This window comes from Strix uralensis, chromosome 3 (assembly GCF_047716275.1).
Source record: "Strix uralensis isolate ZFMK-TIS-50842 chromosome 3, bStrUra1, whole genome shotgun sequence".
Lineage (NCBI taxonomy): Eukaryota > Metazoa > Chordata > Aves > Strigiformes > Strigidae > Strix > Strix uralensis.
In genome coordinates, this window is record NC_133974.1 from 111,727,352 (window position 1) to 111,859,919 (window position 132,568).

At 40.1% G+C, this 132,568-nt stretch overlaps 2 protein-coding genes and 1 long non-coding RNA gene across 6 annotated transcripts; 2 read left to right on the forward strand and 1 right to left on the reverse strand.

The window, feature by feature from the left end:
• Positions 1-22,932: 22,932 nt before the first annotated feature.
• Positions 22,933-37,972, forward strand: MSH6 (mutS homolog 6). 2 transcript variants are annotated; one of them, XM_074863938.1, is made up of 10 exons: positions 22,933-23,246; positions 24,458-24,660; positions 27,388-27,563; positions 29,079-31,623; positions 32,991-33,256; positions 33,862-33,979; positions 36,145-36,234; positions 36,833-36,987; positions 37,124-37,323; positions 37,803-37,972. In XM_074863938.1, exons 1-10 carry the CDS (start codon positions 22,957-22,959, stop codon positions 37,882-37,884), a joined length of 4,125 nt encoding a protein of 1,374 aa, XP_074720039.1. In that variant the 5' UTR covers positions 22,933-22,956; the 3' UTR covers positions 37,885-37,972. The 2 variants fall into 2 exon arrangements, with proteins under 2 accessions (XP_074720039.1, XP_074720040.1); XM_074863939.1 differs by having other exon boundaries at positions 29,082-31,623.
• Positions 37,939-116,838, reverse strand: FBXO11 (F-box protein 11). Of its 3 annotated transcripts, none has more exons than XM_074863940.1 (23): positions 116,349-116,838; positions 78,031-78,158; positions 77,830-77,911; positions 70,957-71,116; positions 69,488-69,617; positions 68,330-68,413; positions 68,119-68,251; positions 62,958-63,064; positions 62,748-62,859; positions 57,562-57,668; positions 57,338-57,475; positions 46,261-46,478; positions 45,866-45,951; positions 45,690-45,784; positions 44,495-44,617; positions 44,303-44,388; positions 43,867-43,943; positions 43,612-43,755; positions 42,571-42,681; positions 41,317-41,424; positions 39,853-39,961; positions 39,350-39,448; positions 37,939-39,271 (listed from the first exon to the last, which is right to left on the reverse strand). In XM_074863940.1, exons 1-23 carry the CDS (start codon positions 116,455-116,457, stop codon positions 39,142-39,144), a joined length of 2,676 nt encoding a protein of 891 aa, XP_074720041.1. In that variant the 5' UTR covers positions 116,458-116,838; the 3' UTR covers positions 37,939-39,141. The 3 variants fall into 3 exon arrangements, with proteins under 3 accessions (XP_074720041.1, XP_074720044.1, XP_074720042.1); XM_074863943.1 differs by having other exon boundaries at positions 70,957-71,098; positions 116,349-116,837; XM_074863941.1 differs by having other exon boundaries at positions 70,957-71,101; positions 116,349-116,837.
• Positions 116,839-117,236: 398 nt separating this feature from the next.
• On the forward strand, positions 117,237-121,676 carry LOC141941362 (uncharacterized). The gene is made up of 2 exons (XR_012628289.1): positions 117,237-117,791; positions 118,530-121,676. It is a non-coding gene; the product is annotated as an uncharacterized LOC141941362 (long non-coding RNA).
• The last annotated feature ends 10,892 nt before the right edge of the window (positions 121,677-132,568 follow it).

The window sequence follows — 132,568 nt, forward strand, 5'->3', positions numbered from 1 at the left end:
CTTACAAAGAACACAGCTTGAACCATATTACGAATTAAACTATTAAAAGACCTAGTCAGTAATTCCTTCTCAGCAGATAGCAAAACAGAAACAAGTATCAGAGATTTACTATAGAGGGAAATTATTATTATTTCAAAAATGATCCTATAAATGTAAAGTATTAAGAGAATCGGATCTGTTCTGTTCTGTAAAATATTAAACCAAATCACTTTTCCCACCCAGACAATTGATATTTCTTTTTTTAGGTGATGAACGTTCTACGTTGTGGTTCATATATTACCCCTTACAAGTTCTTTAGCCCACATCCCAGAATTAATTAAACTGAAATTATTCTGTGTAATGCAATGTAAAATAAAGATAATAGTGTAAGAATCTGAACACCAGTTTTGATGAAGTCAAACTGTCAGCACTCATTAATACCAGGTTTGAATTTGAAACAACTAGAGACTCCTTCCACTTAAAAAAGATTAAAAATATACTTTTGGTGGGTGCTTCCTTGATGTGGGATAGCAGTTGTCAGCATCATGCAAAAAAAAAAAAGGAGAGTGAATATTGCGTTCCTAGAAACCTTTGATCTCTTGCTTCACTGAATGCAGCAGGCAGCTCGAACTCCTGACAGTGGTGGACATGCTCAGAATACCATCCAGGCAACCAAACTCTCCATCGGTAGACTGCAAAGGAAAGCTTGGGTTTTCTACAATGGCATGACTCTTTTTTTTCTTCTCAGTGTTGTCGCAGAGCAGACCATGAAAGGACAATGGCCTACCAGATTCCGTAAGAAATGTCCCATGGGAAGAGGGGACCATCCCACAGCTGTCAGTCTGGGGTTCCTTGAACTGAGATGCATCAGAAGCATCTGAGCTGACACAGTGCAACACACACGGGAGACTTTACCCAGTCTTGTAATCCCTGTACTGTTTAAATGACTTACAATAATGTTAGCTCTTGCACTAGTAGTGCTGTTCCTCTGTAGGAACATTTAGGGAATACTGTAAATCCTTCAGTAATTTTATGGCCGAGGCAGTATAATACAGATATTTTGGGCTTCAGCTCACAGTGCCATACGATTACATCAGAATCTGCATTTTCATAAAAAAAAAAAATGGCAAGTTTCTTGCCCTTACAGAAAGCTTTAAAGGAAGAAGAAAAGCTTTAAAGTATGAAATTGATGCAATGTCATCTGCCTGAGGGCCTGAAACAAGAGCTCTAAAGAGACTGATGCAATGTGATATGCTTGAGAGCCTGAAGTGTGCTCTAAAGTGTGAACTCCAGTATGCATCTTCATTTTGTATTTATCCCTGAATTCATGGTCTCAGCAAAGCTAGTGACAACCACCATTGCAAAGAGCAGTGAAAAGGCAGGAACAAATAACTGGGGTAAGCCCTGCCTACTCACTAAGTCATTGTGCCCTGCAAATTAATGTAGATATTACAGGTTACCCTGCTGCTCTTGCTTCCTCTCTTACAAAAAGAAAAGGTTCCTATTTTCACTGCTAAGTAGAACTATGGCAGAAGGCTACTGAGTACAGAGCCATGGAAGGCTTGTTGGCAATACATATGGGCTCTGAACTATCTTATTTCATCCACCATGTATTGGGAATGTAATTTAATAAAAGGATGTGATATGTGGATGTAATGCAAAGTGATGTTGAAAGTTCATGAATGTTGCATAGCTTGGTAAACTATTATTTTTCTGTGTAAAGAGCCCTGGAAGTACACATGGGAATAAGGGAAAGTGCTGAATCTGTCAGGAGATGGTGTTGAACAATTATGCAGTTACAGCTAGAAGCGGAAAAAAGCTGGGACTCTGCAGAAAAGTAGAATTGATGAAGCCCATTCTTCCCTTTGAGCCATAATGTTACCAGCCTGCTTTTTACTCTCAGTTTATAGAATTGGCTCATCTCCACTTTTTAAACTCACTTATGTGGTATAACTGGAGGCATCATCTGGCCTTTTGGTATTTGTTACTATTTTAATCTGTTAAATCATTTAAGTATTTTTGTAATTAATAAAGGCTTTTAAGTGGGTTTTGGGGTTTTTTTTTCCTCTTTGGGCAAAGTTGTTTTAATTGCTTGGCTGCTAATCAGCTAACAGTAGTTAGTTTGAATATTTGTGATCTGACAGTGTATTCTCAAGGGACTAAAAATATGCACATTTCTGATTTTCTATAAGTAACCATGACATTTATCTGATTGAGGTCTCTATCCCACAGTGAACTTAATATAACCTTTAGTATGCTATTGGCTTGCAGAATAAAGAAAACCTTAACAGGAAGTTAAAAAAAAAATAGAACTGAAGAAAGAAGTCGTGGTAAAGCATCTGGAATACAAACAGGAACAGAAATATATCTGTATGTGTATGCATTTCTACTTATTTTTACTTCTCTCTCATTAGCCCCATTTCTGTGGCTACATTTCTGAAGAAAAGAAGCTGAAAGAAAGAGAAAAATGTTCAGAACTTTTTTTTTTAGGTAATGAGGGAAATAAATTGACAAACAATAGAAGTAGAAAAATGGGAAACAGCAGCGTAGGCCATAGCCAGATTTGCTGTTGTGGCTTCAGTTGGGTAAGAGGTTACTGTTGAAGCTACTCATCACCACCTCCCCCTCGATGTTACTGCCTCTCCAAGTTCTGCAGGCGTAACTGAACATGCAGATTTGAGTTATTTTATCTGACTTTATGGAGTCATTGAATGTGCAACCCTGCCAACAACTCCAAAGTCAGTACTACTGCAGTGGCAGTAGCATCCATCCAAGGGTCTATCTGGTGATAGTAACCCCAATAACCCAGCTCAGCTGCTGGAAGAGCACTTGTGACCAGCTAAATTTGTGTCAGTCCAACATCACCAGATTTTTACTACTGTAACTAAGAGCAGAATGTGATACATAAAATCTGCAAACAGAATGGGAGTGAAAGTGCATCAGTTTGGAGGAATAGGAAATGAGGAAGAAAGAGTTAAGAGAAAAAAAATGAAATGAGACAGAATCTGGCTCAGATATATAAACCATCTGTACTGTGTATCAGTGGAGCAACAAAGATCTCCAGCAATACAAGCTTTGAGGCAACATGGAAGAGGAAGAGACTGCAAAATGCAGTGGTTTGATTACAACTGAGGACCTGCTCCAGAGGAGTCTTTGACAGTGATCTGTACTGCATGGGTAGTACAGACTAATGAGTCTCCAGGTGCAACTCAGGTGTAGGGTTTTTTGGTTTTTTACATTTAAAGATATAACAAACACCTTACTCCTTTTGCCAGATCAATATTTCCACCCTAAGGTGTAGCTCGACTCTGCAAAGCAATCTTGGCTTTTGTCTGCCTGAGCGTGGATCTCACAGCTTTATCGATAAACCATGAAATCCCTCATGTCAGTCAGCACAGAGGAGTGTGAATGGAGGTGCTGGGGTGAGACACTGAGAGATCGCTTGAGTAGGAAGTCTTACAGTTGTGATATTCTCAAGATATCTGTTTCAGTGGGAAAAACGACTGGTGACTGTTCTCTCAACAGCCAGTTGAATTGTGGGACGGTGCTTAGCATCCAGCCAGTCCTCAGCAGAGTAATCCTGTAAATCCAAAGAAGTTAATGGAATAAAGAGCTTTTTTTTTAAAGACTTGGGAGCCCCCTGTGGCTGCAGATTTGGCAGCAGTGTCTGGTTTCATGTTCCAGAAATCTCACAAAAAGGTTTACAGTGAAAAAGCGAGGCATATTAGATTTCTAAGCCTTTGACATGTATTTCTCATCATAAAACCTAGTATTTTTTGTCCTTTTCTACAAGCCTGTGGATTAGTTTTGGATGTCTTACTCACGTACACTCTGCGGCTTAGTTTTCCATATTATTGTGCCCTCAATGCACAGGCATTTATCTCCTACAGGCAGCATTAGCACCCCATAGGCAGTCAAAGCATCTGACATTGTGGTACAGCTTTTACACCGAGAAGGAAGGTGTCTTGTGCCAGCCCAATCCCTTTCCTCTGGAGTTACTCATCATTATTTATTAAGGAATCAGTACTTTTTAAATTGGCTTCGACAGTTCTGAGCCTTTCCAGCACAATACAGCTTTGAGCTATTATTTGGACAGGGCTGGTGACTCAGACAGGAGTGTGTCTTTCCTAATTCTCAGTTTATTCTGTATTTTAAAAAAGCACCACAGAAGGGACTGCCACTGTCTCCGAGAAGGGACTTCTGAGAAGTGACAGGAAAATTCACCCTTTATACTGAAAATGAACATGATCAAACTACTCACTGTCGTTCCCTGACTTTCACACACCATCTCAGTAAAAACCTTGTTCTCACCCCTATAAAATAAAGGCAACATGAGAAAATTTTAGACTGTGACCAGCTTCTTTGTGGGAACCCTGTGAAGGTAAGCAATTACCAACTCTATTCTCCTCCCTACTTGTAAAACCCCTTAGTCTGGTACCGAACCCACCCTGTGCTGGGGTGGTGGCTCTGCTAAGCTACCTTTAGTATCATAGGAATTGACCAGCCCATAGTTGACTGAAAATTAGTCATCTAAGAATAGAAAAACATCCCTGCTGGGACCATCCAGCCCAAACACGTTGTCTCCAGCACTGGCAATAGGAGAGGTCATGTAAGGAAAGCACCTGAGCCTGGTCTTTCCTTCAGTATCCACAACTGTGGAACTGGGGATGTTAGAGGGTATGTCCCTTTAGTGTCTGCTGATGGAGCTGAAGACGGTTTGCCTGTGCCTTTGTGAGCTTGCTGAGAGCATCAGAACCACAGTGTCCTAGGGCAGCAAGTTCCAGAAGTTCAGACCTTGCTATGCAGAGCAGTACATCTTTCATCTCTTTCAAACCCATGTCCTACAAGTTTCACTGAGTGAGTCTCAGCTCACACGCTGCCAGACTTGGTGAACCACAGTTCCCCATTCAGCTCACAGTGACTTTGTAAACCTCAGTTATATACCGCCCCGACTTCTCCTCTTCACACCAAACAGTCCCAGTCTTTCTCGTCTTTCCATGCAAGGCAATGGCTTCACCCCTGGAAAATTTCGTTGCCATGTCTAATGCCTCTCTGCCCATGTTGAGGTGCACGGGACCAGATCTGCCTGCACACAGGGCGCAAGCTGGGGGTTTGCTGTGGTCCTTTGGGGTGGCCCCGTGATGACATCTGTTTTGTTGCCAGGACCCTTTCTGATGATGCCCTGATTGTGTTTTGTTGCTTTTCCAGCTGCTGGTGTGCACTGATTTCAGTGACCTGCAGTGATGGCTGCAGGAGCCCTTTCGCAACTGCCTGTTTTGAGCTCAACATCGTGTAGGCATGACTTAGATATACTAAATATACTTTTATCTGCACTGAAGCATATCTGCCATCTTTCTGACCCCTCACTCAGTTCCCCATCATCAGCGCATCGTTTGGCTGCTAATCTCCACAAATTTGGGGATTTTGCTGTCTGCCGCCCTCTCCGGGTCACTGATGATGTTGAATGAAACCAGCCTCGCATCCAGTTCCTGAGACATTACTGTTGACCCTTCTCCCCCCTGAAAAGTGACAGTTTTGCCTTTCCTTTTGCTTCTTATCCTGTAATCAGATTTAAGACCATGAAAGGGCCTTTTCTTCAATCCCATGAAAATTTAATTTCTTTAATAACTTTTCATGAGGAGTCTTGTCAAAGGCTTTTTGAAAAAATAAGGGTATTACGTCCACTAGCAATCTTTCCTATAATTCACTAAATCCTCCTTGTCCTTGTAAATCATCAACAAAAGAGTTATCACAGGAGAACTAAGCACACTTATTTGTCTTCAGAATTAGAAGCACCTTTAAGTCATATGCTTTTATTCTTCAATTGCATTGTGCAAGGAATAGTCCAGCTTCCCTTCTCAGGTGATGTATCTGCTAGCAGAAGGTAAGTGATTGATAGAGCCTAATTCAAGCTGCATTTTGTATATCGGTAGCTCAGAGCATTTTCTAAAACGAAATCTGCAGAAAGAAATATATTCTTCATCTAAATAAAGAAGCTGAAAAAACACGTGATTTTCAGAAGCTTATAGTTTAAGGTCTACTCAAAAGAAAAGTCTGGGGATTCATCCTGATCAAAATAGAAAGTAACAATGACTGCTAGGTCAAACTAAGTAGTTTTGAAATCCAATATTATTATTTCATTAGATTTTCATATACTTTCGTGCCATCTTAAATAGTTAACAATTTTGAAATAAAGCATTATTTTAAAATGAAAAAGTGGCATGCCTCATTATAAAATATTGTATTGAAACAAAGTGTTTCATGTTTAAGGGGGTTTTCTGTATATGTTGGCTGAAGCTTATGGGCCAAATTCCAGTGTGAATTTGCAAGTAGTTCCAGCTGATCCAAAATTGCATTATCAGCAAATGGATTTTTGTATGAAAATTTTCAGCTAACTTTATATATAAATCTCTCCATTTGCAATCGTAAACAAAATATGTACTACAGTGTCATGTGTTCTATTACGTGACTGAATATCGAAGTAGAATGTTGTAATTAATGCACAGAGAAGTCTAGTTTGAGAGTAATTCACACTTCTTACTCTGTAAACTGCATAAAGTCAGACTTTCAAACTGCTCGTCTCACATACTTACTGACATGTCGCTCATGTTGTTTCCATACTATTAAACTGAACTAAACTAGAATCTAACTTGGTCATTTGTGGTAATTCTCTTCTGGATATCAATCCTCTCAAAAGCAGAATTGATTTGTGCCATATCTTTTTTTCTTGTCCTTGTATCTGAAAAGACCTAGAGTGTCTGAATATGCCTCATATATTACATCCATCTTTTGATAATTTTACTTATAACCTCTTAGGTGTCCAAGTTACAAAAGGTTATTGTCAACATGCAGAGCAAAACATCAGTCAGAAGGGAAGGATTTGCACAGGGTGTAAATCTGGTATGAAATCACGATCAACTATGTATGAATCACTTTTTCAAAAGACAAATGCAGGTACTTAGTGATCTTACCACATGCCTCAGGGACATTTACATGCCAGTGATGCATTCTTCAGAATTTAATAACACATATGCATCATTAATGTGCTACTTAGCAAACCTAGGGAATATCATTTATCAGTCAGACAGAATTTCTCCTAGCTTCATTTTTTTTCCTGTTACCATGCTCTACAATTCAAAACGAATAATTATCTAACTTTTACTTAATAAAAATACATTAAAAAAAGATCCTTAGTGTTGGTAGGGGAGCTCTTGTTTATCACACAGAATTTTGGAGATATGTTGAACAGTACAAATATTAATGGGCTTGCCTTTCACCAATAGCAATAAGACTAGGGAAAGTGGGTACAGAAAGTTAAGGGTGCCAAAATGTGTTAGCAGGGAGAAAGAAAATTTCAGCACGGCAAAAATGAAAAACATTTGTAAGAACCTGCTACTGACTGTGCTTACTGGCAGGGTTTGAAAATACTACCAACTACAACAGAGATGACCCCCCTGCATGTTTCTTTACAACACTATGTAAACTTGGAATTTTCCTAAAAAACGCTCTCATATTAGAACTTTGTTCAATTTTACATATGACCCCAAAGGTTACAAAATCTGCAATATTACTGTATTTTTTTTGTTTGTTTTAACTTAACGAAAGCTCTGGAAGAGTGGAAAAAACAAGCAGTCAGGCTAACCAGATTCTGTAGTCTCAATGTATTATGCAGTGGTAGAAGAAAGTACAATTTATAAAATCACATAAAGGATCTCAAAATTGTAACATCTTTCTAGCAGTAATTTATTGTAAAAGTTAGGTTCAACATATAGCTAGTAACTACTTTTAAGTTATAACAATGTCATCAGAATATAAACAAACTCACTGTATCCTGAATAGTGTGACTCCCAGTGACTTAAGCTTTTTGTTTACATAGTTGATATACCACCTAGGATACAGCTATAATCTGTTGGTTTCATTTCAATTCTAAAACCAAATTATTTTCTTTTCCCTTTGAAAGAAAACTAACCATCCTGGGTCCAGTGTATCTAACTTTCAAGCATAAAACCCAGGAAGTTGAAGTAATCTGAACTCAACTATACTTTTAATGTTAGGAAAGTACACTTCCTCTGTCCCTTTGATATTGAAACAAATCAGTCCATCCTGCGCATTAAACAAAAGTGAAAACTGAAGAGCAATGACATAAAATATTATAAAAACAACATAAAAATCAGAAACTCTTGAAGAAATAACATTCTGCAACCTGTTTTTAAAGCATGCTTATTTCCAGGCAATAAAAACAAACTCTCATAAAACCACTTCAAGTACAATTTAAAAACATGTGAGTGACATGTAAGCCTGACCCTATTTCCAGAAGTGAGTGGGCAGCCTTAACAGAAGCCCTTTAAGAAACACATACATACAGATAGGAGAAAGCACCATTTGACATTTCTGTTTGTATTCTTTGATCTTTAAATGCCTTCAGACGTCTATCTCCTAAACATTAAAAAAACCCAAACCAGACCTTTCTTCATGAAAATCCTATCGGGTCAAGATTCAACAGCTAACTATGTTAAACTTTATTTGCTCTGTCTGTTGTAACAAAGCCATAATTAATATTGTATTAACCTGTCACCGTTGCATTCAAAGACAATAATGCCCCATGGTGATGCTTTAGCACCTGAAGTTAGGAATCGTTTTTCTAGTTAGGTTATTTCTTTCCGTTTATCTTACCACATGAAACACATGGAGATATCCAGTGTCCTAACAGGCAGAACATCATATTACTGGAAGATAAGAGATAAACAGCAAAATAGCTATCACTAAACCAATACAAACCATGTTATGTAATCTTGCAATTACTCCTTTTTCTTCAGAGCTTTCATCATTGCAGCAGATGTGCATATTTAGGTAAACACAACATTGCTGGAAAATAATTAAAAAATGTATCTAACCCTGTCAGCTGAGGCAAAGAGACTCACAACCACCTCACAAAACAAACCCTTTTGGGTGGGGTTCTGTGTACTGACTTTCCTCTGATTATGTTTCTTACTGGGATAGCTCTGATTTGGTACTGGTTAAATAAACTGTGGTCCTTTGTAGCGATGGAGGAGGCCTGAGCATTCAGTACACGTTTTTTTCTATAGATCATTTTCTACCCAGGTAAGTGAGAGTTCACTTGACTGTCATGTTCACAGAGGAGCAAGTGCAATGTACTTACATTATCGATTATGGATGGTGATGATGTGGCTCCCTCTACTGCAGTATCCTAGATGGTGTTGCTGGTCCCTGTCAGGGTTCTCTGGCTTGGCTATGAGAAGAAACAGTCCTTTTAAATAAGAACGAACCAAACCTCAACGATTACGCTCTTAGATTTGGCTCACTAAGAAATAGCTTTATGATTCTCTAGAGTAAGTCACAAAGACATACCTCATTTCAGATAGTAGAGCTGGCAGAAAGACAAAACACTCCACCAAAAGAGATTCAGGTGCAGTTGGAGCCTTGTAGCTCCTTTTAAGGCAGGGAGGTGCCTTAAGGAGGTGGGGTGAATGGCTCCAGATACAGTCTCATGTCCCTTAATGTTCCTTTTCTTCCTGCTTCCATCTGATTACACTTCTTTTTCAATTACTTTTCTTTTTGTCTCCTATCCCCTGATCCTTGTTATCTCCTTTTGGGTTTCTCTCCCCTTATTGTTTTGGGCTTATCTTCCCTTTTTGATCTTTGTCTCACCACTTCTTTATAAGGCAAAATGCTTGGAAAGGAGTTGTTTCTTCTGACAATAGAATTGACCATTGTCACAAAATCCCTGAAGTGGAGAAAAAATGCACTGGCAGCCTCAAAAGAAATTGGTTCCTGGTCCTGATGCTGCAGTTATTACAGTGCATGAACACCATGAAAACTAAGCGTTAACCACCTTCTGCCACCCACACAACCACGAGAGGAAGTATGCTGGGGACCATGAGGCAGATCTGGGTTTCTGCATGTGCCCTGTCTCAGTGTGGTAAGACAATAGTGTGACCTGTCATCCCTGTGCTACACAACGCTGGTCTGCTCTCCATTAATCAGGTAGGAACACATTATTGAGTACTGGGGACTGCATTTAGAACTGAGGTGGGAAATGGTTGAATGGCAATTTGCACTTATTCTCAGCAGATTTATTTGAACTCAAGATGTAAATTTACATCTACTTTGCAGACGCCTGGAATGACTGTGGTGCTTGTGCAGGAGGTCGCTACTTGGTCTCACAGCGGCAGAGTAATGCTGTATAAGTGTTATTCCTTTCTATTTTTTCAGAATCAGGGAACATCTGTGATTTGAGCACATGTCTAGCTTTGCAGTGGAATTAATTGGCACTGAAGTTTTCACATGGTTGCCTCCATCTGAAGCAGATGCGGAAGGTACTGTCCAGCTGGTAGATGACTGTGAGTACCTGGGGCTTGTGCCATTTTTGACCACTGCAGCTAGGTCCATTAAAAGATGTACAGCTACTCTCTTAGGCTCTCCCTGCCTACTACCAGGTACTTTCTCCTTCTCAGTGGACAGTTCATGAAAATGGACTACCCTTCATACACTACTGGAAAGACGATCACTTCGGGAAAGACAACTTTCTGAATTTAGCAGCATGTGCTTGTGCATGCCCGTACCCATGGGCACACACCCCAGGTGTGCTCCAGTGAGGGTGTAGAACTGCCCTGTTGTGTACCATCAGCTGCAGAGGTGCAAGTCCCAGGGTTTTTTTTCCATGAAATGCACAACACATGATACCTTTTGTGAAATGCCAGTTTCCAAATCCCCAGGATTACATGAGAATTTAAGTTTTTATTTGAAAGAAAGGCTTTCATTCTTCCAGAGAAATATTTGAAAATTAGACCACTTGGAGCTTGAAAAATCACAAGGCAAATTTAAAAGTTCATTACATTTTGAAAACTTGTTATTTTTTAATGCCTGAAGCTGGCAATACAGCATAAGTCCTATCCTGCTGTCAGCTCACAGATTTTACTTAAATTAGATACTAAAGGAGTTCAACAGTCCTCACCAAAAAAATATGGGGCCATCTGTTTCCAAGAGTTTCTTCTAAAATTATGAGCCCCCGTTGCGAGTGCTGCCCAGCTGTAATTGGCTGAGAGGTAAGTAAGCCACCGCCTGAGGGGAGAGAAAAAGACAGTGAACAGAAACTTTACCCAGAAAATTAACAAACTGTATACCTCAGCTATTAATTTTTCCAATACAAAAGTGTTTCAAACTAATGAAGTGCATTTTCCATTCACAGAAAAACAAATGTGTTTAAAAAGTGCACCAATTGGATGAGCTAGTTTAACTATGAAGCAGGGTTTTCTTTAAGAGACCCTGTGTTAATATTTAAGGAAGAATGTGGGAGGAGATAGCAGATGCTCCAAGACAAGTGAAAATTATTTAGGTGTACTTCTATTAGTACAAAAGCTGCACTGTATTATTACTATGAACGCAGGATATTCAAGACACATGGTTAATAGACAAGTCAGGCAATGATGTGGGAGTCTTCCTGCTGAAGTTACCTTCCTGGAACTATAAAGAAACGAGAATGTGTCAAACAGAAGACCATTAAATGTGAGAGAAAAAAACCATAATGAAAAGGTAGCGTGTAAAATGAGACCCTGTCTCCTGGTAACCCGGTGGAAAAGTCAAATTTAGTGATAGAGATTATACCTTAAATTATGCATGAATGAATGTCACAGCTAGAAGCTTTGACTTCTGAAGTTCAGGCAGCACTGATAGCAGACTTGCCATGCAACTAGTCTAACCTCTCAACTGCTCAGTGTCAAATTTGTGAAAATGCCAGTGCCTACAAAATGAGCAATATAGATATTTTCTGTCTGGCACAGGCACATAAACTCACATTTCTGATGAAAATCACATTTCACAGGTTATAAAGTCACATAGGCAAGATACTTATCATTCATGGCTACAGCAGTTCTGTTCAGAAACGGATAATTATACCACTACAATTTGGCAAAAACCTCTAAACCCCTGCACTTTTTCAGTGTCACTTTAAAATCAGAACTATTTACTTTATATGTTTTTGACACCTGTGTTACCTGTAAAATGAATATAGGTGGTGTCCATAATTTTTTAACACCCGTCAATGTTCTAACATAAGGGTTAGTTGGACTTGGTTCTGCAGAGCAATGCAGGAAGCCCATAGGCAATGTAGGAAGCCCTTGGATAAGGAAGAGTACCACCAGGGTCATCCAGTATTTGAAGAGGGGGACCATCTAGGGCCAGCCTGCATATGCTCTGGATCACACAAAAGGGGCAACTGACTGTCAGTCTCATGATGAGCATGCGAGGGCTGGCTGCATGTCCTTTCCATAACTCCATGTAGCAGGCTACTTGCTCCGTCCTGGCAAAAAATCTTATGCACATCTCTTCCAAATTCTCCACAGGAAAACAGAAGAAAATACTGCAGTGATCCTAGAAATGAAGCTTCAAATAATGTTCTTGCTCAGTGCAGACCACCAGGGTTTCATCAAGTCCTACCACAATCAGCAGTGCAGGGCTGCGTGGTTCCATGGCAATATGATTGTCACTGGCTCATGATTAAATTGTTGGCTTTAGCAGGCAATTAAAGGAAGGGATGAAGAAGGACATCTTTATATAGTGGCCTATTTTAGATATCAATAAATCTTAAGAGTTTTTTAATTAAAATAGAAACTTGCCTGAGAAAGAAAATAATTTTTAGTGACTGATCTCTGGAAAGAATTAGTGTATTTGGCACTATCTCTAATTTGTGAAGATATACCTTTGTCCTTACCTGAAATGCATTTAGGTTTAAATCCCCTGCCTCTCCAAGGTGTGGATGCCAGCTGCACAAATATATCTAATAATTCTGTACTGTAGGCAAACTGCCTCACTGGTTCCCCAGCCTGCTTAGTTGCCATATTGTACCACGAAATAGCATGCCATCCAGATATGTTTAAGGTATTTTTATTTTCTTCTATCAACTACGATAGGAGATTACTAAATTGATTGCAGGTTATAATAAACTTATCAGCAAATAAACTGTGTACCAAAACAATTATACTAGCAACTGATTTCAATGATAACTATTAGGTACCCACTAGAAGACCAGTACCAGTTGGAGTATTTGATGCCTTGACAATATTTTGCCCTAACTTTAAAGCAGTATAAAAAAACTAACGAACTGGACTTTATAACCAAATGTGGTGGTATTTGTCTGCAGGGTTTGCTGCTGTGTCTGTTCAGTTATGGTGGTCAAAACTTTGTAAAAACTAAGAGGGGAATGAGGACAGATTGATAACCGCCTACAGATCAACACCTTACAGCATAACATTGCCCTTACGTATGTCAGTTTTGAACAGCATCTTGGTGGAGCATGTAATATTAGCACCCTGCATGGCTTCCTTCTCAAAGAGAAAGAGAAGAAAAACAGCACCAAGTGGAGCTCTTGGCAGGGATTGGAGATGCCTGTAGAGAAAAGGAAGGCTTACAGAAAAAATAAAAGAATGGGAAAACTTGTGTCCCCAGCATGTGAAGAGAGATGCAGTACACACAGCAAAAAAAGAAGATAACCACAGAGAGGGTCCTGAACTTGTGAGGGATGGCAAACATGGTATGAAGAGGAGCAAATGAGGTGACACACAGAGCCACTGCTATGTGGGAAGGGGAAGAGCATGGCACAGTCTCTGTCATCATGGGGGTGAGCTGGATGAGAGCTCTGGTAACTCCATCGAGACGTGTTTCCCCAGGTTTATATTCCACCACACATACCAGGGAGTGATCCCTGCTCTACCTTGGGCCAAGCACAAGTTATTTCTCCGAGTTTAAGGGAGAGGTTGTTACTGCCATCTCAGAGAACTCAAGCCCTATCTCCCTGGCAGCTTCATGTTCTGTGGCTCCCAAGTCTGGCTGCTGAAATACAGTGATAGTGAAAAGCAAGCTACATTAAGAAACCAGTGTTCTAAAACTGAAGCATATTACAGTGTAAACTACTAGGTTAGAGAAATGTGCATTGAGCCAGCTCTCTAGTGCAGCCACAAGCATACAGGCAGGGATTTTCATGAAAATGAACTCTTGTTAAAGATTTGAATTCATGTTCCGGGTCCCTCAGATCTTTTGCCCTTTGTGCTACTTTACAAGCATTAACCTAGCTGTTAGGGGGAAAATTTCTAGACTCACTTCAATAAACTGTTGACTGTCACAAAATCAGTGTATGCATACTTTAAAAATAAATCCACATAAACATAAAGCTGCTGACAAAACAGAAATTCAGGAAAGAGACCCCTCAGAGCATTTGCATTAAGAAGTCTGTAAAAAAGGTCTTAGAGAAGTAGTTCTAATAAGCTATTTATTCCCGGTAAGCTGACTGGTTATTATTTCCTAGCAAGAGCATACTCATTCAGCAAAGGTTCATAGTTAAAGTACATCTCTCTTGCTATGAAAACCAGCTGTCAGCTGAGGTCTGAGTCAGGGGATGGATCCAGCGTGGACAGGGCTCAGTGGGCACAACAATCCTCCAGTGTGAAACCCAAAGCATCGTGTCATAGCAGAACAGATCACCTCGCCCATGTCACCTTATCCTTGTCCCAGTCTGTACCTTCATCAGGGAAACAACTTTTGGAAGACATTTCCCAGATTTAGTGTCAGTGTCACTTGGCAGGAGATTAGCTCCCCATAAGGAACAAAGTTATAGATTTAAGAAGGAAATCAAGAAGCCTCTTCTTTTTTCCCTGTGCATTTTAATTAGTAGGAACCAGTCTTCCTTTGGCTCTCCGAGCAGTATCTGGCAGGGATGCAGAACTGAAACATTTAATTCTCCAAGCAGTGACCATACTTGTTCTTCATCACCAGGCTGCTTTCCCTTTGTCTCTCCCACCCATCATCATCAAATTTATGTTCCCTGCCTTGACAGCTACAAATATCTCATGGTATTTAATTAAGAGACCATTGTCATGATCTGTCTTTGCAAACCTTTAAATCAAAACTGTTTGTTTTCCACGAGAGATTATCTGATTTAAACAGGGATTGATTTAAAGAAATCCAATGACCTGTGCTATGTAGGTCAGACTGTTTGATTACAGTTGGGTTTTTTTTTTCTGGATTTATGAGTTACTACTTCTTTGCAAATTGAAATTATTAAAAGGTATCATTGGAAAACCATCAAGCGTTCATACTATTAATAGAAGCAAAGTAAAACAGAAGGCAGGAAGCAGGATAACTGTGGGTGGCTACTACACAAAAAGCAGGAGCATCTTGAACCCAACAAAATCAGCAGATGAATGTTCCTGCTCTGTGGGAGCAGGATGGAACCATGGCAAAGAGCTTGATTGTCTTCAGCCCTGGCCCATTTTTCTTTTGTTTCCTACTTTTTTTTTTCTTTCTGTATTTTTTAGGACATTCTATTATTATGCACGGATCTGCCTGCACTTTTGGTTGCAAATAAATTTCACAGGTTATGTTTAGACTTTTCTTGATTTTTGAACTCTTGTTTCTGGTAGTTCTGCTACATGCCATTTCAGTAGCTCTCATCTTACTTCAGACCTATATCTAAAAGAAGGCACAGTGTAAACAAAACATCCTAAAATGTAATTTATTCAAAAAACTTACAGTTTCATCTCTTCTTTTTGCTGCTTTGTCATGTAAGAAAAACAGTAAAAAGGTTTTAGTCATAGACTGTGTAATTAAAGGGACCCTAAATAAATATGCATTTCTTGCTTCATTTCTTGCTCTATACAAGTTCCTCTAAAACTGGTACAAGGAAGCTACATGTCTGCAGACATGCAAAAAGTAAGCAAAGAGGAAATTAATGACCTTCTGTTACTAAAATAAAGGTGGTTTCTCAACCCAGTTACAGAACAATGAGCTACTGAATAAACAGTCTCTGACTTACTTTCATACTCATGCTTAGCCCTTTAAGTATGCTGGATGCTGAGGAGGAAACCAAGAAACAGTAAACTGGGGAAAAAAATGCCTTTTAAACACACTTTTACAACACCCTTACATATTCATTTTTCAAAGCCTGCACAAAATTAGTATATTAGGATATCTGATTCTTACCAGCCTACCAGATCAATTATATTTAGGTCAGAATGACCTCAGTACTCATTAACATTTTGTCATGGTCGTATTTTTCTTAAAACTTAACCTTTCTCTGCTTATCTTATTTATAGCATACACCTCATGCTGAAATTCTCCTTTGGGGGAATTTCTGAGAAGGGTCAACATTGTCTTCAGCCCTGTCTATATTAGCACGATGAAATTATTTCTGTAAATTTTTCCACCTCACAATCTAAGATTGGTCTGGTGCCCTTTGTCACCAGGGTAAGGCCCATAAAGCATTTAGCACTGCCTTAAAGTGACTTCTGATCATCTCACCTCTATGGGTATAAAAGCAGCTCAAGTCAATCTCTGAGAAAGGACACACTTTAATTGAATGAAGCAGTGGACTCTTCTTTCCACTCCCCATTAAATTATTTGAATACCAGAGATACTTCACTTGGTTTTGATAGTTACCGCCCTATAAAAAAGTTAAGACATGCTCTTCCTCCACAGTCACGTTTTGTGCCAAAAAATGAAAATAAAAGGTATTTAAAAAATTTCAGAAAATGTGTTTATACTAAAGGGGAGAAGTGAAAATTGTTACATTTGTCCCAGTGGGAAAACTGCAGAATACTGGAATGAGAAAATCTTACAGTTTTGTTCAAAATGAAAGAATCCTACCTATAACAGCCAGGGTTTTTTTTTCTCACTTTAAGAGCTTTCTATTAGCTCTGGAAGACAAATTTGTTACTCTGCTCAGCAGACATATAAGAGGGGTAGCGCACATACCTTGTACTTCATACACCCACCAAATTTCCTGGAATGCTCTTGACGTTAACTATTATAGATAGAGCTCTTTTGCTAATGGTTTATCAAATTTTGCCTGAAGAGCTTTCAGAAGTTTGTTATCAACATTTTGTTTGTACTGGGGACCCAGCCCCTGCCTGAGTGATGCTCACTGCAGGTGTGCCTGCTTGCTGCCCGGCCTCCCGGATGGACCCTGGATCCAATCCATGCCTGCCGCTTTGTCTGCGTTGTTGTGGTTATCAGAACCCTCTTCTGCCCACACAATGCAATGTCCCAGTGGAAACCAGTAATGAGCAGTGTCCCTCAAGGGTCTGGACTGGGACCAATACTATTTAATATCTTCATCAGTGACATGGACAGTGGGATTGAGTGCACCCTCAGCAAGTTCACCGACGACACCAAGCTGTGTGGTGCGGTCGACACGCTGGAGGGAAGGGATGTGCCATCCAGAGGGACCTGGACAGGCTGGAGAGGTGGGCCTGTGCAAACCTCATGAAGTTCAGCAAGGCCAGGTGCAAGGTCCTGCACATGAGTCGGGGTAATCCCAAGCACAAATACAGGCTGGGCGAGGAGTGGGTTGAGAGCAGCCCTGTGGAGAAGGACCTGGGGGTACTGGTGGATAAAAAATTGGACATGATCCAGCAATGTGTGTTTGCAGCCCAGAAAGTCAATTGTATCCTGAGCTACATCAAGAGAAGTATGGCCAGCATGTCAAGGTGATTCTGCCCCTCTGCTCTCGGGAGACCCCACCTGGAGTACTGTGTCCAGCTCTGAAGTCTTCAGCACAGGAAAGACATGGACCTGTTGGAGCAGGTCCAGAGGAGGATCATGAAAATGGTCAGAGGGCTGGAACATGTCTCCTATGTAGAAAGGCTGAAAGAATTGAGGTTGTTCAGCTTGGAGAAGACAAGACTCCAGGGAGACCTTATTATGGCCTTTCAATATATAAAGGGGCTTTATAAGATGGAGAGAGACTTTTTACCAGGGCCTGTAATGACAGGCCAAGGGGCATCAGTTTTAAACTGAAAGAGGCCACATCTACATTGCACATAAGGAAGAAATTTTTTACTGTGAGGGTGGTGAGACATTGGAACAGATTTCCCTGAGAAGTTTTGATTGCTTCATCATTGGAAGTGTGCAAGGTTAGATGGAGCTTTGAGCAACCTGGTCTGGTGGAAGGTGTCCCTGCCCATGGCAGGGGGTTAGACTAGATGATCTTTAAAGGTCCCTTCCAACCCAAACCAGTCTGTGATTCTAGGATTCTAGGATTCAGATGCTGTGGGTCTGCATCATGGTCAGCGAGGGCACTGCCTGTGTCAGGATCACCCTTGCTCCTGCTGCTCTCTAAGCTTTACCAGTTTGCTCTTGGCTGTACCTGGAAACTTCAAGAACGAGATCCCTCACCCGAGGAATGACTCCTCCTCCTGTCAAATGTTTCTTCCAAAGAAAATCAGAGGTAGCAAACACTACAGAAGACAAACAATGGGGCACCTGGCCCCAAGTGTACTTTTCTGTCGTGGTTATAGTTCCTTCTTGATTTACATTATTTCATTTTTCCAGAAAGACCTCAAAATTATGTTGTTAGCATTTTCCTTATTCCAGCATTTAACAAGATAGAAATGATTAATTGCAAACTCTAGAGGAAAGCCTAGGTATAGCAGAGAGTCACTGCACTGCAAGCTAGCTCTTGGATCTGGCTCCACCAGTAACAACAGTCCACCATCCTTTTCTGTATCAGCTGTAGAGAAGGTACTGTATAATCTAGTAAAGCAAGGTACATCCAAAGTTGTTTCGGTTTCAAAAATTTTGAGACATTATCTCAAAAAAAAAGTCAAATCCTTGCCATTTTCAATGTTCCTAGAATGGAAATTGTTCAGAACCACTTAGGGAGCTAAAAAGCACAGTTGAAGGCTGTGTGGGTGTATTTGCGTATGCACTGGCAGGGGGAGAGGGAGGAAAAGAATTAAGATAAATACAGCACTTTTCGGTGTTCAGCTGGGCTTGGTGTAAAGTCTGCACTACAGCAACTTAACAATTCCCTGCGGTTTTCTGTTCAAAAGAGGATATTCAAAAAAAGGGGGAAGGAAAGACCTCTTTATAATGTTTTCAGTAATGTCACCTTTTATAGCCTCCTATCAAACAACTTCAAAGACTTTTATGTTTTAATTATTCTATAACCTACCCTGCTGAGTGGTAGAAAACCACGTAGAATTATATATTTTACTAAAGAGAAGCTGAAGACCATGTCATAAAAGCCCCCTCTGTGTGTGTTTGTGTGAATGGCTCTATGGGCATGTGTGTCGATGGAGAAATAGGTACCAGAAAACAGCAGGCTGAAAGCACGTGCCAAGCAGTAGCACGTGAAAATCTGCCAGGAACTGATAAGCTCCAGACTAGCAGTCCTGCTGAACCCACAAAAACCGACCAAATCTGCACACTGAGACTCTGCTGAATTTGTCTAAATCCACTAGGATCAACCATGGGTTGTACAACCCAGGCTACATCCAAGAAGGCTGCTATGTGCAAAACTACAAGATTATCTATCTAGCTAAATATATAAAATACACACACAGAGATATGTATACGATGAAACAGATCATCTGGAGGGACTTCCTGAACACCCACCTCAAAGCCCCTGGCACATCAATACATGTCTCTGCTTTTAAGTAAACAGCTGGGGTTGGTCTCCCAACTCGTGCTCCATCTGGGTACCTGTTAGTGTCCATGTTTGTGAACTGCGTGAGGGAATAAGTGAATGCATTGTGCAGTGAATCCCTTGCTATTAATAACAGCATAATAAAATACTATCTAATAAATACTGGTGTGATCTGTGCTTCCCCCAGCCTGACCCCACCAGAGACAAGGGGATGTACAATGATCCAGTACTGCAAAGTTTAACTCCTACATTTTTGTGGATATCAAAGTGCAGAGCTACCTCACCTTGGGGAGAGCACCTGACGTTGGATCCAGAGTTTCTAAAACACAGACTCAGGTATGTTTCCGATGTGGCATTTCTTAAGTGACTGTCACCATAAATGGAGGAAAGCCCAGACACAGACATGGGGACACCACAGACCTGGAGAACTGGTATCATTGCATTGGACAAATTAAAAAGCTGCAAAACAAAGTGTTAATCTTCTCAGCAGTGCATACTCCAGGCCGCTCACTCAAGCTTCTGGACCATGTGGTCTGTAAATTTCAAGGACCACGGTCTCTTATCATAGAATCACAGAATGGTTTGGAAGGGACCTTAAAGATCATCTAGTTCCAACCCCCCTGCCTTGGGCAGCGACACCTTCCACTAGACCAGGTTGCTCAAAGCCCCATCCAACCTGGCCTTGAACACTGCCAGGGAGGGGGCAGCCACAATCCCTCTGGGCAACCTGTTCCAGTGTCTCACCACCCTCACAGTAAAGAATTTCTTCCTAATATCTAATCTATATCAGTTCAATTTCTTTCAGTTTAAAACTGTTACCCCTCATCCTATCCCTACATTCCCTGATAAAGTGTCCCTCCCCATCTTTCCTGTAGACCCCCTTTATATATTGAAAGGCCACTATAAGGTCTCCCCAGAGCCTTCTCTTCTCCAGGCTGAACAAACCCAACTCTCTCAGCCTGTCCCCATAAGGGAGGTGCTCCAGCCCCTGATCATCTTTGTGGTCTCCTCTGGATCCACTCCAACATGCCTATGTCCTTCTTATGTTGGGGGCCCCAGAGCTGGACACAGCGCTGCAGGTGGGGTCTCATGAGAGCAGAGTAGGGGAGGACAATCACCTCCCTCGACCTGCTGGCCATGCTTCTCTTGATGCAGCCCAGGATACAAGTGGCTTCCTGGGCTGTGAGTGAACGTTGCTGGCTCATAGTCAGTTTTCCATCCACTAATACCCCCAGGTCCTTCTCCGCAGGGCTGCTCTCAACCCACTCCTCGCCCAGCCTGTATTTGTGCTTGGGATTGCCCCGACTCATGTGCAGGACCTTGCACTTGGCCTTGTTGAACTTCATGAGGTTTGCACAGGCCCACCTCTCCAGCATGTCCAGGTCCCTCTGGATGGCACATCCCTTCCCTCCAGCGTGTCGACCGCACCACACAGCTTGGTGTCATTGGCAAACTTGCTGAGGGTGCGCTCAATCCCACTGTTTGTGTCACCAACAAAGATGTTAAACATGTTACTGATTGGGCACAACTGTGGAGGTCTCTTCTTAAGACCTCCACAATCAGCAACATGCCCCTCTTCCAACAGTCACCAGGACTGACTCATGTGCTCCTGCCAGCCTGGAGAAATCCCAGGGCTACCAAAACCAATCCCAACACCCAAGTGACTTCTGTGGTGCTCATACCATGTTGGCACAGGGGGGCACCAAATTCAGCTGACCTGTTTTTCTGTCATCTCCATTCCTCATATGAACTGACAACAGTCATCTCCAGGGAGAATCCACCAGGACCCTGCTCAAAACAGGCTTCATCTTTAAAGACTGGGCCTGCTTTCAGCATTCTCCCAAGTTCTTCCCCTCCCTGCCTCAGCCCACCTCCCTGCTTCTACCTGCCAGATGGATGATCAGAGTGTAATTTTCCAGACTGTTACAAATTTAAATAGCGTTGCTTGTTTCCTGGAGACAATTGACAAAAATGTGCTACCCAAACACCTGTGCAGGTACCAATCCTGGAGAGTGTTTTTGATAGGAACAGCAATACCCATCAAGGGAGTTTTCCTGCAGCGTGTTCCACTTCCAAGCCCTTCACAGCCCATGTGTTTTGGAACCCCCCGGACAATTCCCAGGAAACTAAGTGCAGTTGTTTTTCTACTTCAGTTTGATGTGTAGCTGAGGACGCATCAGATTGTTTATGAAAGCAACAGATGATAAACGGAAATTATGCTCTGAAATTAAACGGAAATAATTCTTTTAGAAGGAACAAGCTGGTGAAGTCCTCCAGTATCGTTTGGGTTTGCGTGACCTCTTGTGGCCAAATCCCACCTTGCAGTTCCACTTTACTCGCGGTGGGAGCCTGCCTGGAGCATATTTGGCTACAATTGTCCTGAACGGTAGGAGGGGTTTTGGCTTGCAATATTAAACGGCAATTTTAGTGAAAGAAAAAGCTATGCTAACAGACATCTAGTGACGGTAACTAATTTTCTTCTGAATTTACGCTGATAAAAATAAGTTCTTATTTTTGCCCTGTAATACTGTAGCTTAAGCAGACCAGTTATGAACCATGAAATGGTTTGCATTCTAATGCATAAGAAAATTGCTTTTAAAGGACATAGCCTTACCTGTGAATATGAAAAAAACCAACATGTAGGAAGCGCAGAGGAAGAGATCCTATTATTTTAGCTGCCATTTCTTGAGGTAATGGCCTCAAGTTGTGCCAGGGAAGGTTTAGACTAGATATTAGGAAGCATTTCTTTACAGAACGGGTTGTTAGGCGTTGGAATGGGCTGCCCAGGGAGGTGGTGGAGTCCCCATCCCTGGAGGTGTTTAAGAGTCGGGTCAACATAGCGCTGAGGGATATGGTGGAGTTGGGAACTGTTAAGTTGGGTTAATGGTTGGACTGGATGATCTTCAAGGTCCCTTCCAACCTAGATGATTCTGTGATTCTTAGCTCTACTGTGCACCTGCCAGTAGAGCAGGCTGAGAAGCACCACCCTGCAGCCCAGCAGCAGGGCCAGCAGCTGCCCCAGCTCCTCTTCCCACCACGCCGTGCTCTTGCCCCCCTACTGCAGAAGCAGGGCAGTTCTCCAGCGCAGGTGCCGCAGCTTCTCCTTCCCAGAGGATGTTTTTGTGGGAAGGCCCCAGCTCATCCCATCTCAGCACTAACCATAACCACCGCTGCGGCCTCGCTGCAGCACAGGAGCGGGGTTTGGAGGGCTGTACTTAATAAGGACAGACCTCGCTGTGAGCTACGGCGCTCGGGGCGCGCCTGCCTGGCAGACCACGGCGCAGCAGGCCGCTCTGCCAGCGGCGGGGCAAACGCGGAGGCGCCGGCAGGGAGGGAGGGCCGGGGTTCGGGGGGCCGGGGCGGGCGCTGCCGGCGGAACGGGCCGAGGCGCTTGGCGGCGCCACCCCTACGGCCCCGCGGCGGGTTTGGCGCGCGCGCGCCGGGGGGCGGTGCCGGGGCGGCCACGCCCAGTGGCGGGGCGGGCGTTGGCGGGCTTAGCGCGCGCTGGCGGCGGGTTTGGCGCGCTTCCCGCCGAGGCCATGTCTCGCCAGAGCACCCTGCTCCGCTTCTTCCCCAAGGCCTCCCCGGCATCGCCCCGGGCGGCCGCACCGGCACCCGCTACACCGCAAGCCGGCGCGGGGATCCGCCGCCGCGCTCCGGGGGAGCAGAATGGCCGCGAGGCCGCCGCCAGCCCCGCCGGCGCGGCCAGCAACGGCGCAGCGGGCAGAGCTGCGGCCCGGCGCCAGGAGGCGGGGGACAAGGGCGGAGGGGACAGGGGCGGAGGGGACAAGAAGGGCGGAGGGGACGGCGCGGCCGCCAAGGCCCCCAGGTAACCGGCGCGGGGAGAGAAGGCCGCGGGAGCGCGGCCTGCGTGAGGGGCGGGAAGGGCAGCGCGCGCGGGCCGCCGCGGGAGGGGGGCGGGTACTACCGCCGGCGGCGTTAGAGCGGGACCCCTCAGGGCGCGGAAGAGCCGGTGTCCCGCCATCTCCCCGGCCGGCCGTTCCCCCCGGGAGACGGTGGCCGCCCGCCGCCGCCTGGGCCCGCCGGGGCCTTCCCGTCGCGGGGGGGGCTGCAGCCAGCCCCGCGCCTCCGGGCGCCTCACGCCGTGCTGGCCAGGGCCGGGGCCGGTTTGGAAGCGCCGCGGAAGGGGGGCGGGGGGAGGTGTGTGACCTCCCCTGAGCGGCATGTGGTGCTGCAGGCCGGCGGCCTTCTCCCCCAGCCGGGGTCTGGGGGGGCGGGATAACGCCGATGGCTGCGGAGAGGGGAGCTTATTTTTAGTTTTTCCTGGTTTGAAATACATGTTTTCACTAGTGCCTAAGTTTCCTTTCTGCTCTGTATCGTGTCGGTAATTGTGTCAGATGTCAGCTAGCTGCCTGTCACTGATTGTCTGGCCTACAGGAATACCCCTGTCATCAGTGGTAGAGTGTGGCAGTGGCTGGGTTGAAATCACCGGGGAGAAGGAGAGAGCAAATAAAAGCTGCATCGGGTGCTTTGCTGTGGAGACTGAGTATTTATTCATTTATTTTTTTGTAGCTTAAGGGTTTTTTGATGTTTTACTCATGCCCTGTTGAGAATTAGTCTCTACAGGAAAACTTGGTTATGCAGGTTGACAATTCATAATATGTAGTCTGCAATCCTTTTTTTTTAGTTAATGTCTGGTTGGACCCGGTTACTCTCTCCTCCTCCCTTAAGAAATCCACTAAGACTCTGGTTACAGGTGGCTCTAGATGGCCCAGCTTGAGCAGGGAGGTTGGACAAGATGACTTCCAGAGGTCCCTTCTGACCTCAGTCAGTCTTCTGTGACTATAAAGCTCTGTCTCTGTGGGATCCAGTAGAACTTGGAGGAGCAAATCCAAAAGATCGTTTAAGAAATGTACTGATGGTGATATAGAAGGACTGTATAATCCAGGTTCTGCCACCTAGGAGCCTTCCAAGACCTTCGGAGGGCAAGCTGCTTGGAAGCAGTGTGCAGTTACGTTTATGAAGAGAGCTGTTTTAAATGTTCATGTTCCTTAAACGATGCATCTGTTGTCTTTGCAGTGTCCCCTGTGAGTATTCTCCTGGTGACTTGGTCTGGGCCAAGATGGAAGGTTATCCTTGGTGGCCGTGTCTCATATACAACCATCCGACTGAGGGAACAATAGTCAGAGGAAAAGGAAAATCCACTCGTGTCCATGTACAGTTTTTTGATGACAGCCCTACAAGGGGTTGGGTCAGTATTAAATATCTGAGGCCGTATAAAGGTAAGAGATATAAATAAAACTTTCTGAAATGGAAATAAGTTTTTGGAAAGTTTTTCCAAAACTTGTTTTGGAAAAATAGGCATGGAGTATAGGGTATGGTATTCTCCATAGAGAATGAGCAGCAAAACCAACATTAGTATTGAGTGGGAAAGCATGTTTTGGACTTTGTAAGTTAAAGCAAGTTTTTGAGGGTTACAGGTGTGTTTGTGACTGTACAGTTCTTTAAACATAAAACACAGCCCTGTTGTTTAGATTAGAACACAAAGCTTCCTTATATTTTAAAGTTTTTTTCCTTTATTTCTCACATCAATATAAAAATCTAAAAAATAAATCCACCTTCAATTTTTAGCCCTCAAATCCTTAAAATATTAGGGATGTCAAACCAAATTTTTAAGCAGCTATTTGGGAACTGCAGTTTGTCCAGAATCAAAAGACTAAGTTCAGGATGTTAGGTAACTAAAATTAATTCTACTGTGGTGTTATTTCTTTTAAGCAATGCAGTACAGGTTTTTTTTAATAAAATATATAACTTGAGAATTCAGAGTGTTTGTTAGGGTAGTGCTTGTAGTTACAGAGCAGAGTTGGTGTTTGTCATCTTGAAGGAAATGACTTAGATAACTAATGAAAGATGTAATCGAGAATTAAAACAACATTTTGCATAATAAATCTTGCCTTATTAATAATCATGATCTGTTTTCCCCTTGTCTTATAATAAAAAAAACTGTAAGTCATTGGCTGTAAGTTGTCACATGTAAATCATGTTGCTGTAAACTGTCGTCTTGTTAATCAAACAAGTGCTTTGGGTGTAATACAGCATTTTTGATACACTGTAGGATTTGCTTATGTCAGTGAAACAAATGAATTTAAACAGTTTCTTCCTTTTTACAAGTCAAGAGTTCTATCTCATGTGATCACGTGGTCATCTTTTTTTGGCTTGTTTATACCTAAATGTACTGCACTTAAGCCATAGTAAGTTTTAAATTAAAATGATATTGTTACTACCATAAGCATTAGCATAACTTAACACAAGTGAATTGGTCCATAGTTTATATGTATCTTTCCTGAAGGTATTTTAAAAGAATCAAATACATTTTAACAGCTTGCAGTTGCACTTAGCAGCAAATGCAGGTAAGGAGAATTGATCTGCTTACCAAAAGAAAATTGCAGATAAATAAGAAGTGTTAAAAATGTTTAAGCACAGAAACACTGGTCTATCTACCAGAAACGTGGTTAATGCAGAACAGAGTAAAAATATTTAAAATGCTTTGCTTTTGAATTCAGACAAAAAACATCTGTGTATACAAAGTAAGAGTGTTGGAGTTTTGGGGTAAGAAAATGGAGAAGTTTCTTACATAGTGTTGTTGTTTGTAACTGAATAAATATTAGACATCACAGGCTAGATTTCTAACAGTTGGGTGTGCAAGAAGTGGAGTTACTTACAAGTTGGTTAGGTGAATATGCAGGTGTTGCACACTTGAGTATGCAGTGAAATTATATGATGAGATTCTTCTTCTGCCATTGTTAAATTGTCAATATTAAATGCAAAATATTTTTAGATTGTCTCACTGCATTTGCAAAACTAAAATGGAGATCAGGTTTGTTAAAGTGTTGCATTTGTGCTGTAGGAGCAGCTACTTGTAATCCATGCTTTGCTACTGCGAGCAGAAAGAAATGAGTGTGAGAAAGAACTCTGGCTCATTTCTGAGATCGTTGGCCTCCTACAAATCAGCTGCCTTTTGTCCACCATTGACTTAGAGCTGAAGCTTCAGTTAATAGCAATGTATGAGGGGATTCACAAGAGCCGGTGTAAGGACCTATTCAAGCAGATCCTGCTGTTGTATGCAGCCAGCTAAACGTACAAGAGCAGAAAAAGGAATCACCCTTCCCCATCTATAGCGTACTCTTGTGTCCCCCTTCTTTCTTTCCCCGAGTTGAATATATAATATGTTATATATACCATTCATTTCTTGAGCATGGCATTAGGAGAATCTCAGCATCTTTGGGGACCCTTTCTAGAAATGGGTGTGTAAGTTGGTTGACTTTGGTGTTGTGTTTATGTACGGTTAGTGGAAGGAAGAAAGAGGATGAGGGATGGTGCAGTTATTAATAGTAGGCTTTGCTTGATACCCTGCAGTGTCAGGGTAAATTGCCAGCGTGACTGATGATCAGCTAATCTGGCTAATCGGTTGGTGTTGGGTCTGGACGCCTTGCTGCACTTACAGGAGCAGTTTGAACGGCCAGCAGAGCTTTAGCCAAGAGGTCTTTGTCATGGGTGACTGCCCATGACTTGAAGATAACTTCATGGTTGAACTTACCAATCACTGCTAAAATAGCCTTGTGGTCTCAGTCAGGCCTGCTGCTCTGCTAGTATAAAGCGCTGCTTTTCAATAGGAACCATAGTTAGTGTGAGGGTGTTTAGAGCTTAGTTTAGAAGTATTCAGATGTGGTAGTGAGTTACAGAAATAGAAGCAATTCTTCAAGCGTTTATGTACTAGGCAGGCATTACATTTGTGACTGTTTAGACTTTCTCTAGGGGTAGTTTATCAGGCAGAATGAGTGATGGGCTGCAGGATTTAAGACTTTGTGGGAATGACTGGTAACAACACAATGTTAGGTAATTATACTAGTCTTGAATACATTTAAAAGTGAAGTATGAACACTAACTTAAAGGACGGGCTAAATGCTAGACTAACTTCAGTTTCTGAAAAATTATTCATGGTTTTACAGGTTCATCAGATGGGGAGACGCTGAAGGGAGGTATGTTTTACAGTACAAAGCCTGAAATTAAAAGAGCCATGGTGCTAGCAGATGATGCAATGAGTAAAGATAAAACTAAGCGGCTTGAACTGGCAGTATGCAGTGAACCTTCAGACACAGAGGAGGAGGAAGAGGAGGAAATGGAGGTAAAATTTTTCTTACTTGCCCTCATTTTCAGAAATAGTGCTAGAACCTAGAAGCTCTCTCTTGGAACTAAGCATGGAATATCCTGCAGTTCTCTGGTACAGTAATCACAGTTTATCTGCTTTTTTAATCATGCATGCATATCCATATGTCTCTTTTTGTACTGCTTCTGTGTTGTCAGGTCATACGCTGATCTTACCTTTTCTAGTTGGAGAGACAAGTCTAAGATCTCTCTGGTGTTCTGTGTACTAGGGACTGACCCCAAAACTAACTTAACTTCTCTAAATCTCTTCACCGATCACTCCCTGGGTAACCCAGGTGACCCACTTTCTCACTCATAAAGTACTTTTTTTCTGGTGCATCTTTTAATCTTCTCTGTCTACTATTCATATTCCAAGTTCCCCTAAGTTCAATCTGGTTTTAATTTGTCATAATATAGACATTTCTAACTTTCTGAGTATTCATCTTAAGGTTTTAAATCAGATTTTTGGAGCCTACCTTCATCTTGTAGAGTAGCACTAAAATACAAATTCTTGTACTGTTAACACCAATCTGTTGGTGGGGTAACTAAAAAGAGGTATTGTATTGTATTCATGTTGTATTGCGAATGATTCAAATATTATTACAGTACCACCATATGCATTGAAATAGATTTCTTTGGAAAGGAATGGTATGAGGAAGCTGTCAGTGGGATTGTGGTTGTACTTACCTCCTCTCTCAGCATGGCCCATCTACTCTTTCTCCAGTGTGACATTGCCCTGAGGGTCAGGTGCCACTCCAGGCATTGTGTTATGTTCGTGGCAACAGTGCAGTGGGCACTGGCACTTTGTACTCACTACAGTTCTTCCACTGCTGTTTTTCTCCAGCACTAGAGCTGGAATTCTTAAAAATTTCAGGCTGAAAAGGCAAATAATGGAGTTTCTTTTCTTCCTCCTAGATGTGCACAATCTTCTTGTAGGTTACTATAAGGTAGTATGTTTGTAAGTGGAAATAGGTAGTTAACTCAAAAAACCCCCCCAAAAAACCCAACAAAAAAACCCCAAAACCCCAAAAAAACACCAACCCAAACAACAAAACTGTCCACAAAAAACCATGGACAAAACTCATATAGGCTAGTACTGAAAGGCTGCAAAACCCAGTCACATTTCTGACATAGGTCAGTAGAAAAAAATTAGAGAGTTAGCTTATGGAGGTATTTCTCCTTTGTGCTGTATTTCATATATCATAATGCCTTTTGTCCACTTTAAGTGTTTTGTTCATCAGCATCACTTATGCAAAGTAATGAATGAGGCTGTAAAGAATACAAATAGGAGAAATTATGCTACTGGCCGGTAGTAGTTCGTTATCCAGAAAAAAACTAAAATCTGTGAAGGTAAATGGAATTGGATGTGGCTCTACTGCCTCTTGCTTGAAGTATCATTGCTACTGCATTGTTGCACATTTTTGTGCTTTTTGCAGCAGTGATACTTTACTTTGTAGCCAGAATTTTCTATAGGTAAAATAATCTATTTTTCCAGCAGATGAGTGAAAGTGCCTCAGGCAACAGTGATGACTGCAATAGTGAGGAGGATGTGAAGAGTAACAAGCGAGTAATGAGCAGGGAAAGTGCCATAAAAGCCAAGAGAAGAAGAGTGTTGGATTCTGACAGTGATCATGATGGCTCTGACGTAGAGTTCAAGCCTGATGTGAAAGAAGCAGCAAGCAGTGAGGAAGCTAGTAGTGGGGTGGATGAAAATGAATCTACTGACACAGAGACAGACACAGAGAGTGTTGCAGAAAGTCCCATAAAAGTCCCTTCTAAACGAAAGAGAAGAGAGATAAACAAGCCTGCTAAAAGGAGTAGCTTAGAAAATGAATGTTCTGAAACGCCCAAAAGAGCAGCAACGGTTTCTTTAGAAGCCAAGTCTAAGCTGACATCATTTGCAGCACCTGAAAGTTTTGAATCTCAAGCAAATGCTTGCAGTGGAGGCATCAGCGGCTTCGCAGCATGGGAACATGAAAAGCTTGATTGGCTGCAGGAAGGGAAAAAGAAAGATGCGCACAGGAAACGGCAGGGTGACCCTGATTATGACCCGTGTACTCTGTATGTACCCGAGGACTATCTCAACAAGTGTACACCAGGAATGCGGAGGTGGTGGCAGCTGAAAAGTCAAAACTTTGATGCTGTGATTTTCTACAAAGTTGGAAAATTCTATGAGTTGTATCACATGGATGCAGTCACTGGCGTAAATGAGCTGGGCCTGATCTTTATGAAAGGTACTTGGGCCCATTCAGGTTTTCCAGAAACTGCATTTGGCAGATTCTCTGATGTTCTAGTGCAGAAGGGCTACAAGGTAGCGCGTGTTGAGCAAACGGAAACTCCCGAAATGATGGAAACGCGCTGCAAGTCAATGGCTCACCCAACAAAATTTGACAGGGTCGTGCGGCGAGAAATATGCAGAATCATCACCAAAGGAACTCAGACTTACAGCGTTCTGGACTGTGATCCCTCCGAGAACCATAACAAATACCTTCTGTGCGTTAAGGAAAAAGAAGACTCTGCTGGACAACGTGTTTATGGGGTCTGCTTTGTTGACACGTCAGTGGGGAAGTTTTACGTCGGCCAGTTCTCAGACGACCGGCACTGTTCGAGGTTTAGGACTTTAGTAGCACATTACATGCCTGTGCAGGTACTGTATGAGAAGGGGAACCTCTCTGTGGACACACAGAAGATACTAAAGGGCTCGCTTGTTTCTTGCATTCAGGAAGGGCTGATCTCTGGTTCCCAGTTCTGGAATGCATCTAAAACACTAAAAGTCCTTCTTGAAGAAGGATATTTCAAGGAGAAACAGAACTCTGAAAATGGATGTTCTCTGCCCTCTGTAATCAACTCTCTGACGTCGGAGAGCGACTCGCTGGGATTAACTCCTGGTGAAAACAGTGAATTAGCTTTGTCAGCTCTTGGGGGATGTGTCTTCTATCTCAAAAAATGTCTGATTGATCAGGAGCTGTTATCGCTGGCAAACTTCGAGGAGTATGTCCCTGTGGATATTGATACTGCAAAGACTACGAGTTCAAGTAGTTTCTTTGCCAAAACTGGCCAGCGGATGGTGCTGGATGGAGTCACCCTGATGAACTTGGAAGTCCTGCAGAATGGAACCAATAGAACCACAGAAGGCACTTTGTTGGAAAGGATTGATTCTTGTTGTACGCCATTTGGGAAGCGACTCCTGAAACAGTGGCTCTGTGCTCCGCTTTGTAATCCTAAATCCATCAACGATCGTTTAGATGCTGTTGAAGATCTTCTGGCAGTGCCAGATAAAATGTCTGAAGTTAGTGAGCACCTGAAGAAACTTCCTGACCTTGAAAGGTTGCTCAGCAAAATTCACAGTATTGGGTCGCCACTTAAAAGTCAGAACCATCCTGACAGCAGGGCCATCTTTTATGAAGAAGTTAAATACAGCAAAAAAAAAATTGCTGACTTTTTGTCTGCACTGGAGGGGTTTAAAGTAATGAATGAAATTGTTGATGTCATGGAAGAAGTTGCCAGTGACTTCAAATCTAAAGTCCTTAAGCAGCTAGTGACCCGCAAAGCCAAAAATCCCGATGGCCGCTTCCCAGACTTGAGTGCAGAGCTTAAAAGATGGGATACTGCTTTTGATCATAACCAGGCTCGAAAGACAGGAGTGATTACTCCAAAGGCGGGTTTTGACCCCGATTATGATAAAGCACTACAGGATATTAAAGCTGTTGAGGAAGATCTTCACAAGTACCTGGATAAGCAGCGCAAACTGCTTGGATTCAAATCCGTGCTGTACTGGGGGGCAGGCAAAAACCGATACCAAATGGAAATACCGGAAAGTGCAATATCACGTAATTTGCCTGAGGAATACGAGTTGAAGTCATCCAGGAAGGGATATAAACGTTACTGGACCAAGGAGATTGAGAAGATGCTGGCTGCAATGGTTAATGCTGAAGAGCGCAGAGATGCAGCACTAAAAGACTGTATGAGGCGTTTGTTTTACAACTTCGACAAAAATAGCAAAGACTGGCAGACAGCTGTGGAGTGCATTGCTGTGTTAGGTAAGAGGTTTTCTTCATTTTGACATAGACTAAAAACACTTTTGTACAGTAAATAATGAAGTCTGATCTGGGTAAGCAAAAAAGGCTTGTTGCCAGCTCTTAATTTGTAGTTTAAAAACTCTTGATTGTGATAACAACATTGATAATTAACAGTGATCACCTGTTTCCTTCCTGTCAGTAAATGGCAAGAACAGTTGCTGGGTCTTGGTGTTTGCAAGCTCTTTCTTCATTCCTGTTGTGTGATTGTATGTGTGCAGCTGAGTTTCTCACAGTTCAGCGTAGCCTGGTGTGTCTCACTGCTGCTGGGATTCTCGTGTATGGATTAATAGCTTCTTATTAAATGAAGGCAGTGATGCAGATGGAGGTATAAAAATCGTAACCTGCTAGTCACCTCCCTTCCATCTGAGCAGGCTGCTTTCTCAGCAGCCTTTAAAAATAAAAAAGTGGTCATCGTCTTGAAGAAGATAACTCTAGTAGGAAGACTTCCCCAAATCTTCCTTAAATTTCTGGGGTAGAAGTCTCCTGTAGTCCCTTTTCAGGGCTGGCATACTCTTGTACTGTGAATTTGCTGCTAGCGTGAGGCACTCTGGGATGTCTTTGTTCCAGGGAAAAATGACAGCACTCTCTGAATGCCACTGGGGCAGAAAAGGGAGGACAGGCAGGCAGCGGGTGTTGTCTAGGAACGGATTCTCTGAGTGGGCTGGGAGAGCTGGGGAGCTGTCACGTTAGCTTCACCACAGTACTAGGGCAAGTACTGAACTGATTTTCAGTACAGCGGGAGCCAGCGTTGTACATAAAGTCCCTAAAATCACATAACGTGGTCTCATTTTGTAGGTAATCAGCTTTTAGAACCTTAGAACTAGGCTAATTGAGGGGGGTTGTGCTGCTGCTTTCTGCTAGGCCAACAAAATTTTAATATTTATATAAATTTATTCTGGAAACTTTAAAGCAGTATTACGATTCTGAACAAAGTAATTCACTGTCACAGAAACTGATTCCCTCCTTTACTTATTTTGTTCCAAATTAAAAACCAATGCACGAAAATAATTTATACGTGTACATTACAAAAATAGCTTTTGAAGTGAAATTATGTGGATTTTAAGGACTTCTAAACTAAAAACTAGAGGGGAAGATTTTTAAACTGACATCAGTAGAAATCTGGAATGAAATGGGAAAGCCATTGTGAATATCCCCACCTTTCACTTGTTCTTCTGGAGTACTTCTTGGGTGTTTCTGTTAACAGGAAAATGGAATGGAAATGGAAAATTGTGTTTACAAAATTACTATTCAATGAGTAAAAAGCATTCCAGTGAATGAATAAAGAAAGGTGAAAGCGTGACTTACTGGAATTTCTCTTAATTTTATAGATGTCTTGATGTCCCTTGCTAACTACAGTCAAGATGGTGATGGACCACTGTGCCGACCTGTAATTCTACTGCCTGTGGATAGTGCTCCTCCCTTCCTGGAACTTAAAAATTCACGCCATCCATGCATTACAAAAACTTTCTTTGGGGATGATTTTATTCCTAATGACATCGTGATAGGCAGCAAAGATGAAGATAGCAGTAGTGAAGCTTCCTGTGTGTTAGTAACTGGCCCGAATATGGGTGGCAAATCTACGCTCATGAGACAGGTGATTAACTATCTACATAAGACCGAATGTGCCAGAGTGCCTCTGTGTTTTGCATAAAGGGATTACATGAGGAGGTCCCAGCAGTGGTCTTCAGGGTGTGCAGCACAATACAGCGATTACACCGTAAAGACAAAATAGAATCTGGTAGAAAACGCCCGTGTTTAGATAGTAGACTTTCTACTTTCACTTCCTTTAGTGAGGAGTAAGTTTTGTTTCTCTTAGGAGAGGTGGTTGGGGAAAAAGTCATAGAGGATCTTTTATGTTTTTCAAGTGGGCTTATCCAGGACTTGGCATCATCTGGCAAAAGACGCTTCTGCAGGTTGAACGAGATGAAAATAGAGAACAGCAGCAACTGGGAAAGCAACAGGGAGTTTGCTTTATAAACACTGCTTGCTGTGATAACTTGTATTTTGAAGGCTTTCAGAGTAGTTTAGTCCTACTTGAGATTATGATGCTGCAGCCTGGAGCTGTTAAAACAGTGGGAAGCTTTATGTACTCTAGTCTTTGTTTTAGGGGAAATAAAGTTTCATTCCCTCGTTCTCTGTGTGGAACCGAAGCTCCAAGCACATAGTAAAAATTTAAATGTTTTAATGTTTGTTCTGCAGGCTGGTCTCCTGGTTATAATGGCTCAACTGGGATGCTACGTACCTGCTGAAGTCTGCAGGCTTACACCGATTGACAGAGTATTTACGAGGCTTGGTGCCTCAGACAGAATTATGTCAGGTGAGTTTCTGAAATCCAGCTGTCCAAAGTGCCTTTGCCACCGAGTGAGTTTCTTTTCTTGCTTTGAGTGGCAAGCTGGAAAGGGATGATGGGCTGTTGATTTTGCAGGGAAAACTGGGCAACTAATTTGTTGTCTCTCATTGTTCAGAGTAGAAACAATATTGTGGTTACACTTGTTTGATATGCTTGCCCTCCATTATTTTTGACTGACATGTAGGATCACTTTTTAATGAATTTTAATATCCAGCCTTCCAGCTGGATCCCAGTCAGAGGAATACCTTTCTGGATATTGTACAGCTGATCGTGTTCTACTTACACATGTATCTAAGTGTTCTCGAACAGGACAGTGATGTTCAGGTAGCTGTTGTAGGGAGTTGTTTTTGTACCTTCTTGCAGGGAGGTCCCTTGTTTCCATCAGAATGTCTGCGTTATCTCTGAAATCTGATGTTGTCAGACGATGAAGAGAGGCAGGCTTCCATCTTGGAAGCAGTAGTTGACAATTCTTGCAGTATTTTGTGTCTTCCATGGAGAGGAAGACAGAAGGGGATGATGAGACCACTGGAATGGGAAAGTCTGCCTGTGGTAGTAGGCAAAGTGTCATGGGGCTAGAAAAACAGTATTTTTTGTGGTAAGAAGAGTGGTATCACAGCTCATTTAAGGAGGGTGCAGATTTTCTGTGATCTTTCTGCTGAAAAATGTGGGTCAGTGAATATGAAAGGAGTTAGGCCTACTGAACTTGTTGCACATAAGGAATTTGGAAGTGAATCATTCTGAGTTCTTAATTAAAAATGTTTACTCTTCCCCAAATCAAGGCTTTTTTTTTGCAGCTAGAGAATTTTATTAAGGCTTTCTTTACCCAGCTATTTTCCATTTTGTTTAATTTCAGTACAAAAAGAAATCTTTAGAATGGAAGAGTACTTAAGTGCTTATGGTAGAAATAAACTGCCCTTTCTGCAAGAGAGAGGTGGTCTAGCATTTACAACTTTTTTTTCTATCAGATGAGAGCTATTCTTTTCTCTTCCAAATATGTGCACAAATGTTTTAACATTTCACATCATGAGGCTGAATGCTGCACAGCAGAACTAGCTTTGAAATCTGTTCTTGATGCGTTAGTTTCCACACTGTGTAGAAATGAAAGCACAGCGGAAGTTGTTCCGTGGCACTCACTTTGTAATGGATGTCAGTAGGACTTTTATGAAGTAAATTTTAAGTAGTATCATTTTTAGATTGCCTATGTAATTTTAGGGGTTTATTTTCTAAAGTCAATAAATGGTTATTCCTAAACATTGTTAAAAACATATTCAATCCTGGGTATTTCTCTAAAAAAATGCGTAAAAGCAGGATTGCTGAACACTGCTTAATAACTGATGTTGAAAAACTTATGGCAGGGCACAGCAGTGCTCATGCAGCCTGAGTACAGGAAGTAAATACTTGCCTGCTCTGAAATTACTTTAATTGCTGCTGCACGTGATTATTTGGAATGGACCCTACAAAGAACTAACAAATCTGGACTTTACACATGTGGATTTATCGTCTGCAAGGGTCTGAATAGTTGTGTACTTCTGCTTGTAAACTGCTAAAAAACAATTTCAGGTCTCTTATTATTTGGGTTGCTGGAACTCCTTAAGATGTTCAGTCCTTAGCAGCAGTGTATTTCATCATATTTCACTCGAGTACATATGAGTACAGCCTTAGTTATCTGAATAATTCATTACCTTATGACATCAACAACCAAAGCAGCATGTCTAGTCTTTTAGTCTTTTTTAAGATTTTTCTGCTTGCTTTTTCACACTGAAAAGCCACATACCTTAGGCCTGCCTTGTGCATTTAAGAGCAAGAAGGGGCAAAAGATTCTCCCCATCTTGTATCCTTTGTGCCTTTCTTTTGTCCAGCTGGTACATGTGACCAGTGCTATTAAAAGTCGACAGATAAGGCAGCCTAAAACTTAATTGTACTTGTGCCCATGCCTGTTCTCTTGAGGAACCAAAACCTGCTTTTTCTGGCAAATGGAGGGGCAAAAGCTTTATGGTTTTGTTCATCTTTGGTTTGCTGTCAAGTTTCATTCTAGCTTCACCAAGACTCTAGTGTAGATTAAATGGGGGTTTAGTTGTGGTTTTAGGATCTTGGACTACTTTATGGCTTTTCTTTTGTCATTTCTTTTAAAGGTGAAAGTACCTTCTTTGTTGAATTGAGTGAGACTTCCAGCATTCTCCAGCATGCAACAGAGCATTCCCTTGTTCTTGTGGATGAACTGGGTAATTAGTCTATTTTGAAATAGATGGAAATTAAATGTAAGATTAAAGACTAGCTCTAAGGTTGTGCTGTCTTAAGTGGTAACTTAAGTGCGCAGGGGCAGCTTTATTGTGATGCTCCTAACGTCGAACTGGGCAGTACCTATGTAATTCTCTTTAAACATGTATCTCTTCGGTGTCCTGGGAACTAATACACCACATCCCACCCCCCAATCGTTATTACCCTATTTCTAGCTGAGTTTTCCTGCTTTCCTTTGATAATTACTTGCAGCAATTCTCAAGAGAGCAGAAATGTCTTTTTCTGCAGTGCAGAAGAGAATGCAGTTGTTACGGGGCAAATACTCAGGTCCTTTCACACTGATGCTGGTGGCTCTCGCTGACAAACAGCAGTGAGTAATCTTCCACACAGTGAGGAGGGAGAAAAAACAAACAATATAAACTGATGCATCGCATTTGTCTTTAGAAAAGCATCTTTGCTTCTGTTTGTTAATCTTAACAATTAAGGGGGTGTCCTATCTTCAGTAGCGAGTAAGCTATGGATTGAGTTTACTTTGCCACTTTTGGTTCCCAGTATGCCAAAGCTTCTCCCTTTCTCTTCCAGGCAGAGGCACAGCTACTTTTGATGGAACAGCTATAGCGAGTGCAGTTGTGAGAGAACTCGCAGAGAAAATCAAGTGTCGGACTCTGTTCTCCACACACTACCATTCGCTGGTGGAGGATTACTCGCACACCGCGGCTGTGCGGCTTGGCCACATGGTAGGTGTGACAGGGTTTTGCCTCGTGGCTGGCACATCTCACGCTGCGTGAGGTGTCCTGAGAAAAGGATGGGATGTTTCATGCATTTATGAGTCTGTAGCATTACATACACTGACTTGTAACTTACTCTTTCTAGGCATGTATGGTTGAAAATGAGAGTGAAGATCCAAGCCAGGAAACCATTACATTCCTGTATAAGTTCATTGAAGGCGCGTGTCCAAAGAGCTACGGCTTCAATGCAGCAAGACTTGCTAATATTCCAGAGGAAGTTATTCAGAAGGGGCACAGAAAAGCAAAAGAGTTTGAAAAAATGACCATTTCACTGAGAATATTTAGGTAAGGCCCTGGTTTTTCATTTTTAACTTGCTTAGTAGGCATCCATTTTGAAATTTGGGCAGTGGCTTTTGCTCATAGTCTCACAGCAGAGGGGGCAGTTGCAACTATTTTTGCGAATACGAAACGTACTTCAGAAGCAGTGAGGGAGGGCTGCAAGAGGGCAGATATGATGACTAATGCAGTATTTTAAGCCTTGGGTTGCTGTGCTAGTCTCTAGGGCTAAGAGCTTCCTTCGCACAGAGGTGCTGGGCTGGCTGCGAGCTGAGCCACGCCGCAGGAATGCCCGAATCAGCCCCGTGCCCACCGGGGCTGGGGCAGTAGCCCTGGTTGCCCCCCGCGGCTGCCTCTGCTGGCAGCCTTCGCACCAGGCGTGAAGTGGCACCCACGGCTTCTAAAGCTGGGTGAGTAGCGGGAAGCTCAGGCTCTGCCCCTTGGTGTCCGTGTTCTGTAAAGCTGCCTTCCTTCCTCCCTCCCCTTAGGTACCTGTGCCTGGTGGTGGATGGTGCAACGAGGGAGGCAAACGCTGTGCAGAAACTTACCGCTATGATCAATCACCTTTAAGAACACAAGTGGTTTTGTGCTGGCGGTTTCTCAAGAAGGTGGTATCAGACACCGTTATGATCTAATAAACTTTATTTTTTAAAAATGACCATTTTTCCATTGTCTTTCCTAGGAAATTAAACCCTTTAATTCTTACCTACCCTCTACATAATGGTTATTGAGTACTCCACAATATATTAAGTCTAGATGTTATGGTACATGCATACACTTTCAGGCTGTTGATTACCCACTGTCACCAATACACATAAATGGAAAAAAGCTATGAAACTGTATAGGGCTGTATATATACTTGTCTCAGCTTCATTAGAGCAGGAAATTGCTGTGATTTCCAGCAGGTTATGTAAGTAATGTCCGGACTGTTCAAAAAAAACTATGAACAGAGTAAAATACAAGACTGTTTTGAGGAGACTTTCTACTGTGTACTTTAAAACATAGTAAAATTTCTTTCACAAAACTTAGTTACATGGGTACTTTGTTTTATAGTGCATTATAGTCTAGGAAGTCTCATTAAAACACTCGCTTTTTTTGTTAGGGTGGTTTGAGTACAGACTATTGCTGGGGCAGGGAAGGAGATTATTCTAACTTCAGAGGACACCAGAAAAATTGCTGGATATAATTTAAGATTAGTGTTTTCTCTTTCATAGAAAGAACGTACATACTGGGACATGAGTACAGTTACAGCAAGTCTAGGTGTGCTAACAAAACAGGACACATTCAAGTACAATAAGATTTTTTTGCTTGAAATTAGAAACAAACTACATGAGATTAAAGCATTAAAATCATATTTCTCAATCTGAATAAATGTTAAAAAAATCAAAAGAAATGCAGAAGTGCTAGCTCACATTTTTTACCATGTTACAAAAGCAATTGGTACCCATGTCCATAAAGGCAGCAACAAAGAATGCTGCTTGTCTACAGAATAGTACTACTGCAAATTGGACTGCGTTTCAATGCTACTTGTAAAAACACCAGCTTTCAGAAGTTGGTATCTGTACAAAATTGCAGCTTATTTTTCTTCACTTCTGTCCCTTCAAAGTCTTTGTTTACACAGTAATGCTAAAACGCCCAGTTCTGTTATCCTGAGTCAACATATTGCCACTTTCTTTTTTGGTAGGTTGAGCTCCATAGTGTCAACACCTCACACATCCGCTTTAATACAGTCTCTTTCTGCAGAAATGGGCAAGTATAACTTCCTCCAAAAAAAAAGTTTTAACAGTTATGATATTAGAATGGCAGGACTTTCTTTCTGAAAGGAATTCAGTTGTGCTGCAATGTATTAGATTCTATAGGTGGAGCAGAGTCATATAGTGTATCTGTATCATGTGTAGGCTCTCCAGCAAGCGTACAGGGATTAGACAGTGTTCCAGCACCACAGTCACAGAAAAACCTACAAAGAGAGAGAGCTCTTTAGTTTCTACTTGACTTGCGTTATCACAGTCGCTCAACAGACTTGTTGGAAACATACCTATCATGTCTAATGAATTCTACGTCATGTCCTTGATGGCACTTCTTAATGCAGTTCACACAGATGGCATTGCGGTCCGTGGTGTTACAGGTGTGACATCTGCAGCGAAACGCGTCGCGTTAGGCGGGAATCAAACGGAGGAGCTGAGTAAAGGGCTGGGGAGGGCGTAGGGGCAGAACAGCACTAAAGAAAGGACGTGCATAGGACTCTAAAACTTGGGAGTTTTACGTGAACTTGGATTTCATGGCATACTTTTGGTTGCTTGTTTCAAAAAAGCAGTTCTGCTGTATAACCCTTTAGGCTCAGGTTCACAGTAGCGATACATTTTCCTTGAGCCCCCAGAAAATTCAAGACCCAGGGAACTTGTTTAATCCTCTTCTGTTGCAAGTGAGGAAGAGCACACATTTGTGTGTTAACAGACATACCGCAACTGTTTTAGGGGTCTTGCTAAAGGAGAAATTGTGTTTTCAACTGTATGGAGGTGACAGAAAAGAACCTGTTACCTGTAGAAGTCGTGCATCGGATAGCTGGTGTAACTTGATATCTTATATAAACACTGGCCTCTACTGACAGCTTTTTCTATGGCATCTTGATTGTTCATTATTTTGTTGTCTGTTGGGAAGAAAAAAAAGCCAAGAACTAATCACACCTGGATCGATGCCTTTTTTTTCTTGAGGTGTTAAAGTGAAGCCCCCTCCCACCCCCAGCCTTTTTAAGGGCTAAACCCGTTACGAAGTCAGTTCTACTCCTGCATTTTAGTTTTGGCATTTAAGCGTATCAAATCCTCAATGCCAGATGCCCAGAAAGTGCAGTGCACTCCTCGGACCAGAAAAACTGTTCCCCTTTGCATGCGCTTCATGAAATACCTGATAAGTCTTCATTTAACTATTCTCTGTGAACAAATGGTTAGAGAAACAAGCCTTTCTATCAGGCTTAAGTTTTCTGTTGAGAAGTCTGAAACCCAGATGTCTGAAAGCCTCTTGTCTACCAGAAGGACTTTTGCACATCCCTTAGAAAGCAGAAAAGCATAGCCTTTCCCCCGGGGGAGTTTAAGAATAAGGCACTTGTCAACACAACAGAAGTGGGAATTAGGTCTGACCACCTCCAGCATTTGAAAGATGTGTCCGAGGCATGGCGGATTTGATAATCCTCTCTGTTACTCAGCTACTACATCTTCTGTCAAGTCCCAAAGGACACCTCAAAACTCATTTGGTGGGCTCTCAGTAGCGCCACAGCACTGACTGATGCCGTCAGTAAGCTGTGAAGCAGGGAGCCAGAGCTTGTGTTTTAAGTGGTGTAAAGAATATACAGGAAAAGGCCTAACAAGTACAGCCAAGCAGGTAAAAATTCTGCAAACTGAACCTTTTTCATCTAGAGTAACCTGCTGGAGCTGGCTGGCATTCAAACCACCGCTCCACTCTCCTCCAAGAGGATCTTGTCTCACACACACTTCCCCACTATACATGGAAATTTTATGTACGTAAATTGTTTCTATCTTCTGACAAAAGTGATTCGGGATTGTGACTATTCATGCTTGTAGATCCTAAAAGCCAGGTTAGGCATGTTTCTTTACTGACACTTGTTTTCAGATCTATGACAAAAGACTTTGCATTATACTAACTTAGAATTGATTGGAATTTGAGGTGGGCCAAAGACCAGTAACCAGTTCAGAAACAATTCTGAGACAGAAGAGCTAATAACAGAGTTTTAGTATGACAGGAAAACCATAAATTACCTTTGAAAATGTCTGGCTGTCTAAAAATCTAAGATACCTTAGCTTGGCTTATTACCTTCAGTTGAAACTCTTAGTTTTTGTAACACTGTTTGTAACTCTGAGTCACAACTCAGCTTAAGGTGGTACCAAATCTGAGCCAAAAATGGAAAAAATGGTACGATAAACCCAAAACCCAGCACCAAATAAAAAAATGCCAAGTGAACAAACACAACCAATGAGGACTCAGGCTCACCTTTCATTGTGACATTGACACCAGATGCTAGAAATAAACCTCCAAAGCGGTTGTTGAAAATCTGATTGCCTTCTAATGTCGCAGTTGCATGATTTGTTATTTCAATACCTTTATTGGGTCAGGGGAACAAAGGAGAGAAAAGAAAGTGGGAAAGTTAAATCCTTAGTGATTGTGCATTTGTACCTCTCTCAATGATCTATAGTTTGTTCATTTTTTAAACCATCATAAACTCAGGGGAAAAAAGGAAAATGACATAGCTAGAAATTGCACTGTAATTTGCTATAAAACTGAGGTTCAAATACTTCTGCTGAATCCTTTCAAAGAGCTACAGCTGGCATGCATGGTTTCTGGCAGTAACAATACACTATTAGTTTATCTGATAATAAAATGGTACTATGATCATGTATTTTCAAGGGGGATATGATTTTTGGGTGCTTAAAGCTGTCATCTTCACGTATATTTGAAAGTTCTTGTGCACATACCTTACCCTTTTAAAAATAGCTTTTAAAAAAAGTTCTCAAGATGGGCACCTAAAATTCATTTCTTTACATCTTAGCTTTTATCAGTAACCCGTGTCTTCCAAGTCATTTGTCCAGGACTGCTCTTGACAGCAACCTATCCTTCCCCCCCACCACACTGAAACAACACCTTTAGAGGCTCTTCTCAGAAAACTTGCTTCTTCTGAAAGAAAGATGGGAGAAAACTCAAGAATGCAATTTTAGTTGAAATGGAATGCAAGACGTATGGAACTGTGATCATTAAACAGTAAATTGCACAAAAATCACTATTAAACATTCTTCATCTCTTTTGAAGTAAGAAATGCTAATTTTAATAATTTTTCAAGCTTGTGGAGTGAGAAAGTTGAACTTGAGATGGAATTCAAATCTCTTTAAGGTATATTTGCTCTGTTTCCTATGTTTCAAAGCAGTGATAAAATATTCAAACCAGCATCCAGCAGATCAATATGCCTTAGACAACTTCATCAATTACTTCTAAAACAAAATAATGAAAAAGTATTTCACAAAAAAATGAGAAGGCAGAACACGTGTTGTTTCTCAACATGCTAGTAATTCCAGAGACTGCTGTAAAGATATCCTGACTACAGTTCTGAATTCTCAAATGATTTCTAGAATACACAGAAGGATAATCTCTGTTAAAATGTCTAAATACTGTGGGGTAAAGAAACTGTGTTAGGTTTGTGAAGAGCTTATTCTAAGCTCTAACTCTTCAAAATTTGATTTGAACACCACAAACCTGCAGCAAAGCCATCGAATATTCGATTTTTCCTTAGCACAGGGTGGCTATTGGTGCTGATAAGAACACCGGCTTGAGCGTTCCTGAAGATATCGTTCTCTTCCAGAAGACCTATGACAGACCAAACATGACATCCGAGCTTGTTAACTTTTCATTACCTGTAATCATGCTGTGAAATATTTTCAAAATATCCCATGTACCATCATCCTGCTAATTCCATTCATTTGGGGAATACCCACCAACACCACTGAAATTAATGACGCAAGTTTAACGTAATTCTCCATGTATGATCACGTAAGTGTATTTTTTCAGTGTACAGAATAGAATTTGGGATCGTATGCACCAGTACAGTAAACTCTTATTTTTGAGGAAACACTAAGTCTTTTCACTTTCCAATTTTTCTTCAATTTTTCTGACATCTTTCTGTTCTTGTCTTCTACAATGAGCAGCTTGCCAAAGCAAAGCTTAACTTGCATTTTTGTTAGTGCAGGACAGGATTACTTTAAAATGCTTAACTTAAAATTAAAGCTCATTCACAGCAAGTGATTATCTACAAAATATCAGAAGCCGATAACAGGACACACAACAGTCAGGTGATTTCAGAGAAGGACCACTTCTAAATCTACAAGTATACAAGAGACTCCTTAAGGATCTGTCTTTTTTTTTCCCCCCCAAATCTTTGACACTGGCAGAACCTGAACTGTTCAGATGCATGATACTGGCTACGTGACTTGAATTCAATACCGTCTTTCAGTCAAATGGCAAAGCTTAACAAAAGCAGATGGGATAAAAGGACTGTCCTAAGCAGCAATCTAACAGTTGTCTTGGATGAGATTAATTACCTCTCTGCCTCCCACAGATTTCAGTATTACTGATGTAATTAAGGCTAAAAAGCATCAGTCTATGTTCGTTATAACTATTTTATTACTTCAGAAGACAAGAGCTAGTTTTCTAAAGAGCACTTTCAAAAGAACACTGCTTAATCTGAAATTAAACTCTTATCCAGAATATTCAGTATATGCCAGTAAGGGAAAAAACTACCTCTTCCCCCATTAAATATACAGATGCCTCCATCTCTTCCATCATGGATTTTATTTCTTCTTAGTGTAGGATTACTGTCTGTTTTAATCCATACACCAGCCATTGCATTATCAAAAATTTCATTGTCTTCTATAAATCCAAGCCCTAAAATTGAAGGAAGGGTGGAAAAAAATAAAATCAAAAAGGATAATAAACGGGAAGAGATAATATTGCAGAACATAAACAACTCCGGATAAACTTGAGAAACAAACCTACCAGAATTATAGACAAGAATACCACCATTCTGACCACCCCAGATCTTGTTGCGTCTAATTTTGGGGTTGCTTCCAGTTCTAGAGAGAAATATAAACAAAGAATTCATTTAAAAGAGTTTACTATCTCTCAAGGCCAAATGTTTAAAACACCTCTACAGAAGCACCCCATAGATCTCACTGCTTAAAAATCTTACTAAGACACATTTATTTCCAAACATGCAAACATATTTTGGCTTTACTGACTTCAGGGGCCACATATTCTAGTCAATATCCAGGTTGTATTAGTAACAACTTTCTTGTAGGTTGATGCAGAGGATATTCAGACATACTGAATTTCAAAAAAAGTTATTTTTAGAAACAGAGTGACAAGAACAGTCAAAAAGACACAAAAGAGCACAAAACAAGCTATGTCTGTTTTGACATAAGATACATTTTACCTTATCTGAACCCCTGAGTACATGTGATTATAGATGTCATTGTCTTCTAACACGCCATGTCCATTGTCATAAAAATAAACTCCAACCTAACATATCAAGAATTAAATTATTAGTTCCAAAGTAATGAAGTATAAAAACACAGAAGAACTTTCTTCTCTATGGCCTCCTTGTGACCACAGAGTAAAAACTCACTTGTTTCCCACTGTGTATTCTGTTTCTCCTCAAGACTGGAGTGCTCCCTGTTGTCACCCAGACTCCAGCCAAAGTATTGCTGTAAACTTCGTTTTCCTCAATCACACCTTGTCCTTTTTCATGCTAAATACAAGACAATTTAAGAGTTGAGAAAACCTGCTAACTGCCAGTACTGTTTCTCTGGCTGTACCCATCCCTCCCCAACACGGCTTCTTTACCATAGCAAAGTAATTCTTTTCTATCTGAGTATGTATTTTCGCTTTTTATTTTACTTTTAAATAACAGGACATCATGATTTTGCATGTTTGCCATGAAACGAAAAACACTGCATGTACATCATTATGTTTCAAGGCTTTGCAGTAGTATTTGCACATCTCTGCTAGCTGTTGGTAGAAGAGGTACCTCCCCAGTGCCATGCAATCAGATGAAAGCGGTGGCACCTGGCACTTAAACCAACACCAGCCCTGTCCACTCGACTGACAAAAAATTGGCATGTCCCTTAGGGTAACTATCTTTACCACGTGTTTGTGCATAAAAGTAAAGCAACAGTATCCTTGGTCAGGGTAAGCTGTTCTGGTTAGATTTACAGAATGAACAGATGAAGCTGCACACTCGCAGCATTAGCTGAATCTTAGGTAACTTCTGGCAGAAAGATACACAAATATTTCTCAAAATCGGATATCGCTTAAGGGAACCTGACAGCTCTTTCAGTTCAGTTAGCAGAGCCCTTGCACACGCTGGAAATTGTGTGTTATTTCTCACTTTTACAATACACGACTGTACAGCAATTGCAATGTATATCATCCTGAAGGCAAAAAGAAAAATTTTTTCTGAGGTTAGCAGTAAACACATTACACTCCAAAAAAGCTAAACATATTTCTAATTTTTTTTTAAGAAAAATGACAAACTACTATGAAAACTAAGCCTTTAAAAAGCTTTTAACCAAGAAATGGTGAAATTCTGTCATCTATCCCATTTTAAATTTTTTACTCTATAATAGAAATAATTTAGTGACATTCATAAAAGCCTTTATCTTTTAAATATCAGCACCAGCTTCAGTCTATTACAATTAACCTAGTCTATAATGTAAGAAATTCAGTCACTGTAAGTACAATCAAACACTTTACATTGAGTATCCTTTTCTGTTTATATGAACAGAGAACAAGTTTGTATGCCTGTTGTAGGTAATACTTACTACGTAAATTCCACCATGCTGCCCATCGTGAATCTTGTTGTGTCGAACTATGGGACAGCTGTTTGTCCGAATCTGTATTCCTGCTAATGCATTACCTGTTAACAAAAACGTTATTTAATACAACTTACATACTCACTTCTCTCAGAATTCAAGATGCAATAAGAAAGTTAGATTACCATAAATGTCATTTCCTTCAATAAGGCCTCTTCCATCACCAAAGATATAAACACCACCTTGATTCCCATTAAAAATTGCGTTGCCCCTGAGAAACAAAAGTATCCACATTGTGAAATGATTATAATACACTGCACCATACTATACATGTACGTAGTGTCTAGGACTGTACGATATTCAGATTTAAACCAGAGAATTTATGTTGTCACTTTGAGAAACACATACTTCCAAGTACATGTGCAAGTTAAAAATGCAATTCAACCAAACACAGACAGCAATTTCATTGTTACATTGTATTTACAGTTAATTATAAATAAATGAAACAAAATTGCATTTTTCCCCATCCCCAACAAATCTCTTCTTCTAAGTAGTAAAATATCAATGAGGAAAACTATACCTTATTGTTGGGTCACTGTTTGAGGTAATCCAAACACCTGCAAAATTGTTTGCATAGATTTTGTTCTCTATGAATTGTCCTCTTCCTTTTTCATGAACGTAGATTCCTCCAGTCTGGCCGTGATGGATTTCACACCGAACTACCGTAGGATTGGCATACGCTTTCACTTCAAAACCTGCTATCCTGTTTCTGTGTATGTTGCAGCTTTCAAAATAACCCTTAAGACACAAAACATGCAGCTTCCTGTAAAAGTCTTTTTTAAAATGAGGGCTGTTCCCTACCCTCCCTCCCTCTAAATACAATCCTCATTTAAAACGAAGCAGTATCAAAATTGACAATATGTGAGTACTCATATAATTAATCAAAACAGCAACTGCCACTATATCCTTTTTTTTCACCCAAAATAAAACACTGTTTCAAAGACACTGTGTTTGCATTGCTATTTGTTACTGCCCATGGAATACCAAGAAAAAAATGGCAATTCTAGATATAACACCTCAAAGAGGACTGAGTATCAAGTTTCCTTAGCAGCTCCTGAGGATCAGACTCCTTTCAAAGGCCATAAAGCCCACAGGTCCAATACAAAAAGGACAGTGCCATGGAGAAACCTACCTACTTATTTTCAGACCCAGAACCATTCATATTTGGTAAGAGTATGATTTATTTAGGAAGAAGCGTCCTAGATTTCTTTGAACTAACTGGTCAGAATAAATACATAAGGATGTGGGAGATGACTGATTTTTTTCAGGGCTGGATTGGTCTGAGCAGCCAACTGGTAAACTTTTTCCCCCATCCCCTTTTTTAAAGGGTGTACACTTCCATTTAGGCACTGCAATAGTAGCAGTAGGCCTACAAACTGTATTTAAACAAATGCTTTATAAACAGCATAGCTATGGGGGGGGGGGGGGGGGGGGGGGAAATGACATTCCACAAAGCCATCCCAGGCATGCTCCTTCTGCTGCACCAACAAGCACTCCTGTAGCAGCACAAACTGGTCCATCTCAGAATTCATCTGGCAAAATAGTTGTTTTCTGCCTAATGATTTCTCCAAGTCTAGTTCATTCCAGGGCCATGTAAAGTAACTGCATCAGTCCTTTCAGAGCATTTTTCTGATGCAGTTTTAGAACATTTTGATACTAAAATTCAATCTATTCTTTGAGGTGAACTTTAATAGTATTATATGCCCATTTTGCCCAACTAAAAGAACAGAAACTAAACAACTGAAAGAGAGGAAGCATCTCTTATTGGAGATGGTAGACAATCACCAAGTGATGTGTTTTAATTTGTGAACAGCTTGGATGCAAGCTCTTGACAGCTCTAACCCGGACTATCTGCAGCGGGCAGCTGCAGCGGGAAGACTGAAAACAGAGCACATGACATTCAGAGCAGTACTCTGCTGCTGACAAACAACCAAAATTGCACTGTCCCTTACATCCAAGACACATGGTCGAAAGAGAATGTGAACCAATCTTAGTTCTTTCTTTTCTCCTAGATGCCTGTCTGTCTCCATGCTCTGCAAAACCATCTATAACAAACAAGCTATATGATTCCAGCTATAGTTTTAGCAGTATCAGTCCTCATCATGCAAAAGATTAGCTGTTTAATGAACTGGTAACATGTATATAGGTAAAACATTTGACCCAAAAGGAAAGGGGCCAGACTTTCACTGATCTTTGTCACCCTCATAGGCACCTCATCCAAATAGTTTTTCTTGTAGCCACTTCAGTTACTTAATCTCACTAATTGTGAGACTTGTTTCATTTGCAAGCTACTAAAAAGCACAATTCCTCCTACTGCTCAGTGTAACTGGATTCCAGTGTTTGTATTCGCATGACCTGCTATCATGAGCACCTCAGTCTTTGAGTTTCCACTACCTACCACACGGAAATTACCCACGTTACTGCCAACCTGGGTAGAAAAGCACTCTGTTTCACTGTTGTATTACTTATGTGCTGTGAATTGCTAAGGGACTTCATCAAACATATTTTGATTACAAAAAAAAGCAGAAACACATGCAGTTCAATGAGGAAATCAAGACAGCATGCACTTCTCCCTACTTTGAGGATTGCATCCAGGAAAGGCACTACACTGATTAAACATTCTCCAAAAAAGTACTATCACAGTGTGCACAGCTGGGCTCCCCAGGCCCCTCTGGGTGACAAATAAAGTCAAATAGAAAAAGCCTACTTTCTGTAAATATTCAGATTTTTTTTTCCCCCAAGGATTTAGGATTAGATTTCTTCAGAGTGAGTCAAGATGTTTGAGTTCTCAAGCAAGCTACGCACTAACAGATGGGGAAGCTAAAGGAGATCTCCTCAGAAATACACCTTCATGCCAACAGGCAGTCTTTGGGACTTCTTATCCCAAATGGAACCACTTTCTTCCCTCATTTTCACTTAAAAGGAAGCCCTCAGAGAAACTTAAGAAAGATGACAATTTGGTATAAACTAAAGCTTAATCCTCTTAATGGAATACATAATTTCAATTAAAATATTACTATACATGGTCTGGTATTTTTTAACTACTTCACACATTATCTTCCCTTTGAGCGCCAAATACGTTGTGACTACAGCATCATGATGAAGGAAAAGAGGTATTTCAGATGTGCTTCACCACAGTCATTTCAGATGCCGTGTAGAAACTGCAAACAAGCAGAGCCTTTATCATGTGGTCAGCAATATCTCTGCAAGCTTCAGCAAGCACTGTTATTTAATAGTAAGTTTTGGTACAAATACTTTTGATTTTTGAAAACAGTACCATATACTATGTAACTTTTAAATTTGCTTGGAACTGAAGTGAAAGAGAAGGCTCCTTCACTTCTGCTTGTGTCCCAGTATATCTATATAATATGCAGCTTCAGAGAGGAACAGAGGAAGTACCTGTAGATTAATTATACTCTGCCCACTATGTCCTAGAATACCATAACAACACTTGACAGCAGAGTACAAGCATCATTTCTTCAAGAAGTAGAAAATGGAGCCTTCAAAATGATTGCTCTTCTACCTTCTCAAAAAAAGTAGGACCACTGATTCAGAAAAAACTGAGAATTTGCTGTAAGCCTCTGTGAAGGAAGTGCTCCTCAAAAGGAAGTGAATTTTTTTTAAAAATCTACATCTCAAATTCCTTTATAAGGCTGACTGCTGGGTCAGAAAGTCAAGGCTTTCTGCTAGGTAAGATTCTGTAACATTCAATATTCATACAGAGAAACTACATTACAAAGTTCACTCCACCTCAGAGTCAGCTTAAGCCAAACTACTGACTTGGAGCTGATGGAGTTAAACCCAGTGTATTTCTGCACTTGTGGAAGCCACATCTGAACACCACCTGTGTGCATAATTATTAAACTGAGTTCAGTTAAACCAACAGAATTGCTGTTTGTCAGAAATGCATGCTCTTCCAGTCCTGAGCAACCACCTCATTTCCAGACTGCCTATTTCTTATGTCTTTCTCTGTTGAAACCAACTAGTTCTTCCACCCCTAGGGAGAAGGGCTAAACTTATCTCAGTCTTTAAGAGGCCCCCAGGCAATCCCCGGTATCTTTTGCAGCCGCCACAGCCGCTCCCCTTCAAAAGGCATTATTGTGTCTTTGAACTATATCCTCTCAAAGGTGTCTTCCCTTTAAAAAAAAAGTGAACTTCTGGATCCCAAGAAATCACAAGTGGGTTCAGACAACATCTTCTTCTTGGAAAGTTAACAAATATTTTGTTAACAAGGAAATTGTGTTTCTAAGTACAGAGTTAAGTGATCGGGCTCACTAATACTGTTTGAAAACCCAAAGCTTACTTCCAGCTTCAGGTATAACCATTAACACCATTAGAAACAGCCTGTTCCCTTCTTACCACTTCCAACAGCACACACAGACTGCCCAACCTGCAGGTCTTAAGCTCTGTCCAGCTGTCAGGCAGCTCAAGCCCAGATCCTTTATGAAGACTCTGCCAGGTGGCTATTAGGGTCAGGAAGGTCAATAATACTCCTCTGCACAGAGGGATTGCAAGCATTATATTGCATCCTTCTTTTAAGAATGATTTTCAAGTGTGCTGTGTATTTTACTTGTGTTTTGTGATGGTTTCTGGTTGTAACTCATCAACTAGCAGGGAAAGAACCCAGAGGACGCAGCACCTGGCAGTGCCAGGATTGCATAGTATGAAAAAGAGGCCTCTGATTAGTAAGAAGGAATAAGGGATGCATGTGGAAAAAACCTGTTACAATCTTAACAAAAATACCAAGGGTAAGGAGACTCAAAACACCTTAGCAGTATCCTGCTGCTTGAAAAATCCTATACATTAAGAAGTAGCTCTGTACACCAAATTTATTTAAAATACCAGGCAAATCATTAGCTATGGGCAAAAGACAACAGCTACAGTAACAGAAAGTGTGGGCGAGAACACATCGCTGCAGCCTGTCAAGATCCAAGCAGAGAAACTAATCATGAACAAAAACCACAGTAATGGTAATGATGTTTCCACACACTACTTACTATACAGAAAAAGTTGATGTGATGACAGAAGAAGGGTCCTGCACTGCTGGACAAGCTCAGACTACTAATCAAGGCTAACTCAGAAACTGAACTTGTTTTATTTTTTTGCTTTCTGCATTTTATCTAGTCTAACAAATACTGCTTTGAAACGCATTAGGGTTAAAACTTGTAACCGATGGGATTCTGTTCACTGCTTTGCTTCTCAGAGGAATTTTTCCCCCATGTATTTCTAAAAGGGCTTTCTGTCTCAAAGATCACAACATCGCAGAAACACAGAGGTATTTCATTTTATTTTTGAACAATACAGGTATTAAAAAAAAAAAGATAATTATGCAGGCTTTAACACCTCCTATTCCCAACAGGGTAAGAAAAAAGACCAAACAGAAGAAGGTAAGAAAAAAAAAAACCACATAAAGAAATGAACTGCTAAAGAGTATCTGACACTGTATCAACTTAAATAGCAGTAAAGTGTGACTGACAGTATAAAAAATATGTTTATAAAAACCTGCCTCCCAAAGCCTGGAATGGTCTTTATTTGAGAGTTGGTAGATTTTATAAAAATCCAAATGCAGCATAAAGAAAACCACATTCAAGACTCAAAACAAACCCTTTATTTTTAGTGCATATGAAAAATTTGCTATTGCAGCAAAAGGCCAATCAAGCTTTTATGCAATCTGTATAGAAACTGGCATAAGCTTCATTTATACATTTTGGACTTTATATACACACTTCTTCAAAATTATCTGATTTGTGGTATTTAAAAGACTGAGCTGCCAAGTAGTCACAATCACCCAACTTAAGACACATGTTATTATACTTTTCTTTCATCAAAAAAACAAGCGATAGTGCTACATTTCTCATTTGGGAGCAATGAAGACTGTTTTGCCTAGATCTCACCTTTGAACTATAAAGTTATGCTTATTCTTACAGTAAATCAGAACTCTGTTGTTTGCATACAACTACTAAGTACAATTTATGACGAATGTCTGGTAACTCGCTCGGGCAACTGGCAAGAAAGGTCACTGTAAGGCACTGAGGGCTGCCAATGCCATGCTGCATTTTTAATGCCTGCTTGTTAAACATTTGGCACAAGCACTGAGGCAAATGTCAGAATATTGCCAGTTTAAAAATAAGAGGTTAAGTTTCTACAAGTATCAAAACACAAAGAACAGTCTGAGAGCATGAAACTGAAATACAAAGCACTCTTGAACCTTTCAGAGCCAGCACTGCAGCACAGAAACCCACGGGAAAAGAACATGTAGGGTAGGAATTCAGCCCTGGAATGTACTTATCCCACTTCATGCTCACAAGAAATGAGAAAAAAAAACCCACACCCAAAAATAACTGAAGGGAAGCGAGAGAAGTGAACATAGAAAATCCATTAATTTGTTTAGGTATGTAAGATTTGTATCTGAAAGATACCATGTCACTTAAAGAGTATGTAAATATTACCAATGATGTAATTTCATCAACACTTATCACTAGCTGATACAGAACAGAGGACACTGCCAAAACCAGACTTTGAGATGGAAGGGGGGGGTAATCTTTCAAAGGAGTTTATGACTGAGAAAGATTGCAATAATATTTGCAGCCGAGATAAATATTATTCACATGTTCTCTTTAATGTGCCTGTGTTTCCTTTAAACAAAAAAGAAAAAGTTATTTCTATTCCATTTTGCTAGTGATATCACACTGATCCCAGCATTGGAACAGGCATTCCGCCGGTAAGAAAACAGATCAAATACACTTTTATTTCAAATGAATCAAGTGAATTCAGTCTGGCTTTTAGATTTTTTTAATATTTCAATTCTCATATTTAATATTTATACTTCAGTACTTAAACAAGAAGCAACTCCTAGCCAGACTTCCCAATTAACCCTCAAGCCTATGTACAGATATCTCCCCTCCAGGAGTTACTGAAGCACGCTTCTTTATCAGCTTTTCTATAGTTGAAATCACTTCATTACATGTTTCTGAGCCTGGGAGGGATGTATGGATGTATGTATCCACTGAAGTGGATTAGGAATGCTTATACAACACGTTAATACAGCTTAAATGAGGCAGCGGCAGTGTCGAAACAGTGGGATAATATAAAACAAAGACGTAACATCTCAAGTTTACCACCACTCGTTGCAAAACGGCCAAACAACTATGTGTCTAGAGAATATAAAATGATGTAAAGAAATCTGCCAAGAAGGCTGCTAGAAGGGCATTCTTCTGGGCTGCTATAATCTTGCCTGACACAGAACAAATACGCTCCTTCAAATGTAACTAAGGGAGCGGAGAAGAGACACCTAACAGAGCAGAATCCCACCACATTTGACCTTCCACTGGCAAGATTTTATGCCAGCAGCAAAAATAACAGCACTCCGTGACCTGTTTACCCTCCACTGAGACCAGAAAACTGCAAATCAAACAACTGCAACTAGTACTGCATTGCTCCTTTACCTCTACCTCCCCAGCAACTTGGCTGGAAAGGAGAAAGGCCTCACTAGTTTCTATCCACAGTGGATTTTCTTTTAATACTATTTCCAGACTGCTACCACTCATCAAGAACCTGACCAGATTTGGGTTAGAACTAAAGCAATAGAACAAGTACTTACAAGAGAAGATACCCTAACAAAGGGAAAAAAGATCCACAATTTACTGAGCCTAAGAACACCCAGACAGGGATGAAAATATCGATCTTCAAAAACCAGCTGCTCCTCTTCTTCCTCTTACCCATGATAAAACTACATTGGCTTTTTTTCTGAAAGCTTGCTACGTTATGTATTAGCTATAGCTGCATTAATCATTCATCAAAATTATGGAAATTTATTTCCCCCAAGAAATGTCTTATTACACATGATTATTATTTTATTCAATAGGCATCTGAGACCTAGCCAACAGTTCCCCAACAAACAACACACAGAAAATCCTCATGTAGAAGTTCAGTAGGAAAGCTAAAGCATTTTAGTACCTGAATTAACAAACATTTTATTTAGGAGTAAGATTACTTCAAAATGGTGGACTATAGTTTCCTTGGAGCAAGCATCAAATGAGTCCAAGTTAAAAATCGATGTCTACTGTAGTTAGGTCTCTGAACATACTAAAGGGGGGGTGCGGGGTGGTGGTGACAGCAAGTTGAAATACATGAGAGATATAGAAGAAACAGTGGATCCAAAGGTCAGAAGATAAAGTAAGAAAATTTACATTGGAAAACAGAGGTCCAGTCTACAAGCTATGGACTCATCTTTCTCAGGGACTAAGTCAGATCTACCAGAAAAACTACTACTTAGATGATAAAAGACATTTACTTAAGAAAAACATCCGTGGATATAACCTAGCAGGTCTAATCATGATCTTCCTGCCAAAGAACAGGCCTAGCATATATTTAGCCATAGCTAGGCAAGAAGTGTGTCAGGTAGTAAGGCTAGAAACAAAGTGTATGGAGGGGAATATGTGCTAGTATCCCAGAGTACGTGAAAAGTGCACTGGTTTGGCTGACCTCATTCTTCAGCAGCATTCTGAAATGAAGATTGTTACAGTGAGGTTTTCATTACAGCAGCAGCACAGCACTAGAGAAAAGGTTCCCATTTAGCTACAGCACCTTTAAAAATGCAACCCTCAAAGCAACTGACTATACAGCTTATTACTCTCTATCACCAAAGCTACAGGCAATCCATGTCCTGAAGTACCCAACACCTACAGCAAGATAATCAAATTCTGTGGTATCCTTGTGAAGGCAAAAGGGAATCTGAAAATCATGTGGATTTTGAACATTATACTTGATCTGACAGTGAGCAGTATTAACTTCAGCATCCCTTACTTAGTTTAACATTTAGTTCTCCTTTCTGATCACAGTTTGTACTTTTTATATGTGTAATTTTCATAGAATCATAGAATAGTTTGGGCTGGGACGGACCTTTAAAGATCATCCAGTTCAAGCCCCCTGCAATAAAGCAGGGACACTGTCAACTGCTCAGAGCCCCATCCAACCCAAACTTATTCATTTCCAGGGATGGGGCGTCTACCACCTCTCCGGGTGACCTGTTCCAGTGTTTCACCATCCTCATTGTAAAAAATGTCTTCCTTATATCTAGCCTGAACCTACCCTCTTTTAGTTTAAAGCCATTACCCCTTGTCCTATCACAACAGGCCCTGCTAAAAAGTTTGTCCCCATTTTTCTTATAGGCCCCCTTTACAACTGAAAGGCCACAGTAAGGTCTCCCTGGAGCCTTCTCTTCTCCAGGCTGAACCATCCCAATTCTCTCAGCCTGCCCTCATAGGAGAGGTGGTTCCACTTCTCTGATTGTTTGTGTGGCCCTCCTCTGGACCTGCTCCAACAGGTCCATGTCTTTCCTGTGCTGAGGACTCCAGTACTCCAGGTGAGGTCTCACCAGAGCAGAGTAGAGGGAGAATCACCTCCCTTGACCTGCTGGCTACACTTCTCTTGATGCAGCCCAGGATATGGTTGGCCTTCTGAACTGCAAGCACACACTGTCAGCTCATGTCCAGCTTTTCATCCAACAGGACCCCCAAGTCCTTCTCGGCAGGGCTGCTCTCAATGCCATCATCTTCCAGCCTGTATTGAGACCTGGGGTTGCCCTGACCCACCTAGCCTTGTTGAACTTCATTAGGTTCACAGAGGCCCACTTCTCGAGCTTATCAGGTCTCTCTGGATAGCATCCCGTCCCTCAGGCATGTCAACCACATCACCCAGCTTGGTGTTGTCCACAAACTTACTGAGGGTGCACTCAGTCCCACTGTCTAAGTCATTGATGAAGATACTAAACAGTTCTGGTCCCAATACAGACCCCTGAGTGACACCACTTGTCACCGATCTCCATTTGGACACCGACCTGTTGACCACTACCCTCTGGATGCGACCATCCAACCAATTCCCCAAACAGACCACCCATCAAATCTGTATCTCTCCAATTTAGAGAAAAGGATGTTGTGGGGGACCATGTCAAAGGCCTTAACAGAAGTCCAGACAGATAACGTCCATAGCTCTTCCCTTGTCCACTAATGTAGTCACTCCATCACAGAAGGCCACCAGGTTGGTCAGGCAGGACTTGCCCTTGGTGAAGCCACACTGGCTGTCTTGAATCACCTCCCTGTCCTCCATGTGCCTTAGCACAGCTTCTAGGAGGTGTTCCATGATCTTCCCAGGCACAGAGGTGAGGCTGACAGGTCAGTAGTTCCCAGCGTCCTCCTTTCTACCCTTTATAAAAATCAGTGCAATGTTTCCATTTTTTTCCAGTCATCAGGAACTTTACCTTATTGCCATAGCTTTTCAAATATCATGGAGAGTGGGTTAGCAACTACATCAGCCAACTCCCTTGGGACTCTGGGATGCATCTCGTCAGGTCCCATAGACGTGTGTATGTTCAGGTTCCTCAGGTGGTCATGAACCTGATCTTCTCTTACAAGTGGGAGGGACTTGGCTCTCCCAGTCCCTGTCTGGCAGTCCATCCACTCGAGAGGTGTGGGAAGAGAGACTGACAGTGAAGACTGAGGCAAAAATGTTGTTGAGTACCTCAGCCTTCTTCTCATCCATTATTATCAGTTTGCCAGGCTCGCTCACCAGGGGCTGCTACACTATACCTGCAGAAGTCCTTCTTATTCTTTGCATTCCTTGCCAAGTTCATCTCCATCCGCGCCTTGGCCTTCCTCACCCCGTCCCTACACAGCCGGGCAGCGTCCCTGTACTCTTCCCAGGGCACCTGTCCCTGCTTCCACTGCCTGTGCATTTCCTTCTCGCCCTTTAGTTTGACCAGCCCGTCTCAACCCATCCATGCCAGTCTCTTGCCTTCCTTTCCTGATTTCTTACACCTGGGGATCAAGAACTCTTGCACTCTATGGGTAGCATCCTTAAAGATCTGCCATTTTATGAGTGACTATAAGAAAAATGCTCATTTTACCAGCTGGGAGGGCGGGAACTGGGACATGGTCATTCAAGCAGAAAAAACGACAATTTGGCACTGTTTGGAAGACATGCAGATTATTTTGCTAAAACATATCAGCAAATAATCATCATCTATTTCAGTTGCAAAAATCCATTCTGTTTATTTCAAGGGCTATGCAAACTCATTACTCACTACTTTACAAGTACATGGAAGTTATCACCTTCATCCCACAGAAACAAAGTTTTTTATGAAAGAAGGCCTGAATTCTAAAACAAAATTATGTGTTAGAATTCCACAACTAACTCCGTGCTAGAAAAGTCTTCTTCCTAGAGAAGTCGGACATACTCTGTTTCAGAGATTTAACGTTAAAATAAGACTAAGTCTCCACAGAGAATTTTATCTCATTTTAAGATCTTCCAGCACCTTATTTTTTGTTCTGTTTCAAAGGAAGAAGAATGAAGCAATGGTGTAAATGTAAGCCCTACCATTTACATCCTATTTCAAGAGGTATTTTGTCACTGCAACATAATTCAATGTAACAGGCTGTCAATCAACTGCAAAAAGCTTACTTAAACGTCTTTTAGCTAAAATTGTTTTTAAAGTGTAAAAGCATGTTTTTTTAAACATTTCTCCAATGACAGGCAAGATGTGAAGCCTTTAGCTACACAACATCTATATTTCTTTCTTCAAAAGAAAACATATACATTACCATGCCATGGTCAAAAGTGAAAACACCAACATCACGTCCATGATGAATGTGATTCCGTCTGATAATGGGATTTCCATGGTTTTTAACCCAAATCCCTGCTAATGCATTATTGGAGATCTCATTGTCCTCATATATTCCCTGGGAAATAAAAATGTCAATTAAGATGGCAATCAAAACCAGTAAACAACTTTTATCACAGTAAAGAAATTGATATCAAAAAATACCTGTGCATGGTCTGTAATATAAAGTCCAACATTTTCACAGTCGCTGATGTTACAGTGTTTAATAGTAGGACAAGCTCCCTGGCCACTAACACATACTGCAGAGCCAACTGGAAGAAAACAGTACAGTTACCATAGCTTCAAAGCATAGTGTATTTATAAATAGTCTGGCAGTGCTTTTGCAAGAAAAGTTAGTGTGAACTGATATTTAAAAAAGATTCCGCGTGCACAGTGCCAAAGCATTGCAAGCCACAGGCAGAAAAACACTAATGTCATCATTTTGCAGAGGCAAAAAACCGAGGTAGGAGTTGCTTTAAAATCACTCTACCAAGGTTACACAGCTGCGTATGATTGCCAGAATAGACAATAGTTTATATAATAATTCATGCTTATGAAAGTTCTCACTCATTTGTTTCCCTATGGTAGGCCCACTGTATACTGACTGTTCACAACAGACAAAGGACAACAGAAATACAATAAAATTCTATGCTAATTACTGCCTTATTTTACTTCCCTTTAAACTTTCACAGCCCAGTACTTCAAAGAGCCCAAACAAATAATAATTTTGTAGCACACAAAGACACACTGTCTAACTGCAGATGAGCAGGAGACAAGCAGCAATCTGAAGTACAGAACTACACATCAGAAACCAACAGGTCTCTTCCCAGCTCAATTACAAAGCTCCTTGCTGCAGCTCCTTGGATGATTTCAGCTACCATGACGTTACCCAGAAAACAAACTCTTTTCAGGCAACTAGGACTCAAACTGCTCAGGACGTCATCAGATCAGCTCAATTCCCTGAACTCCATGAAATATGAAAACATGAAATTCCGCAGCCACTAAAAATCAACGGAAGATACACAGTGATTTCAGAAAGGTAAGACCTCATCTCAGGGTATCTGGCCTACGTAACACACACGCTCCCCACAATTAAACAGCACTAAGTAAGCAAGCCAGTACATGCTCTATTAGTAAGTTTTCATATTACCTTCTAGCATAGTATGACAAAGACTGTACTTTAATAATTCACAGACTCATTTACAGAGCTTTTCTTTAGGATTTAAAACAAAATTTATTTTGATTGTCTAGTCTGACCTTATGAATTATACAGGCTATAATAATTCCCTGAATTAATTCCTGCTTCAATTCTAGTAGAAGGAACTTCAGCACATATCTTTTAGAAACACATTTAATTTTCATCTGAATATTTCCAAGAACTGAAAAACCACCATAAAGCTTGTTAGCTGGTTACAGAATTGTTACCCTGTTAATTTACACTTTAATTGCTCATCTGAATTCCTCCAACTTTAGCACCCAGTTACTGGTTCTCTTTATACCAGCGTATGCCATACCCAATGCATGCACGTATTTAGTGCAAGCAATTTACCCCTTCAGCCTTATCCTTGATAAAGTAACGAATTGCAGTCAGTATGTTTTTCATTACAACTGAGTTTTTGTGCTTTATCTTTTAGGACTTTTTGTGGAACTGTTTCTAAATTTTCAATAGGTTGCTATGGACACCAACCAGGAAAGAGTACTTTATTCTGAAGCAGGACCAAGCAGAGACGTAATACAGTCTCCACTTCCGCTCAGTATTCCCACAGGTATAACTAAGGATCACATCAGTTCTTCTGGCCACTCTACACAAGAGCTCATATTTACCTGTTTACCCCCAATGACTCTTTAAGCTTTTCCCAGGAATCCAGATGCCTGGGAGAGAGGTTTATCACTTGAAACTAGGAACCAAAGCGAGTTGTGTGTAGAATTTCACACTTGTCCACACTAATGTGAATGTTGTTTGAGAGCCCACCTTCCAAAAGGGCATAGCAACCCATCCTCCTAGTTATTTATATTAGCCTAAGTCTTCATCATCTACAAGTCTCATCAATACGCATTTTATTTCTTCTCTGCAAGTCATTGATAAAGTGGCTTAAAGTCAAGAAATCATATTTGAAATAGCCACAAAAAAAGACATCTATAATTACCCTGAAAGTTATTTTTCATCTATTTAACGTGTGCTCTGCTAATTCTGTAAAATTCTAATGTTTTAAAGGCACTATACATTGAAGTCAAATATTTTTCAAGGGTCTATGCGACTATATCAGGACTGCTACCTTCTTTTAGTCAGTCATCAAAAATGCTAACAGTGTGATGCAACCATTATAGCTTTCTGTAAATACACATTAATTTGCTTCAATCATGAATTTTAAATTCTTGATTGACCAAACCCCCACATTTACTATCTCATTATTCTACCCAGGATCAATAGGCAGTACTATTTGCCATACTTCATCCTGTTTAGCCTCCTCATGCCACCCTCCTCCTCCTCCCCCGGGACATACACTATCTCACCCAGGTTTAAAGTTACTGTTGATACTTAATAGGAGCCCAGAAGATTTCTTGGCCAGTTCTTTTTAAACTCCTGCATGATTTTAGAATGTCTATTTTTACAGCTGTTTAACCTCATCCACGGTTACTGTCGAGTGGAACATATTTCATTATCCCTCTAGGGTATGAGCACATTTATCATTCCTGCCTATTCTCATTAAATATGGAACAAAAATTACACAACACTTTGCCATTCAAATTCTTCCATTCTGTGATGGATCAGCATCACTGCTAAAAACCTCCCTTTGTTCCCCAAGTTAAGTCACAAGCACTGTCTCTTCTAGACAGATCTTATATCTTCTCTTGTTTATCAAGTTCTTGGGGGGGGGGGATATTTTGTTGGGGCTTTTGTGTTTTGGGGGGCAGGGTTCCCACAGTTTCCTGCAATTCCTAGTTTCCTATTTATATTATTTGCTAATAACTTCTCACTTCTTGTATTTCATAATTGTTTTCACTCCCCTTTCTTCTACCTGTTTTGGTGACACCAAGAAACTGGATTTTTGGGAACCCAGTGCAATGTTCCAAAAGCATACCCCTATCACATTTTGCTTAAAGGAAAGCAATTTTTGTTCTGACTCACTTCACTGGACTTTCATTATTGATTGCGTGAAACTGGTCCTTTTAGAGTACCAAGCACATGTATTACTGGTTTAGGCTTTATTTTGTTTACTCAGAATATAATGATTGCACACACTTAAGCAATACTTAAGAAAAGGCATATTGCCATCCACCACTTCTTTTATCCATCAAGATGAGGACTAACACAGGTTTCCTCTACAATGGATGCAATAGAACCTCTAGACTCAGGATCTTGCCATTTAAACTTTATTTTAAAATATTTCAAAGATGCTTTGGACTGGCAGGAAGACTTCCAGCTTAAAAATCACTCACACTTACATAGCTCCCATCTTTACATATGACATACATTAAGAACTTTACATATGACATAATGTAGAAATATGCTTTAATGCAATTAGGAGATCTACAGAAAGGGTATCAAGCATGTCCTAGGAAAGATATTTTGAACGTTTATGGATCAATGTTTCAGAGATGTCATTAACTTGGAAGCAGTAAATGTCTTTTCTGGCAGACTGCCATTCTTCCTCCCTTTTTACACACCCCCCCAGTACTTCCTGAGTAGGTTACAGCAGGGCTTGGTAGGATTAGAAAGTCAATAAAAATTAATAATCAATAAGTGATGATAGTACAGCCTACACACACCCTCCAAAATTGACCAGAAAACTTTTGAAAAGAGAAGCAACAATTCAATGCAGCAAGCATTCAAACATCCAGAGTACTGAAGAGGGCAAAAGTCCAAAATTCTCAGAAACAGTCTTCTATAACAAAAAGTGGTCATGAAAATATTATCAAAGCTTAATTTTGATAAGCGATTTTCACAAAAACATCAAGACCTACTAGTTTATCTATAAACACATCTTTCAATATGAAGCCATGCAGCTCTTTGAACTACTTCTATAACCAAGCTGAATGTGGTCCAGGGTCCCCAATATTGGTACATAGGAACTTCCAGAACAAATTTTCTTTGTATGCTTCAACTAGTATCAATCAGTATTTAGCATTAAACAAAGAAATAAAGATACTGAGAGCAGCTAGCTGTCCTTTGTTCCTCTTTTTTCATTTTTAACACTTCCACACATTAGCTGATATGTCTCCAATAAAACAGATGGTGATGCGAAGAGCGTAGAGCTGCCTTGACCGAAAGTGAAGTAGTGTTTTATAGCCTGAAACCTCCAGGAAAAAGCGTACCTTCCTCTACAAGGCACAGAGAAGGAATCCTTCCACCATTCTTATTACAGTGCCCTGCAGAATTCCTTCCTCCATAGTTTGTACCAGAAAAGTATAGTTTTCGTATCTAGTTGAAGATCTTGTTTCCTTTATGTTGAGCTGAGCAACCTTTACGCACAGCCCGCTGTGTAGATCCATTCCATTTCACTACCTGAACTTACGTATATAAAGTTCATATTGCTGTTTCCATGAAAAGACTCATTATCTTAATTCTCCCGTACCTCTTCTTTCTGACACTCTAAACTCCACTGGTTGTGTTTGGTTGTACTCAAACATGTTAAACTTGACATGCCTTGTGTCTAGTGATCATGATCTGTCACGGCTTCCTGCCAACATCTGAACTGCCATCCAGCCTCTCACTTACACTGTCTCTGACCCTTCCTTTCCTGAATCTAGATTACCAGTGTTTCCCAAATCAGGCAGTATAAATTCCTTGTTATTTCTGATTGTGAAATGAGCCTGACTTTCCACACTATGCATTTCTTCTGCCTGTATAGCTAGGAACTCATACTTTGAGTATGTCAAATAATTCCACCTGACAGGAAAGTGAGTTTAGCTTAGCAGTTACAGCCCACAACTGGTTTAATTCCATCAATCCCAATACTGCATATTACAATGAACCTAACGTAAAAGCCCCATGTGTGTCCCCTTCAAATGCCCTCTCCTGACAGCTACAACACTATATATATCAAAACCAGGCAAGTTTATATAAAACTATCACTTTTCAGGTTTTAAACTAACTGCCCAGAGAGTCCAAACTGATTCAAATAGAAGACCAAGTATACATTATCACAAAGGTCTTGGACACAAAGAAGACACTCTAATACTGCCATTTCAAGGCAAATAAGGCTTGCAGACCCATAGTAACACTTGCATCAAAAAATCAAATATGCCAATAGTGATCATAATCAATCTGTGTGCTGCTTCCATGTGCCCTGGTTAGTTTAGTCACTTTAAACACAGCATTAATTTTGAACAATAAAAAGCCCACTAACCCGTACAAGTACTTCGAATAATACAGTGATCTATAATTGGACTGCAGTTCACGGTAATCTCTAAGCAGTGGTGTGCATTGTGGTGCTGAGCAGATTTGTCATCAGGGTTGAACTGAAAAAGAAAGACAACACAGAAATGTAGTATTTATTTAATTGCTCAAGCATTAAAATGCAATTATTAAAAGCTCTGCTGAAGTTTGAGATTCTTACCCTGATTGTCATATATCCAACATAGGCATCTTCAGAACCCTCCATAAAAACAAAGGTGGAATCTCTAGTGTTTTCTATTATAACTTTATCTGCTACTTTTCCAGGTGCTGTGAAGAAGACATTTATTAAGTCTTAGTTTATGCCACTGAAAAAAAAAAAATTCTCAAAAGACTTTTCAAAGCAACAAAGGAAAAAGAACACTATTCTTGGCACATAAATAGTCTTCATTGTCAGAAGAATCTTAAAGTTTCAAAGACAGTGAAGAATCTGGTCTTTAAGACAATCTTGCACTTATTTAACAATCTAGTTCCACAAGAAAAATCTTATCTTGTACAGAGCTAGTTTTTGACTATTACTTATTACGACCTGAATTAACAGTTTGGATACCAGTCTAGAGGCGCTGTAATTCTGTTACTAAGCACAATTTATTTTGGTATTCTAAAACTTTTATTAAAGCTAAATACATACATTCCATCACTAATTTGAACCAATTTAAACAACTACTTAGTAATCTGCTCATGACCTACGAGTGACCTTTCCACACTTCTCAAATCTAAGATTCAGAGTTTTGAATTTGTCTTCATTATTCTTTAGAAGAAAAGGTTCTAAAACTAGATTGAACTATACTTATGAAACTATGTACAGAAGGTTTCAAAACGGTTCATTTGCAAGTTCCTATAATCTGCAAACTGATTTCCTGTGTTAGCAGCAAGGTTCTGCTCCATTCTTTATCCTTAATCCAAAGGAAGGAATGTTTACATTGGTATGGCAACCGCCAGCAGAGGGAGCACAAGTTAACAACAGTCTTTGGTATAAATTCAATGATACTCATTCACAAGCAAGATAGTTTGATTCAAAACTGCACATTAAACACGCAAGCCAGAAGAAGCCTTCCTCAATACACAAAATGTAAACATGTAAGTTTCACATATTATAGCAGATAACTTATCTGATAGTAATTTCAAGCCATTTCCAACTTGAGACACGCAAACGTGACCAGGTATTTGCCCTAAATTCTGTATTTTATTGAAGAGCCTACGCGTAGCATTTCTCATGCACAGATCTTTTTCTGCTGTCTGTTGACACTAGTACAGACAAGTGGTATGTCCTGTTCTTTATCACTCAGGCAGAAAGGTGCCAGTCAGAATGAAGCAACATTTACATCATTATCCAGCTTGTTCTCACTATCTAGAAGCCAGATCTCTGCTTTCATTACTGCAGAACTGCAAATATTTTAAGGTAGCCTAGCTCTTCTTCATACCACTGTTCACTCAGTATTAGATACTAATGAGGACTTGTGACATACAAAGCATTCTTCTGTGGCCTGGTAACATTTCTACATACTCACCATGGTGCAAATGCACTAGCATAAACACAACAGTATATGAAGTTCAGCATGTAAGAAAGCATGGCACCAGAGTGCTGCAGGTGAACCAAAACCAGAAAGTAAATGGAGCCCTTAACAGGAAGTGAGGGCTGTAAATTAATATCAGAATTGTGTTCCCTCTTAGGGGGGTAAGGAAAAATTGCACTTCACATTGGGTGCTCTGAAAAACTCAAAGCAGAGAGGTTTGTGGAATTGTGCTTGGAGATGTTTGTCATGCACTTGGATGATGCTCTCTACAGACACCTCCTTCATCTCAGCACATGAGTTACTTTCAGGCCTCTAAGTCTGGGAGGTCCCAGAATGCCCATTATGGAACATGCCGATTAGTAAGACCACTGCACTTAGATCCCCCCCAGGAAAAGGCTGAAGAAGGAAGGAGACTTGCTCAAGCACCGGTTTCATTCTAAATGCATCAAAGAAATTCCCTGCAACTTCCTATTTAATATTTGCAAAATAATTATTCAGAGAAATACCTACATTTCAGCTTTTGTTTTAGACCACTTTAGAAGAGAGAAACCAATGTAAGGAGGGAAAAAGGGCCACTAATTTTGTAATCAAGCAGAACATAGCTCCCAAGAAGTCTATTTGCTGAAGTCTAAGGAAGTCATGTTCCATGGGATCAGAATTCACGCTCAGTTTAAGAACTAAGATGAGACCATTTAGAAATAATTTAACAGAAAGCCTACGATAAGGGACTGCCTAAAGAATTAAAAATTAACTGAATGTTGCCTCAGAATTGTTTTATTCCTCAAAAGGAATAAGACAATTTCACTTTTCAGTGCATTAATAGAAAATTAACTACATTCTGCAGGAAATAATTGTGACCCTGTTCAAACATATCAGGCAAAAAAATGCAGAGGCCCTTTTAGATCTTGCAGTCTGGAAAATCTACAGCAAAGAACACAGCTCTAAACTAGTCTAAAACACAGTTTTCAATGCAAAGATGCAGAACAGGTGTTTAAAGAGCAGCTTGGGTACATGAAAGTTCTCTCGCACTCGAAAGTAAAAAAACCACCTAATTATGACAGTCTTTACCAATTCAGATTTTTCTACCCTTAAAATTACTATAATTCTTATTATTATATTTGTTTGCTTGTTTGGAAAATCCCTTTTTCGCTCATGTGCACATTATTTAAGTCAAATGGAAAATAAAGATGAAAAAGTGAAAGCTGTATCTCCTAAAATACAGAAAAAAACAAATATTCAGTGAAGATTCTGAGATCAGGACACATGACTGTACAACTGCTGAGACTCAGCTATTAAGACAAGAGACTTCATGTCTTGAATGAGAAGAGCACTCCATGGAAGGCTTGTATTCCTGCAGTAATCTGACACGCCCTCCCCAACCCTGGAAAATAGAATTCTTTTAAGAAATTCATATGTATTTCTGTCCACTGAACCAGAATGCATCGATCTCCTTACACAACTTCTACTCTTGCTTCTTACTTGTCGGTTCAGATAAACCACAGTACTAGTAATACCTCAAAAGGCTTCCTTCTGAACCTTCTTCCCCTGGATTTAAGGAAAGAAAGAAATAACCTCCAAATTAAACAGAACAACAAACCCAGATTACCAGGCATTATTCTGTAAGACTATTTTGCTTATGAAACAGCAGAAGCTTCCTGAAAGTTTGAGGTATGTAAAGCTGCCTTTCTAATAATGTTGTGCTTCTTCAGAAGTTGCGAGAAGAAACTATTAAAGAAATATGAGTAGAACTGTGGAAAGATTTGGTGCTGCCTTAATCCTACCATTCTGAAAAGCATGCCAGACTGAACAGAGAAGAGGTGGTTCTCCAAGGCTTAGTGGTTCACTTTAATTTGTTTTCTTTTCCAGACAAATGAAAATTGACTCCCTCTACAATGTCACTGACCATTCAGTGGAGAAAGTCTGAGGAAGTGAAGAGTCAGCAGTGCCAGAAACTGAAATATAAATACATCCAGCATTTCTGGATTTCTCTTGGAGGTTTTGTTCCCCAAGACAGTTATTATGTTACAAAAATACATAATGCAGATCCCTTGCTCTTAAAGAACTGCAGTTAAGATAACCTAAGTTATTCAGAAAAACAGTTAATTCCAGTGAACGGGAAAGCAGACGGCCTTTCAAGACTTAAAAGGAGCCAGAGAACATGCAGAAATTTAACCAGATATCAAAGATGTCATTTCAAGTTCCACAAAGTAACTGAGAAATTTTGTATCTTAGGACAGTGCTGATCCAATTCCTTCTGGATTTTAAACGCTTCTCAAATATGACTTGCCCTATTTGTACTGGCATCTATTACTGTCATCCCCCATCTGAAACAGAAGCCGGGGGTATTTCGTTATTTGTCTAAGGCCACAGCTGCAGTAGCAAGCACTGCAGCTAACAGGAGTTATACTACAGAGTGAAGTACTGCTGAGGATCAGACATCCACACCACATGAGCTGCAGAACATGGGTAGAGGAGACAGTGACTTTGGACTAGTCCTAGCCTGGTCCCTCTGACTGAATGTACACCAACTACTAGAGTGCAGTAAGAGTATTCCAGGAACATGTCTCTTAGTCTCATCCAAAAGGAATCCAGTTTATGCTCCAAAACCTCTCCACAGCACAAACCAAAGGACTGTAAGTGGGGATGTTCAGGATGTTAGCTTCAGAAATGTAGTCATGAACTGACAAACTAACATACGCAGCTGCATCTTGCAGATCTGCAGGGACAAGTTTTAAAACTAACACCGGAACAATGTGACTGCATAGCTCAAAACCATTCTCACTGCCACAGCTGCAAAACCCAGGCAAGAAGTGCCACAATAGGCTCACTGAAGAACACCACAGTTGGTATGCAGAACAGATAGATACCTGAAGAGAGGGACTTTAAAAAAAAAAGCAACCCAAAAAACAACAAAAAACCCAAACAAAAACCAAAACCACAAAAACCCAAACCAAATAAACAAGTAAGCAAACAAAAACAAACCCACACCCAAAAAAACCCCAACCAACCAAAAAAACCAACCCAGACAGATAGCATCTCAGAAAAAGCAGGCAGCAGGCAATTCACTTCTAGGTCATCACAGGAGCAAGAGGTCTGAGACCTAACCAAGATCTCTACCAGACATTAAGACAGTCTAAATTCTTACCATGCTATTGTGCTACTGGGGATTAACATGCTCACAGCAGGGACAGGAAAAGCAAACAACTCCACAAGCACCACAATCTGAAGCCAGGTGTATTCTCTTATACTAACTTCCTAAACCTTTCCTATTCTGAAAGTCTTATTTCCTTCTCCATAAAGGTTCTCCTTTAGAGGAACAGTTGGGAGATGAACAGAGAAAAAACCTCCAATCTCAGAATCTTTCTGCTGGATGCTCTCATTTCCTTCCTTGAGATGGAATTACAATGCTGAAGAAAATGGGACAGATACTAATTTGGGCTTGCTCCCACTGCTGGATTCTACTCTGGAGATAGGTTATATATAAACAAATTTCATAAGAACCACCTGAAAATTTCAACTGCAGTGATGTAACTGAGTATACTTTCTGACAAATACGATTTTCCTCCTAATGAAATAAAAAGATAAATAAATTATTCCAAGAACTAACAAGTAGACAGTGGTACTTCAGTCTGAAGCATCATCTACTTTTTAGTTAGTGACACTTGTACAGAAAATACATATTTACTAGGCTGATGAAGAAAGATGGGCATTTATAGTGAATATATAATACACCAGAACATCTTTGTAATTAAGGTGGTAATTAACACAAGTCACACTTTGAGACAAATATGTTCTCAGTTTAAATACCTGCACCGATCATGGTGATTGGAGATTCTATATATATCCATTCATCAGTATATATACCAGAGTGAACAAAGATAAGTCCATCAAAATGAGCTTCCTGAACTCCACCAAGAGCATCCTCAATGGTATCATAATACTAGAAAAAAAGGGACAAGTTTAGAAATATCCACATGAAGATATATAAATATTCCCAAGAACTGCTTTAGAAACATACCAACATATTTTCTCTTCCTTTGTATCTTGCAGGATTACTGTAGAAGTGTTCAGCAAAACCTGGCTTTACATGTGCTCCTTTGTACTGAAACAAGGAAAATAGTTCATGATAAGCTTGCAGGTAAGTGGATCTGAAGGCACAGACAAGAGATCTACTAATCCCCTAATTAACAATCCATTTACTGATATCAGTTTGTTCCAGGAACTAGCTATTGTATTCTGACCTCCCATATTAGACACCCAATTTGAAATGGCAACACCAAAAAAGTTTGAGCCTAAGACAGTGATCAACTAAACCAAGAGGCTAACCAACTTACACAGCCAGAAACCTCTAAAATGACTGAAAAGCTTTGTGTACCTTGTCCACGCCACAGCGGATGTTCTTATTTCCATCTTTTGGTATTTTAGCAGGCTTGCCACAAAACAAACTGCATTTATATGATGAGGAAAAAAGAATCCTATACCTTCACTTTTGATTGAGTACTGAACAAAGAAGCCAGGTCTAGTATTTGCCCTCAACAAGCTTCAGGATTTCATTAACCAGTTACACACAGCATTGTATAAACATTCACCTTGATATTTACTTCCCTTACTTATGTTTTTTCAAATATCATGCCCAGCCATTCTTACAATACCTCTGACACTTTGGATTAGAGGTTCAATCCCACGCCCTAAAAGGTAACTTGTTTAGCTCCAGGCACATCAGCTGTAAATCACTATTTATGCCCAAGTGATTTTATCAATAGACTGTTTAGTTTACTAGAGGAAGATGCATACAAATCTGATAACCAGCATGCACACTGGTTTAATAATATATAACAATATATTTCAAGTTTATTTGCAAGCTACAGACCATGACAATCTCTGCCACAGAATTTTAAGTGATGCAAAACATGAGGAAAACCCAAGATGTAACTCAAGCACTCCACTTTACCATGATATGCCTCCCTAAAGTCTGCCCCAAAACAGAACACAACTTCAGATATCCTCCTACTGCATAACACAATACAAGGATCTCTCCCCACCTCCTCAGTCCCATCATCTTATTTAAAAAGTCTAAAACCAAAATAATTACTATTGTCAGCCACATTTCAGAAGTTGGGGTTTTTACTTTTATAAACCATCTTTAAATTGGAATATAAATGAATACTACTGTTACCAGTTGCTGAAAGCTTTCTTTCCAGGGATTTGGATGTTCATATTCTTCTGGATTAATCTGATAAAATTTACCAGGTTCAGGATGCATCATTGGACGAGTGTACTCAAATACTTCCATATACAATCTTTTCCTGAGCAGACGTGTCAAGCAGAAAAGAAAATTAATGTATTTCTGATTACTCTTCCATTTTAACATAACACACCAAATGTTAAAAACTGGGGTTTTTCCAACAGCATTTGCCAGTCTGCGACAGTGAATTTGACCAAGATCAGTACCAACCACTTTAAAACCTTCCAAAACAATTTTTCTGTTGGACTGACTTCTGGTTTTTCTAAGAAAAATTTTGACATGTGTTTCATGATCCAAGCAAAAGAGTTCTCAACATGTAATTTCCATGAAGAAATTTAATCAGTTAGTTACACTGTTTGTGAAATCAGAGTCTAATTGTATATTAACTACAGCATTGCTTTAACACTTCTGAAAGCTAGTAGCATAAGAATAACAAAAATTAAGACAGAGTGTGCCACCACCTCTTCCTCACCTTGCTAAGAAAAAGGCTGAAAAAAATACATTCACAGAGAACAAATGATGCAGTGTATTTCAAAAAGAGTTCATCAGTGGACAGATTACAGTGACTTAAAAAAAAAAGATAGCACACAAACCACACAACAATTAGATTCTTTTGATTAGTGCCAGAATACAAATAATTGCAGTGTCTGAGCCTGCTGATATTAAGTCCAGACTTAGAGGATGCCACTGAATCTCAGAAGTTGTAATTCATATGACAAGGCATCCCCAAAACTGTCTTTAGGACAGGGGGAAAAAAGTGCATTTTTGTGATGTTATACTGAATTTTTATTCTTTTTCTTTTAGTCTTAATCTTTATTTAAAAAAAAAAAAATCCTAAGAAACACGTTACTTTTCCCCTTATAAAAAACCCTATAAATTTAGATCCCATTTATCCAAGCTCTCAATAATCCAGAGTAGGGTAGATTCACATAGGGGAAAACAGCCTGAGTATCCAACCATTAAACAAAACAAACAAAAATCAAACCAAACAACAACAAAAATAATCTAAGTAACACTCTACAAAACTTGCATCTAACATTAGGAAATGTGTTGTTTCTTTTGCGTCAATTAACACAATCCCAACAGAAGCCTGAAAAAGGTTAAAGAGGGGAAGAAGGAAAGGAGTGGCTACCGAAGGAATACCTCACTGATTTTTTTTTTTAAACAGCCATTATTTAACTAGTGTCTACACTACTAGAGAATCAAAAGTTTTACTGTTTAAACACATGTAATCAGATATTCATAAGTAACAAATAATGCTTAAGTGAACCAGACATTAAAATACAATTGGCTTTAATTCAACTAATTGCAACCAACGTTTCAATTTTTTCTATTGTACTGGCATCTCATGCAGCACATCTAATATATCTCAAGATAACGAGGAATAGCTTCTCACTTACCACAAAATTGGATCATTAGCCAGCTCACTGAAGCGTTTACACACACAAGCTGCTCTACAGAGATCCTGCTCCAGCAGGTAGGAGAAGATCTTTAGAACCACTTCATCTGGCAACTTCTCCTGAAGATATTGTTCTGCAGGTGCTGCTATTAAACAGTAATCTATATAAGATTATTGACATATTTAACCAGCCCAAATTCTGACCAGAATAGATCACAACTTGCCATTTGAAAGATCCCCATTTAAAATGCCAGTGATCTCAAAGTCGCTTTTTTGTTTTAAAAAGTACATTTAATCTAAATGTAAAAGCAAAAAGAGGTAAATGGTTGACTCTGGAGTCAGGCAGAAGTTACAGACTTCAAGTCCTCTTTCAAAACTTTTTAGTTCACCTTTTCTATTGGAGGAATCAATCTGCATACAACTGCAGATGTTAAGTAGGCTACTGTGCATGTTCTAGATATACTGGCTCCTCACTGCTTTTACTTTCATTGTGGTTCAATTAACCCACATTATCCATATAATAAGAATCCTCCAGCCCCTAAGTCAAAATCTCTATAAATGTTTTCAAATGCAAAAGAATTTACTCAGAAGTAGCCACTGCCTGGAAAAACTACTAGTGAAACTTCCTTGTTCTCTCACAATGAACACATTAGGGAGAAGGACATCTGGGATGCAGGAAGCCAGGAGCCAGCAATAATTCCAAAGTTGTCTCCTTCCACTTACTCCCATTTATGCTTTTTTAAAATGAAACATCTAAGCCAGAGGAAGTGTTGGCCTTGACAGATGTTGTATTTCTTGAGAAGTTTGAGAAAGTGGCATCCCTGTATCATTGTGGGGAGATGCAAATGCACTTTGTTAAACGCCTGCTCTTGGGCACATGCACACTCTACATATGACAGTTCATATAGGAAACCCCCACCTGTAGTTTGTGTTCTCATGAGACCCTTCTGTGGCAGTTATCCTCACAGCAGGGGAGCTCTGTTTGCACAGGTCACTTATTTGGGTATTGTCTTTAGGATCCTTTCTCAGGCAGAACCATACAGAACAGCTTCTAAAGTTCAGAGGATTTGTATGCAAGGCATTAAAGGCTCCTGCTACATTCATAATGCAGTTACATCCATGTAATGCCCCCTGCATTATTAATTTTTTCCTAGAACCTCTAAACACAGGGAGCAATAGGACTGTGATTTTGGCTACTACAGGAAGACTACTAAAGTGAACCTCAGAAAGATGACCTACTAAATTTGAGGGAATAACATTCTGAATAATAGCTTCCATACAAGATTCCATACAAAGAAAAAAATATAAGCCCCAAGGCTTCCCAGGGCAAAGCAGCACAAATAACTGTATTATTTCCAGCTAGAAGAGAGAGAAGACATGAACTGTAAGGCAGTGGAACTTTTAGGCAGTGGAATGGATTGCCCAGGGAGGTGGTGGAATCCGCATCCCTGGAGGTGTTTAAGAGTAGGGTCGATATAGCGCTGGGTGATATGGTGTAGATGGGAACTGGCAGTGCTAGGTTAATGGTTGGACTAGATGATCTTCAAGGTCCTTTCCAACCTAGTTGATTCTGTGATTCTGTGATTCTGTGACTAGAACTGTGGCTTTTATGAAGATGCTAAACTGTGGTCTACAGACCACATCACCAGAACCTGTGTACTATAAGAGAACCGATTAAAGCTTTTTTCCATGGCGGTTAGACCAGTTAGTAGAAATTCTGAAATATTACTGACTTTGCAGTGACTTTCCCTGAACCCATTCCTTGTAGCACCATTCTATGAATGTCACCTTGGTGATTCACAAATACTGCTTTCCTCTAAGATGCTAGGAGGGCATTTATCCAATTGACTGATGGCTGCTCTCAACAGTAACACAACTTACAGTCAATAAGCTATAGGTACATGCCACTTTAATCCAATAAAAAGCTATGCTGTACAAAAGGGATGAGTCTCACCATTCCACATGCTCATAGCTATTCGCTCCCAAAGTATCCTTTAGGTTGGTAGTACCAATCATGGGCAGAATAAGCCAGAATTTTTTTTCCTCATCCTTACTCATCCTCATCCAAACTACTTTCTTTATGGATCAGCTCCTTGTTGTAGTTTATCGCAAGCTACAGAAGTGCTAGCATGGGCACAAAGAGACAGGAATGAACATCCAGAAGGTGGCCAAGACAGTTCCCTTCAGCAGCAGCATTATTAATGCCAGATTAAAAAGTTACTTTCATTCAAAAGAAACAAAACAAAACCCTCATGAGCTAGGCTGAAGTTGGTAAGTTCGCAAAACTAACTTACATTTAGTAAAAAGCAAGTAGTCCAGAAAGACTTTATGCTCAAGTGACACTTAGGGAGCATATACCAGCAGTCCACAAGGTGAGCATGGCTGGGCATCACCGAAAAATGTTACATGCATGATCAATGCTGGTTTTTAAAAAGGTCCTTTTCCACTGGAGATAAAAAGGTTCTTTCCTCTATCAAACAGGCAGCAGCAATTCGTTCTACAGTCCTAGTTACCCTTGAAATGCATTAAAGGATAATTGGACATTGCTTCTGAATTAATCTTTTTCTGGTAGCTTTCCAGTTAGATGTGGAGATAGTCTTCTACTGTCTTACAAGCTGAAATGCCATGTTGTGAATGCAAGGCAGTAAATCCTCACAAGCCTTCCATGACCTGTCTTCTCCTTTTAACACACAAATCCCTGAGGTATACAATTTGATCTTCCTCCCAGGACAATCAGTTACTTCCCTAAACAACCTGCAGAATTTTTTCTCCTTTAAGTTTATGTATGTTAGGACCTCGATTAATTTTTTACTGAAGAGTGAAGTTCACTAGTGTAGTGCCTCCCATTGCTCAACAGTTGCCCATTACTCCCATTTTCCTCCGTAGGCCCTATCACAAAATAAAAATTGAAATCCAGATGCATTTCCTTACTGCAAGGGGCAGGGACCAACTTTGAAAGTGTCAGAAAACTTTTTGCACTAAAAAATACAACCACCCCCTGCAATTTTTCAAGTTGTATTTACTTGGATGTTTAGGCACTGCTTGCAAAATGAAGATGATGATTTTACAGGTGTTTGCTATACTCACCCACCTTTATTCAAAATCCTGTATAAGTGAGAGATTCAATTGAAATTGCCCTTCTGCTCAATTAAGGAGGGGTTGATTTAAAATTTCTCCACTCAAATCACCAATATAGTGATTACTAGGTGGAATTCTTCAGTATAATTTGAAAAAGCTAATTCGCTTCTTAATGTGAAGACTTAAATATCCTCTGGGTCCAAGAGATAAGGCCATGCTTTTGTTTTATAAATTCACACTTCAAATTTTGGGTATCTTTTAGTAATCTGTCAAAGCAAAGATGCATTCAATATGTTCTCCCTCCCAGTGTACAAAAATAAGCCAAAAGAGTTTTAAAGGTCTGTATGGCCACCAAATCAGAAACATTTGTGTGCTGCTCCTCCTGACAGTTTTATGCCTATTGACAGAATAAGGGTTAAGTATGAAATGCATACTAATAACAATAATAAAAAAAAGAGGACAGTTTTCCAAATAGTGTTAAAAATAGACAAGAATAAAAATAAAAACAAAGTGCAGGAGGCCATCACCAATTTTTCTTTGCCCTAACATAAGTTGACAGTTGAACTATTTACGATTTTAATAAAGTGTTAATATACTAGACAACTGAAAATTAGAAACACAGCTGGTTATGTCATTCTATTTCCACAGGATATGTGCGAAGCTAATTCAGTTTCAGTTCTGATCATTTAGTAGATAGAAACTAGTACAGTAATACCAAGACAAAAGGGCAGGGAAAGCTGCCTGAAAGTGAATTACCTTCTTTGTACAAAGACCAAGAATGCCATCCCATGAATCCAGAATTGTAAATTATGTCTTGCATGGATACCTTTTTTGTCCATTTTAGTGGAGAAAATAGCTTTTGTTCCATAAGGAGGCATTTAGTACAAATATTTTCTTATTAAGAAGTAGAAACACGTCAGAAAACATGACATGTAGTGTTCTTGGAAAAATATCTTATAAATCAATAGGAAAAGTCAGAAATACATTTTAAAAGGCAGTAAATTCTGTGAACTATGAGCTGTGCATGTACCTAACGTACAGAACAATCAAGGAGAGATCCAGTAACCTAGAGTCTCAGTATCTACTGCAACTCTGTAGTTCAGTGAAAAGGAAGAAATTACTTGTCTCTGAAGTCTTCCAAAGATGGTTAGAAATCAGCAAGAACTGCCCAGTACAAAACAGATATGCAAATGCAGTGATCTTAAAGCAAGAGAAGAAAAACCTATGCAGTAATAAACAAAAAAGGAAGAGTATGACAAATTATTAAAACCCTGGATTAAAGTGACATGATGAGACAAGAGGTACTGAAGACCATGAAAGATCCCAGTAATTGGAAGCATACGTTTACAGCTGAGGTACATAAGCAAACAGTCAGAATATACTGAATTTAAATGTTTCTGAAAAATCAAGAAATACCGTATTAGCGTACGATCAAAATATTTGTATCAATAAGATCTAAAAGCTGTAAGTGTTTGACAGTTGACAAACAAATGCTGAATTTGTAGGTGCACCAGTCATTTGTGATGTAAACCGCACAGCTCCATCATACCTTTTTCTTATCTCAATTTTTGGTTTCTTCATTTTTTTGTATTCTACTTAAGAGTTTAAATGAAAAATTATTTATTTTCTATAATGTGTTGTTTTCTCAAGATTCTTGTATATTCATGAATCTTTCTGTCTCAGGATTGAAGAACTCCTTGTCTACTGCAGAGACCACTGGAGGACAGGCTTGCAAGCAATAGAAACATACATGTCAATATTTCAAAATTCTAATGTGTTCTTCTTGACAGTATCCGAGCGATTTTTTTTTTTCCCCCCTTACAATTTGAAATAGCAACTCTCTCTCAGCAGCACTAATTCTGAAATCAGTATTAAAATCAGGAATAGTCTTCTGGTTTTCCAACTACTGGCTCCACTCCAGTTGGAAACTCTAATTGACTGGTATTTCTCCTTTTATCTCTGCCAGATTTTCCTCAACTCAGAGGCCATACAAGAAGGAATGGTTCTCCACCACAACATTTTCCTATGTTTCTAGTCCCACACCTTCATCTACAGTTCTAAAATAAACAGCTGTATGTTCCAAATGACAATATGCAATCGCCACTGATGACCATTCAGAAAGTCTCATGCTTACAACTCAGTCAGAACAGCTATCATTATCTGTGCTAACAAAAAGAATCTCACTGCAATCAATACCTGCACAAATTTAGAGGAATATCTCAAAAACTCAATGGGGAAAAATAAAAAATAACCATCATCCACACTGGGAAAGAGATTAATAGAAAATGGGTTGAGAAGGACACTCCCTTGTTAGATTGCAACTGGTTTGAATACAATCTTAAAAGTACAATTATAAAATCATTGTTTAGAATTCCTCTGGTAATTCCACACTGGAGAAGCCTCCACAATCCCCGTACTTTCCCCACATGAGCTCAAGAATGTAACAAAAGGAATGCACAGCAAAAGCGCGGAGCATTCCTTTGAAAATTAGTGTCATTCATGCTGTAATGTGTACCACAGGACTCAAGTAAAGTTACATACCTTCACTAAAGCAAGGAGGTGAGTAAAAGCATAATGAAGAACATACCAAAAGTGAATGACCTTGAAGAAAAACTAAGAACTGCCAAAAGAAACCAATTCTATGACAAGACGACTTTGCATAAGGCTTCAGATATCAAATCAGGAAATGAAACTGGAAGCAGAATGACACAGATTGATGTTCAATTGGTTCTGGCTATTTCAGTGATATAAATCTGGGGTTAAAACGATTCTTAAACAGTTTCTGAAATTAGAAGAGTTAATCAAGGTGGGAGGCAGGGAAAGAGAATAAAAAAAGAGGGTAAAAGAGACGGAGGGCTTGAAAGAAAATCTACACTATGGAGAAGGTGAGAAGCCAGAAAGAGCAGATTTCAACAAAAGCAATGAAAATGGACCAAAGCCTTGTGCCAGCTGCTCAGTTTTAATTCACAATGTTAAGGGAGACATGGACTAAAAAAAACCCAAGAAAAGCATCAGAAACCACATCAGTGGGAGCTGGCAACCATTGGTGTTGATTTTCCAGGGAAAAGTGACAACAGATCTCCTGGAACTAAAGAGTGCGTCAGGAGACAAAAAGGGGTAGAAGCAGAGAGACTGAAAAATGATGTTCTTTTTTCTACAAGTAGGATATGTGTGCCTATATAAAATGCATGTGTGTGCACAAATAAAAACCAGGCATATATATATACACACAATGTAATAAGTGTATTGCATGTATGTGTTTATTATACCATGTACATATACTGTATGTGTGTGAAATATGCACATACACCACATACGTGTATGTACATCTATTTTTTTTTTATTTATAAACACACACAACCTCTCTTCCTCTCTCCAAAATGAGGTGCTATAATGATCTACCAAAACTATCTCTAAAAACTACACTGGAACAATACATCAATATGAGAAATGGTAAATAAGCCTAGTCAGAGTGCTGCACCATTGCAGCATTACTGCTTCTAACAGTAGCTTGGATACAACTACACAGCACTTGGAGGAGAATAAAACACACAAACAAAACCAACAACAAATAACCAAACCAACACGCCTGCAGCGACACAGGCAGACTAAAGGATCAGATTAAAAGCACGCTTCTAAAATTTGAAGTTCAGAACAAGTTTGTAGTTCTTTCAATGCTGTTTCTTAGTTGGAGAACTGACAGGAAAAATAAGTTAGGGGATGGTGTATGGGTGTGAAATCAAAATGTCTCAACTACTACTCCCCCACCCACTTTTTTTGTACAAAAAGTTAGTACCTGATAAATCCTGGGATTTTCCAGATACTCTAGCACGTTTAGCTCGGTGACCAAAGTTTTCAGTAGCGGAAGTGGAGGCACCCTTTAATGAAATAAATAAGAAGTAGTTCAGTCATCAGGTAACTTATGAAAAGTACTAATTAGCTTCCTGTTCTTGAAACAGTAAAATTTACTTTACAATTAAAAACAAACAAAAGTTACCTCCATACTGCTCTTTGTAGGGCAAGCTGTTCTTTTAGGTAGAAGAGTTTTTCTGCGAAGTTGGTATGGACTATTTTGTGCACCAGGACCTGATTCTTCTGCAACCATATCTGCAGGTACATCATCATCTGTCAACAAAAACAAAAAAAAAAAAAAAAGGAAATTTGCTAATTAGAATTGTAGTTTTGTTTTATACCAGAAAAATGCTACAGACATTTTCAGAGAAGTACATCTAGTCAGGACGGTGGGGAGGAAACTCTAGAGCACAGAGAACTTTTAGTGAAAAATCAGAATATACACAGCATACATAAAAACTACATGAGAAAGTACACATGAATTAACTTACATTCTTCATATGTACCCAGCAGTTATACCAAAAGCTGCTTAAAAAAACCAACAAAAAATAAAACACTAGGCTTTTGGTTTCTCTGCAACCATATAATTCACTGTGTTAATTCCATCATCTCATTACCTCAATTTTTTCACCCAACACTATTGGCATAAGGAGGAACACTGGAGTTTCAATTATTAACCTGATGTTATCAAGAAACCCTTTAGTAAACATGGTATTTAGTACAAAACTCAAGGCAGAATTTTCCCCAAACATTTCAGGAATAGCCCAGGCCAGCACACAAATCCTTCTGTAAAATGGAGGTAGCTTTAAATACATACATTTTGTTTGCTTAAGTGATACTTAGCAAAGAGTATATTCTCTCCCTGCCCTTATAAAAAAAAGTACAGAAAAATGTGAGGAGTATAATTTTAGAACTTTTTGATTCATTAGTTTCAATTTTCCATGTTCATATATTTATGGAACATACTTGAAACAAGTAAGGAATAATTACTTATCACTGCAAGCCCTACAACTGGCATCACATAATAAAGTTCCAAGAATTTAAAAAAGGCCAGAACAAAAACCATCTAGAAAATAAATTAAAGCCCAGCTCCACTTAAGTAAAAGCTATATTTTTTACAGATGCTTAACTGAGAAAATAAATTTTGGACTTCCTTTTCATTTTAATTGTTTTTTTTTTTTTCATTTTTAAACCAGGTAAAGCATGATGTACAAGTGATAGCCAGAAAAGCAATACTGTAGAGAGTAAGCAGTTTTCCTGAATATATTAGGGTAAAGAGACTGATGTAAAAAAAAAAAAAAAAAAACAACAACCCACACACAAAAAACACCAAACCACGAAACAAAACTACCGCCATAAACCCCCCTACCCTTCAAATATTAAACACACAAACACAGCTATTTTAAAAGTTCTAAAAATTCCATTACATTTCAAGATCTTAGTCTCATGATTTTCCTAAAGGTTTTTTGGTTTGATTTTGACATAAATTACAAAACACTGCATTTATACAGGATTATGCATGCTATCATAGCCCAAGCTGCTACATCAGTAATAGCTAACCAACAAAATTCTGAAGAAGCAGCTATTTCAGTGTCCTCCTGCTCTTTTCTGGTCTCAATTTTTCCTCTACCTTAGCAAAATTTTATAAATTGCAAACCTCGCCATGTATCAAACAGATCACAACACTGCCAGGACATCTAAATAGAGGACAGAAGCTAGTAAAAAGATGAAGGTAGCTGGTGGTATGTGTGCAACTTCACCCACTCAGCTCAGGACAATCTAGGAGAGTGTCATCAGCTCCTTAATCCACCTGAAAACTAACCCTGCAAGAACTACCTCCATGATTAGCCGTTGGCCAGTCCAGCAGCTGGTCCAGCTCAGCACAGCCACAAGCAGGGGACATGACCACATGACTGGGAAGAACCACCACCCCTTTTGCAGCAACAGCACAGGTTAAGGACAGAAGTGAACTGTGAAACTTCTACCAAAAAACCCACCCCTTTTTAAAACAACAGAGCCAGAAGCTAGCTTGCTCTCTCCCCGTCCGCTACTTACATGACACACCTCTCTAGCATCTGAGCACTTCTCTACCTATGAAGGCAAAGTATTTATGCATTATGCAAACAAACCTGAGGGACACTGATGGATGAACTGCAGTGCATTTTCCGGTGAAGGAGTGTCTGTCTGGCCCGGTGTTGCCATCGCACACCTGCGGGAGGTTGCTGACCCCAGAGCAGACCCATTGCATACTCACTATTCAGTCACCTAACTGTACCTGTTTCTTTTCATCTCTGATCAGAAAATACCCTACCAATTTAACAAGATATCAGCAGGTGGGAAAGGGAAGCTGCCACAGGGGAGTCTCCAGCCTTCCCTCACAGGCCAGGGCAGAAGAGCTGTGGGTCTGAAGCGGGGCCCGCCAGGAGTTCGGGCAGCCAGCAGCAGCAGCAGCAAGGCACTCTCACAGCAAAACACCCAAATGTACTCAAACACTGCAGCATGTATCTACTTTGCACCCCTTATTTCTATTTAAGATCTGATACTGAAATTATAATTTCTGTCGTTAATATCACTCAGAAGCATGCTACCCAGGGATTTTGCATGTCTTGTCTTAAGCCCGTTCCCTTATTTCGCATTGAAGACAAAATAACTGTCAGAACAACCAGGATTTTTCCCCTGCTCTGGATGGTCAGTACAATAGTAGAAAACTGCCACATGCAAAAGCATAATAAGCAAAGACAACAGGAAAAAAAGAAAGATAAAAATCAAAGCACAGACTTTTGATCCCTCAGTAGGTGATGAAAAGGCCAGAGACAAACCCAATCAGGTCCTTAGAAGTAAACCCGTGTAGGCCACTAAGGACAAAACATACTACTGCTGGAAGGAGAAGGTAGAAGCCTGTGGGGGAAAATGGAAGTAAAGGTCAGTTTGGCTGAAGCACTGAAGGCCTGGCTAAGCAGAAAAGAAATGTATTAATTTTCTTGCAGTGGATTTAGGAGGATGGCAGGAGTCCCGCTCGTCGATCACTTTTCTAGCACAGATGACATTAAGGGATATGCACACATTCACTCAGAGTCACAGCAGGTATCAGCAGAATTAAAATCTTTCTTTTTTCCATCCGAGTGGCAAGTAAGATAAGGGCACCAGGGGAAGCACGAATCCATGCAGCACGTGGGAAGCAGAAGGGTGCCCAGAGCACATGCTTGCCTGGAGGCACCAGTCCATGAGGCCATACACATGGAACAAATCATGACAACAGCTCAGGTATTGCGAGAGCAGCTCATGGGGAGGAGAGTGCTTCAGGAGCCAAGAGCCTCCAGCCTGGCCCTGCCTTGAACCTGCTAATTGCGCACAGGTAGTTTGCTGGCTATAGAAGGACAAGGAGAGTCAGGTGAGTTAGATGACTTCTCTCTCATTCTGAGGGGATGACCAGCTTCTGCACAGATTTCTAGCATTTCTGGAACAGTAACAATATTTTTCCAAATGTGGCCTCTGTAGTTACTGTCAAGTGAAATGATGTCAGGAAACCTGAAAGTCTTAAGTGATCTATTACAGAAGTAGCCTCAGTGCTTGTTTTTAGCCTTCCAAATGCTCCACTGTAACCTTGAATAGACTAAACCAGCTACAGTGGTACCTTTCAGATAAATACTTCTCAAACTAGTATTTCCTGAAGACTGCACATTACCCTTCCTTGAGCAAGCAACATGACACCACTCACAATCCAGACTGAGAACTCCAAGAACTGTATTTTGCAAATCTTCCCCTGAAACACACTCACGTGACACATGCCTGCTTTAAAGCAGAAAAATAAAAGTTTTAAAATACAGAACCTCAGTGTCTTCAAAATATTTTGAAAAACCCTATTTTAAAGCCTAACAGTATCAGCTACTGCATCTAATAACATAAGATAACAGGCATTATAATTGAATTTGTTGATGGTAGAAGTATAAAAGTCAATAAACAGATGTGGGGACTGTGTGTGTAATGTTAATATCCTCATACAAACACCTGCTGAAACGACTGCCAGTTGCTGTCACAGTTTTAACCAAATCAATATATCCGCAGTTTTTCAGAGATACATTTACCTGAATATTTTACACCAATTATATTGTATAGCAAGATAAAATAATTTCAAATAAAATCGTTTATTAAAAATTAAAAGCTTAGTGACACTGACAGGTCAAAATCTAAATTTAAATTAAGAAGTATCTTATCTGATTGTTCAAAACAGCCCATGAAACCCGAACCATAACACTACAAGCTTTAACACCTACAAAAGACCAGTAAGCACAAATACTTCCACGAGAGAATGGAAAATAAAATTCATCTGCCACTCTGTCAACTGCTATAATCAAGACTGTTTTGCATTTCCATGAATACTAGGGAAGTGTGTACATTAAGAGTACACAGTTAACTTTGTCACTTTTCTGTAACTTACAATGCCATCATGAAACAAAGGACTGACAAAATAGTTTATTTTAGAAAAAAACCCAACACTACAGATACACTTCTAGAGAAGGTTTATCATGCCTGCATCATCATCTTTACAAAAAGATGTGCATGTGGTTTCACTTCTACCTTACATGTGTGCAGATAGTATTTCCAAGAGTCATCTTAAATAATTTAAGAACTGTTATGAAGACAATAAAGCTGATAAAAGCTTTAAAGAAGTATTTAAACCCCCCAGAATAGACTCTTACCAGCAAAAAAAGAAAAAAGGGTAGGTGTTTCAAGGGAGGAAGTTCATAAAACTAAGTGATTAAATCCTGCAGATTAATGTAACACTGCAATTTCACTTTTTTGTGCCATTTTTCTGAATCTTCCCAAAACGGGGTGGGGGGAACAAAGCAAAACAAAGTATTTGTAGTCAAGAGGCAAAATGCTGGGGGTGGCAGGTATTCCCAAAAAGAACAGCAATAAAATTGTTCCTGCAGACTGGGGGATGAAAATGGTGAGAAACATAACCAACCAGTTTTAAAATAGAGGAATCCATATCAAATCGCAAGTAGGTCCTAGAAGAACACCTCTGAAAAATAAAGTGAACCCATACTGAACCTATTTGAATGAAGCAATGACTCATCTTGCCTATCAAACAGATTTCAACACTAACAAGAGTTCATTATACAGTGTCTTACATAGAACTGGTACAATTCTGGAATGAAATAATAAACTAAGACAAAAAAAAAAAATCTCAACACTGTCCATCCTCAGAAGAAAATCTGAGAAATGCAACTGTGAACTGATATATCTCAGTTGCTTTAGGGAGAGCAAATCTTGCCATATATTTGGCAAAACATGGGCAAGGCATACTGCCAACCTGTGAGATGACAGCTCCAATTACCTCACTGCTAGATTAGGTTAAAATTGCAACAGAGAAGATGACAAGTTTAAGGGAGTAGAAAAGGAAGGTACACACAAAAGAGCGCAATAAAGGCAAAATAACTTACAGAACAGAAATACAAGGCAGGAATTCTGTATTTGCACATACAATAACTGCAAAAACATTAACATCTCCGTAACAAATTGTCAACCCAAAAAACCACAAGAACACACCCACCCACCATTTTTCTTTAAGCACCAAATCTCTGGGACTGAGCTGTTAAATAAATGTATGTATCAGTGTGACTGACACTCATCCTGTGTCCTTGCAAACACTCCCAACAAGTGGCTGACACTTAAAAGCAGATACTCTCAGTATCTTTCACGTTTTGGTGCTGTATCTCTACCATTGTAGATTCTACTCCGTATCTCAGAGCAAAAGTTTTTCGCACCAGTAGAAGCTTCCCCATTGATTCAGGGCAGCATTTAAGGGTTAGTTTAAATTATGGATGACAGGTTTGCTTTTGAAATGGAGACCATTTTCTTTTGAGAGATATATCAATATCTCTCCAAAGAGAAAGCCACTAGCTAGAAATACCACCACAAAAAATCCCACCCAAACAAAATCAAGACAAACAAAACTAAACAACTCAGATGACACGCAAAGTTCACTGAGCCCAGATCCTACATGTCCTAAAGGCAAGAGCATTTTGTTGGTCTTTCACTGTCAACTTCCACTTCTCCAAAGTTGACTTAAAAAAAAAAAAACACAACAAAAAACAAACCCTCAAAAAACCCTACAAAAGAAACAGGAGGTGTGTATACAGCAACTTCATTTTATGTTTAATGTTAAAAAAACTGATATTAAGTAGCTGCAAACTCATCTGCTACTAACACAAAAGATACTTTAATAAACAATGTAATATATTTTAATTACCATTATGGAAAGAAATTTCCAAGCAATATCCAAAGCAGCCTGACTCACATAAAGATAAAATCTAAAAGGTGGTATTTTTATAAGATTCTGATGGCACTGGTCAACAAGAAAGATTAATCTCTGACAGGAGTCAGTGCTGTCTGGAACTGGAAGAGACCCAACAAGAAAAAGATTCAGAGACAGATCTCTACTCAGAGTAGCAGGCTTTCAGGTTGGAAAGGGGACAGACCTAACATTAAAAATGTACACTTTCTTAAAGACTACAGAAAGATCAGACTTACTGAACACCATATGGAATAAAGAGATTCTGCCTTCTGGGAAGCAACAACTAGACACAATAACCATTGCTGACTACTAGAATATTTTAAATATACATACAATTTCTTACTGATAATAAACTAGAGACATATAACAATATGCAAGCTTATTGTAATTTTGTAACAGTTTGATAAACAAAAAGTATGTGGAATGACTAAAATTTGTCCTGTATGGAAATTATTTCTTAAATTGAGAGGGGGGAAAAAAAAAAAATTATACTTCAGGCTAAAAGTCTCAGTACTTGTTAAGAACAAAATAAAAACACACACCACCCCACTCTCCACCCCAAGAATCAAACAACACCTTTTTGAAATTTACATTTTAAGCTTTTAAACATCAATACCCAAATGAGATAGACTATTACTCTTTGGAAATAGGTCATGCAGTCATGATGGCCTAAAAAGAATAAGAATAGATCAGACGCTCAACTCTATCTGTATTTGCTCAAAAGCTCGTGTTAGTTTTACAACACATTTAAATGTATTTTCTACAAGGAGAAAAGTAACTATTTCATCTACATAGAGAGTTTAAGGCCTAGATTATTTTTTTGTGTTATTAGGATCTAATGGAACCTAACTTTTATCTAAGAATCTGATCTTTTCTCCTCCTCAGCACATTGTGAAGCCCACTACAGCAATCCTTACATAGGTCATTCAAATCAGATGGGAGAGAAAACGTCTGTTAGGTCAACTAGCACCTTCAAAATGCTGCATACTAAAATACAGCTTATATACACAAAGCAAAAACTTAAGTTCTTAGAGCTGGTACAAAGGAGAAAAAGCGAAAGGAGACAACTGGGAAAGATAAACTGGCTGCAAGCCCAAAACTTGTCCCCAGCTATATTTCTTTAAAAATCATCAACCATCACAGTTACTCATGTCTCAACCTTTTTCGCTAGGGAGTTCATAGTCTAAAACCACCTAGCACAAAAACTACGTGTGAACACTAGTTAAAAACCTCTCCAGGTACTATGAAGAATATTTTCCTTGCCAGAAGCAGAAAGTGATAACTAGTATTTGATGAAAAATTCTCATTTCTTTCCACAACTAACTCCCCCAAAAGAGATATTTAACACCAGGTTAAAGACTGCATTTCTAAAAAAATACATTAACATGCACATGTTTATGAGACATACAGAGTAACTGTGCAAGTACCTGCATACTTGAGGTACCTGTTAGGTAACTCATTTTATAGAGGAAAGCAAGTATTTTTCTTAGAACAAGCAGCTCTAATAATCAGCACTAGCATGTTTCAAATCAATAGTACCAACAAACTAGGATAGATTTTTTTTTAAATGATACTGTTTTCCCAAACTGATAACTATTACAGCATCATCTATAACACTTAGCAAACTAATAAACAAATCTCCAGGTGGCTGCTTTGCAAGTATTTTATTAAAAGAACTTCCCTTCCTGCTTAATAGGCAGCTTGACTCCTGCTCTGACAAGCTTTCATTGAGAAGGGACAAGGATCCCTTTTTGGGTGCATTCCTCATTAATAAAGCAATACTTTCAAAGCTTGCTGCATGGTTCCTTGATGCTACAGTGAAAAAGCTGACCAAGTAGATTTTAAAGCTTCAGGAATAATACACAGTGTTTAAGAGCCTTTCCTATGTAGTGCTTAAGAACCTTTCCTCATTACATTTCTGAGTGAGACTAAAGAAAATAGACTTTATTATTACAAGTTGGTTTGGTTTTTTTGTGTTTTTTTTTTTTTTTTTTTTTTTTCCCCATTCTGACTACTGACTTGAGTTTCCAACTAGGACCAATTTAATTAAAATTTCTACCTAGTCATAGCGCTTCATTTGTTAGAGCAGTCAAGTTACCAGTCTCAAAGGTCATCTCCCTCTTCAACTGAAATACAGCAACTTTCACCTCATTGAAAAAGCATAGCCAGTGATAATAGTAAAAAACACACTGAAACAGGTTCAAGTATTCCCATTTTATTCTGCATCATGACTGACCAGACAGAGGTTTCTGATCAACCACTGACTTTAATTTCAGGCAGTACTTCAAGGTGCCTGAACAGAGGTGAGAATGAAACGCTGTGACCACACCCTTGGAGCTACTGTGACAGAAAATAACACCAAATGAAAAACCAAACACAACCCCCTTCTTCCTCTTCCTCTCTACAAAAATCTCACCTTACTAAGAAATGGTATCTCAGACAGATGATAGATTCTCCAACAGCAACACCAAAGTGACCAGAACACGTGCAGTTTGGTGGCACAGAGGAATTATTGACCCAAGAAGTCACCAGCACTTAAAAAGCAAAACCAAACCCAACTGAGAACTTGCTTCCCTGAACTATGCTGTTAGTAAAACAGCTGGACACTGATAGGATGAAAACTATCCTCCAAAATTTATGTATTGGGAAGAGGGCAGACTCTGGCTGGGGTCAGCTGGGACAACTAAGTAAATTAGTTTTATGAAATGGCCATTAAGGCAAACCAGTATTTCCATCTTGTCTGACAGCCTGGCTCAGGCTAGATAACATTATTCTGAGAAAAATGTCATAGCTAATATATGTAAAATAAATATATTTGTGAGGATAGATTATTTCTAATAAGCAGAAAGTAGCTGAACTATGAAGCAGAAAGCTTACGTTCTTTAGTTAAGAGTAAGTCTGGATATTCTTGATACCCATGAACTCCAAAAAGAATGAATTAGAAGTTTGTAAATTCCTGGTTTTACTACTTCCGGTGGCAATTATTTCCAGCCTAATCACATTGCATGAGTAACTGCCTTTAGCACTGCTGTAACTAAAGAATGAGGATGACACTATTAATTTTTCCTCCATTTGAGTTTCTGGTATCTTTGAAAAAAAAGGGGGGGAAACCCACAGTATAGGAATGAGTAATTCTGTGAGAATGCAGATATTATACTTAATGCATCTACAATTTACATTTCACATTTTCTACAGCCCATAACTGATCCATTTGCAGAGATTTTCTGTGATGCATGGGAAGCCAAGAGAAACCTTGCTCAGAGAAACATGGCTCCGTTTGAAAGGACAGGAAAGTTTATGTGTAATGAAACAATCCACATCAGTACAAGTCTCATTATGACTAAACACTATTACAACTATTCAAGTATAACTCCTGTAAAACATAATCTCAGGGCACAATCATTTCACCAAATTTCCAGGAAATGAAAGCCTCCCACAGATCTCTGCCATAAACCACATCTGCAGAGCACTGTTGTAACACAGGCAGAAAAAAAATTAATATATATATATATCTCCTGCTACTAAGAGTAGCAGCAGATTTGGAAATACTTGCCATGCAAAGCCATCTGCCTTATATGGACTGTACATGAGAAGTGACTGACATCTATCAATACATTGGCCCAGCTGGAACCTAGTTATGTCAAGGAGCAGCTTTGATATACTAAACTAGGAATTTCCTAAGGTTCTTCAGAATTAAAAGTTTCTGAAATGCCTACCATGACAAGGAAAGGCAGTCATGGATCTTTCTTGCAGTGGCAAAAAAAAAAAAAAAACCTAAGGAAAAAAAGGCAACCAAGATGAAAGATGAGACAGTTCTTTCATGTGCTGGGGGCTGAGGGGGGTACAGTCAGTATTATTTCCTCCAAGAAAGGAGCAAGAGGAGGAAAAAGTACATTAATAGTACTTTAATGTTTACTGGGTTTGGCTGTCATTCTTCCCTTTCAGTATCCTACTATTATGTTACATCTGAGGAAGAAAAAAAATAATACTGAAGAACCAGGAACCATCAACTTAAGCACTTTATATGATTTAATGTAGCTAGGAAAACAAGAGGTAGACCAAGAAAAATCTTAGTTTGATTCTTGACTTTTTACAGATCCCAGATAACACCTTGACATAGCCTTCAGGATAATATGAGCCACAGAGTACAAAGCATAGCTTTCTGGAGAAATCCCTACTCGTATAGATGGGCAAGTACATACCATACCAGGCAAAGTTTCCAAGTGATGTTCAGCTGTGGTGGCAATTTACACCATTAGTCTAACAAGCAGCAGAGCAACACCAGACAGTCCAGAGGCAAAAAGCTGGACCTTTAATTTTGACAGATAGCTAGGAGGAAAAAACACCCTGAGCTAATAATAATCTCAGTTTTAGATATCCAAGAGTATGTCCCTACAAAAAGATAACTGTGTGAACTGAGAAAGGTAAAATATGAATTCCGCTACATCTTTTGGCTATTTCCCCTAATTTACTATTACAATGAGATTAAACATACATGCTACTTTATCCTCCTGCCCAAATATTACAATCCACACTTACACAAGTATTTCAAATATTACAGCTAAAATAATAAAAAAAAAAACATACCAAAAAGCACCCCCACCCGCACAAACATGAAATGATACTCATATGAACAACATGACCAGCAACAGTATACTGAAAACTTAAATACACTACAGTCTGGAGATTAAAATAATAAATTATTAAATCCCCCCAAATTATTGTTCTATTATTCACCAAAAAGACAGACATCATATTACAGTATATAGCTATTTTTAACTTAACTTTCAGCAAGGCTATTCAATGGTAATCATGCCAGAAACACACACACACACAAAAAAAGAAAGCAAGCACTTACTACCCTTGGATCATTCAAAATTATGTTGTATCTAATATACTTTGTAATAAGGCTGAATTTTACAAGACTAACTGTGGCAAGGTTTGCATGCACCAAGTCAGACTTTTCTAATCATTACTTACTCTGACTTTTCTAAATGACTGTTCTTATTATTCTATTACTTGAATTACAAACTCCGAAGTGCCTGATGAGCAGGAAAGCATGGCTCTGTTTAGCTTCAGGGAAGTGACTGTGAGAAAACAGTGCGTGGAACTACAGTAAAACCAAGCATCATCAGGGCGCGGGAAGAAAATGCTTTGTTACTCATTACTTATTTGCCATCATACATGTTATTAAGATGAGTTAAGAAAACTGTCATCAAACTATAAAACACCAGTGCAGTAGGCAACTTCTGATTCAAATCTAAATTTGTTAAGAGCTACAGTAAAAATAAAAAAATTTCTATCGACACCAAATACTGTAGTACTAAGGGCCAACAGCCTACCTAAACCCAAGCTCCTTTGAGAAAGAAAAATAAACCTTATATGGAGAACAACTATCCATATTCAAACTTTCCACTCTGGAAGATAAGATGAAATGGGGTTTCTATCAAGTTTTACAATATTATTATATAAATACAAATTGGAATAACATGGCTGTCTGTTTTCCATTGCCAACATGTATTGCAAAACAAACATCAGGAAAGCTGGAAACAAGGTTTTTTTTATTGTATGTTCAAGGAAATTGCAGCACAGGGAGAACACTCTGTTCTTCCTTGCCCTGTAGAGTAAGGATCTCCTAAGCACCCCAATCCAGCAGTTACTGCTCTTGGACATCTGGAGGGGGAAAAAAAAAAAATAAATAAAAAAAAATCACATCCTGATTTTTTATTAAAAAAACGAATGGCATGGTTTTGGTATATTAATGCACATTTCTACCTTTGTTGTTTGTTTTCTCTCCTAAGCAGAACTTTTTTAAAACCATGTTTATTTTTAAAGACACACACTTCTTTTAAAACTAAACGCTCTGTGTAAATTCTATACACATTAGTTATGTAGCCCACTTCATAACCAACCACTCTACAACACTCATCTAGTTTTAACTTTCCCCTGTTTTCAGCTGCTGCAATGGAAACATGCTGTCAGATGCAGACTGATCACACATTTTTACCATTAAAAACAGTATCATGCATGAAATGCTGCATCAATAAACTTCTAAAAGCTTTTTCTAAGTAGCTATTAAATTTTCATTAGTATTTTCTATTAACACAGTCATCTCACATTGTGAGTAGCTCTTACACATGGGTTTATATATATATTTAAGTGTATTTGAACTTCAGAAAAAAATACATTTTTAATATACATAATACAACTGATTTTGACACAGGAACTCAGTTTTTGATAAAACTTCAGGGACTAAAACACCAGCATCTGCAACTGCCAAGGTGTGGGTGGGTGGGTAGAGGGCAAAAATCAGTGTATTTGGCTGTTAATTATGTCTTTTGGCAACTAATTACACTAATTGCAGATACATTTTTTCCTGAGAAATTCTGAAGTAAAACATAATGGCAGCTTAATTTAAGAGTTTCCAAATTGAGACATGTTTGCAGTGAATGCTCTCAAGTTTAAAACTCTGCAGATGATGCCCTGTATCTTGATGAACTATTTTCAACTACTGACAATTTAATTTAAAATAAAAATCTCACTTCTTTTCTCAGCATCTCTCAACTGTTTTTCTCATGGTCCCAAATTGGCTAAAGCTCTGTTATACGAAACAATATGGAAACACCATCTAAAAACACAAGCCTCTTAGATTTTTTTGTTTTTCCCCCCAAATAAAGGAGATGCTTGCTACTTCCATTTCAAGTTTATTCTTAACAACATTAAGAGACAATAAAGTTCAATCAAGCAGTGATCAGGCTTGGTTACCTGAGAGCAAGCATTAAGTCACAAAACAGGGAGGAACTACTAATTTTACATAGTGTCTAAAATACACAGAAGTGAGGGCTGAAAGTTTTCAACAGGATTGTTTTTCCTCCCTCCACTGCCTTTTACACCCAGTCTTTCTGTATACCTACAGCAGTATCCTGAAGTTTTCCTTTTCTTAAACAGGTCCTCCTTCTCATGCACCCTAACTCCCATTTTGTTTAGTTTCCATAGTCCTGGATATTCACCCACTTTAGGACCAGATAGAATGGCTCTTTGTCATTTATTTCACATCCTTTTTGAAGTCCTGACCCAACACACTTCCTATAAACTCCCTATAATTTGTCACGCCTCAGTATGGTAAGTTACTATTAAAAAAACCTATTTTAAAATACTGTGTATTAACTGTAAAAGCCATTTGAACATAGGCAACAAAAAGCCATGGGGAAATGGTATGGTTGGAGAAAGAATCCAATAACCCAGCCCCTTCTAGACTCTCAAAGCCCTTCACTATACACAGTAATCCTGCCTTGTAAGCCATTAAAATACAGAGTGAAACAGCCATCAAAAATAACTCTTATGCTAGAAGACCATGGGGACCTAAAGAAGCTTGAAGAGGAAAAAGTGCTCTTAATCACCATGCCAAAAAATTAAAGATTATCTAGAAAACTGACTATCTTAATATGCAACCTTTCCTTTCATGTCTGAATAGTTCCATCACTATCCGTCTGCCTCATCTATTTTCTCTCAGGCATATACACAAAGCAGGGTACTTAGAAACCAAGACACTCTGGAGAAGTGGACAAAACACATGCAGAAAAACCCTGAATCATTAAACTTCCTTTCCGATTATTTTACCTACATTTCCCAATTATTTTTTTCCAGAGAAGGAATAATAAAAAAAGAAATAATGGAAAAAGACTGAGAGTATTAGAAGATGTCAAGATTTCCCATGGCAGCTGCCCCATGGGCAGGTTCCCCTCCATCCCATGACTAGTGCTGACTTCCCCCTCTAGTCCCATATTCCCAACAAGCCTACACAGTTTGATCCTGTTCCTTTTAGTACTTCTTAGTGTTGAAAAGTTAAACAAATACATCCAGAACAGAAATAGAGCTGTGTGCATAGGCATAGCTGTTGAGGCACTCTTCCACAGACAATTTTGATAGATATAGATATATATAGATACATATACACACACAAAAATACATTGTAAGAGAAGAGCCACAGGCCTACAGCCCTGGAACAGTTGCAAACACACAGATCCACCAGAAAAGATAAACGCTGCTCATTTGGCTAAACTAATTTTGCTTAATACAACAGACTAGGTCAGTTGCAATATTTTGGTCGAGGAGGGCTGCCACTTCACAGTATTAATTTATTGTGGTTTTTAGGTCATCTGACTATATCCTTAAAAGGCTGCAGGAATAAAGAGTATTAACATTAAGAAGGAACATCATATTACAAACAAGACAGATGCCTAACAAACCTTCAGATAAGTTCTATGCGACAAATAATCTTATAGATAATTATCTCTTCTGGAGGACAAACTGCTCAAATATTGTTTAAAATAAAAGCAAAGATTTCTTTGGCCCAAAGCACTGCCAAAGTTCATTTAGCTTACAGATCTACACAAATAAGTTGAGAAAGCATTTGAATGCTTGAAGGACATTATAAAAAAAAAATTGTCTGAACATAAGGAGAGGTTTTTTGTCGAGATTTTTTTTTTGGTTGGTTGGGTTTTGGGGGGCGGAATAGTTTGGGGGTTTTGTTTGGTTTTTTGTTTGCTTGTTTTGTTGTTTTTTGGGGTTTTTTTTAAACTGTGAGGGTGACTGAGCACTGGCACAGGTTGCCTGTTTGTGGAGTCTCCAAACTCTGTGGGCCCTTTCCAGGGCAGCCATGGCTTTGCTAATATGGCTTGAGCTAAAACAAGACAGTAAGTAAGAGATCAGCTCAAACGGCTGTTCCATCCATTTTTGAAGGACGACCTAAGTTAGGAGCCCAGACTCCCCAGGTAATCAGCAAAGGGAGAAGGTGCCATCAGAGAATAATTGCTTGACTCTCATTAAGCAAGTAACAGCTCTCCCACTCATGCTGAACATAGCCTCTACATTTCCTATTACATGGCCTCACCAGTCCACTGAAGCTCCCAATCCAACTGCTTTTACCCAAGGAATGCTTTGTTATAAAACATAAATTTGTAGTACATTAGCATCTCTAAAACCTCAGCCCATTTTCACTCTGCTGAGTACTCCACACATCCAAAAATCCCAGACATTGTGACACTAGGATAGGAAGACAGACCATAGTATTTTCAGCCATACACATGTAAAACTACACAGCTTTACATAGCTTACACTGCTACATAAACACGGATATTTTCTACACTAGCAAGTGTTACTATGTTAAGCAATCGAAGAATCTGCATCAAAATATATTTTGTCAGCAAGAAACCTATTATGAAGGAATAAGAAGAATATTTTAGGTTAAATTAAAATATCCTCAGCACAGTAATTTAAAGATTTGATTAAAAGTACTAAAATATAACATGCTAGTGTTCTGCTGTTACAGAAACTCCCCCCTTCTCTTAGATTTCCATAACATATACATTACCTCATTTCTTTCCAACTGTTAGACTCAGCTATGTTTCATGATCTTCCTGGTCCAGAGGTTTGAGGGGAAAAAACACCATTACCAAGCATTTTGAGCAGAAGTTTGATTGTAAGATATCATAGGGTACTTCTACATACTTGATCAGGCAATTGAGACATCACGAAGCCTTTACAAACACACTATGTTTATCTAATAACAAACAGCTAAAAGGCTAGCAACTGATGAGGTATTTGTAACAAAGCCATTTTAGGGTAGTAGCAACCATTCTACAAAGTTGCATGCTGATGAGTAACTGATCAAAACATTACTTTCAATTATATCTACAGAAGAAGATAGAGAAGAGGTCAATCTGAAAGGTGATCTGCAGAAGTTTTAAGCAGGAGGACTCAAGCCGCTCTCCTCCTCACCTTTCCACATTAAAGACTCTTCCAAAAAGTAAAGAGATATTTGTGTTTACCCTAGAAGGCAGGCATAAGGATAGCCATGCAGAAATAAAGAAACTGCTGCCTGACTCTGATCTCATTTGCACTGCTCAAACTTGGTTGTAACAAAAATAAAAGCTTTGATTACAGAGGTATAGGAAAAGATTTATCTCTTACTGCTAGAGTTGAGAAACAAAGCAAGACAAAAGCCAAGACATCCAACAGATCTTAAGAGAACTAAGATTTCAAAATTAAATGCTAGGGTGGGAACAGAGCTGTGATAACCTCCCATGTCTGTTCAGAACTGAAGCCCTCTTGGGCACAGCGACCTGAGCAGAGGCTCACAGGCCCACCAGCCACATACCCCTGGGCTGTGCATGCTGAAGTACAAGCTCTGCTCCCTTCGCTCTCTTCCTGTCCCTATCTTGTGGCTCTTCCAGTCATTTCTGTTTGTGCTGGGATAGATGATGTACCTGACTTGTAAGTACCACGTACTCAGAGGTGATCTTCAAAATAATGTCTTCTTCCCCTCCACCCCCGGCACCTCGTATCTCTCATCTGGAATTAAATACATACACTACTATTGTACACCATCTTTGTACAACTCTAAGTATCCTCCTGGTACAAAAAGAGATCATTCATTCTTCTTCCATGTTATTGTTTCAGGCTCTCAGTGTTTAAAAAAAAAATTAAAAAAAAAATCAAGAAGTGCTACTGTGCCAATTCATGGTTTCAAGGATCTGTGCAACTGTAACTGAAGTATACTAGAATACATGCTGGCTGAACACACTGAAAAACTCACCTGCTAGACAAGATCACACCAGCTAGAAAACTAGAGTAATAATATATTCAAACTCCTACACCTTCACTCTAAATTACAGTCAATTTGCTAGAAGTGAAGCCACACACAATCACTCTCCCTTACAAAGTATGTTCTCAAACTAATGAATCTACAGGCAGCACTCAGATGGTTATATAACATCAGCAAATTGAATTTATTTTCCTGGCCCTATTTTCTGTCAGTCTTTGTAATCATCATCTTAGTTTCAGTTTCCTTCATCAAGTCATCCTGTCACAGCTTCACCTGTTCTGAACCTATCAATCTGACACACCTGTAAACTACTCAGTTGTTCCACTGTTATTAATTTGCAGCAGCACCTGGAGACACAGCCAAGTTAGTCACTTCAAACACTTAAAGCAGGGGGAAAAACCCAAACTTACCCTGAAGAGTTCGTGGACATGGTTGCAAGCAAGACTAGAACAGGAGAAAGTAAGACACAAAAAGTAATCATGTTGAGTTTGTTTTCACACAGGCTTATACCTGCATATCTACTGTGCAGTGTTCTGGGGTTATGTGAACAACGTTCACATCTCTGTCCCTGCTGGCTTCTTTACGGACATCTTTTCTCCTGGTTGATCATCTCAGATGAAGGCCACATAGTTTAAGAATGCTGCCCTCAGACTTGTTTGAAACTGATGGAGCCAATCTAGAACTAGTTGCTGCTATCTCAAGATACTCTACCTGATTCATGAGCACATAAATGATTAATGTCTTCCAAAAGTAGGCAGGAAGGGTTTAAAAGACATTGCTGTTTATATTCTTTCAACTGCTGCTTCTTTCAGACATCACTGCTATACAGCAGGGGTAGCATTAGTAATTTCTGTGAACTTCTTTGAATTTAAACACCATTGAAAACTGCTGGTGACAAAAAAGGAGTATCTAGTGAACTACAGCTTCTAATGTTTGATTGGAATTACTTTACCCTGTTCTAAGGCTTAGGAGATCAATTCAGTACCAAAAGACCTTAATGTCATTAACCACATTTATCTCACATTTTTCTTTACTGAACTTGCAAAGTATACAGTCATGCTCGTTACTGTGCAACTGAAATTTTGATAGAATGGCCACTTTTTCCCTCCACCTCAAAGATAACAGCAGCATCCTGATGCCATACAAGCATGCCTTTCAGAAACATACCACCCCCAAAAGGTCTTTGGGCAGCAGTTAAACTTGTGAAGAAAATACACAGCCCTAGGCTTCTCTATGCTCCCAAACAAGGGCTGGACAAGCGGGCTTTATTCATACCCTGTGAAACCTAAGGCTTCTAGCCAGCAAGGCTAGAAGGCAGGCTACTCTGAAGTACAGATTACACCTTGAATAACCCTGACACTGTACAGTAGCTGGCTGACAATATTCCCCCCCCAGATGTCAGAGCATATGCCACCATTGACGACTAACAAGTAAGGAGCACAAAGAAATTTTGGTGCATCAGTCAAACCATGATTGAAAAACTATGAAGCCTGACATCAAATCAGGCTGCTATCTTTGAAGTGTAATACTTAACAGTCAGTGAATTATTTCATGTCAGTGCTGTGAGGATTTCTAATACTGGCACAAGATGAGAAACAGGTCAGAGCCTGAACTATGATGGAATGAATCTTTATTTCCAGTTGATAGGCACCACGGACACTAGTAGCAGACAGATGCACTGCACTGTCTACAGCGGCTATTCTGGGAAAGTATTACAGTAGTTTGAAGTGTCCAGTTATAACCAGAAGTGAACAAGTAAACAAAAGAGATTTATTTCCATTAACAGACACCTCTCAGATATGTTTTCAAAGTATAAAAAAATATATTTCCAGAAACATTTCCAGAAGAAAAGTATTACACTTCGTATCTCAGACTCTCAAAGGACTTTCAGGGGTTCTGTCTTTGGTGGAGGAAAGTTCAAGATGTCTGTCACAAAGTAAGAGCTATCCATATGTGTACAGATACCAGATAATAAAAAAGAAAAAAAATATTAAATACTAGGAAGAGTCAGAGCCTGCTTCATTCTGCTCCTGTCCTTTTACCTTTCCTGCCTAATTTGATCCTGGAGAACTGCAATGCTTCAGGGAACACTGGTCAATGCCAACAATTCAGCCCCAATCCAGCACTAACCATCGCTTCTAGAGACCAGAGGTTTTTATTGCCCATGTTTAGCTCAATGACAGCCTCTCTACAGTGTCTAACTCTTCCCAGAGGAAAGCCCTGCATGCAAAGCCATCTACAGACTGATGATACTGTCTTTTACACAGCCATTCCACATGCCACACCCACCTTCTCGGCAGACCAATGCCTATGCTCTCACTATCCTATGATAGAGTGCAACCTCAGTACAACAGATCACAGCCAGTTTCAAATCCCACGCATGCAGAATGTACAGGACACCGTCCATTTGGAAGCATTAAAATGCCCCCATTACACAATTACATTCATCTAGTCCGTTATGCTGTATTTGAAGTGCAAGCATAGCCACAAGCAGATTCAGTATCGCTAAATATTCAAAAGAAAAGAATCCTTCATGAGTTGTTCTTAAATCACGAGTATTCAAAGCATTTTTAGCAAATAAAATACATTTTGTGCACTCAAAGTATGCCACAAGGGTCACGAACACACAGTTAAATCCAGTCCACTAAATAAATGGATGTTTTCCTCCACTGAGCTAAAATATACAATATTTGCCAACCATTAATTATACTCCATCCAGAACATCATCCTTAGATCTCTGTTCATTGTTTGTTTCTCCATTAGCAAAACCGGGATATTCTAAGTGTTCTAATACATTTTTATTTTTACAAGTACATTGAGCTTTGCCATTTTTCTCCCTGTACTTTGGTTGAGCACACGGAATACTAGCCATCTTTGTTATATTCACTCTCAACATAGCCACAAAAATTGTCTTAAGATGTATTCTAAACAACTGTCAGATTGAATTCTTGAAATGTTTATTCTCGAACTATGACTAATTTAAAAAACAAAGTGTTTGTATTCTATAGATTGAACAAATAAACATTTTATATTAAAAATGCCAGTATATTTATTGAATTAATTTGTTCACACATAATTTTTATTACTATTTTACACAGAATACAGATTTTAAGAATAATTCTTTAAAATATTAACTTTCAGGAAGCATGATGTCTCACTATTCTGAAGATAGTCCGGAAGTTTTCCACAGCAATCTTTACTCTTTTTCCTCCACAAATATCAATATCCATCCTATATCCAGATGCTATAAATATGCTGTGTGGGTTCGCTTGCTGGGGTTTAGTTGATTACCGGGGTTTTTGTTTCCAACTTCAAAAACTAATATATTGGTAGGAACAAATATCTCTTCTAAGAACTTTCTACTTCTGTTAAGGAGGGATGGCTGGTATTAATTTATATTAATTATATTAAATTAATAAAATTACCAATAATCATAAATCCCTTTCCAGAAGGCTCTTCATTTTTTTGCAACATGAAAACCAAAAAGTTTTACCACCATCTTGCCTCTTCCATGTTTTCTTCATCTTTTGCTTACTTTCTCCTCACATACCCTAACAGAAAGCTATCAGAAGCAACTTGTCCTTTGTTTTAGAAATCTGAAGTATTTTTTCCATCCAATCTTTAAATAATATACCAGTACAAATTTATTAATACAGATAAGATTAGATGATGCAAAGTGTTGGTAAAATTTAAAGTTTCAGTGTTTTAGGCTACAAATTTCAGCTGCAGAAGCACCACAGAAGGCAGTAAAGGAGCATTCCAAATGTACAAATATGTACACAAAGTGACCAGCCACAGCAGCTGTGGCTGGTTCCCAAATATTTCAAAAAATTTAGGGCATAAAGCACAAATAAGATAGTGAAGCCTTCACAGCACAATTGTCCAGTACATGCTACCTCTTTAAATATGATTTGCTTTTATAATCATTTAGGCAAAGAAATTAACACATCCACCCATTTTTAAGATTTTCTCCCTCTGACTCCTTCTTGCAGAACATTGACACATTTAGCCTTCACCCACCCACCAGTAACAACAACATAAACCACTAAGATCTCTTTTGCCTTTTCATCTTCATCAAATTGTATTTGTCCCCTACTAGGATGCACCCAACCACCGAGTTACTTCCACTTTTTTACCACAAAGCAGACTTCTCCAAGTGAGGTTGGGATTCCTACATTTGGTCGTTCAGTTTTAAGGACTAAAAGAGGCTGCAGGACAAGACATCTGACCTGAGTCAGGACACTTACCTGCACTTGATTCTCCTCTACTCCTACCATCCTTAATTGCAAAATTATAAAACTCTCCCTCCTTTCAGTTGCTGACTAGCCTCTGTAGACACAGCTGGGAAGAGACCCTAACTCAAGGTGGGGGGGGGTGGAAATCACCTGCCTCACTTGCATGGAGTATTCAAAGTTTTGAGTTTCCACATACCCTCATCCACCACTTATTATCTGAGTGTGCATGTACGGTACATGAAAAAGAAGACAGCTGTAACAATAAAGACCACAAAACCAAATACAATAGCATGAGGGGAATATGAAACAGGAGGAACACCAACCAAGTAAGCAACCCAGCAGTCAAGGGAATCCATCATCAAATATGAGTGCTGTGACATTTCCTCTCCTACAGAGGAACAAGCGAGATCTAAATTTTTGTGCAAGACTAATAGCAGATGAAGTTGAAAACAAAAAAGAAAAAAAACAATTAAAAAAACCCAAACAGTAACAATTCAGACTTTAGGTTATAGTAAAAAAAAATTATACTGGACTTATACACCTATTGCAATTGTAAAGAAGAAAAAAAAAAAAATCACTTCTCTTTGTTTCTTTGTTCAGTACACCCTCAAATGCTCCTGAAAGGGGGATGGAAGGAGAGGAATTACTCAACACAAACTTATAAATTTCTATTTTCTAGTATCTTCTCCTGTAGTTTCAGCTGAAGAAACCACTCTTCATATTTTTTTCCTAACATCAACCCTCCCGCCCACAAAGAAGGAGCTCTGCTGGTGCTAGGTAACAGCTGTATGTCATACCGGTATTTTTATTGAGATGCAAGCAATATAGCAGTCCATAGTACTCAACAGAAAAGTACATACATAGGCACCATGTATGGGAAACAGTCCACAAGCAACTCTAGGCTTTGCATACAGGCCAAAGGCTGACAACTCCTTTAAGCAATATACACCTATTACTTTAATTTAAACACAGAGAAGCAATTCACATATATTGGGGCTCCCATCTGGTAGTAAGTAAAGCATACAGCAATAACATGTTAGATACTTTCTGGATCAAGTGCACTAGTCAAATGCAGTTACCAGAATGAAAAAAATGACACATTAAACATTTATAACAACCTAGACTGGGAGATTAAAAGTCATATTTAGAAGACTAAATTTACTGCTAGGCAGTAAACTGTTGAATACATATAATTAAGCATACACAAAACAGTATTATGCTAACAAGACTTTAAGAGCAGCAGTTAGGCAAAAGACTAAAACCATCTTTCACTGAAGCAAACTCTTCTATATTCCAAGGGTGAGAACCATTTACACTATACGTGGTGCCATCTATTAGTCAGAAAATGTCAGCATTCCTGCAACAAAGTAAAGAGCTGTGAGATAATGTAACAGGTTTTGAAAAATATATCACATTTCACATTTGAGAGCTAGTGCCCTCAAACTTAAAGAGTAAAATAAAAGTCACCTGCAGTTCAAAAACAAAATCCAGTTTGGCTACTTCAGCTTAGATTTTTAGGCAAAAGAAAAAAAGCCTGTTAAAAATATCTTTTGTGTTCTTTAGAAGACAAATGGGAAAGGAGAGCAGCTTTCCTTTAATGAAAAGTAATGGGTTGTGGCTGAAGATCTGCAAACCTTCAGCTATGACAGTGTTGGGAAGGAAAGAAAATCATACAAAGGGAAAACTTCTAGAACCAACACAGCAAAACAATTGCCAATGGCCCCCAGTGCCAAGAAAGATCTGGTTTGGTGCCCATAGTGGACAAATGCAGAGCTGCAGACACCTCGCGTGAAGAGCGGTTCAAAATGAATTTTCATCTTCTATAAAGCCAAACCTTACTGTGAACTAATTGCCCACTGTAAATACAGAAGAGTTCTGGATTCCCAAGAAGAGACTTGAGATAAAAGGAAGGAGAGGAAAAAGTCATACCACCACCACATTCTCCCCACAAATGTCACTGGAGACAGGAGACCAATGTCTATCAAAACACGAGTTAAAAACCACCAAAAAACCAACACCAGGACTCCCCCACCTCTCCGCCTCCCCCACCCCCACAGTGGGACAGCCTCAGACAAGACAGACACCATGGTTGCCAACACAAAGTGTCTCTAATGCACCTATTATGACACATGGTGCCAGAGTAAATATCAAAATCAAGGCAACTAAGTTATGGACTTGAACATCTCAAAATACAGACAATATTAGGCAAATCCTTTATCAGAAATAATTGCACTGAAAGTAGTTTTGAAAGTGCCACTGAACTTTGTTTTGCCAGTATAAACAAGTACAATAGTCTGTCAGTGCCCTTCCTGCTACTTACAATTATAACTTTTTATTCCAAGTCATTATTAATTTTATTTTTTAATATCAACTACATTTTTCAGATTGAAAAGTACAGAGAACTAAATATCATTTCCTGGAAATTTGAAGCAATTAAAGACAAATGCCTCCACCACACCTGAAAGCAATAAAAAGTTTCCCATCAAAAATTTGCTTTCACCTAGCAAGTGACATAATTTAGTAGGACAGCTCTACAGAAAATTTTAATTCCAGACAGTTCTCCGAGCTACATATAGCAATGAGGAGATGCTTCAGGCATGTCCTACTGCATGTTCATAAGACTCCAACCTTAACAGCCTGGGGCCCCTATCAATTCTTTCTAAACATCGGAAAGGCACAATCAACACAGACAGATTCTGAGGCCAAACTAATGTCTCTTGCCAGCACAAAGTCAATAAATGCATGTTGCATATATTCCCTTTAATAGTCTCTGGTCTACTGGACGTCCTAGAAAAGCGGGGAGAAGTAGACCGAGTACCCGCATGCCAGCTATCATCATCTTTTTATAAAGATCCTTTTAGAGCAGCCAGCATCTGGTTTAAATTAGAGCAGAGTGTCATCTGCACCAGTCCAGATTATGATTGAGGACTAAGAATCCATTATTAAAGTTATGCTGTTTCCTACCCTCTACCCCCAGCATATCAGCTGGCTGTATGGGATGAACAAGCAATAGCAGTTAGACTTCTGCAAGAGCCAATGTAAAATACTATCCTGGGCTCCCTGAGACTTCCCAAAATCAGTAAACTATCAACTCATTCCTGGTCTTGAAAAAACAAAAACTCCAACCAAACAAGAAGAGAGGGAACAGTACCCCCTCATCCGACAAAAATATCCAAAGCATTTCAAATTAAAAGCCATATATTGTTTGACTGCCAACTGCAGTGTTTTCTCCAACAATCACTTCTCATAAATCCACATAGTCTTCCTCAGATAAATTGATGTTATTAGTGGGTTTTTTCTCCGCTCACAGCAATGTGTCCGTATCAATACCATTAAGAGTTCCCATGTCCTTACTCAGAAGCCTGTAAGATAAAGTTTCTAAAGAACTAGTCCAAAATCTAAACGTTTGAATCTTCCACACGATCCTTTCTGTAAGTTGTCTCTCAACCTATTTCCTTCAGTATTTGTGATTTCACAACATAACACTGCATTTTAGTAAGAATGTATAATTTTCTTGTGCCATATGTATGGTTCAGTATACCCACAGGCACACCTATGGCTTCACAACTGTCACATTATTGTTGTATCTCAAAACCACAAGAAATAGTCTGTAAGGACACAGAACACAAGTTACACAAATGTAATTTATTCTTACAGAAATGCCCACTGTTCCTCTTGGGATTTTTTAAGTTAATTGCACAAACAATTAAGGCAACCCCTACTCTTCTCCTTACCCACAAATAAGAGCTCTGACTGACACGCAGTGGCAAATTAAAAAAAAAAAAAAAGTCTGCCAGCTGAAGTAAGCCTCAACCCTGCCAGCTGCCCCTTAGAATACAAGTTGTTGCCCCAATGACAGATGGCCGGGCAGCTCACGTGGCAATTCAAGAGCAGCTCCAGTTTTCAGCCTAGCATAATTAAGCCAGCCAACTGCAATTCCCATTTACCTTAATATGCTGCCCCGAAAGATTAAAGCACCACCACAAACATATTTTGAGCCATTCAGTGATCTTTGCCTTGAACAGGAATCAGCTGGGATCACAGGACAAATGACAACCGAGAGCAACAACTCCCAGTTCAACCACCCAGTTTTTATCCTGGGACTAGCTGAGCACTAAAATAAGTCCAGGAAGAAGACAGGTATTGTACCAAGAGAGACTGTATAGTTCAAAACTAGACTACCAACCACAGGAAACCAAGGGCATCATGTCCAATTCTGTGCTTTGTCACAGATGTGGTTCCACGATAAAGTTAAACCAATTTAAGAATATAATACTGCCAGAGAGTACAGACCTTTTTCCACCAGCTCCCTCACACAATGGCCAGTAATTGTACAGGTGCACTGTCACAAAAAGCAAAGGAAGGAAGAAGCAAAGCACCACCAAGATAACCCCTTTTGGTGGCCATCTGCAATTACATTGCTTAAACCAACGGTGAAACTGTATCTACAGACTTGCCTGGTGACTTCAGGCAAGTTATGTCATTTCTTTACGCTTTCATTTCCCAGTGCTTAAGTCCGAACAATGGTACTTCACCACATCTCAAGTGTGCAATGAGACATCTACAGACACAACTGAAAGCCTACAAGACACAAGAGTACTGCAATACAAATATCCAAACTAGTAAACAAAAGGGATCCTTTAGCAGTACCTGAAATTATTCTAGGCCATCACTAGAATCTCTAAGAAGCGGTGGGATAAGAGACATTTCCCCAGATTTACTGCAACCCCAACACAAAACAATCAGGCAGAATGGAAGGTTTAAAGTTGAGTGCCCTGATTAATATTTTTTTACATCAGTCAATGCTTGAACAACTCTTTACCACGTAAACTCTTTGCATATACAAAAATAAGGATTTCCGTGAAGAGATCAGTAAGTCAGGAACCTTCTTGACCAGAAACTGCTCCTTAGCCTCACTCCACCCACTGCATCACTGTTACTAGAAATACTGAAAGAGGAAACAAGGAACCACTGAATTACTCCTTTCACTTTAAAAAAAAAAATATGCACACATACATATGAGTCTATTCTTGAAAGAAAAAATGTCACTACAAGAATTAATTTCTTATTTAATTTAAACCCCTAAGATCATGAAGTTTTTTTACAGAGACTCTCACTAACAGAAATTTTATCTAGGTGGGGAGAGTTTGCCAGCTGGGTTTGCAGAAAGGGATACTTAAGAATTTTGCCTCCACGTACATGATGGAGGGAAGGAAGAGACATGCCTTGGGAGGAAATGTATCACTTACCTGTATTAATAAAAAAGAAGCATATTGGTGGGTTTTTTTAACTGATCAACAAAACCAACACAAGCAGGATTTGTGGATACCAAGTCTCAAATCTTGATATTCTGATCTACCACTCTTTGCCCCTTCCTCAAACTATATTTCGATTTCACAAACTGGAGGAATTAATTTTCTGTAATATATTCGGCCACTTCTGCAGTACTACAGAATTCTGGGGAAAGACAAAATATATACCCCAGAAATCTTACAAAAGACGACTTAACCAGGCTCAAGCAGTTCCCCCAGCCACCATAATGCACACACAGTATTTATATTACTGAAAAATAGAACCTTTCTGCCAACAGGACCCTACACACAAATAATAAAAAAAAAAAAATCACAGTGAATGTTTAACACACAGTACATACACATAATTTTAGTGACTAGATCTTCATCAAAACATCACAAAGATACTAAAACAGACCACTTACTCAGTTTTTCTTACTATTTAAAACTTGCTCATTATTAAAGTGGTAATTATTTCCACCACTCAAGTGACAGAAACAATTGAAGATTTCTGCCTTCCCTGACCATTACAGTACTACTTCAACAGACTCTATCCGTTTGCTAATAGTAGTGGTCCAGAGGAATGCTGGAGATGCAACCTTGCTGCTAAGGAAGAAACACTGGGGTGGCACCCAAAGTATATTTAGTCTGAAAATCACCGTGCCCAACTCGCTAGGATTTCAGCACGCTCAGTGTTTCAGCTACTGTTCTTAATTTCACACTATTGTACAACACTTCTAAATCTTACACAGAAAAAAATACATTGGCAGCTCACAGCGCTCTTGGTGATCTTGGTCATTAAGACGACTGAAATAAACGAAAAACTATGCAGTCAGTCTGTTGGGATTTACCCAAGAACATGGTAACAAATCTACTCTTACAGCATCAGTGGAAGGCAGGTATTGCTTGGTAAGCCTTTCAAACAGAATTAAAAATCATTATTTTTTCCATATACTACCTATTTTTAACTTCCACTGTATTAATCAGCATGAGAGCAACCCACAGCAGCGTACACGCTCAAATCTTCAGTTTCTTAAAAAAGTTACCCAGAAAAACATAGGCTGAAAAAATTCATGAAGTGAATGTAAAAACTGATCTTCAAGTACCACATAATCTCAATATTGAAAATTTCAAATAAAATTTTAAAATTAATTGTCCATTCTTCTTCCCACATTATCCACATTTTTACAAATAAGTTAACACTTCCTTTATATTCACTTTTTATTTTCGGCTCAATTATGTAAACTATAGCTAATGGCTATACTAAAGCAAGAAGCCCCTAAAAGATAAAGTGCTTATTTCAACATTAGCATGACCAATCTATTTTCCTTTACAATTACATATTAAGGTTATTTTGTCTATAACTGAAAATCGGAATAATTTCACCTTTTCTTCTCTGGCATTTAAAAAATAGGTTTAGATAAGACAGAGCTGTCAGAAGACATTATTTCCTGTTAACACTTTTAACATTAACAAGCTCAGATGTTCAAATGTTACTTAGACAAAATGGGAAATCCAGCATCACATCAACATGTTCTATGGCGACTTTATTTTCAGAACAGAGCTTCATTAGACACCCACTGAACCTACTCAGGTATGCCTTTTTCAGTTACTTAAACCTTTTAAATCAAGCTAAAATCTGACAATGGCAAGCATCCATACCGATACTGTCAAGTGTATCAGCAGATTATTGATCACAAGGTGCTGATCAATGAGCAGCTGCTGCTAAGAAATTTGGCAAGATATGAAAGGGTCTAAACTCTTTACCAAACACCACCTGAAGTCATTCAGATATTTATTACCCATTATCATGATCACATCCATTCTTCTTGTAATCATCCAGACAGCAACAGCAGCCCAAAGCATTTATCTCCTTGCTTTCCCACTGATGCTTAGCTAGCCAAACAACTTCACAACTTGTGTTGAAGGAGGTTCTCTCAACAATGATCTGAAGCACATGCCTTAGAGGCTCAATTACTATATAATTTTGCAAAGAGAGCCAGAGAGGAAGCTCCAAATGGATCTGAATGAAATCGTTCTTCTGTGATGGAAAACCCGCTGCTTATTTTCATATACTGCAACCACCCTAGACCTTCAGTCTTGCAGCTTTCAAGGTCATAAAAGGTGGAGCTCAGCTATCTCCTGACACTATCCACAATCACATCTTCAACAGCTGCAGTCAATACAGGTAAAAAGGGAGCAAGTGAAATTCCAGCATAAACTCAGGTTTATTTTGAACAACTGAGCTTCAATGACTGTTGAAGAAAGTGAAGGGGCAGAACCTTTCTGCCAAAAAAAGTGTCACAGATCTTACCATCTTCAGAGAAAGGTGAAGTGTCACATTTTGCCAAAGACTAATGTAACAACTGTCTAAAAGTTGCTGTCCTTCCTCCTTCAAGACAGCAACAACTTAAGGAAATAGCAAACATTAATTTGAACAGCTACTACATGCAATTTAAACTGATGACCCAACAGTATTTGGGTCATCTTTCTGGTCTCTTGCTTTCCCAACAGTCAGGAAACGCTTATTTAGACAAAAAGCATCCATTTTGTCCTCAGCTCTTAGAAAAATGATTAAAATCAGAAGTTTTGCTATGCTTCTGCAGCATGAAGTTTTCTCTAAAGGTATGTTGACAAACTTTTACAACTATTTGTTTCTCAGAGGACTCCAGCAAGTCTGCACCAAGGCCTATGCCTTAAGAAGACTGAATTCCAAGTAAAGAAAACCATCACGCTTTTACACTCACTTTCCCAAGTACAAGCAGCCTGGGAACTGTAAACCTTATCCAATACATCCTAAAACACTCTCATTGGTCAAATAAGAACGAAAAATGGGGCAGAAGCTTTTTTTGCCGCATACACATAAGATCAGTTGTGCAGTAATTAACTAACCAGATTCATCTGTGGGAGAAGGGGAAATGAGGTACATTCAAGAGGCAGTTCTGAGTTTCTCTTTGGAAGCCTTAGAAATTCAGTAAGACAGCAAGACAGGGTGGCATATCAGACTACTGAAAAGTATTTTTCCATATGCATTTAAGTAGTATTTTAGATTTTTAATAATTATGGATGAACCAGTCTGGATAGCTATGTAGTTACCGTTGCAAAATCAAACTTCAATTAAGAACTAAGCACTAAAAAGAAAACAAATTATTTTACCTTTCATGTCATCTCAGATCAAATTCAAGTGCCTTTTGTGGTCAATGGGAATCTTTCAGCTGGCCAGGATTTCAGTGGGCTTTGAATCAGAACATCCAAAAGCATTACTGCAGTGTTAGAATGATTTGAATTATGAAGCATCTTCTGAAAGATCTCAAGGTAAAACCTACTTCTTTAAAAACATGAAAGAAGTATACCAAGATACTATGAAATTAATGACTTATTTATGGTGTTTTAAAATGCACTAATAAAGCTTTTGTAAGTTTTGCTAAAGAAAAATGCACCTGGTAATTATAACATCCAACTAATTTTCAGGGTAGCATCTTTGTAGTATTCACTCCTTCAGCAAGGTATTGTCTCAAAACAGCAACAATACAGGAAATGGTGTCAAAGTCCTCATCTTACTGTTGTATAGATACACCCAAACTAGCTTGGGGACAGAAACTGCATTATTGTTTTAGCCAAGGCACTCCAGCAGGTCTAACAATCCATGTGGAGAAGGGAGTGCCTTGAAAGAGCGTAATGAAAGAGGGTCAAGCTAACTCAAATTACCTTCCATTTGCCACAGGCTAAGAGCATGCACATGAACAATTACTGTGAATCAGATACCACAGATCAGCTGACATATGGTAACCTGTCATCCTACAATAACCTGTCCAAATACAAAGATAGCTTGAAATTTAGACTGGCTGTAGAGCTACAACTCACCCCTATTCAGAAAGCAACAGGCTAAACCCTCGAACCTTCCCTTCTAGATGTGTAAGCTGAAAAAAGCCAAAAGAAGAGAACCCACAAATCAGAACCCTTAAGGCAAACAGGCTGTTTCCAAACACTACAAACTGGGATTACCAAAAGGAAATAGTTATTGTAACATGACCTATTCATGCTAACCAGTCCTTTGGTATAAAAGCATGCACACAGCATGATGACCATGAGACTGCAAATTCAGCTCTTCTGCTGGTCTGGACAGTGGTTATTTCAAACAAGTGTAGTAATTCCAAGTACAGTTGTTAATTTTGCCTTGTAATGGCAATTCACAGTAGGTCAAAACTCAAGCTTTTGCTTCCCAACCTCATTCCCAGGAGTACCTGTTTCTCTGTGCATAGGTCAGGAGCTAGGAAATAAAGATCTCTCTGGAACATAAGGAGGACTATTCTTCCAGTGGCCTACAGCTAGAATAACCCCCATGTACTCTTACTGTTCACCCTCAGTATTTTCCCAACACAAGACCAATATCTGATAAGAGGTTTAGTTCATTTTAAAAATCAGCTTTCACTAATAATTGCAAAAACCATCATCAAACCAACAACTCTAATCCAGATACCTACCAAGCTCAATGACATCAAGCAGGACAGAAAAACTGAGGAAAAACTTTGCATGTTTTATCAACACTAGACTGGCACTCACATGGAAGGGCTATACAGCTGAATCAGTTTTTTGGAACACAGAACCAGTTGCACAAGACGATAAACGTAACTATTATTTTGATATTGAAATACCAGTAATATCCAGTATGTATTGGAACGACACTTCTAAGCACTTCTTCTGAATAAACTAAGTAGAATCAAGAAAATAGAGCTGCTTATCAGAAACAACTGTAGGAGCCTCAGCAACAACATTTCTAGGCAGAAAGCAACTATGCAGCAGTTCAAGCTCCTAGAACAAAACAGTGCCTGAACTCTCACATTTAAGATATCAGGAGGGACCTGACGAACCTGGCAGGGGAGTGGAAACTGCCGTTTTCTGTTACAACAAACAGTAGGCTTCATTGTATGTATCATAGCACATATCGTAGAACAGAGCCACAGCAGCATTTCAACAGCTCCTCTCAAACAGACAGGACCATCGCCAGTCACTCTGCGAGACTCCAGTCTCACATGGCAGCTAAACTGATCTGACAGTTATCTGTGAGGACGAGGGGCTGCCCCACTTCCTTCCCCTCCCAACTGCGTACCTGACAACTGTTTCTCTTACACACTCAAATTCTGCAGTTGGTTAGCTCAAAGAGCCAAACCCGCAGGTAACTAATTATTCAGGGTGTTTTAAAGTTTCCGTGGTGATCTGGTTCAGGGAGCTACAAGTACCAATGCAAGGCAGGGGCTAAGAACATGGGGCTAGAAGCAGGAATAATGGGATGACCTCTTCCTCTAGCAACCAGGCTCTAAAATTACTTCATTATCTTGTCAGAATGCAACTAAAGGAAGTAACTCAGAGGAGAGCACAAAAAATAGTCCCTAAAAGCCTGCTGAAAGAACTGTGTGTTTTACAAGTGTTCATTTGTTGCTTGTCTGTGTCCTCCAAGCTTCTACATGTGGATGAAGAACAACGTTTTAAGAACAGGCAGCAGAATAACCAGCAAAACTTAGTTATTGAGAAGAACCACAATAACTACTGTGCAAGTTACATTTTAAGAAGTATTCCAGATTCAGAGATTCTCAAAAAAAGTTCACTAAACTTTCTGATAGGAAGTACAATTTAACTGATAGGAGATTCCTCTAGAATGTCATCTTTATTTTAGAACCCACACCTAGATCTTGCTCTCCTCTTTTACAAGAATTTAAGGGTCTTTTTTAAAAGTAGCAATATATTATAAAAGCAGAATTTTGATAGGTGTTCTGTAATTTCATTGTACATTTTAGTTTGCTTTCTTCCCCTCCTCCTCCCCACCACTACTCTTTTCATCAAGAATGGAAGGACTCAGACTAAAATCCTAGGCTACATTCAGATACTATAGCTTAGTACCATGAACAATAACAAAAATCACCAAGTATGTTTCCCCTCCTATTCAAGCCCTGAACAGAGAAACACCACATAAGCAAGAAACAAACAGAAGTACTTAACAACCAAAAAACATGAGAGGATTAGGTAATGACAAAGTCAACTGAACAAACCTTTCATTTTCTCAATTCTTGTTAGCTCAGTCATGTTTTTCTCTCCCCTTTGCTTTTACTGTCCACACATAGCGCAGTTCTGATTTTCTTCTCCTATACCACCTGTTATAATATGTAAGACTAAAGATACTTAATCAGCACAATTTATCTATCTTAGAGAAGCATGCTACCTCCTCTTCCTAACAGACCGCAGTTCACAGCCACAAGCTGTAAGAGGAAGTTCAAGGGCTGCCACAGGTGACCCACATTACAATACACCTGGTGCCTACTCACCCCGCTTACAGAAGCGGCCCAGACCGGAGGGAGGGGGAGCCAAACGAGTTGTCCTCCTCACTGCAGTAGCAGCCCCCGCCGGCTGCCACCTGGCCTCCCCGATGATGCCACTGTGCATGTGCAGAGTAAGTGTGCTTAATGTGCCGAAAAAACACACGCACACCGCAGTCACTCTGCACAGGCACTGCAAATTCAGCACTTGCTAGGCACACCAGATTTACCATGCTGGTGAGGAAACTGCCTATGTAAAGCAAGCTGCAAGCCTCACATACCCAGGCAGCTGCTGGGCTACAAAGCATTCACAGTGCTCCAATTCTATGCATATACATTAAATCCTCCATATCCAGTGCACGTAATGTTTATTATGCTTAATGCCCTGCACACCTGCAGTAAAAGCCTGACACATGTTGGTCAGCTTTGGTCTATTCCATAACTGTGATTCTCCCAGAAAGCACCAGAGCAAGAGGGAGGCACTGAGCACAATCTTCCCCCAAAGCAGAAAGATATCAGACCAATGTAGGACACTTCACCACATCTTTACTTAAACCATTGGGCTCAAAGTTTTTGTAACACAGAAATTAAATAAAAAAAGTTTTGGTATTTCTGGGAAACTAGAACAGATGTTAATAGTCTTATGAATGACCAAAATATACCAAAACTATGGGCAACGAACATTTGTGTATACCAAGGATAAATACACTTGATTTTGATCTCTACAAATCAGACAGAAATCTAGCATAAATTTAGGTCCTTGTCCTACATGAAGGACAACAGAGGTACCCAGACACTCCTTTGTAGTCGTGATGCAGAATCAGGCTTTGGGAAACAGAAGTTGTACTTGAAGTACCAAACTTTTATCTGTAAGGTAGACTTTGGAAACTCTTCATTGCAGAAACAAGGATTACATATCCATATGTAAATGTATCTCTTCCCAGTCTAGGACTCTCTTTTAAGGAATATGGAAAAGCCTGAACTCCATTTCTTTCCACCTGGAGCAACTGATGCCTGACTTCTTGACTTCTTGCCATAAGGGATGATCCTACAAAAACTGAAACCAATTTAGTTATTTTGATGCAAGTCTGGGCATTTGCTTCAGAATAAGAGTCATTTAATTCAGTTACTGTTACAGTAGCCCAGCACACCCCAATGTAAGCCTTTTGGTGGATATATTTAAAAAAAAAAATCATGCACATGCTTACACACATGCACTTGAAACAGGGCCAAAGACTCCCTACCTTTCCTGAGATATTTATCTCAACATTACAAAACATAGGCTTTGTGAGCAAGAGATCTACTGGAGCTTAGTTTCTACATGTTTGTGTCTTACACAGCCTAACCTCTCTCTCCCAGTACGTCAAGCCCTAATGTCCCCTATACAGACAAATGACTAATTCAATTACCTTGTGTGCTGACAGGCCAGCTGGTTGCTGCTTCTTGGCATGGGTAGAGAGGATAAGTTATAAATGTCTTTCCCTCATTGTCTTCTTCCTCTGCCCAGCCAATAATTTCCACAAAACTTAAGAACTTCGCACCCCTTTGTCAAATCTGGTTGAAATGAGCTAACAAGTTCAGAAGTTGCAGAGTGACATACAGAGAGACTGTATGAGTGTATAAGTCTTGTTTTCTTTGGAAAATAAATTGGGGGGAGGGGAGGAAGCAAACCCGCAAGGTTAGTTTACAGGCTGTATGTTGTAAATATGCCCCAACTCCAAAAGTATTGACCCAGCTTAACTCAATCTAAACCAGAGCTGCCACAGTCCCACCACACCTACAGGCATTCAGTGTTATCCCTTCCCTCATACCAGCACTTGTGCCAAAAATCAACCTGGGGAGAAAAAAAAAAAAAAAAAAAAAAAAAAAAAGCAGTTAGCGTTTGGCGCAGGCAGCTCCGGAGCCAGCTCACTGCCTTGTCACATGGACACTGCTACCACGTAAAAGGAACGCGCAGGATTGTGGCAGACGCAGCTGCCATGGTGCTACACACATTTGGTACTTAACAGTACACAGGATCCAGTCCTAAAAGCACTTAATACTGGACATAAAGCTCAGAACCTCATTAGTACCACATCCAGTAATGTGCTGATGGTATAAAGAAGCACATATGAACTAATGTAGTTATTATTTTGAGAAGAACAGAAACAAGAAATGATAGCTTTGAGGTTGACAGTTTTAGCTGCATTCTGGACAAGATTTTTTTTTTTCTTGAACTGTCTAACCTTGTCTTCTTTGTAAAACTGTAGCCAAACCTATACCCTTGAGGAAAAAAAAAAAATAGCACTATAAGCAAACACAGGAATATTTAAACACAGACATCACCCAGTCCAGATTTCCTTTTGGGTAGACCATTGTCCTAAAGAAAATGAAAGGACCCATCTATTCTGTAAATTTCATGCAGAATTCCAAAACAACAGAATAAACCACTGGCAACCCCACTGGTGATCAGGAGGGAGAAGGTGAAACAGAAGTAGCATAGTGTAGCCAGAGTGGCTAATTTAGATGGAGGGAGGTGTGAACAGCAGAACATAAGGCAAAACATCTTGGGAAGTATATCCTGATGACATCTTATCTTGGCTGTACAACACAGTGAGTTTGGGGGAGCAAAATTCTTTTATCTGCAATCATTTATGATCTCCCTTCCCCACTAATCAGAATACAGGTACACAATCATTGTTTATCAATGTATAATACAGATAGCATGATCATGCATTCATTAGATCTACTCATACTACATGTATAACATACATTAAAGTAAGAATTGCTTCACAGTATAAAACACAGCTTTGCGTGATTTTTAAACTGTTATAAGGAATCTTTGATGGAGGATTTTTAGAAAACCATTTTTTTTTCCTAGTGATCTATTTATTAATAACAGGAGTCATAACTCGATTTTTACCCAGTGGTGAAAATGTAACAGCTGTTACACAGTTGCAAAACACTGTCTACTTACGGAGCATTAAATAATAAATAAAGCTCAAGACCTAGTACACATTTTACTAAGCAATCTACTTCAATGATACGAAACAACAAGAAGTTCCAAAGATTAACTATGTGCTACATTATCAACTCTGTTCCATGATATTTGTACTCATAAGTACTGTGCTGTAATATGGAGGAAAGAAATTAATAACAACAAAGAATAATTTTCATTTAATCACAGCTGCACTCACATTATCTAATAACAGGTTTTTTAAAGCAAATTTAAATCTGACTTTAATAGAAACACTTTCCTAATAACTTACACTGCTGCTTTTGTACAGCCTTTTAAAGATGACCTACATTGCTTGGGAATAAAGGTGAAAAAAGTCACCACTGACTTGTGTGGTATAGTCTAACCCTAGTATATTGGCTCATAATTTAGTAGCATTATTCATCAACCTTTACAGTAACAGCCCTGCACAAAGTGATCAAAGTCACAGGTGAAACTGGCATTAGCTTCCAGAGATAATGGACCAGACCTTGCAAGTTCTGAGATAGGAATGGGAACAGCACTAGGGACACCCCAAATGTAGATATAACACTAATAGCAAAACACCCTAACGCTATTGATCCATTTTTGGGCAAGTCAGACCTAGTGCAACTGACCTTCAAAAATGCAAGGAAAAAGCTAGCAGTGATCCAGATGGAACAGTAATTTCAGCTAACAGTGGAACTTGATTTTTTTTTACTATTTTATCACCACTGAGTGGTGAACAGCAATGAACAATGGAAAAAAAAAATAAAATTAGGTGAATGTAGAGTTCCATGAAAGTGAGAGTAATACAAATAAATTTCAGCCTCATATTTTAACAGAAAAAGTTGCTGCCTGTATCTTTAGCAAATTAATAACATATGAACAGTTTGAGACAGGCAGTCCAAGGTAAAATTGTATAATCACAGCATTTAATCTATAAGCACACCTTTCAGGATGCCTTTTAGAAGTTATATTTTCATCTGTTTAAAAGAAAAAGTAAACTGGGGGTTTGAAAGAATTCTATATTCTGCATATGGAACATCGATGATGAAAATCCTCAGCGCATGTCATTGAGAGCAGGAAGTTCTTTTTGTTGTTTTTTTTAAATGTCAGTATACCAGAGAAGTCATTTTAATTATATAATTACTTAAGATTTTGGAAGGTTTACACAAGACCCATAATTGGGCATAAGACATCACATCCTCTGGTTATATACACAGCAATCTGGTCTGGGTAACATTCTTTGCTCTGACCAATGTGTGCGAGGGGGGGCGGGGGAAGGAAGGGGAGGGAGGGGAGGGGGGAGGAATGGAGAATTAAAAATACTTCCTCAGATTAAATTTTCTTTACTTCATTTGCTTAAAATGTTTTGATTGCATAAAACGCACTAAAATATTTATCACGATGCATCTCTGTAGTTAAATACCTTGTTCTCCATGTGATATCCTAGATACTCAAACAAAAGACATTCAGATGACAATGAAGGCTTTTTTTTATTTTAAAAAGACATTTGTACATCTAAAACTGCACCACAGATCAGTCTCCTTTATCATGCCAGAGTTGTGACAGCCAATGCATAAAAAATTAAAATCCAATCCACCAGATAAGACATGCAAAATGTCTCCTCCAATCCCACCCCCATCTCGCCTTCAAAAAAAAAAAAAAAACCACCAACCCTGCACATACGGAGCACACGCACACTCGCACCCCCAAGAGCCACCACGGGGGCGACAGTGCCCAGGGCTGAGGGACCGCCACCCCCTCGCCCGCGCCGCCCCCCCCGTACCCCAGCACTAGCGACCCCGCTCCGGGCTCCATGAGGGGAGGAATCCCACCTCGCCGCTTCCTCATCCCCTCAGACAATGGTGCTCTCCCCCATTAGCTCCAAATTGTCAACATTTTTACGCTAGGCCCCGGCCCCCCCGGCGCGGGCGGACCCGCCGGGCCGGGCCGAGGCGCGGGGGGCCGGAGCCCCCGTTCCGTTCCGGCCGGCTCGGGGCCGCGGGTGCCGCGGCGGGGGCGGGCGGGGGGTGAGGGGGGCGGTGTGGCTGAGGTAAATAAATGGCCGATCGGCCGCGGCCCGCGCCCCCCCGCCGGGCGCTGTAACCGAAGCCCGGGCACCGAACTGCGCAGCAAACATTGCGCGGCGCGGCGGGCCGCGGAGGCTCGGCGAGACCCGGGCCGCCGCCCCCGGACACCATTTCGCCGACGGCGGCGGGGAAGGTGTCGGCGCGAGTTGCCCGGCACCGGCGCCCCCCCCCGCCCCCCCCGTACCCCATAGCCCCCCCGGGCGCCGCTCGCCCCGCGGCTCCCCGCGTCACCTCTCCCCTCCGCCGGCCCGGGGGCCCAGCCCGCCGCTACCCGCGGGGAGGCACCGGCTCCCCCGGGCGAAGGCGGCTCGCCCTCCCGCAGCCCCCGGGGACGGGGCGGGGGGGTTCGGGAGGGGAAAGGGGGGGGGGGGGGGCGATTCTCCGCGTTCCGTCCCGAAGGGCCGGCGGCGATCGCCCCCCCCCCTCCCCACCGGGCGTGGGAGCGCGGCCGGGGAAGGGGCCGAGCCCCCGCCTCCCTCCCGCTCGGCGGCTGGGCCCAGCGGCCCCGAGTCGGGGCAGAGCCCAAGCCAAACAAAGCGCGGCCTGAGCGGGAGCCAGGGGTGAAGCAGCCTGGGCTTTTCCTGCCGGTGCCCGGCCGGGCGCGGCGGGGCCCGGCGCCGCCGGCCAACCCCGCGCAGGGCCCCGCTCGGCGCGGCGGCGCCTGGCTTACCCCGATCCCCGGCGGCGGCGGCGGCGTTGTTCCTCTCCTGCTGCTGCTGCACCGGGCGCGGCCTGGACACTCGCCTGGGTCTCCTGTTGGCGGCTCGGACCGAGTTCATTTGCCGACTCGTGTGGGTGGCGGGAGGGGAGGGGGGGAATCCTCCGGCAACCGGTGCCTCGTCGGGGAGGGGGGGAAGGAGGGAGGGAGCCCCGGGGCGGCCGCCTCGCAGCAGCGGGCAGCAGGGAAGGAGGGGGGGGTCTCCAGGCGGGGGTCCCGCCGCCGCTGCCGCCTCCTCGCCGGCTCGCTCGAAAGGCAGAGGAGCCGCCGGCCGCTGGCTCTCCCGAGCGCTGGCTGTGGGGGACGTTCGCGCCGCGGCCCCCCTCCCCGGCCCCCCCGAAAATCCCTCTCTTAAAGGAGCCCCGCGGTCCTGCCCGTCTCAAGCCCGTCGCTGCTCCGTGGCAGGAGGAGCCATTGACACTGCCAGAGACACACACTCGCGGGGAGGCAGGCGCTGGCGGCCGCGCTCCGCCAATCGCCGCCTCCCACACAGCCGGCCGGCGGCCGGGCGGCCAATCCCCGCGCCGCTTCTATGGGGTGCGGGGTGGGGAGGGGCGGGCGGGCGAGCGGCGCGGCGCGGGGTGGGGTGGCGAGCGCGATATAAAGGGTCGGGGCGGCGGGCGTGGGGGGGCGGCCGCGCGGGGCGCTGCGAGCGGCCATGGCGGGGCTGGGGCCCGACGCTGAGGCCCAGGCCCGGCGGCGGCGTGAGGAGGGGCGGCCGCAGGCGCGGGGTCTGGGTCTGGGCCTGGGCCTGGTAGGGCCGCGCCGCCCCGTCCCCGCGGATCGGCCGGTGGGCCGGGGAGGGGGCGGGCGGCGGGAGCGGGCTCTGTGAGGGCAGCGCGGGTGCCGCCGGGCCTCGGCGGAGCCTGCCCGCGGGCGGCCAGCAGGAGGGGGAGCGCGGGGGGGGCCGAGCCCCGCAGCTCCGCGCTGAGGCCGTGTGTGACAGGGGAGCGAGGGAGGCGAGAGCGCCTTGTGTGTACGGCGTGCCGCGGTAACCCTGCCCTGGGCGTGGGCTCGGCCGGCGCTGCCGTCTCGGTCGGTTCCACGTCCTGGCTGCTTACTTCCTGACTGGTGGCTAACAACTTTTTCGCTCAGGAAGCCTGTTATTCCTTGGTCAGTGTGCACACTCGCGTCTGCGTTGCCTCTTGGTAATACAACAGTATGCTCTTTCTCTTGGGCTGGCAGTTCAGGCAGTGTATGAGGCTTCTCCTGCTTTATTGCAGTTGTCACGTTGGTGCGCGGCTGGTGGCCTGAGAGCAGAAAAAAAATGATTGAAGTTAGTTGTGGTTTTTTTCCTTTTCAGAAATCACTTAATAAAATGGGTAGCAAAATCCAAGCAGTAAGATATCTTCTCTTTGCAGGGTCGCTCAGGAGTCTGCTTCTAATGCTTCAAAGGTGGGTTTCTGTGTAGTCCTACTTAAACTAAGCTCTTGGAGTCTGCAAGAACCAGGGCCTGTGTCTGCGCCTGAAAAGCAGAAGTATGTTACCTGGTATAAAATGTAAATAAATAATTGTCATTAAAAACACTTTAGGCAGGAGCTTGTTCAAAGCAGGCAAATGAAAGTATAACTTTAGGAAATGACAGCTTTAAAAAAAAAGCTTTAAAAACATTTATACTTGTGCTTCTAAAGTAAATGACAGTAAAATTGTACTTTTAAGTTCATATCAGACCAGAAATAAATGTATGAGAAGTCTTACAGTAGCTGTTAAGGAGCATTTCATAGACTTAGCATTTTGTTGCCTTGAGGAATGACAGGAGAAACAGCAGAGGATTGTTTTCCATACCCCAGAAAATAATTTTTAACACCTTCTCTAATAGTAGGGGAAGAAGTAATAAAGTTCTTGTGAAAAGACCTTCATAGGGAAAGAGAATAAACTTCACTGTTTGGGGCCAGTTTTTATCATGACAATTACCAGTGTACTAAACATTCTGTAGAGCTATGTAATTGCATGTACATATCATAAAAATATTTTTTATTCTGATAACAGCACAGTGAAACTGTGCTTTAACTCTTGAATGGGAAGACCACACCCAAGAACTGTGCTGAGCGTATCATTAAAAACCTATGATCTTTAAAATAATGTTTTAATTGAATTTCTGTGCAACTGTTCTATTTGTGCTCTCTTCACCAGGATCTAACAAATGAATTATTAGTGTCACAAGGTTACCTGAAACTGCTCAGTATTGGTGTATTCCAAACTTTTAGTAACCTGTCTAAATCTTTGGAAACCTGTTCAAGGGTCAAGATGGATGACAAACTAATTTTCACCTAAAGCATGTAAGAATCTAAAGCTTCTGATAATAGAATAAAATTTTATTGAAAACTTGAATCAGCAGGCTTTAGTATTTCTTAAAAGGACTTGAACTCCCACTAGTTTGAAAGTAAATGATTTCTTGGCCTAAAAAACACTTTTTGTAACTAAGCTTCTTAAGGTGGTAACTTGTGTTAGGAACATGGTGGGAGTCTGGCAAAACTTACCGTAAATGGGAAAAATGTGAGTCTGTGTAAGCAGGTCCAAGATGTAGTCTCACTGACTTGGCCAAAATGCAGTGAGGGCAACCTGGAAGGTTGTGCAGAAGTTCGTGAAAAATGCTCAGGAGCTGATACGATGAGAACCTCATATGCCGAGTAAGACAAACTTGAAGTTACTAAATAAATTACTGGTGCAAAAAAGGGGGATACCTGTAAGCATTCGTGGATAGCTTACAAGGCATGGAGTAGTGAAATAGTTACAGTGCTCTTGTCTATATTTTTGGTGACATTTTAGAAAGCCAGACATTAGAAAGGTGGAAAACTCATCAAAACAGCTTTGAGGCGAACTCTGTATCTCTTCTCATAACAAAATTACGTATATCCTATCTGATTTGTGACAACTGGGACTTGATCATCATAATTTTGGCTTTGTAAGTCAATATTTAAAACGTTATACTTGGCTATCCTGTGCCTCCGTTGCTGCTGTATAGCCTCTGAGAGGATAAACACTGTTCTGGGATGAAAATGACTCTGAAAGGCCAAACTTATATTCAGTCTTCATTGTATTGACCACTGTGGTGATGCTTTAAGCCATCCTGTATGATGTGCTAATAAAACATTCCTGAATGTGGGTGCAGTTTATACTGGCAAGATAATTTTGCCTTTGTCAAGACAGCTTTTTCTTTATTTAAATTGGGAAGAGAGAGAATGGAAAGTGGAACTAAACTATACTGTGATTTTTTTGCATAATTGTCTACAATATAAATGCTTGCTAGACTGGTTGTGTTGGCCGCAAATCACCTTTTGGTGACCCATGAACACCTTCACATTATGAACAGAAAGGCATAAGACCTGGGTGAAGAGTTTACTTGAAGCATTTACAGCATAAGCAATTTGGGCAGAGTTGTCAAGTGCTAGCTCATCATATGAGACTATCTTCTAAGCTGCACTGAATTTCAAATGTATATGTATTTAAACGTTAATGATACTTGGTTCTCTGTATGTACATGAAGAGCTGGCTGCTGCTTTGAAGACATCGCCTTCCTGCATGGAGGAAGGGATGGCACAGAGTGCTTAGTGATAATAACAGTAACTTGTTAATTATGTGTTAACTTAGAATAGGTAGAGCTTTGTAGCTAACGAGGCAGCTTCATAGAGAGAAGTAGTGCAAGTTGTAGTGAAGGAAACACTGATACAGGGCTTCCTATTTGTTTGTGAGGGTGACTTTGATTCGGCTGACTTGCTCTAAAGTGAAGAAGACAGTTGAAACAACTTGAAGATCTGATCAGGGTAATGGAACGGTTAAGTATTCCTTTTCTGGAATCTCAGCAGAGAATAGATGAGAGGCTAGAGATTGTGGGGCCACAGAATAAGCAGGATTGGGAAATGGGTGTGGGGCAGTGTAAACTGTTAAGTCAGCAAGGCTGATTCAGGCCAGGATGATCTGCAGGAATCGCCACTATTTTATTCTCTTTAATGTACACGTCCACTGGCAACCTGAAAAGCCTTTCTTCAGAGACTGTTAGAAATACTTTGAATGTGGGGCAGATTCATGTAAGTTGTTACGATCCTTACTTGCCCTGAGGATGTGAGTATTGCTTTAACAGTTGATCAAAACAAGTCTAGGATAATAGTTTTCAATGAATGGTGATCTGTGGATTACTTCTAAGGGGTTCACAAAAGATAAGTAAGAACAACTTCAATTTGTATATGATGGCCTAAAGCTCTATTTAAAAATTGTTCAGAAACTGCACATAGAAAAAAACCACTGAATCACTGGCTTGCAATTAAGTGGAAAATGCACAGTATTCTCACTAGCTTTTGGCTTCCCTAATATTTGTGAGAGAACAAGAAATATTTTGAGCACTACTGCAGTTTGTTATACAAAGCCCACTGCAGAGCCTTTAGCTACAGCTCATGGATTTGAATAAGAAATACAAGAAGTCAGTTTTTATCATGCTTTTTAATCGGTTCAAGTGGCTTTGCAAAGGAGCCACATGTGTATCCCTCTCCTCTCAGATGAAAGTGAAGCAAAAAGGGCTGAAATGACTTGCCCAAGAGCATTTACAGGCTATTAACGGGGCCAGGAATAGAACCCAGCGTACAGGAGTCCTTATCTAAGGCTTTCTCCACAGTGTCATATTACTGCTTTCAGAAGCATACGACTTTTGCCTATTATTTCTAACCATCTCATAAGCTGTTAATATATCCCTGGACTAAAAATACTGCATTGAAGATTTGGGACTGACCCAATGTGGACTACTGACTGTAAAATCTTTAAACCTAGAGGGTTGTTTCTCATAAGCTTGGAAGAAGTGAGCCTTTCAGAAATAGCTGTACCTAGAACTGGTTGAACCTGCTTGCTCTGCAGCTCAGAAATATTAATGCCATTTTATTGCAATTTCTCTGGCCCTCAGTTCCTCTTACTTGTGTTTTACATCCCATCTAATGCAGCTAAATCTTCCCACTTTACAGAAAAGGACTCTTAAATCTCCCCTCTGTTTACCTGGAATCTGTCTCCTAAAATCTAGCTTGATGTTAGCTGACCTTAGTCGGTTACCTTCTGGGTGAATGTCTGTGGCTGGGATGTTTTCTGTTGCTGTACCAACCTGGTTTCTGCAGAAAAAGTAAAGACCTTGGGGTGGGAAAATGTGTGTTGTTTCCTGTAAGCTCACTTGACACTTGGAACGTGTTTATCTAACGTTAATTTTGATTCTGCCCTAACAAAAGTTCTCTGGAAGCCTTTATGGTACTTCAGTTCTCATTAATTTTTTTAATAAAAGTAACTGCTGAAAAAAGTCATGGAGGGATGGTGTCTGAGTTTTAAAGCATTTATCGGCTGTCCTGGTAGAAACTTCATAACCAGATAGATACATACACATGACCTGCCTTCTGTATTTTCTGGGAGTATTTTCAGGGGAGGGAGAGTGGGTATGAAGCTCTTTCCATCTGAGGGATGTCAGCTGATGGGAAAAGCACCCAGTTTTGTATTGTTGGGTCACAGCAAGGAGGGAGGCGTGAGGTGGGGGGGTGGTCCTGTGGGCTGCTACCACAGAGCTTTGGTGCAGACCTCTGGCGGGGCTGTCACACAGGGCCTAACCCATTGGCCCCTGAGAGTCAGAAGCAGGCTTGCAGTGGGGCTCGGTACCATCCTTGCTCGTGCAGCCTGATGTGCTGTGTATGGGAGCATGTGAGAAATGGGGTCAATAGCTACCTTTGTGTCAATGAAATTTTGAGAAAATGATACGTTTAATCCCAGCTGTAAGTCAGGAGGGCAGAGATGTCGCTGTGCAGATGAGCCTACAGTCAATGACAGGAGTTTATGTTGAGGAGGTAGAGTGGATGACATCTGTTGCATGTGAGGGTGGAACTGTCTCAAGCATCCACTCTACATTTTCAGCCTTGTTTTCCCTGTGACACCCACTGCAATCCACTGAAGTCAACAAGCTTGGTCCTCTGGATTGTACTGAATTTAGGTGTTTCAGATAGTGTGAACTGATACAAAGCTTCATTGCTAAAATTAATTAAAATACATTGGGTATAAATCACATAATTTTTATGGGTGACCTGTCAAAATAGCATGACTTTCCTGAATGATCTCTCTAGACACAATATAACACTGAGATAGATAATTTAATTTGGTGGTTGTCATTCATTCAAGGTTTGCTTCTCATTGCTCCTTTTCAAACATGCATGTACAGAGATAAAAAAGCATGGGCTGCACCTTATACTTGTAGTTCCTCTCAAGTCTGTGGCTCAGATTTAAGAAATTTCCCCAGACCTTGCTGTTAGCTTCTAGTTTCAAATTTGTCTTGGACTCAATTTTTATTTCTTGGAGTCTACTTTTGTTTTGCTTGTTGCATCAGCAATATGTCCATATGACGAGTTTTGGCTTTAGAGCTGGGGTTTCCTGCCCCCAAAATGGCCAGTATGTCGTTTATATTGCCTCAGAGAGGATACAGCTTGAACAAATCTTTCAATATAATTGAGTCAGGCCCCAAAAAAGAAAGGTTTACAAGAAGTACCTCCAGTACCACTAACTGGGAATATCAATCATTTAATATCAAGAGGCTGGAGTTGTATGAAGGCCTGCTTCCAGGTTTAGACCTACCAAAGAAAAAAATGGCTTCTTTAGGGAAGTTGTTGGTTTGGGGGATAGTTCTTCCCTAAAAATCTCTCAGTGGGATTCTGAGCAAAAAGCACTCATGCTCCCTGATGCTTATCCAGGACAGGCCTAGAGTGGCAGGAGCGCTTAAAGATACTCTGCTTCATCTTCATTGTGAGCAGCTAAATCTGAAATGAGCACCAGAAATCTCAGTCTTCAGTTTCAATGTGTCAAACTGTTGGCGGCATTATAGAGCATCCAAAGGGTGCTGCTTATATGGGATTCGATATCTCCATACAGAGGCGCATCAGCAGTAAGAAGTGATACTTCCATCAGTCCTGGAGACAAGAAACTGAAAAGGTCTGTGGTCTTACCAGCTGCACGTGGTACACGTGGTACAATTGCCTTCACTTCAAATCTTGAGAGCAGGTGGGTGTGGGTGCTATTGCTATTATCTGACAATTTTACCCTACCAACAACTGATTTTGTTTACTGGTGGGAACAAGTTCTTCATGCCAAAAAAGGAGAATATGAGAAATATTACAGTTTTCCACTTTGCTGCCTGGTAGACCAATGCTATTTTAAATGTCCTTCTTCAAAACAGTATCCTTTTCTACAGAGGAGTTCTTTAAATAGAGAAAGTTTGTGAAATTAATTCCCATGAACCCACCCAGAAAAAAAAAAAAAGGTGTAGCACATCATACATGTCTGTCTTGCCAGTTTGCTCCTTCTCTAGGTTGGGCAGCCAGAAGAGAAAAGTCTAGGTCCTTTTTCTCCATCTTGCAGTCTCAGTTGGATCTGTCAATCGTGGCTTATCTGATGAGTGGGGGAAAAGGTCTAGTTATCCTTGTGACTGAAGGATACTTCCCCAGGAGTTTTTGAATGTCCTGAAGAGTGTTTTGCAGTTGGGGTCTAAACTGTCGTTGCTATTAAGAAGCAATCCTGCTCTTCACAGGCATCTTTTTGCTGCCCCTACCCTGTCCCCTGTTCTGTCAACTCACGTTTATGCAGCAGCACAGTTAGGAAGATCAAGGAGGTAATCCAACTGAAAACTAATCCAGCTGAAAGCGCAGCTATTTTTCAGGCACATGTGCAAGTGTTGGTGCAGAGAAGTGATGGAAAAGGATGGTCCCTATGTGGTGAAGGAAGCATACAGATTGGCTTACCGTGATCCTGGAAGCATGCCTTTAGCATTTTCCTGGGCCTTCGAGTGAAAGTCATCTTTAATTAGATGTTTTACTGAAATGCTCTCAGACATAGCTGCTCTGCTGTCGGATCTGTTTGGGCTGCTGCTGAAGCATCACATTATGTTTCTTGATTGAGCTATCCATTTAAGCAGGTGGCAGCATGTACTTAAAAGATGACCAACTTGGGATCACACAGTGAGTATAGACTTTAAGCTATGTAATGACTTTAAGCAGTTCATTTCTCTTCATTGCCACATGGTGGTGATGGTGGTGGTTGCCTTCAAGGAGCTTTGGACTTCCACTGCTGAGGGTAAGTGGCAGATAAGTTGACGAGGAGTGTCTTACAGGTCAATACCTACAGATTACTTTCTCCAGTGCTGCATGGTTTTTCCAGTTCTCCACATGGTGGGGACATTTTTGCTTCTATTTGTACTCTATTTTACATGTAAACATTCCTACACCTGAGCAGCATCAGCTAATCAACAAGAGAAAGTATTTTGCCAAGGATAACTGAGAAAATATAATAGATTCTCAGGGTAGCATGCTGCAGGTATCTCCTTTTGAATCTTTGCTCGGCTGTCGTCCTAAATTATTCTAGATCTAGAAGGTTTTCCTCTCCCATCTTTATCACATCAGTCAAAGGCTTGGTTGTGATCTTTTTGTCTCCCCAGTAACCCTCTTTCTTTGGTGAGATCTGAACTCTGTCCTCTCTGTCTTCAATAGGTCACCTTTTCTGGACATACCATTCTCAATGCCTTTCGCTATGGCAGTGCTGGTTGAAGCACAGCCTTTTAATCTCTGTCTGTCTTGAGACTCCAGGACTTGAGCAAGGGCTGTTTTGTGTGGAGTATTGATCCATTTCACTTTCAGGATGACAAACTTTGTAATGAGTCTTGCATGTTTATTTGCCACTAGCTAGCTAATCTGGACACGATGGGTGTTTATGCTTGCCAAGGTGGGTGGTGGGGTGGTAGGTTGCGTCCCTGGAAGACTCAAGGATATTGCAGTTGAAGGGAACTGAGTGCTTGTGTTGCTTTCTTGGCAGAGTCTGTGGTATATGCCCTATAGGTGTGTATTCTCTAGTCTTGACTATATGTCACCCAGCATGTGAACATAAATACCAAAAGATAAGTGACCTTTTCATTATGCAAAGGTCATAAAAACAGGAATTCACCCAAATTAACTGATAAAAAATAACTGTGCTGTATATGGAAAAAGCTCTTCTCTCTCTCAGTTGCCTATAACTAATGTCTTAGTTATCTCTTAGGGATCTCATCAGTTTTATGCTGACAAGCAGAGATGGAGAAGAGATCATCCATTCAGAAGAATGGGTGTGTAAATGAGATCAATAGCACTGTAAAATCCTCTCCACTGAGAAGTGATGAGCATCAGTGTGATCTAGGCCTTGAAGAAATTTATATAGTGTAGGTAAATGCATATTCACTGTAAGGACAGCTTACAAAACAACTGGTTTAAATATGTTAATCAATGCCTGTTTTTCCTCCACTTGTCTGTGTCCAGTACTACAAACTTGGATTTACTGAGTCACTGGAAGTCTTACACCTTCTTGTTCCTCAGCTTAAGTTTTTATGGTTTTCTTCACAGCAAAGCAGAAGAGGAAAATGGAAAAATCAAGATTATCATGTATTTTCAAGTCTCAGCTAAGATGAGAAGGAAAACTTGAGGAAGACAAGCCTAGTCTAATATTTTAGAGAATTTTCCTATTAGGAATGGGCTAAAAGGAAGTGATGTGTCTATGCTGTTTTATGTATACAGGTTGTTGACAGTCACCACAAGTGCATGTTTGAGATAGGTAGACTAGCTGTCGCTCTAGAAGTTTATAAATGTTCCACCTTTATTGTTTGTTTTGTAATTTTCGTTTCTTAACAGCTGATCTTTGTCTTCCTTTTTTATCAAACTGGTGATCTTATTACTCTGTGTGATTAAATGGATTACTTTGTTTTGTAACATTGCTTGGCAAAACCAGGCACATTTTGATGCAAGTTGGGTTTTTTTATATTTGCATCTGTGTAGACACCGTTACTTCTGTGAACCACTTTCATTGTGGACTAGCATCATATTAACAAAAAATGGAGTTGGGCATTTTACTTCATTTTTTTTCAGTGATACGTGATGCAGAAAACAACCGAGAAGAAGGAAAATGATCAAATGAAATTTTCTTTATATGAACTCTGTTTCAACATGACATTAGTTGCAGTAGTCAATGTTGGGCAGTGCTGGGCTGTGGCAGGCCAGTGCTGGGATTTTGCATAGCTCTGAACATGTTTGGGTGGATAGGGGAGGTTCAGCTATCACAATCATAGAGTTTCCACAGCCTGCATGAGTGTCTTGACAACTAGCTACGTTCTGTTGCAAGACACTGTGTTGGACTATGTATACATAATATTTCCATACTCAAACTGTGAGGTGTGGGAGAAAGAAGGTAGCAGTCTGATTTATGAGTCAAATTTTTTGGAGGTGTGGAAGAGTCATCAGTGAAGGAACATAAAAAGATGAAGATTGTGGAATGGAATGTTTGGCGTTGGTTTTAATTGGAATCATCCCGTTCATCACTCGTATTGTGAGATAAAAGGGGGAAAATATCCTTTACTATAGCACACTCAAAGAGGAAATATTTGTATTATGGTTAGGGAGCAGTTGTAATTGGCCTGCCAAATATAATTGAATTGAAATACAGACCTTATTCCAACAATATTTCCCTTATTGTAGTGTATGAAAGTTATACAGCTGGCATTATATTTATCACTAATCCGTCTGCAATCTAATGACTTTTGCCTAAAATTCATACTATTATTAAACTTAGTAATTATTTCTGTCAGCCAAAAAGTTAATAAAGCCCAGTCAATAAACCTTTCTCTCGAACACAAGCCTTCTTGTGCCTCTCCCCTTAAAGAGGTAAAAAAAAAATGGCACTCATGTTGTGGCCTGGAAGAGCAACTATTGTAAACCAGAGAAGGAAGTTGATCGATGACTTTGAGAGCTCAGAGCTGAAGGTTCTTCTGGTTTTGGGGGGACTTTGTTCTCGCCAAGGAGAAACCAGCCATTGAACTTCTCTGCTCATCTTCTCTTAGGTGTGGTGCTGTGACATGACGACAGAGGTATGTGCTACCCATGTAGTCATGTAGAGTGACCTGTGCTCTAATCTCCCTTCCAGCAGTGCAAACCAACTGATGTGACCGATGCTGTTACTTCACGTGTTACTGTAAATTAGATTAAAATCTGCTGCTCCTGGATTTGTTCAATTAGCTGGCAGTATCTTTCAAATACTTTCTAGAGCATTTGGACTGTGATGTGAAACATGCATCATTTTTAAGGTTTAAACCTTACTAAATGAAGTGAAGCAATCTGAGATCCTTCCACATGTCAAGGGGAAAAGTTTAAGAGGTTTAAATTCGGATGGTTCTACATTTTAAAACGTAATAAATGTCAGGATAAGTGGGTACAAGTAACCCTTTCACTCCCCAATTGATACAGAAGACTTTTCTCACTTTACATGAATGTCTCTATGTAGACTATAGCTTCCTCTGAACCAATTTTTTTTTTGGCTTCTGACTTAAAAACATCCAAAGAGATGTTCCAGGGTAAGTATGTTGAATTGCTATCAAGCTGCCAGATGTCTTACCTAAAAATAGTGGTAAAGAAAACTCTTAATTGATTGCTTTCCTTTTCCAAAATACATAGTAAGGCAGTTTTGACATTATTCCATTCAGGTCATCAAATTCATATAAGCTATTGTACTACAATGTAAGACATACATTTTAGAAGAATGAAAAGTGCAGGAAGTTTGAATGATGCGTGAAGATAAATTTACTCATCTTTATATAAATGCCTTCTTGAGGTGCTGACGTTTTCAGTACATTAATTGTTCATAATGAATACTCTCGCATAAAACATTTCAAAGGTAATTTTCTGAGGCCAAAGAATGACTGAAATGTTATTCACTAAAGCGCAGTCAATAATTCATATCCAAAAGGAGACTTACGGGATGTGAAGTAAACTGACCTAACAGGCAAGAAGTTTGCTTATATGAAAGAATCTGCCCTTTTACAGGTTTGATGCCCTAAAACAGAAGCCACAGAAGCTGCGTTGGCTGGTGCAGAGGCAAAATCATTATGTTCTAATCATGTACCATGGAAGGAAAGGAAAAAAACAGCTTTGGGCAAAATATCTATACCTCTTGTAGCAGAAGTCCAAGATGTAGTCACCTCTGCTGCAGGTAATATGAACTCACTTTTGTGCTATACACTTCAGGATGGATAATACTAATGAGTGAAGATAAGGTGTTGCTTAAAGAATATATTTAAAAATAAGGAAAATAAACTAGTTGATCTATCAGACTGCTTCCAGGCAGTAGGTTTTAAACAACTTGTCAAATATTTCTTGGCTGTTACAGCCTTGCATAAGAGCTTTTCCTGGTTCATAAAGAAAATTAATGTGAAATCAATAATGGTATTTAAAAATTCACCAAACATTTCTCATGCAGAGAAAGTCTCACTTTCAAAGTGCCACTAATGCAACAGGCAGAGTGGGAAAAACACACAGACTTGACCTTAATGGTAAACAAAAGTGAGTGCAGATGGAAAGTGCAGTGAAGAAAGATGCTTTCAGAAGCAACCAGGAGGAAGACCTGCCTGCTCCCCTGCAAGAGCAAACCTCTAAACAGAGCCACTGCGGGCACCAACTTCCAAAAGTCCCCTGCTTGAAGATGTAGTCTAGATGCTATGCTGGCTTCCAGCTGAAGGATACAAAATGGCATGAACAGCAACAAAAAATTCACATTATGATGAAAACACCAACAGAAACACAGTGAAATAAGTTTCCTATAGCGTATTACAACCCTCTAACCTGCCAGGCTTCAGCCAATGAAGAGGAAACATTTGCTACTTCAGGTCACTTCATTCTGCTATCCCAGAAAACCTGGGATCATTGTAGAAATGGGAAAAAACAGGTCATATGATTAGATTTGTTTGCTAGTTTATATTTTTAAGAGAAGCACAAAGAGGAGTAATACAGTACATGGTGATCTTGTGGCTGTATATGCTTTTAGGCCACTTCTCTGCTGAAGAAGATGCATTGTAGTTACAAGTTGTACAAATTAATACAACTGTAATTACTCACAGTTGCCACATTTGATCTGTGAAAATAAATAGGATTTGTCGGTATCCCCTCTCTTCCCGCATCCTCCCCAAAGCAGTGCAGAACTATTTTCCAACCTCTTGCACAGGGTTGTTCTGAAATAGTAGAAGGTAGCAGCAGAAGAGCAAGCCCCTAGAGTTTGGGTGCAGCAGTCTTCCCTGAAAGGCTGATTTCCTGAGCCACCACACCCAAGAGCGAGGTTCAGAGGTTTCTCAGTATTGTCATCTCCAGACATCCCTACCCACACTCTCTCACTGGCATTCAAACAGATTTTAAAATATGCTACTTTGTTACTCATGGTGATTTCTAGTTTTGGGGGTTCATGTGTCTCACACTTCCCAAAGGTTTTTCTCTGAACTTAAGAGTTAGAAATTCGTTTTTCTTTTTAGGTTACAATTCAGATTCACATGGAAGCACTTGACTCCAGAAGCTGTGGCTTCAACCAGCAGATAGGAGATTCATGATAAAATTGGCAGAATTGTACTGCTCTAAGCACTTTCGGAGACATATGCTGCTTTTTCTACTTCTGGAAGTAGTCCCACAGATGTCTCATGATTATTCACTTGAGTCATGGTTGCAGAATTGAGTTTTTGGTGTTTTGGATTCCCAGATTCCTACACTGCATATTTATGGTGTTTAAAGTGCAAATTCTAATAGAAGACCTGCCTGTTTTAAAACATAGAGGCTATGTTTTAACCAAAACCCAATGTTTTGAACTTAAACTAAATGGCATCTTGACTTACAACAATATTTGGTCAAAATGAGACATCTCCAAGGACAAAGAGGCAAAAAATATAAAAATAAACTGGACATGGCACACTGCTATTAAAAGTTTTGTGTTTGTTTTTCTTCCTGTTGTGGTTTTCACCAGTGATATTATTGTGGTATTAGTCACTAGGTGGTGCTCTCCTACATGGTCTCCTGCATTCCTGTTTCCAGGGTGTGAGTGGCCTAGGCTGTAAGTTTTCAGCTGGAGTTTACTTTGGAACGAAAGTATGGGAGTTATAAAGCTAGACAGTAACATCTCTCGCCCGTTTGGGCTGGAGTGAATTTTTAGAGTAAAATTTCTCTAGGGAGACTGGGTATTATTTTTTTGGCTGAGATTCCTGAAATGAGAGATTGCCTGTGTGCCATTATGACCATCACTGCTCCCAGGTTAATGTACTCTGTAAGAGACGTGGTAGCGCTAAGCCTGTACTTACAAGCAGTTTAACTGTGCTGCAAGGCTTTAATATCTAATGTCTCAACAGAATAATAGCTTTTTTTCCCAGGTGTGCTTTTACTGTTAAACAACTGAATTATTATATTAATTTGTATATGCTGTACCGTGAACAGATGTTAGACAACCTTGGAAAACTTACAGATTTTTTTTAATTTGCTTTGTCTTTTTAAAATTGCATTTCAGATTCATTCCATCGGGGTTTTTTTTATAGAAAAGGAAAACAAATTCTGTCCACAACAGTCCTTTACAGAGTTCAGAATCTTAGATACGTCCTGATAAGAGAGATTTAAAGATTCATTGAATATTAGAGATGGTTTGAAAATGCTAAACATTTCTCAGTGCTCGCTCTAAATTTTCCACAAAGCTTCTGGAACATTTGAATGAATTGACTCTAAGTCAGTTCAGTTTTCAGGCAAGGAAAGTTGTTTTCTTTTTCCTCACTTGTAGTATTTTTACAAGAAGCGAGGACAAGATCAGGCAGATGGAAGGAAAAAAAGTGTGAAGGAATTGCAACATCAAAATCTTTAAAATTGCATTATTGGTTTGAAAAATGAAAACATTAATTGTGTAGCTTCTGTGTCTAAATTTCAGGAAGTTTTAAAAATGCCATTTTAGTTTTTAAAAATGCTGCATTTATTCAAAGAGGGCTGAGAATGAAAAATACTGATAAGCTCCACTAAGTGTTTTCATATGGAATCTATTTTCAGCCACATACCAGAAAATGTCTTTGTTATTTTTTTGAATGAGACCCTAATCTTGGAATGACTTTTCATTTATCAGAGTCTTTTAAGTCTCCTATTGTGTTTCCAGTCAGATCCTTTCCACTCACTTCTTTTTTCCTGTGTCAGCCTCTTGCAAACTCACCATAGGGCAAAGTTCGCAGTTATTTTCCACAGACACAAGGAGTTCCCCTCTCAGGGGTGCACTTGGGCTTTATGCGGTGGAAACCGAGCACAAATTAATGCCAGCTCTAATTGTTTGTGATAAAGTTTCTTGTGGCATATTATATTTAATAGAGAAACCTACAATTTGCAATTTAACTTGTTAGCAATTCAAACGCCTTTGTTTCTTGCTCTGTTTAGTCAGATGAAATGGCTTAGTGTTTTTTTGCATCACCAGCATTGACATTTGTCTCAGTGTTGGTGGTTTTGCTAAGCTTCCCACTTCAACAATCATTTAATAACGTTAAAATACTGCTTTCTAGGAAAAAAGTAAGTTCTGGTATCTGCAGTTGAAAAGTTGGAAAACATGAATGCAGCGTGCCAAAAAAACCCACAAAGAAAAATAATTGACAACTCTTAAAATCTCACGATTTTTCCATTTTTTGGGATTAACAATATTGTAGCATTTAGATTCTTTGAAATACATCTATTTTAACTTGTTCCAGGGTGTTCAAGTTTATTTCCATGTATTTTATAGGCAAGAAACAGCTGAAGTTCTCTCAAGGGATTAAAAAAAGCACAAAACTTGTTTGTTCTCCCCCGACTCACTATTACAGATTTTGTGACTCTTGGTAGCAACAAGGATTTGCGTTCATATCCTTGATTGAAATTTCCACCTCCCCATCCTCTGCAGTGAGGATACGCCAGTTGTCAGCCCGGCTGCCATCTCCCAGCCCCCTGCAGCTGAGTGGAGCTTTTAATTGGTCTTGGAAAGTGCTTTGCGATCCCTTCAGATGAGAGGCTGATGTTCGGACTATAGTTCCTCTTATCAAACATGCTTTTGTATTTCTCACTGGACATTCATCGCCTTCAGCTGGAGCTGAGGAGACCAACAGTTGTTTGCCTGTGTCAAGTAACTAGCGATAACAGGAGAGCACTGAGGATGCGTGGATCAAAGAAGAGACATGGTTAACCGTACCATGGGCTCAAATTGCTCAGCAATGTTTTACCAGGTACCAGTGTAAAACTTTAATCAATCAGCTTGTTTAGGTAACCCACACTACCTGTTAGAGGTCAATAAACATCTGTATCACAAAATGAAAGCATGGGCAAAAAGTCTGGGGATTTTGTGCAAGTTTTGTTTTG

What these genes read in the sequence shown, in the direction of transcription:
- FBXO11 (XM_074863940.1), bottom strand. Translation starts at nt 116,457, where the DNA reads ATGAACTCGGTCCGAGCCGCCAACAGGAGACCCAGGCGAGTGTCCAGG. An exon ending in ATATTACAGACCATGCACAG is followed by an intron (nt 57,476 to 57,561) that starts GTATTTTTTGAT and finishes TTTATTTCCCAG; the next exon opens with GGAATATATGAGGACAATGA. An exon ending in AACAGTGACCCAACAATAAG is followed by an intron (nt 45,952 to 46,260) that starts GTATAGTTTTCC and finishes TTTGTTTCTCAG; the next exon opens with GGGCAACGCAATTTTTAATG.
- MSH6 (XM_074863938.1), top strand. Translation starts at nt 22,957, where the DNA reads ATGTCTCGCCAGAGCACCCTGCTCCGCTTCTTCCCCAAGGCCTCCCCG. An exon ending in AGGAAGAGGAGGAAATGGAG is followed by an intron (nt 27,564 to 29,078) that starts GTAAAATTTTTC and finishes CTATTTTTCCAG; the next exon opens with CAGATGAGTGAAAGTGCCTC. An exon ending in AATCTACGCTCATGAGACAG is followed by an intron (nt 33,257 to 33,861) that starts GTGATTAACTAT and finishes TTTGTTCTGCAG; the next exon opens with GCTGGTCTCCTGGTTATAAT.